This window comes from Oncorhynchus masou, chromosome 14, assembly GCF_036934945.1.
Source record: "Oncorhynchus masou masou isolate Uvic2021 chromosome 14, UVic_Omas_1.1, whole genome shotgun sequence".
Lineage (NCBI taxonomy): Eukaryota > Metazoa > Chordata > Actinopteri > Salmoniformes > Salmonidae > Oncorhynchus > Oncorhynchus masou.
The window spans coordinates 11,707,854-11,818,355 of record NC_088225.1 but is presented as its reverse complement, the minus strand read 5'-3'; the positions used below and the strand labels follow the sequence as shown (position 1 = coordinate 11,818,355).

General features: G+C 46.1%; 8 protein-coding genes across 9 annotated transcripts; 2 read left to right on the top strand and 6 right to left on the bottom strand.

Annotated features, from left to right (window-relative positions):
• Positions 1 to 499: 499 nt before the first annotated feature.
• Positions 500 to 2,850, bottom strand: LOC135553715 (nucleolar protein 12-like). Its single transcript, XM_064985667.1, has 6 exons — positions 2,695 to 2,850; positions 2,253 to 2,358; positions 2,044 to 2,092; positions 1,726 to 1,883; positions 1,561 to 1,631; positions 500 to 1,249 (listed from the first exon to the last, which is right to left on the bottom strand). Exons 1-6 carry the CDS (start codon positions 2,793 to 2,795, stop codon positions 1,036 to 1,038), a joined length of 699 nt encoding a protein of 232 aa, XP_064841739.1. The 5' UTR covers positions 2,796 to 2,850; the 3' UTR covers positions 500 to 1,035.
• A 2,166-nt stretch (positions 2,851 to 5,016) lies between these two features.
• On the bottom strand, positions 5,017 to 20,750 carry LOC135554233 (sterol regulatory element-binding protein 2-like). The gene is given in 20 exon segments (XM_064986396.1): positions 5,017 to 7,401; positions 7,551 to 7,665; positions 7,771 to 7,947; positions 8,487 to 8,661; positions 9,241 to 9,373; positions 9,647 to 9,750; positions 9,852 to 9,969; positions 10,085 to 10,256; positions 10,385 to 10,554; positions 10,704 to 10,953; positions 11,140 to 11,315; positions 11,492 to 11,696; positions 11,818 to 11,969; positions 12,065 to 12,176; positions 12,445 to 12,551; positions 12,554 to 12,713; positions 12,951 to 13,094; positions 13,271 to 13,425; positions 13,623 to 14,264; positions 20,404 to 20,750. Coding segments are annotated over 20 exon segments (3,588 nt in total). The 5' UTR covers positions 20,504 to 20,750; the 3' UTR covers positions 5,017 to 7,180.
• Positions 20,751 to 22,107: 1,357 nt separating this feature from the next.
• LOC135554231 (uncharacterized) lies at positions 22,108 to 29,004 on the bottom strand. The gene is made up of 2 exons (XM_064986392.1): positions 28,870 to 29,004; positions 22,108 to 24,347 (listed from the first exon to the last, which is right to left on the bottom strand). The coding sequence occupies exons 1-2, from the start codon at positions 28,889 to 28,891 to the stop codon at positions 22,921 to 22,923; spliced, it is 1,449 nt and encodes a 482-aa protein (XP_064842464.1). The 5' UTR covers positions 28,892 to 29,004; the 3' UTR covers positions 22,108 to 22,920.
• A 151-nt stretch (positions 29,005 to 29,155) lies between these two features.
• LOC135554232 (coiled-coil domain-containing protein 134-like) lies at positions 29,156 to 40,708 on the bottom strand. Of its 2 annotated transcripts, none has more exons than XM_064986394.1 (7): positions 40,602 to 40,708; positions 32,422 to 32,544; positions 32,170 to 32,291; positions 31,711 to 31,795; positions 31,288 to 31,469; positions 31,006 to 31,077; positions 29,156 to 30,745 (listed from the first exon to the last, which is right to left on the bottom strand). In XM_064986394.1, exons 2-7 carry the CDS (start codon positions 32,516 to 32,518, stop codon positions 30,620 to 30,622), a joined length of 684 nt encoding a protein of 227 aa, XP_064842466.1. In that variant the 5' UTR covers positions 32,519 to 32,544; positions 40,602 to 40,708; the 3' UTR covers positions 29,156 to 30,619. The 2 variants fall into 2 exon arrangements, with proteins under 2 accessions (XP_064842466.1, XP_064842465.1); XM_064986393.1 differs by having other exon boundaries at positions 40,446 to 40,693.
• An 822-nt stretch (positions 40,709 to 41,530) lies between these two features.
• Positions 41,531 to 74,244, bottom strand: LOC135553714 (meiosis inhibitor protein 1-like). The gene is made up of 31 exons (XM_064985666.1): positions 74,095 to 74,244; positions 73,781 to 73,904; positions 73,647 to 73,697; positions 73,093 to 73,166; positions 72,185 to 72,290; positions 68,061 to 68,264; positions 67,755 to 67,924; positions 67,499 to 67,613; positions 67,296 to 67,412; positions 67,090 to 67,189; positions 63,350 to 63,484; positions 63,145 to 63,253; positions 62,923 to 63,014; positions 62,691 to 62,838; positions 62,449 to 62,560; positions 62,286 to 62,346; positions 61,061 to 61,158; positions 60,649 to 60,826; positions 59,761 to 59,911; positions 52,854 to 53,141; positions 52,582 to 52,750; positions 49,993 to 50,097; positions 49,554 to 49,664; positions 49,150 to 49,301; positions 48,730 to 48,814; positions 47,980 to 48,161; positions 47,042 to 47,123; positions 44,898 to 45,004; positions 44,462 to 44,593; positions 42,058 to 42,179; positions 41,531 to 41,692 (listed from the first exon to the last, which is right to left on the bottom strand). Exons 1-31 carry the CDS (start codon positions 74,242 to 74,244, stop codon positions 41,617 to 41,619), a joined length of 3,906 nt encoding a protein of 1,301 aa, XP_064841738.1. The 3' UTR covers positions 41,531 to 41,616.
• Positions 74,245 to 75,541: 1,297 nt separating this feature from the next.
• LOC135554229 (ankyrin repeat and fibronectin type-III domain-containing protein 1-like) lies at positions 75,542 to 85,562 on the top strand. Its single transcript, XM_064986391.1, has 18 exons — positions 75,542 to 75,733; positions 77,649 to 78,001; positions 78,213 to 78,468; positions 78,772 to 78,972; positions 79,115 to 79,228; positions 79,341 to 79,438; positions 79,616 to 79,706; positions 79,921 to 80,028; positions 80,286 to 80,385; positions 80,635 to 80,764; positions 80,877 to 80,996; positions 81,196 to 81,417; positions 81,521 to 81,687; positions 81,934 to 82,099; positions 82,308 to 82,470; positions 83,494 to 83,660; positions 83,766 to 83,964; positions 84,167 to 85,562. Exons 2-18 carry the CDS (start codon positions 77,840 to 77,842, stop codon positions 85,066 to 85,068), a joined length of 3,366 nt encoding a protein of 1,121 aa, XP_064842463.1. The 5' UTR covers positions 75,542 to 75,733; positions 77,649 to 77,839; the 3' UTR covers positions 85,069 to 85,562.
• A 6,126-nt stretch (positions 85,563 to 91,688) lies between these two features.
• Positions 91,689 to 94,455, top strand: LOC135554225 (GTPase IMAP family member 7-like). The gene is made up of 2 exons (XM_064986387.1): positions 91,689 to 91,964; positions 92,280 to 94,455. The coding sequence occupies exons 1-2, from the start codon at positions 91,904 to 91,906 to the stop codon at positions 93,317 to 93,319; spliced, it is 1,101 nt and encodes a 366-aa protein (XP_064842459.1). The 5' UTR covers positions 91,689 to 91,903; the 3' UTR covers positions 93,320 to 94,455.
• Positions 94,456 to 94,460: 5 nt separating this feature from the next.
• LOC135554227 (ER lumen protein-retaining receptor 3) lies at positions 94,461 to 98,948 on the bottom strand. Its single transcript, XM_064986389.1, has 5 exons — positions 98,176 to 98,948; positions 96,919 to 97,019; positions 96,669 to 96,827; positions 95,699 to 95,951; positions 94,461 to 95,600 (listed from the first exon to the last, which is right to left on the bottom strand). Exons 1-5 carry the CDS (start codon positions 98,264 to 98,266, stop codon positions 95,557 to 95,559), a joined length of 648 nt encoding a protein of 215 aa, XP_064842461.1. The 5' UTR covers positions 98,267 to 98,948; the 3' UTR covers positions 94,461 to 95,556.
• Positions 98,949 to 110,502: the final 11,554 nt, after the last annotated feature.

Below are 110,502 nucleotides of genomic sequence, written 5' to 3'. Positions count from 1 at the left end.
TAAACTGAGAATATGCCATTTAGAGAAAGGTAATATACTGTCCATCAGACCCCCGGCACAAGCCTCTTCCCCTGCTCACAATCCCCCTGAGGCTCTTACTCTTACATGGATCCGATTGGCTGTTCCGACAATGGATGAAACTGATGCACTTCTGACTGCCATGTTGGCTCTGCTTAACATTACCGAGAACCTATCAGTCTGCCAGACCTAGAACCAATATGGAGTCAAATGCATGACAGTTACTCTATTGAAGGTTGTATTAGATATCATGAGCTTTAGAAAGCTAAATGAACTGCTTGTGACAGATGGCACGCGTTAGCAGTGTTTATTTATTTACACTAACCTGAGCTAAGGTATGAGATCAGCATACACTAAGATCCTTGACTATACCACATTTCTTGAAATCTAAACAAATGAGGGCATGGGGTCCTATAATGTCTAGCAATACACACGTAAAGATCTCTTCTCTGATGCTCGGAAAAGGATGTTGACTGAGGAGTCAGGTTTCCAAGTGATTCTTTTAATCAAACTTTGAGCATATACACATTGGATGGATACATCATACCAAAGCAGTTAGCATATAAACAAACATGGAGAAAGGAGAGAGCCTAACAAAGGAAACAGACAGGTCGTGTCCAATTGGTTAAAACAAAACAATGTTTGAAACGGCCACTCTGGATCGAGCAGACATTGGCTTTCAATGAGAATGAATATGTGCAGTTTGTGTATTTGTTTGCTCTGTAGACTTTCCCAACTGGTACCATAGAAACTCTAAATGTCCATCATGGCTGCTTATGATCCTTAGAGCGTTGGACTAGTAACCGAAAGGTTGCAAGTTCGAATCCCCGAGCTGACAAGGTACAAATCTGTCGTTCTGCCCCTGAACAGGAAGTTATAACCCACTGTTCCTAGGCCGTCATTGAAAATAATAATTTTTTCTTAACTGACTTGCCTTGTAAAATAAAGGTAAAAAAATAAATGTAAAAAAAGAGGCCAGACAGACCCTTACACTGCAAATCTATTTTTTCATAACTCTCAGTCCTTGTGATGTACCCTCTTCCCAGTCAGTCTGCGTCTTTGCTTCTTGCTGGTCCTCCCAACTCTGTTCTTTTCAATTCTGCCCTTCTTGTCTGTGGCACCTGGCTTCTTGTCTGTTGGCCGGCCTCGTTCTTTGCCTTCCTGTTTCCCTTTCCTGCTTCCCTTCCGCTGCGTCTGGTGAGCGTGGAGCGAGGCGTTCAGTGAGCAGATTCTGCAGAGGGAGGAGGGGGGATAATAACGTGTGAGAATAACTTGCCACCACACTGCTCATATTGTTATATAGGCATCATATTAGACTAAATTAGCTGTCAGAACTGAATACAGAATGACAATAGAACAGGAATTGGGGGCTCATTGCTATTCCTTAGCAGGGTGTATAACACAGCTGTTGAGGAATAATGAAATTTGCATAAATTATTACCCATTTTTCAAATCCTCCAGTGAATTTGACCATTATCAATAACACAAGAAAAGAGTACAAGTGATTTTCATTAAATGTGAGTGAGGATAAACACAACTTACTTTTTATTGAGGATCGGATTCCCAGATTTCTTTGGCAAAGCACTCATTTTCTCCTGCTCCTCCACAGTAACCTTCAAAAGAAAATGTACAGTTTGAATACCTTTCAGAAAAACTATTTCAAAACATAAGAACATGGGACGTTGAAATCAGCAACAAATGCTTTACCTGATTGGTTTCTGGCGCAAAGAGGCTGGCCCCCGTGAGGTCAAGGTCACTGATGGTTGTTACGGTAACAGTATGGTTGGGGTGATCGTACTGTACAGACTCGGTTGTGCCCGTTATTACATCCTCCAATTCATCTTCTTCATCATCATCATCCTCATCTGTGGAGAGTTAACCATAACAATAAGAGTAAGTGAAATGGATTCACACTACATGTTAACTTCTGGGTAAACCTGAAAACACAGATAAGGGCAAGTGAAGGCAGCCAACAATATTCTGTCAAGCCGAGCTGACATGTTTAATTATTTCGCTCAAACTCACCGAGAGCCTCTTTTCTTTCCTGCAGCAACTTCAAATACTCCTTGTGTCTCTGGAATTAAAGAGTAAATATGATTTGTGCACAGTTCTGTCCACATTGTTAGTATTCCCGTCATCAAAAACTCTACTTAAGTGACAAGTTTTACACACCATGTCTATTTAATTAACACTTGGGTTTTATTCTTGTGCCTTTTCTCTTAGCCGGTGTTTACCTCTTCTTTGACTCTCTTCTGCTCCTCCTTTATCTTGGTCTGGATTTCCACCACTGCTGCTTTCCTCCTCTCCACCTTTCTCTTGTGGAATCCTGTCAGATACTCCCTGCAGGAGATACGATAAGTCAAACAGATGAGTACATTCATGACAAGTCACTTGTGGTCAATTTATTGCATTTACCAATACTTAACTTCTGATAGGATTAATGAGAACTTGGCAAACCAATTAGAGGTGCACTAAACACATTTCTCAAAGACAGAGGCAGGATGATGTGGCTTATGATTCTCTATCAACAATGATGGCATATCATACAAGCTGACAATGTAAATGAGACCTACCTAGCAATCTAGCTAGTTTAGCCAGAGATGCTCTGTAGTTAGCTAACGTTAGCTTGCTATGCGTTGAGGGACTCCTGTGCTGTTTATAATGTGCCAAACTCACTGTCGCTCGTTATCGTTGTACATGACCACACATTTCTCTCTTTTCTTAAATTTCTCATGCTTCCCCTTTTCCTTTTTGTTCCAGTTCTTCATGTTTTTCATTTTGATAACACGTGAGCTTGTTTTTCAGCTGGCGAATTGCTTCAGAAGTCCCTGATTTGTGTGCATCATACAATGTGGTCCGACTGGGACAACCTCCCAAGCACTTTGGTTCTTTGAAATTGTGGCCATTCTCTCCAATGTCCAGTTCTATAAGAGTCATTTTAAAAAGTACATTGAAATGAAATGTTTTTCAGAATTCTGATACAAGTAAAATAACATTACCATGCCTACATTAAACATTGATAAGTGTACAACTTTAATATTGCCAACATATTTATGAACAATTTGTTGAAAATGCACAAAGCAATTGGCCGTTATCAAAAATGTAGCTCTATTGAAACCAAAGCCTACAAGGATGGAATAATGTTTGGTGGACACTGCCTACCCCAGAGCAGTGTGACCAACCCAAATTTGATAATGTATTAGCTGTGCGAGTTTCAAATAGAGACCACATTCCACTCTGAACATGACACCGGGTAGTCAAATACTGGGAGCCACAGTCTGCTAGGACATTCCTACGGATTAATAAAGAGAGCGAGTCTGGAGACACAATAGTTATTTCTACTGTGGGGAGTGGCTGTAAGACACCACTATTCAGCCCAAGTCAAATAAAAGATTTCAGCAAAGGGAGATGGTGACAGAAAAGGAGGGACATACAGAGCGGGAAAAAAGTATTTAGTCAGCCACCAATTGTGCAGGTTCTCCCACTTAAAAAGATGAGAGAGGCCTGTCATTTTCATCATAGGTACACTTCAACTATGACAGACAAAATGAGAAAAGAAATCCAGAAAATCACATTGTAGGATTTTTAATTAATTTATTTGCAAATTATGGTGGAAAATAAGTATTTGGTCACCTACAAACAAGCAAGATTTCTGGCTCTCACAGACCTGTAACTTCTTCTTTAAGAGGCTCCTCTGTCCTCCACTCGTTACCTGTATTAATGGCACCTGTTTGAACTTGTTATCAGTATAAAAGACACCTGTCCACAACCTCAAACAGTCACACTCCAAACTCCGCTATGGCCAAGACCAAAGAGCTGTCAAAGGACACCAGAAACAAAATTGTAGACCTGCACCAGGCTGGGAAAACTGAATCTGCAATAGGTAAGCAGCTTGGTTTGAAGAAATCAACTGTGGGAGCAATTATTAGGAAATGGAAGACATACAAGACCACTGATAAACTCCCTCGATCTGGGGCTCCACGCAAGATCTCACCCCGTGGGGTCAAAATTATCACAAGAATGGTGAGAAAAAATTCCAGAACCACACGGGGGGACCTAATGAATGAGCTGCTGGGACCAAAGTAACAAAGCCTACCATCAGCAAGGGCATTGAAGATGAAACGTGGCTGGGTCTTTCAGCATGACAATGATCCCAAACACACCGCCCGGGCAACAAAGGAGTGGCTTCGTAAGAACCATTTCAAGTGGCCTTGCCAGTCTCCAGATCTCAACCCCATAGAAAATCTATGGAGGGAGTTGAAAGTCCGTGTTGCTCAGCAACAGCCCCAAAACATCACTGCTCTTGAGGAGATCTGCATGGAGGAATGGGCCAAAATACCAGCAACAGTGTGTGAAAACCTTCTGAAGACTTACAGAAAACGTTTGACCTCTGTCATTGCCAACAAAGGGTATATAACAAAGTATTGAGAAACTTTTGTTATTGACCAAATACTTATTTTCCACCATAATTTGCAAATAAATTTATTAAAAATCCTACAATGTGATTTTCTGGATTTTTTTTTTTCTCATTTTGTCTGTCAGAGTTGAAGTGTACCTATGATGAAAATTACAGGCCTCTCATCTTAAGTGGGAGAACTTGCACAATTGGTGGCTAACTAAATACTTTTTTGCCCCACTGTACATCATGAGTTCAATAATAAGGCCAGGGACTGAGGAAGAGAGCCAAGGGGCAGAGAGAAAGAACCAGCAACTAGCCAAGAAAGCAGGAATAGAGACTAGTATAGTAAAGTGTGGGTGGTCTTCTTCCCCCACCTTCAGGTGGATAAACAGTAGCAGTGTAGTTTTGTTGACCAGCCCAGTCGCTAGCTCCAGTGAAACACCTAATAAGGATCAAGATGAGTGTGTAAGCGTAATGCAGACCACTAACATTGCATTAAGAGTGTTCTGTCTAAAAGAAATCTTGTGGAAACATTTTTACTGTAGCATCCCTACTGCTTGGCATTTATAGCAACTTAAAAATAAGACAAACAAAACACATGCTGTCCACATTCATCTTTTATTAAAACAAATCCAAAAAAACAATACATAGAAGGGAAAACATTAGATGAGATATTTTGTAACATTATAAATCGTAGTATGTCCATTCACTGCAGATGGTTGGTTGTGCAGCACTTACTAGACCACACTAACCAGTCTGATGAATTCAATCTGAAATAACGGTGCAGATACAAGGGACATGGTTGGGTAAATTGACACCATACAGCGGTGAATATAGCTGTATTAACACATTTATGTGCATTGGAGTTCATGTCAAAAACACTACAATGTGCCAAATAATGATGCCCTATAAAAACTGCCATACTAATGTCTTGATGGACAACAGTACTTCCTGCATAAAATATTAGGATAACTCCATTATCCTCATTTTAAAAAAAAAAAGTCACTCCTTCACACTCCAACAGTTTATATCCCTAGGTTGCCGTGACAATATAAAACAAGATTACTCAAAAAAAACTGAGCATGTATAATATTACAGCCATTAAATAAGAAAATCAGAACACAAAGATGAGAATGACAAAAGTGACAAAGTCTAGCCAACAAATTAAAAGCAATTGGACAGATTCCACGAGGATAGCTCTGACACTGAAAACATTAAATAATTGTTAACTACATCAAGGCCATTATGCTTGAGAGCTTCCCAATCAGACTGGTCAGAATCAACCTTTCTGACAGTGACCGAACTGATTGTTCAATAACATAGTCAACTCACTCCGGCCTCTGGCTGGTGGCCAATACACAAACCATTTAACCTTCCTACAGAGTTGATGGTACCTTCTTTCTACCCATTATTCTCCCCTCTCACATACATAAGAACATCCTGCTTCATTCTATTCAAGACTGCTGTCTCTACATGGCTACAGAATGTACAATCTATATACAATCATGACTGTGATACTGTGTATGCGACTGACTAACTGAATGTATGTATGTATATATAAAACTTGTATAAAGAATTGGGCTTTGATTTTCCATTTACGTTGACTCTCCAAACCATGAACCTGTTTTCTTATTGAAAAACAAATGGCACTTTTACAGTGCTGGCCCATTAATATTGCACTGCACTGCTGAGTCTAAATAAAGCTGCTCTGTGTACTGTACGACTACTGTCAACTGTCACCGTGCCAACTGGTGTGGTACTACAGTATATTGCGCTTGAGTACACTAGCATTGTACAGTCAATGAGGTAGATATAAATAGATACTACTCTGCACTGTACTGTGAGAAGCAAGTTATTTTGCATTGTACAGTAGAGGCTAGAGGTTGACTATCAAAGCTAGAATGCACTGAAGCCACAGTCGGTCTCCTTGCGTTGAACTATTGTATTGGGCTGTCAAAAATACATACATTTTAAATGTATCATTGTGAAGCTTGAACACACATGACATTTTAGCATTTAGAACTTGTGGAATGCCAGTGCATGTGCAGCCCGTCATCTACCTGTGACATTACAGCTCTGCCATAAAGCTTTAGCCACAACGAGCACAACCTCTTGTGGATGAAGGTCCATTCATCGCAGGGCACAACTCAAAATAACTGTTGGCTAATTAGCCAAGCAAAGAGAGAGAGAGACTGAATTGTATGTGGATGAGACCCAATGGCAGCCATTTTGGTCCTTTTTCCCTTTGGGGCCTATAAGCAGATTCTCTCTACGCTAAGTAGTGTTAGCAACGTTACAGTGTTAGCATTATACCAGTGAGCATGTGAGAAACCATGTGCAGTGGTCCAGTGTATGGGCTGCATTATATACCAACTCCTTCTGTGAGGATATGGGGGTGTGTTAGGCGTGTGTGAGAGTAAATATGACACTGCCAGAATGTTAACAGTAGTCAATGTTCAGGCTGGCAGTGTGAAGATTGAAGGTCCCTTTTGGTGTCTCTCCTGTGATATGTTCATGAGACACGGCTGTTTGCGTAGTTGACAATTAGATGCTGTGTGGAAATGGCTGACTAGTAATTTATCAGTGATATGTCTGTAGGGCTAGGTGACTGTTCTGGGATCTGTATAAATGGACTAATTTCTAATATGTGGTGGAGAATAACTTATCACTGACCACTGATCAGTACTCTGAGTGAGTAGATCACAAGTCAGCGTTAACGTGTGTGGGTCTAACTGATCTGAGATCTGTCTGAGGGGTGAATCATCAGGAGGCCGCGATGGTGGTTCCCCCGCTGAGGCGGAGCAGGATTTGCTGGCAGTCCTGTAGGGAGCGGCGGTCGCCCACACGCTCAAGGGTGCGCTTGGCCTCGGCCAGCAGGCGGGCGCGGTGCCCTGGTGGGGTCAGCAGGGGTAAGGGTAGGTGGCGGCACGCCAGCAGGATGGCATGAGCCCTTTCACGCTCACCCAGAACACAGTCACCCTCTGCTGCAGGGCAGAGGAGGAGAACAGGGGAGGAGGAAAAAGTAAAGAAAGGTCAGTACATTTGTGAGGAAAGCACTACATTTGTGTTAATTTGACATCAAAAACACATTTGGTATTATTCATGATAATAATTGAAGTGTGTGTGTCCTTACCCGTGGTGTACCCAGGGTTGTTGGTCCTGCGTCGGAGGCTGTGCTCCAGTAGCTGGTGTGTACGGGTGGGACTGGCTCCAGCCATCAGCCTCACTGTGGTCTCATGCAGGAACACCTGGGGGAGGACAAGAGAGGGAACATATGTAATTACACCACAGATAGCCATGAATAAACCATGAATAATCCATGAACCAGCCAGCAGGTCTGAAGCCCTAGTTACCTTGTGTTGTGCCTGTCTGTAGCATTGGCCCAGCCTTCGCAATGAACTCAGGTCCTGCTGGAATCCAGCCAATTGGGAGCCAGGGGCAGGACCTGGCTCCCCATTGCTGCTGCTTCCTCTTTGCCATTGGCTGGTCCTGAGGGTCAGCAAGAGGTCACAGACCAGGAGCTCCACCCCCTTGGTATAGGAAAGAAAACAGTAAGGCAGAGGAAGGGAGGGGGGGAAGAAGAAAAAAAGTGTTGAACTACGTAATAAATGACTACACAATGAGTTATGGAAACTAAGAGAGTCATATGGGACAGTACATGCACTGTAAGCAGCGTCTCGACCTGGATATGGTGTGTTGCAGGTACCTGCAGATTTGGGAGGCCCCTGTACTGCACTGCAGACACATGGCACTGGGCTGCAGGATCATGCAATGCAACTACAATGCACTACAGCCACCCCCTACCACACACACACAAACTATACCTAGCTAGTCAGCTTGTACCTGTGCTTTGGTGAGTCAAACGAGCACCCATGCAACGGTCACCTTGTGCAGTATATGTTTGTTCATGGTGTGTGTGTAATATGACCAATGAACACTGTGAATCAACCAGCTCCATTACAACCTTTACTGCATGTATATACACAAAGGTTAGAGTTGGTTCAACTAGAAATCACAGAGAGTGTATATATTCACTTGCATCCTAAAAACCCGCATTTTGGGAGAGTACCTTGTTGAGCCCGTTTCCAGACTGGGCGGACAGGGGAACAGAGATGCTGGTGCGCAGGTAGCTGCTGGCCCTGTCGCAGTGAGACAGACAGGCCACCGCCCCCTCTCCCTTCAGAGACGACAGGCTCATCTGCACCGCCTTACACAGCAGCAGCACAGCCTTGGGCAACGGATGACTGCAGGACGACAGGGAAAACAACATTATGTGGATTATGGCAATGCTTCTAATGTCCTTTACATACACATCACTGGGACCATGCTCCCACACTTACAAGACATCTACTGAAAACAGTGCATGAAGAAGACCCACAACATCAAGGACCCCACATACTCCAGCCACGAGCTGTTCACTCCCTTACTGTCAGGCAGACTGTATCAGAGCATGAGGTCTGATACCAACAGGCTCAGAGACCACCTGCTCTTATACTCCACACCTTAGCACACAACTGATGTTACCAGACTCTTATTAAGATTACTAAATACTCCACAAATTAAACACTTACCCCCCAATCCTCCCTTCCCCAAAACATGTAAATATTGGACTAAATTGTACCTTCCTGTATTATACTAAAATGTTTATTCTATTCGACTGAGCCATTTACTTTATGTTCCTGTTCTTATCTTTTCTTATTTGTTATTGTTGTATTGTCCAGAAGGAACCTGCAGGTAACCATTTCTTTGGACTGTGTATACCAGGTATATCCTGTACATACGACTAATAAAAAACACACACAACATAAACGGAGTATACTGACTCGAGGGTATGGAGAGCTCTGGGCATGCGCTCTGCCTCTGCCAGCAGTGACCTCACAGCGACATCATCTCCTTGCAGCCAATGGGCAGCAGCCTTTAGGACCAATGCCCACCAGCGACTCACTGGGTCTGCCACTAAGCAGAGAAGAGATTACATGACAACATTAGACTTCAACTGTGGCATCAAGGGGTCTAGCAAAAATTGTTCACATGTTATATTGAATAAGTCAATTATGTTAATCATAAAGAGTTTATCTTTAGTGTCCAAGATACATATGAGAAGAAAAAATCTATACACATTCACAGCATCAGATCATCTCGTAGGAAACAAAGATGGGAGAAATCTGTAAAGAAATCTGTCCCACACAGAGCATGGTGTGGTTCACACTAACGTGTGTATTCCAGTACCTGGCATGGTGGTGTGATTAGGTGGGGCTGGGAAGGGAGGTGAGGAGGACTCCTCTGTGCAGCTGTTCAATAGGTGGAGAAACTCCAAGGCACTGGAGAACTCCCTGAGAGACAGAGTGAGAGTGAAGAAAAGTAAACAAAGTAAAGTAAACAATTTGCATAGGTAAACAGGAGAGTGACTGGGCACCGAGGACCCTGGCCTTACCCCGAGTCGTTCTTGGGCTTGCCTGCCTCCCTGTCAGTGTGGGGCTGGATGAGGGAGTGCACAGCTCTCTCCAGCAGCTTCTCACAGAAACAACGATGTAGCTGGGCGATGGGGTCAGCTAAAGGAAGAGAGAGAAAGAAGGAGGGAAAGAAAGATAATTAAAAGGCCTAATTGTTGCATGAGAGCATTTCTGTATACACTATTAGCTCTTCCATCGACTTTATTGTTCATACCTGGGTCTCTCTGGGAAGTGTACACGCCCTCTCTGCTTTCAGACTTCACAGACCAATCACAGCTGAGGAAGAACTGCCTGCCCAATGGGGTGAAGAGCCAGTGCAGACAGTCAGGGATGGGCTTGGAGTCGGATTGGCTGGCCACACCCTCAGCACAGCTCAACAGGTAACCCTGGGACACAGACATGTCGGGAAAGATGACAGTGAGTGGATAGTATCAGAGATATCATTACCATAGCAGTAATGGAGGGATGTGGAGGGTTAGTAATGGAGGATGGAGGGATGCCCTGAGACACTCACAGGCAGGCAGGAGAGGTGGTGGCCCAGTACAGTGCGCAGAGCTGTTGCCGCGGTGACATAGATCTGAGCCTGCTGGGCAGGGGCCATCTTGCTTTGGGCGCTCTCACTGAGGTTGACGGCACTCATAGACAGAGACAGAGCCCACAGGCCACTGCGCTGGGGAAGCTTCCCTACACACAGAGAGAGAGAGAGAGAGAGAGAGAGAGAGAGAGAGAAGTTCCAGACAGAGGATGGGGTACTACTGTGTTATGTTATTGTGTTTACAATGACTAATGATACGGACCTAGGCTCAACGTTCTAGACTATTCAGTGTAGTCACCTGTGAGCTGCAACTGGCTCAGCCTATGGTAGACCAGAGCTGCGTCCCGGGAGCTGGTCTTTGACTCCTCCCCCTTGTGCTTCCCACCAACCTGGCGAACCAGCCAGCCCAGAGGGGTGGGGTGATGCAGACAGTAGCGAATCAGGTTCCAGGAGAGTGAGAAGAGGAGGTCCCAACTGGTGGTGGGCAGGGCTCTGGTCAAGACTGAAAGGCAGGTTTTCAAACTGGCCATAGCTGCTGTATAGTCACCCTGTAGGAGTGGAGAGGTGGGAAAATCTATAAGAATACTTATGGAACTTCGCATTCATGTACCTATAGACACAGAGAGATGGTTTTACCCAATCAGGGCACCAGTTAAAGGAGATACTCAAACACAGGTACAGAGAAAAACAATAAGTAGGGGAAATCCTTCAGACATAAAGGGATGTGAACTCACTCTGTTGAGATGTAGGTCTGCTTGTTTACGCTGCCTCCAGAAGGAGACGGATTTGGGCGAGTGGAGGGGGGTGACAGGCTCCCAGAGGTAGAGGACCCTAACACAGCCCCACACTGCCCCAACACCGCTCAACATCCACACCATCAACCATGGCAACAGGCACCAAAGCCAGGTCGCTGTGGGAAAGAGAGGGAGGAGTCAATATAAGATACATATAGTCCAATACATCCTCAAAACAACTCCCAACCGGGAACTCTTACTGTTAAGAATAATAATGACTTTGACTATAATAGCCGATCGTGAATGCAATAGGACTTGTATGGTCAGTATAAGGGTGAACTAAGGGGCTGACCAAAGTTGTGGGTCTGGCTGGGTAATGAGAACAGTGTCCTGGAGGCTCCATGTGCAGAGGTCAAGCCAGAGCTGCCCTGGGCCTCAGATCCCAGGAGAGAGGGCAGGGGGTTGAGGGAGAGGCAGAAGAAGGTGAGGGCGCAAAGGAGGAGACGAGAGCGATCCATCACACCCATGGAAGAGGGTGAGCCAGGCTCACTCTTCACCTGAGAGGAGAGAGCGAGAGAGAATAGTTCAACTACTATGTAAGTGTTCAACCTTCGCAACATTCAATCCAAACAATTTCCACAAAACATCACAGTTCCTTGGCTATCACCATCACAGTACCTGCTCATGGTCTAGTAAGGGACTGCCAGGCTCTGAGTCGATGCAGTATGGAGAGAACTCATGAGGAGATCCTGAACCAGACTCTGATGCTGGAGGTGACATCATCAGCATCTCTGGTTTCATCTCCACATCATCAGACAGCACCACTGACTCTGACAGAGCGGAAGTGGGAGAGAGCCCAATGCATTATGGCCCGTTCATGAACTGAAGTTGTGATGGATTAACTAGTAATAAATGGGGGACTTACTGTTCTTGCTGTTCATCTTGAGGGCCAGGTTCTCCTGCCGTAGTTTGTGGTTGACCTGCTGCAGGTATTTGATGTAGTCGATGGCTTTCCTCAGCACTCCTGATTTGTGCATCTGCGTACAAACACATTAGCAATGTGTCAGTGTACATTTGGTGAGAGTGCCCTGTACGTACAACTCCATTCCTCGGACTTCCATGTACTCTAGGAAATACCAAGAATCTGCGGTTTTATAGCCTAATTCAGATTGACACCTGTGAAACATTCAAATTATTCTAGCATGCTCCTCTAAGTTTCTATCGGACTTGAACCACAAAATAAAACTAAACCCACTGTTCCTGTAAGGTCAATATTGGATTATTGTAACACTTGGTTTTCCTGACCTTGGCGTCTCCGCCCATGACCAGGTCTCTCAGCTCCAGGATCTTGTCATTGATGGAGGAGCGGTACCTCTTCTCGATGATGTTGTGGGTGGTTCTCCTCTCCCCTCCTTCATCACCCCCCCTGGACCCATCACCATCCCATGGTCCATCACCTGCCTGTTCCCACCTACACAGTGGGAGGTGCCTGACGACAGCTGTTTGATGGGCAGCTTGTCTCCGCCTCCCATCATGACAGGCACAGTGGTCAGGATGTTACTGCCCATCAGAGTCTGAGGGAAGAGTTAAGGTACAAGTCAGTGGTGACATATGACACAGATAAGATACCAAGGGGGACAGAGCAGAGAAGCATATTCAATTGAATTCTCTGGTCATCTTCATCTAAAGCACTTTTCAGTCCAAGTTCCGGTTTAATCTGGGTCTATGTGACCGTCCCCATTAGACCCCGAACAGAGAGAAGAGAACGGGAGAGGGTGAAGCAGACAGATAGTATAGAGACCTACCGGTACCTGTAGAGTCTGTGTCTGGATAGGATGGGTCAAGGTGGTGATCCCAGGGTTCTGCATGGTGGACAGAACCTGTGTCCCATCAGGCTTCAGGGTGGTCAGAACCAGATTCTCTGTCTTCAGAATCTGAGGCTGGTGGACCAGAAGCTGAGAAAGACCAGGGACACTGGATCAGTTACAACCAGTGATGCCATACACAACACAAGGTCTATGGTTACACCATGCTAGGATCTGCAAGTATTTAGAGAGACTTTATAAAGATTGGACACAGCTAGTTTTGATTAGGGACTCAAACATTGTAAAGTATGAAGCTTGATACTCACGGGTAGCTGTTGAACCTGCTGTTGCATGGTGTGGACTGTAGGTGCTGTAGAGAGAGTCTGGATGGTCTGGCCCGTCTGCAGTAGTCTCTGGTGCTGGATGGTCATGGGTTGAACCTGTGGTGATGTCATTATGCTCTGTATCTGCGGTTGGAGGACTGTGGAAAAAAGAGAGGTATGTAGTATGGATACATTATCAAAGAGCACCATTCATATAGAAAAGCATGTAGGACTCTGAATAATTTCACATGATAACCATCTTTAAGTGCATTTCTAATGAATAACCACCAATTCCCAGTGAACAAATCTTTTCAGTGTAAAAAAAAAAGAAAAAAAAGAAAAAAGTTGCTCTAACCTTGGAAGCTTGTAGTGGGACTCTGGTGGCAGATGACAGGGTTCTGGATGAAGCGGGACTGGCCACCGCTAGATGTGATCATCACCGTCTGGGCCTGGGACTGGATGGGCAGAGCCTGGTTGTGGGTCTGGACCAGGGTGTGCACAGGGAAGCTATGCGCCTGCATGGGGATGCTCTGGCTGTGGACCTGGATGGTGGGTTGCTGCTGGGGCTGGATGGCCTGCATCTGGGGTTGGATGGCCTGGGGCTGGATGGCCTGCATCTGGGGCTGGGGCTGGATGGCCTGCATCTGGGGCTGGGGCTGGATGGCCTGCATCTGGGGCTGGGGCTGGATGGCCTGCATCTGGGGCCGGGGCTGGAGCAGGGGAGGGGCGCGGATCTGATGCTGCCCTGAAGAGAACGTCTGGACTGGGGTCTGTGGTGGGGTGAGGGGCAGGGACTGTTGGGCCAGTGTTTGGGTGGGGGTGAGAGTCACGTTGCTGTGCTGGTAAACTGTGGTAGTGGTCTGGGGTGTCTGTGGGGCTTGAGGGGGTGGGCGTGGGGTGGCCCCAGCACCATTCTGTAGGGAGCCTGCAGAGGACATCTGGTCCTCAAAGAGGTCGGGGAAGTCCCCCACCTGGTTGCTGACGAACTGGAGCATCTCTGAGGAGAGAGAATAATTCAAGGGGTTCATGAGTCTCTGGTTGTGGGTGAGCTAAAAACGCACTTTATTCTTAGCCATAAAATCATGTGCAATGGCAATTGATTGAATAGACAACAAATTTGACTTTACATAGTTAGCATAGAATTGGCTTATTAGACACAATCCATTTGTTAATATGGCCCTCTAATGAAGGTAGGGCTTCATTGTTGCAGTCAAATCAAATATTATTTGTCACTTGCGCCGAATACAGCAGGTGTAGACCTTACCGTGAAATGCTTACTTACAAGCTCTTAACCAACAATGTAGTTCAAGAAAAAGAGAGTTAATAAGATATTTACTAACTAAAGTAAAACAATCAAAAAGTAACAAGAAATGTACATAACAATAACGAAACTATATACAGGGGGTTCCAAGTTAATGTGCAGGGGGTACAGGTTAGTAGATGTAATTTGTAAAGTGACTATGCATAGATAACAAACAGTGAGTAGCAACAGTGTAAATAGGGGGGAGGGATCAATGTAAATAGCGCAGGTGGCCATTTGATTAGTTGTTCAGCAGCCTTATGGCTTGGGGGTAAAAGCTGTTAAGAAGCCTTTTGGTCCTAGACTTGGCGCTCCGGTCCTGCTTGCCGTGCGGTAGCAGAGAGAACAGTCTGTGACTTGGATGACTGGAGTCAGACCATTTTTTGGGCCTTCCTCTGACACTGCCTAGCATATTAGGTCCTGGATGTCAGGAAGCTTGGCCCCAGTGACGTACTGGGCCGTACAACCTGTCACAAGGGCAGATGCACAACTCTGGACTTTTCTAACGGCTTCAAAGGCCTTAATGAATTGGACCTGGAATTCCTACCACTGCCCAAAATGATTTTTTTTTAAATGTTGTGTAGTTTAAAAAAATGTAACACTTTATTAAGATTTGTCATTTTATTGTGAGGAACTGCAGTTTCATCTGACATTATTTCAGTTTTGTCCTCTTATGTGAGTGATCCTTGTGTTTCAGGTTATTGTCCTGTTGAAAGGTGAATTTGTCTCCTAGTGTCTGTTGGAAAGCAGACAACCTGTTTTTCCTCTAGGATTTTGCCTGTGCTTAGCTCCATTGTGTTTAGTCATTGCCAATGACAAGCATACCCATAACATTATGCAGCCACCACCATGCTTGAAAATATGAAGAATAGTACTCAGTGATGTACAGACTTCTTACTTCTCACACTGTCATTTAGGTTGGTATTGTGAAGTAATTACTGTTGTTGATTCATGCTCAGTGTTCTATCAGACATTCAAATCTGTAACTGTTTTAAAGTCACCATTGGCCTCATGTAATTAAAGTGTAATTAGAATTTCACCATGCTCAAAGGGATATTCAATGTATTTTTAAAAAATGTATACCAATAGCTGTCCTTCGCAAGGTATTGGAAAACCTCCCTGGTCTTTGTGGTTGAATTGGTGTTAGAAATTCACTGCTCAACTGAGGGACCTTACAGAAAATTCTGTGTGTGGTGTAGAGATGAAGTAGTCATTCAAAAATCATGTTAAACACTATTATTGCACAGTCGATTAAAAGTATGTGATTTGTTAAGCAAATATTTTACTCCTGAACTTATTTAGGCTTACCATAACAAAGGATTGAATACTTATTGACTTAAGACATTTCATCTTAAAAAACGACAACAACATAATTCCACTTTGACATTATGGAGTATTGTGTGTAGGCCAGTGACACAAGATCTAAATTGAATCCATTTTAAATTCAGGCTGTTATGAAAAACAAACTGTGGGAAAAGTCAAGGGGTGTGAATACTTTCTGAAGGCACTGAAGATTATTAACCTGCATTAGAAATTGGCCTTGAGTGAAGAGATCACAGGAAAGAGGAGAATCCACAGTGACCTCTAGAAGAGACTTACAACAGTGACAATGCTGTTTACTGCCAGGTCAAGGTCACTGAAGGAATTAAGAGGTTTATGGAGTGGCGGCCTTGGTTTGATACACTGCTACTGTTCCGGCACAGAGTCAAGGAAGAGAGCGCCAGCCAGCTAGTAATTATAGGAAAGACTTCCAACGACTCGCCCTGACAAATGACATAGTAATCTAGTACAGATGCCATTAGAACGAGGTAAAAGAGCATCCTGGTAAGAACATTACTTCAGCTACTGGTGGAGTAGGTCTTGATTGTGGACGGCGGTACTGATAAGAGCTGTGGAGTTGCATATGCTACAGAAAACTAGTAGTTTCAAACCGGTATTGCAAGAAATGAGAGTAGCCTACATGTTGAAACGGTTTCTAAAGTCGTCTACTGCAGGGTGTGTTTAACTCTTGTCCATTTAGCGTAAGACCACAACGTCACAACCATGCCGGCATGCCATCTCTCAAATCCAGAGGCAGGCTAAATATTCTCATGCGGTTTACTATTGTCTGGGGTGCATAACAGGCCTGTAATCAATGGGAAGAGTTTCTCATTATTCAAATGACAGCTTTACATTTGCCAAAACCATTTCATCCAGTTTATAACTGCTGCTGTTAGAAATACTACCAAAATCCCTTCTCTAATGGCAACGTCTAAGACATGTCACCGTATACAGAAAGCATGTCCAGAGTATGGGCTTCAAAGGACTTTAGCATGGTCTTATAGACTCCACTGTGACAGGAGGAAAAAGCTTCCTGTAGGGACCTATGTATAGATAACGTTGCTAGAAGAATCGGGGTTAAAGAATATTCACACTTTTATCAATGAGGTGCAGCAACCTTGAACTCACACTTGCGATAAAGAAAGGCTAGACACCTAGGCCAATAAATGCATCATCCTCCCATTTATGATTATGGGGACACCATTTATCAGAAGGCAGCAGCCACAACTCTAAAACCCTTGGATGCAGTGTACCATAGCCTGCTTCGCTTTATCACAGGTGACAGGTTTAATATCAATGCATCCTTTATCAGAAGGTCAGCTGGACCTCAATTCCTGCAATTCACTTAATTTCTCCTTTTAGTTTACAAAACTATTCTGCACAACATCTCACTTATGTTAAAGGGATACTTCAGGATATTGGCAATGATGACCTTTACCTACTTCCCCAGAGTCAGGTGAACTCATGGATACCATGTGCATGTCTTTGTGTCCAGTATGAAGGAAGTTAGATCATGCATTGTTATATTAAATTCGGTCACAGAGGAAACAGGTGAAGCAATATTGAGTTGGTCAAAGCATTTCAAATCAAATCACATTGTATTGGTCACATGGTTAGCAGATGTTAATGCAAGTGTAGCGAAATGCTTGTGCTTCTAGGTCCGACAATGCAGTAGTAACCAACAAGTAATTTAACCTAACAATTCCACAACTGCTACCTTATACACACAAGTGTAAAGGGATAAAGAATATGTACATAATAATGTATGAATGAATGATGGTACAGAACGGCATAGGCAAGATGCAGTAGATGGTATCGAGTACAGTATATACATATGAGATGAGTAATGTAGGGTATGTAAACATTGTTTAAAGTGGCTAGTGATACATTTTTTACATCAATTTCCATTATTAAAGTGGCTGGAGTTGAGTCAGTATGTTGGCAGCAGCCACTCAATGTTAGTGGTGGCTGTTTAACAGTCTGATGGCCTTGAGATAGAAGCTGTTTTTCAGTCTCTCGGTCACTGCTTTGATGCACCTGTACTGACCCGCCTTCTGGATGATAGCGGGGTGAACAGGCAGTGGCTCGGGTGGTTGTTGTCCTTGATGATCTTTATGGCCTTCCTGTGACATCGGATGGTGTAGGTGTCCTGGAGGGCAGGTAGTTTGCCCCCGGTGATGCGTTGTGCAGACCTCACTACCCTCTGGAGAGCCTTACGGTTGTGGGCGGAGCAGTTGCCGTACCAGGCGGTGATACAGCCCGACAGGATGCTCTCGATTGTGCATCTCTAACAGTTTGTGAGTGCTTTTGGTGACAAGCCGAAATTCTTCAGCCTCCTGAGGTTGAAGAGGCGCTGCTGCGCCTTCTTCACAACGCTGTCTGTGGGGGTGGACCAATTCAGTTTGTCCGTGATGTGTACGCCGAGGAACTTAAAATTTACTACCCTCTCCACTACTGTCCCGTCGATGTGGATAGGGGGGTGCTCCCTCTGCTGTTTCCTGAAGTCCACGATCAACTCCTTTGTTTTGTTGACGTTGAGTGTGAGGTTATTTTCCTGACACCACACTCCGAGGGCCCTCACCTCCTCCCTGTAGGCCGTCTCGTCATTGTTGGTAATCAAGCCTACCACTGTTGTGTCGTCCCCAAACATGATTGCGTTGGAGGCGTGCATGGCCGCGCAGTCTTGGGTGAACAGGGAGTACAGGAGAGGGCTCAGAATGCACCCTTGCGGAGCCCCAGTGTTGAAGATCAGCGGGGTGGAGATGTTGTTACCTACTCTCACCACCTGGGGACGGCCCTTCAGGAAGTCCAGTACCCAGTTCACAGAGCTTGATGACGAGTTTGGAGGGTACTATGGTGTTAAATGCTGAGCTGTAGTCGATGAACAGCATTCTACGGGTGCAGAATGCCGTTTACAGGTGCTTTCAAAACATTGGATACTGTACAACCAATCTATTGTTGAAAATGTATGATACTGTACAACCATTATACCAGTATTCGAAAGTAATATATCATACCAAACCGGTAAAGGCATACTGGTGCAATACTATAAGTCCTACAATATGTACAATATTGTACAACAACTATTCCATTGGGATTCTAATGTAATATAACAAAATGTAGCATAACATCGTAAATAATCATACTATTTATTAGTGTGGAATAAAGATTAGACCTTAAACTGAAATAGCCTATTTCTTCCTTATGGCATTATCCTATAATACTAAATGGTTATCACTCGGATTTACGTATAGAATAACACGAAATGCTCTGATACAAGGTTGCACCCAATTAGGTAGTAATGACTTGAAATCTATGGGTATCTACTAGCATGCTAGCATTGAATTATCATGTGAGTAGTTTGTTCTCAGGGCATCATTGGGAATGAGACCCTGGTCTCAAATTGGGCAAAAAATAAAAATTAACAAATAAATAAATAATACATTAATAATAATACATAATGCATTACAAGCGAGCTTGCTATGGGTCGATTGATGAAGAAATGGCTTATAGGGTCCATCTCACATTCGAAAAGGCTCGGAAAAAATTAAGTCTCTCGTCTAATATTAATCATTCATTGGAATTGTCTGCTTCATCGGGCTCCACAGGGGGTTGGCTTTCAGAGGCACAAAACAGAGCCCCAAGCCCCTAGACAGTTGTGACACAAAGGACTAAAACTGTCAAACGGGGACAGTTTCCTAGGGCTGCTCAGAGCAGAGAAAATAGGTTATGTAACCAGGGCAGCTATTGCATTGGGAATTGTGGGGAGAAAATTCTAGATAGTAGGGTCGGGACGATACCAGTAACACAAAGCTCCATCCTTTCACAGTGTGCCAAGGGTAAAACTGCTGTTTTGATAAGATGGGAACAGTGATGTTATCCCCATAGAGTCAATGTGCTGAGCCTATGAATGAGCAGGGTGAAGCGGACATGTCTCACCGTCATAAAAACATAAGAGGTATTACTGATGGGCCAGTTATGAATAGACATTGTGAGTCACTTTTTTCTCCATTATTGATGAACAAACCCTCAATGGTATGACAGCCAGGAAAGAGGTAGACAAGCATGACAAAAACCCATCTCAGAACAAAATGTAATGAAGAACATAGATAAATAGGAAGCAAGTAAAACTAGGCTAATAAGCCAATGGGAAGGTATAAGTAACTTTTTGCCTACAGGTAATTGAATGACACAGCTCACAGTTGAGTCACACTCAGTTACATTTGAGGAGTTGTTAATTCACAAGCACACACAAAACTGTTGCATGACCACTGTGCTGTAGGCCAACCACCCCTTTAAATATGCCTTAATCTTCACTGATGTAAAATGAGATTGCAATACCTATATGTACAAGCGAGCTTGCTTGACACATGATACAGATCACCAGACTCCCGGCCTTACCGCGACGAGGACACGAAATAGTCAGAAAGCGGAACTAGGACACCAACTTTCGTGGACAAACACACACACAAAATTCCATATTCTCTTATCAATTATGATATAAATAGTAACTCACCATCGATGTCTCCCAGCGTAAATTCGTCCCCTAGTTCTGACAAAGTCGGATCCATATTTTCCATTGTCGAGATATACTCCCCACTAACGTTACTGTCCATAATGAAATTCAGAACTTCGCCTCCCCACCTTTAACCGGAGGTTGCTGAAGGAAAGAACCAGGATGTCCAGAGATCTTTGAAGCGTTAACAACACATAAGGTGACGTTATCTTAGCTCTAAGTTTCTTAAACTATCAGAGGACAGGTAACACCTCAACAATGCCCCAGAGGCCGATTTCTACTTAGATAAACTCATTTACAATTTAGACGTCGCCATCTTGTTTTCCACTACTCACGTCATTTTACAAACAATGTTTGTGAACCAGGACGACTCGTGATTGGCTTAATCCTGGCTGTTGTTGTCGTAAGACCAGGCACCATTGACCAATAGAAATGTCACCTTTACCGTGGCCTGATAGTACGTCAACGATCAGAAGCTTTCTTGAAATATGCATTGACTCCGCCCAATAATTTATTTAAAAAAAAGAGCCTATCCAAAGAGATTCACCCTAACAAATATTTAATTATATTTACTTTATATATGAGCCCGCCCCATCTGAACAACATTATTCATGTTCTGGCTATCCCCAGATGTTACGCCTACCATCAGGATATGAATTACACAATAATAATTTAAACGTTCACTAATTACAAATAAATATTCTCATGTTAGTGTGAAAAAAAATCCAGTTGTTAGTATGAAACTGACCTCAAGCATAATAAATACATTAGTTACATTTTGTAAACACAAGTAACATTTTATACAGATTTTTAGCAAAGTCAAGAAATACTGCTTTATTTCATTTAAAAAAAGTTACTTGTTGCATGACTGTTGGTATGTAAGCAACTGGAGAGTGATTAAGATAAATGAAATAGTAAGCGGTGCCCCCGCACATTTACTCTGTACCGCTACCCTCTGTATATAGCCTCACTATTGTTATTTTACTACTGCTCTTTAATTATTTGTAACTTTTATTTATTTCATTTTTTAGCTATTTTTCTTATAACTGCTTTATTGGTTAAGGGCTTGCATTTCACTGTAAGGTCTACCTGTTGGCACATGTGACAAATAACATTTGATTTGATTCAATACTGTTACTAAACAGTCACTTCTGTGTGTGCCTAAAGTCTAATTCCCTAATTTGTCAACTGAGCTGAGGGTGACATACTATTTCTTAAAATCCACATCCTTGCATTAATTAACATTTATTCTGTGCACTCAATATTAATGTTGATCTGTATAAAAGAGAAAATGACAAGGACATTTTTATCAGATTTCATTTTATTACGCATTTCAATTCTTTCCCCTTCAAACAGCCACAACACTGCAACTGAACACAATGTGAAATGTGTGTTATACAGCACATCATTTCAGTTGTGAATAAGAGCTAAAAATACTGTTTTGTAATACTGGACCCGACTAAAAAGTTGTAGATTATATCTGTGGATTTATGAAAATCTGCATGTCTTTCATTAAAACAGTAAACTACTAATTTGACTGAATACAGTAGAAAACCATATCCTATAATGAATTAAAAATAACTATGGGATCACAAGTAATCACACAAATGGTGTAAGTGCATACCAAAAAGCTCAAATAACCACGATAAGTGCTTGAACAAAGCGAAAACGATAGTTCAGTAATATTGTGGGAAGACACTTCACTGCAGAAGAGCTATAGTTTATTAACAGGGAATAGAGGAAATCACACCCTCCACTGCCAGTAAAAAGAACAAAGACTTGCAACGTGCTTTTATTGATAATTGAGATAAGTTGCTTAATGATTGAACCTGAATCCACATTTTGAAAGGTCCTGAGAGTGTATTTTTCTTCTGTGGTCTGGTGGTGTTGCAGGCTTAACTGTCCTTTATTTGTTCCAGTAGATCTCGTAGGACTTCTTCTCTGTGTAGTTGGCATCTGCTGAGCTGTTGCTGTTCCTGACCCTCTCCTTCACTACCTTCACCACCAGCCCTCCTGCCAGGGCAATTCCCACTGCAGCCTTGCCTATCTCCGCCACCACTGTCATAATGCACGCTGTCGCTCCCATAGAGCCCCAGGCACCAGAAACAACCTGCCCTGCAGATCTACACACCCCACCGGCCTGAACCATTGGCCCACTCACAGCCACCCCATCTGCCACAGTGGCGGCAGCACACTGAACTGCTCCAGCTGCAACACTGCCCCCAGTGGCCACTGCTTGCTGCCCAGCTGCTACTGTAGTAGCATTAGCCACACCTACTGCCCCTGCTGCGGTGCACACCCCAGGAAGGGCAGTTGTGCTGACAGCTACACCTTCCAGAGCAGCCCCCAGGGCTGCTCCTGCCCCCATGGCACCCCCCACCCCTGCTGCAACTCCCACTGCTGCAGTCCCAATCAGGCTCACCTGCTCTAGAGCATCCAAGGCAGCTGCCCCAGGACTGGCAGCTTCCGCCCCAGCTAGGGCGCCCACAGATCCCCCCAGCCCTTTCTGAGAAGGTCCTAGAGAGAGTGAAGATCCTGGTGGCTGCTGGAGCCACTGGCATGGTCGTGGGGGCAGTGTTTGGGGTGGCTGCCCCCTGCCCCGAGAGCCATGGCTGTTTTCCCTGCGGCTGCTGCCACTATGGCACCCACAGCTTTACCCATCCCTGTGCCGCCTGCCACAGACATCCCAGCCAGCTGCCCAGCAGCAAAGCCCACAGTGTTCCCCATGGCTGCAGCTCCCGCCGTAGCAGCTAGAGGGGCAGCCACCCCAAACACTGCCCCCACGACCATGCCAGTGGCTCCAGCAGCCACCAGGATCTTCACTCTCTCTAGGACCTTCTCAGAAAGGGCGGCCTCCCTCCTGAACTGCCCCAGGGCAGAGAGGAAAGACTGCCTCCTGCTCAAGGTCCTGTCGCTGCCCCGCCGCCTGGTCCTGAACAACTGCCTCCACCTGTCCCCTCTGTCCAACGGGAGGCTAACAGCACTTCCTTTCCTCTCTTCAGTCCACCTCTCCACCTTCCTTCCCTCCTCATTTACTCCTGCTCTCTCCAGGTCTCTCTTCCTTAATCCTGAAACTCCCACAGCTGCCCCCCTCCTCTCATCCCACCCACTCCCACTCCGTTCTAGATCACACTTCCGCCTTTTAGCGATCTTGTTCTCCCTGTCCGTCATATCACTGCCTTCTCCCTCCCCTCTCTCTCTCACCATCCTCTCCTGCTCCTCCCTGATGGCAGCCTCAGCCTCTCTGAACATGGTGTTGGTGTAGAAGCCTCCATTGTTCTCTTCCACAATCATCTCCACCTTCTCTAGCAGCCCTACAACCTGGTGCAGGTCACTTGGGTCTCTGTTGTTGAGGACGTGGTACCTGCCCCCACACCTCTCTATCAGGGCCTTCAGCTCCACCGGGGCGCTGGCTCCGAGGTACCCCTCCATCCCCCTCCCTTCTAGATCATCACCACGAGTGAACAGGACTAGTGTGTGGTCATGGATCGCACCCTCCCCAAATATATGGACCATGTCCCTCACGGCTCGGTCCTCATCCTCAGTGTAGCGACCCAGTGGGATCACCAGGAGGAATGCATGGGGGCCTGGGGCAGACAGTGCCACACACTTGGCTATTTCAGAATGAGTCTGCTCAGCATCGAAGCGTGTGTCTCCAAAGCCTGGCATGTCTACCACCACCACTTTCGTCCTCTTCCTCCTGACTCCTTGTCCTTCCTCCTCCTCCTCAGTCAGGTCTGCGCTGCCTTGTTCACAGACTTGGGTGACTGAGCTGGCGCTGAGCTCTGACAGGAAGTGCCTGCGGCCCAGGATGGTGTTCCCAGAGGCACTCTTCCCTGATCCGGTCTTTCCGATCAGGACAAGACGGAGCTCTGTGGCTAAGGAGACATCCTCCTCGCTCTCCGAAAATTCATCTGGGTCTTTTCCCTCCCCTCTTCTCCTTCCTGGATGGACATGGAAATACAGTTTAATTTCTAATGACACTAAACAGCTATACAGTATTATTAGGTGCAGATTTAGCAAACAAATAGAAAATACATGCATCATATAAAAACAATATGTTGACATCAATGCCAATGCTACATATATATATCCCTGGATTGCTAATGATATGTATTGGCCAATGAGAAGCTTTGAAGCCACCGGTCAGCTATATTGGCACTCCCCAGAAGAAGCAATCCTTCATTAGGAATGAATGGACTTCAACAGTATTTCAAATAAATGTTTCTAGGACAAAATTACATGCATTTAAGTCTTTTTTGTTGTTCTAGTGGGGAAAGTAAGATTAAATATATATATATAAAGTAAACATTAAAGGCATGTAGCAGCTATTTCTCTAAGTTACTATTATATGTGTTTCTGTCATTGAGAAATAGTATTAATAACTTAGAGGCCCCCAAGAAAACCTTGCCAAATTACAAACTCTTAGATCATTTTTTATAATAATGTAATATTGTTCTAAAAGTTGGGTTAAAGAGGTTCTCTCAAAATCATCTCTAACTTCAGAAACAATCCCACAACTCCCCACGGTCAGCGCCACAGTGAGGAAATCAAGATGCATGCTCAGCCTTCATATACTTGTGGGTAAAAATAATAAAAAACGACTTGTGTGTTAGTGGTATGGAGCTAGCTATCAATTGCATCTTTATTCATCAAGATGGCCAAGCTTTGTGTGGTAGCAGCAACACTTACTATGCAAATGTGAGTATGCCTCTATTGCGACGCAAATTAAACACTTCGTAAAAAGTGGGATACATTTGTGAGAATGAGAGGAGCAAATCTGACATCTACTCGTCAATCTGCGGGGCACATTCCATGGCTATCAACAATGAAAGGAGGGCTTCAGTCAAATGATTCATGCTAAAGTAACCAAATGAACATGTCTGCCAGCTGTTGGTAGCTGGTAACTGCTGTCATACTATAGATAGGTTTGTTCTATGGGAAAATATTTGTTTGTTTCTGTGGGAAAATATTTGTTTGTTTCTGTATAGAGCCCTGTGGCTGGGACCGAAACTGTCTGTGTGTGGATGGCGGGCTAAACTGAAAAAGGAGCCAGCATTTCTTTGTAGGGGTGTATTGTGAATTTTACTAATTGGAATAGTTTAGTTTTAGATCTTAGGATTTGGTATTTATTAGGATCCCCATTAGCCACTGCAAAAGCAGCAACTACTCTTCCTGGGGTCCAATGGAAACATGACATAATATAGAACATTATTAGTCAAAGACTGAACTACATTCATTTAAAAACGTCACACACAGCCGACATTCAGTGCATTCGGAAAGTATTCAGACCCCTTCACTTTTCCACATTTTGTAACATTACATTATAGGCTTATTCTAAAATTGAGTGAAATAATTGAATCAATCTACACACAATACCCCATAATGACAAAGCGAAAACAGATTTTTAGACATCAGAAATACCTTATTTAGATAAGTACTCAGACCCTTTGCTAGGAGACTTGAAATTAAACTCATGTGCATCCTGTTTCCATTGATCGTCCTTGATATGTTTCTACAACTTGATTGGAGTCCACCTGTGGTAAATTAAATTGATTGGACATGATTTGGAAAGGCACACACCTGTCTATATAAGGTCCTACAGTTGACAGTGCATGTCAAAGCAAAAATCAAGCCATGAGGTCGAAGGAATTGTCCGTAGAGCTGCGAGACAGGACTGTGTCGAGGTACAAATCTGGAAAAGGGTACCAAAAAATGTCTGCAGTATTGAAGGACCACAAGAACACAGTGGCCTCCATCATTCTTCAATGGAAGAAGTTTGGAACCCCAAGACTTCCTAGAGTTAGCCGGCCGGCCAAACTGAGCTATCGGGGGAGAAGGGCCTTGGTCCCTGACCAGGTGACCATAGAACCCGATGGTCACTCTGACAAAGCTCCAGAGTTCCTCTGTGGAGATAGGAGAAAGTTCCAGAAGGACAACCATCTCTGCAGCACTCCACCAATCAGGCCTTTATGGCAGAGTGGCCAGATGGATGCCACTCCTCAGAAAAAGGCACATGACAGCTCTCTTGGAGTTGGCCAAAATACATCTCAGACCATGAGAAACAAGATTCTCTAGTCTTATGAAACCAAGATTTAACTATTTGGCCTGAATGCCAATGTCCCTGCATACACACAGCCAAAACAATACAGGAGTGGCTTCTGGAAAAGTTAATGTCCTTGAGTGGCCCAGCCAGAGCCTTGACTTCAACCCGATCAAAGATCTCTGGAGAGACCTGAAAATAACTATGAAGCAACGCTCCCCGGACAGAGCTTTAGAGTATCTGCAGAGAAGAAATGGGAGAAACTCCCCAAATACAGGTGTGCCAAGCTAGTAGCGTCATACCCAAGAAGACAACAAAGTGCTGAGTAAAGGGTCTGAATATATAAATTAGATGTTTTCTTAAAAACATTTATTATAAATGAGCTTAAATGTCTAAAAACATTTTTTGGTTTGTCATTATGGGGTATTGTGTGTAGATTGTTTATTTTCCCTCATCAATTTAATATTTTTTTAAATAAGGCTGTAACGTAACAAAATGTGGAAAAGTCAAGGGGTCTGAATACTTTCCAAAGGTACTGTATATCAAATGACTGTCTCTTCACAGTCCCCTGTGTGCAGTAAGGTGTTATTTTATCTGGTTTTATTTCTAGCCATGTCGTCATGGCTCTATTTAATACTGTAATAATTCACTTTCTGTTTAATCTGCTGCAGGCTTGATAATGTTCACTTTTCCACATGTAATTGCCAAAATTATGTGAATATTGCAGAAAAATCCTCAACCATTTTCCATGACTAAAACGTGAGGTACAACCTGGTGCGCACCAGCTTACTATGTACAGTAGGCTGCGAGTCAAAGTGGTGATAGTCTCCATCCAGAATGACTGGGCTTAACTACTGTTTAGTCTAAACTACACTGCCTCGAAGTACAATGAAATTGCTAAAAGTTGTAAAATATTTAGTAGGAAACCATTTCGCCAGCATTATCATGTCGTCAAATTTACTTTAGACAGATGGTAATGTCATTAAGAAAGTTAGTCAAAAAAGCTCAAATCCGGTGCGTTCCCCCAATTTTAGCTAGCAAAAGTTATACTGCATCTGAAGTCCATCTGGTGACATCAAAATGATGACAAAAGGTTTTCCTTCTAATTATTTGCCTCCTTTTGAATGTCATTGTATTTCCAAGCCACTGTAATGCACTTTTGATGAAATCTTCATCAGCGCTCATTGACGATGCATTGAGTTGAATGCCCCCCCCCCCCCCCCCCCCCCGAGGTGCCTTATTGCTATTATAAACTGGTTACCAACGTAATTAGAAGAGGTAAAATACATGCTTTGTCATACCGGTGATATACGGTCTGATATAACACAGCTTTTAGCCAATCAGCATTCAGGGCTTGAACCCCCCCAGGTTATAATAGTCAGGGCCGTTTGAGCCCTGAATGTTGATTGGCTGAAAGCTGTGGTATATCAGACCTTACACCACGGTATGAAACAAAATTACTTGTTCACTGATCTAATTATGTTGTAACCAGTAAGGAACCTCTGGGGTTTGTGGTACATGGCCAAAGGGCTGTATCCAGGCACTCCACGTTGCATGTCCTTAACAGCCCACAGCCGTGGTATTTTGGCCATACACCACATTCCATCGGGCCTTATTGCTTAAATATACAGCACCAACTAAATAAATATGACAGTGTCCATTCTCTGCTACCTGGAATTTAGGGAAAAAGTTAATATATTTAATGATATTTTTTTATATTTAGCTTACATAATATAAATTTCTAAGTATGCATTAATGTGTCTAATAGAATAAACGTGGGGAAAAAACTAATGTAGACAATACACGTATTTCTATAGCTGGTGAAGTGCCAAGATGGCTTTAAAACAGTCGTCAGTAATCTATTGTGTATATAAATAATTGGTTGACAGACAAGCAGCTGATTCTGACATTACTTAGGCTAGGTTCATATGTGCAGTTTTCAGCTAAACAGTCTGTAAGCTACACTCGTAATGAGACCTAGGCCGACTATTTATACAGTTTTAAGCAATTAGCCTAATCTATCCACTGTGCATTACATAATTTGGTGTAGGCCTGACCTCACACCATTCTTTGACAGGCTGGTGAAGAACAGTCAGGAATGTTCAACTAATTTACGCCGCAGATTGTTCAGCTTTGTTTTTCCTTGTGAAAACAGCACTGTTTATTAACGTTGACTAGAGACAGCATAATCATTAACTAAACATTGCCAAAAGATCAATCTTTAAATAACACGTTGGTTAACTATTTCCTATTCTTTGAATGAAGTATAAATAAGACTATAGCTAGCTAACGATAGCTAGCTAGCTATCTCTGTTGTTGACGGTTTGCTGCTAGCTAGATTTGCATGAGTTTTAACTTAGCTAAATGCTATGCTGCAAACTGTTAAATATGGAGAAAAAAAAAGCTTAAAAACCTTGACCTACCCAATTCCACGAAATTAGACATGATCTCTGTCTGATTAAGCTTCAAGTCTCCATTCGGGCTTGTTGTGTTGCGTTGGTGAAGTGTTTATGGCGGATACGACTGTTCGGCAACAGTCCAATGAGTTTAACCAAAAACAGTGGGGGGAACAATGACTTCATGACTGTCGATTGCACACCTTTGGCGCCATCTGGTGGCAGATGTTCCGCATTCTGATTTCATTACACTGACTTATTAAAATCTTCAGCGGTTGATTTATTTGTAATTATTTCAAATTAAAAAGTATGATTCACAGTAATTTATGTTTTATTAAACTTAACAAATGTATGATAAATCTACTCACGATAGTAAATTCTCAGTAATGAGACGCTTAATCTGAACCAGAGGAGGCTGGTGGGATGAGCTATAGGAGGACATACTCATTGTAATGGCTGGAATGGAATAAAACAAACCTGTGAACTCCATTCCATCCATTAAAATGAACCCATCCTCCTTTAGCTCCTCCCACCAGCCTGCACTGCTCTGAACATACATAAATAACAGTCCATTTACCAAACTCTAGCAAATCATATTCAGTCATCACCTCTCTATATTGAATATAACTTACTTGCATTAAAATGAGCCAATTTCCCTCAAAATGTCAAGAGGCAACAAAACACTAGGGGAATATCTCAATTGCAAACTCCTCGCATCCGCTCTCCTCCTCAAAACCCATAGGAGGTGGTCAGAGAGGAGGGATTTCTGGATTAGATTTTAAGGAGACAGGACGAATATAGAATTAAGATCTTCCCTAGATAAGCCAAAATATAGATGTTTTTTAAAGGCATTGTTCTAGGTGACTGCTGTTCTGACATTTCATTATGGCCATCAGATGGACAGAAACAAATATGACATGATATAGAAGCTTAAGCTGATGAGTGGTTGCCAAAAGACACAGCTCTAAGACATTATCCCTCCCTAATTGTAGACAAAATAATATATCAAATAGTTCCATTTAAATCATAAGTGACCAAACCCCATTTAACACTCATGCGGACAGTCACACACAGAGCTAAGAAAGCAGTCGGCTCTAGGAAAGCAAGTGGCAGACATCATGAAAAATGGTTCTGCAGTCAAGATCAACACTTGTACAGCAAATTAAGAGGATACACCTACAGTAGGACCATTCAACAACAAACTCATAAAATCTCATTATATAAATCTGCTAACTCTGGAGAAGGCGACAGGAAAACTTAAACACAAAACAGAATTCAACATATTCAAGCTTTATATTTTGAAGCTTGTTGAATGGGAATGTAAACTCATACGTACAAATGCCATCATCAAAACAATTGTATGGTAGTAAATTGTATTCAATCTATTCACAAAAAAAGATAACATATTGGGTATTTGCTGTTTCTTCCAAAGTACAGTCACGTAATCTAGTTATGAAAATGAGCTTTCCTTATTAAATCTTCAACATAGTGCTAGCTGTATGTTCTTTGTTTCATAATAACTGCAGGTTGGGCACAGTTCTGTATACAGTAAGTCTGATTCCACAGATAGAGCTCAACCTCCTTTCCTTCTCTCCAGTTTGTTCCTGTGCTACAAACACTTCTAGTTCCCTCTCAAATGTTCTGCTGCCACTGTATCCCTTCGACAGAACTCACAGATTCCAACACCCAACCTCTTCATCACTGAATCTAGGACTCAGGACATCCCCATACATTTTCCTTCTCCTCATCATTTCTCTCCAAGAGTTGAGGTAAAGTACTATAGCTCAGTACGGGAGCGGGAGATGCGAGGCCCCTTCCTAATCTCCTTCCTCTTGTCCTCTTTCCTCCTCCTCTTCTCCTCCTCCCTCAGGATCTTCTGAAAGGCCTCTGCAGTGTGAAGCACCTGTGCCAGAGAAAAGCAGAGCGTGTGAACGTGTGTTTGAGAGAGGCATTTTTTTAACAATAGGTGTATGGAGTGTGGAGAATCAAACAGCAGAGGATGGGAAAGCAAAAAGGTGCAGTCAGTGAGTTTTACTGATGTTACGCTCGTCTCAAACGTGTTTGTTAAACAAGCCTTAAAAGAACACGCTTTTCAAGTCTGTCTGGTAGGCTACACAGTGATACCATGTGGTTACAGAGACTGAGAGCCACTGTGTTACTCACGTCGTCTCTCTCAGTGCGGTATGGGTTGGTGAAGTCTGGGGATTTCTCTATTATTCCCAACTCCTGCGACATCTGAGAGACAAGGAGTGAGAGTTATCCGCCATTTTGAATCCATAGGGGGAAAAAAAGGCACATATAAAATAGCTATTTAATGGTATGCTTACAATATGCTTATAAAATGTAGTAATAAGGTTATAACACATTACACCTGTTGGCTTTCAATAAAGCATAAACATTTCCTCTATGCCCCAGAATATCCTCCCAGCTCTATCCCCGTCTCACCAGTGAGAGAACATGCTGGTGTGCTCCCCCGGTGAACACCCCAGTGAGGTTGCAGAAGCGGAGCCCCCATCGCAGAAGGCCGCCCCAGTCTGGGTTACGGTCGTAGTAGTGGTGGACAATACGTGGGAAACGCAACGCTACGTCCCCAAAGAACGCCGTGTTCTCCACCACATGGGAGTAGGCTATGGAGTGAGATAGAGAAAGAGAGTAGTCTACATTTCATACTTAGGAAATCAACTTTAAAGTAAATCACTGCAGACTGACATACTAAAAGAGCGTAAGAGGCAGAGAGGGAAAAGGGGAGGGAGAGAGGAGGCAGATGAGAAAAAAGCAAGATGGTGACAGACAAATCAGATTAGCAGAGGGAGAAAGAGGGAGGAGAGAGCAAAGTATAGTAACGGTATAAATGGTCCATGATGTGACCTTCTTTGATTTTGTCATCCATGGGGAAGGGATCATCAGCCTGCATGTTGGCTGCAGTAAGGACGGCCTTCGAGTCCTCCAACACCTTCACAGAACACACACACACACACACACACAATGTAGATTGCCCATTGTGGGTTCACTACCATAGTTGTCCTTGGGCAGAGAGCAGATATAACATAGCAGATATGTCCTCTGAGAATCAAACAGTATATACAGTGATGCCTCAAGCACAATAGGAAGACTTGGAAGCTAAATCCGGGTTACTCTAGTCTTATTAGTGACCGGCTACTTAGATACTACTTAGCAAGTGGCCTTATTTGCCTACTCATGAGATCATAATAATCTAAACATGCTAAGAAACTAACACCGCAATTACTTCCCGCTAAGGCCACAACGACCTGTTTCTAGCTAATAATCAGCATGAAGGGAAGTTAAACAGGAGTGGACCCATTGTACCTTAAACAAGCCCTTCAGCATGATGTCTATGATCTTATACTGCTGGTTGATGTCATTGAGCTCCACCAGGTTCTTCAGAGCATTTAGCTGGTCTTTCCTCTTGGTCTCAAACAGAAGCTTGTCTGAGAGGGGGGAGGGGGTGTTCAGGAAGAAATGCTGACAGACATTTCAAAACATAAACACTAATCAAGGGTCATCCAAGAGGACACCTCTTAATATTCTGAAGGAGGAAACAGACACACAGTAGGATACAGATCTCCAGGTTGGAGTCATGTCTGTGTGTGTCGGAGTCTGCAGAGGAGAGGGCTGCAGCAGCAACCACCAGGACGACTGTACACACACTCAGCATGGTCAAGAGGTGGCGATGGTGAGGCACTAACACACAGAACAGAAGACAAGAGAAAATGCAGTTCAACTGTATTCTGAAATATTTATTACAATATTTTTACTGAACTTGTAAAACCAACATTTACAGTAGGTCTGTCTGGTTGACATTAGAGCATATTCTTGTATTTTGCTATGTGTTTGGAGGGTTACCTAAAATATATATAAAAATTAAAAATAAAGTATATTTATCATATTTTTACTTTTTAAATCCAGTTTGGTCCTGTACTATAAATTACACAGGTTCTAAATACACAGGTACTAAAAGCCACTTGACATGTCACTTTTCTAAACCCCAAAATAACTCAGACTTCTTGCCAGCCCCCGTCTTGCATCCTCTTTCTTCCTCTCATACACTCTCCATCCTCTAAGCTGTGGGCTGCCTCAACATTCCCGCAGGTCCAGCCTCCTCTCCCTTGGAGCATGTTAATTCATTTGAACAGGATACAAATGAGTCTTGGACGACTGATGCATATTTGATGGTTTTTAAAACATCAGCAGAAAACAAAAAAGTGTCGAGGGAGAAGACAGCATCGATAGAACACCAAATGTATAATTCAGCAATGTCTCCATCGATAATATTATCAGAGAGAGCGAGAAGAGGAGGAGGAGGATTGTGAGAGGCAGAAGAAAGATTAGGAAGGAGTACTGTGGGATGAGAGAGACCCTGGGGAGCCAACTGCTTTTCTGCTGAATATTTCATTTATCTTTTTCAAATCGCAACAAGGTTAGGCCGAAAGACAGGGATCTGATCGCGAGGGAAAGAGTCAGGGTTGTGAGTGAAAGAGAAATGAGGACTGACACCTGATACTACATTTTGAGAAACAGCTGAAAATATGTTCTCTATTCTGAACTCTTCAGTTGCATTCCCCTACTCTGACACTTAACCTCCTATGGTTAGACTTAAAATACTGCCTGAAGATTCAGAGATTGGGTTATGCAAGCTGTGTGATTTGACATAGGCTATGACAGGGAATTTGCCTGAATCACCAACGACATACTCTGAGAAACTTTGCAACATCTACTCTGTCAGCAAAAATGGGTGCTGATGATACAGTTAGAGCAGCAGAATACAGACAGTGTTTGATTAGGAACAATTTGTGCATTCTGAAAACATCTTCGGGCTGCCTTCCAGCTTTTTGTACTAAACATGCAAGTCAACAAGTCAAATATTTCTAAGATGGACAACCAGGGAAAAGGCTTAGTAGTAGGAAGCCCCATATCCATGTTTCGTTACAAGCCAAGAAGGACATAGATTTTTATTAGTGTCAACAACATGGACAAATGGGTATCCAGCATTGATGTTTCCATCAGAGTAGACAAAGTGCTGGAATATTAAGGTGGAGCAGAGGGGGCAAGCGACTAGGACAGATCAGACCAGTTTTGATAGCCTTTCGACGCACCCTCATACTACTCCTTCTCTGTTCCGCGGGTGATGTGGAGGTAAACCCAGGCCCTGCATGTCCCCAGGCACCCTCATTTGTTGACTTTTGTGATCAAAAAAGCTTTGGTTTCATACATGTCAACATCAGAAGCCTCCTCCCTAAGTTTGTTTTACTCACTGCTTTAGCACACTCTGCTAACCCTGATGTCCTTGCAGTGTCTGAATCCTGGCTCAGGAAGGCCACCAAAAATTCTGAGATTTCCATACCCAACTATAACATTTTCCGTCAAGATAGAACTGCCAAAGGGGGAGGAGTTGCAGTCTACTGCAGAGAGAGCCTGCAAAGTAATGTCATAATTTCCAGGTCCATACCCAAACAGTTCGAACTACTAATTTTAAAAATTACTCTCTCCAGAAATACGTCTCTCACTGTTGCCGCCTGCTACCGACCCCCCTCAGCTCCCAGCTGTGCCCTGGACACCATTTGTGAATTGATCGCCCCCCATCTAGCTTCAGAGTTTGTTCTGTTAGGTGACCTAAACTGGGATATGCTTAACACCCCGGCAGTCCTACAATCTAAGCTAGATGCCCTCAATCTCACACAAATCATCAAGGAGCCCACCAGGTACAACCCTAACTCTGTAAGCAAGAGCACCCTCATAGACGTCATCCTGACCAACTGGCCCTCCAAATACACCTCCGCCGTCTTCAACCAGGATCTCAGCGATCACTGCCTCATTGCCTGTATCCGCTACGGAGCCGCAGTCAAACGACCACCCCTCATCACTGTCAAACGCTCCCTAAAACACTTCTGTGAGCAGGCCTTTCTAATCGACCTGGCCCGGGTATCCTGGAAGGATATTGACCTCATCCCGCCAGTTGAGGATGCCTGGTCATTCTTTAAAAGTAACTTCCTCAACATTTTAGATAAGCATGCTCCGTTCAAAAAATGCAGAACTAAGAACAGATATAGCCCTTGGTTCACTCCAGACCTGACTGCCCTCGACCAGCACAAAAACATCATGTGGCGGACTGCAATAGCATCGAAAAGTCCCCGCGATATGCAACTGTTCAAGGAAGTCAGGAACCAATACACGCAGTCAGTCAGGAAAGCTAAGGCCAGCTTCTTCAGGCAGAAATTTGCATCCTGTAGCTCCAACTCCAAAATGTTCTGGGACACCGTGAAGTCCATGGAGAACAAGAGCACCTCCTCCCAGCTGCCCACTGCACTGAGGCTAGGTAACACGGTCACCACCGATAAATCCATGATTATCGAAAACTTCAACAAGCATTTCTCAACGGCTGGCCATGCCTTCCGCCTGGCTACTCCAACCTCGGCCAACAGCTCCGCAGCTACTCGCCCAAGCCTCTCCTTTACCCAAATCCAGATAGCAGATGTTCTGAAAGAGCTGCAAAACCTGGACCCGTACAAATCAGCTGGGCTTGACAATCCGGACCCTCTATTTCTGAAACTAATCTGCCGCCATTGTCGCAACCCCTATTACCGGCCTGTTCAACCTCTCTTTCATATGGTCTGAGATCCCCAAGGATTGGAAAGCTGCCGCAGTCATCCCCCTCTTCAAAGGGGGAGACACCCTGGACCCAAACTGTTACAGACCTATATCCATCCTGCCCTGCCTATCTAAGGTCTTCGAAAGTCAAGTCAACAAACAGGTCACTGACCATCTCGAATCCCACCGTACCTTCTCCGCTGTGCAATCTGGTTTCCGATCCGGTCACGGGTGCACCTCAGCCACGCTCAAGGTACTAAACGATATCATAACCGCCATCGATAAAAGACAGTACTGTGCAGCAGTCTTCATCGACCTTGCCAAGGCTTTCGACTCTGTCAATCACCATACTCTTAGCCTCGGTTTTTCTGATGACTGCCGTGCCTGGTTCACCAACTACTTTGCAGACAGAGTTCAGTGTGTCAAATCGGAGGGCATGCCGTCCGGTCCTCTGGCAGTCTCTATGGGGGGGTGCCACAGGGTTAAATTCTCGGGCCGACTCTTTTCTCTGTATATATCAATGATGTTGCTGCGGGCGATTCCCTGATCCACCTCTACGCAGACGACACCATTCTGTATACTTCCGGCCCGTCCTTGGACACTGTGCCATCTCACCTCCAAACGAGCTTCAATGCCATTCAACACTCCTTCCTTGGCTTCCAACTGCTCTTAAACGCTAGTAAAACCAAATGCATGCTTTTCAACCGTTCGCTGCCTGCACCCGCACACCCGACGAGCATCACCACCCTGGATGGTTCCGACCTTGAATATGTGGACATCTATAAGTACCTAGGTGTCTGGCTAGACTGTAAACTCTCCTTCCAGACTCATATCAAACATCTCCAATCGAAAATCAAATCTAGAGTCGGCTTTCTATTCCGCAACAAAGCCTCCTTCACTCATGCCGCCAAACTTACCCTAGTAAAACTGACTATCCTACCGATCCTCGACTTCGGCGATGTCATCTACAAAATAGCTTCCAATACTCTACTCAGCAAACTGGATGCAGTTTATCACAGTGCAATCCGTTTTGTCACTAAAGCACCTTATACCACCCACCACTGCGACCTGTATGCTCTAGTCGGCTGGCCCTCGCTACATATTCGTCGCCAGACCCACTGGGTTCCAACAACTCTGTTGTCTGTTCACACTGCTATGCTTTATCTTGGCCAGGTCGCAGTCGTAAATGAGAACTTGTTCTCAACTAGCCTACCTGGTTAAATAAAGATGAAATAAAAAAATAAAATCATATCCCACAGGCATCATGCAAAGCACAGAATTTGAGAAACTACACTCCAAAATGCACCCATTTACTGTAATCCCCACATTCAGCTGTGTCCAGAGGTGTCATGCCCATAGGGGGAGACAAGGGCACGTGCCCCCTCAGATTTGTCCTGTTTTAAACATTTTCAGATGTTAAATTAATGACTAAACTTCATTTTTAAGCCTACGTTTTATAATAATTTGTCAGTGGTACTTTACAGAGGGGGCACACTGACTGGACAAGGCAAAGAGTAACCCCCCTATTCTCCCTAGTAAGTGGTTCCTTACAAGGTGCACCAAGGAGCAAAGATATCCTAGGCAGGACTTTAGATTTTGATTTTATTTAACTAGGCAAGTCAGTTAAGAACAAATTCTTATTTACAATGATGGCCTACCCCGGCCAAACCCTCCCCTAACCCGGACGACGCTGGGCCAATTGTGCGCCGCCCTTTGGGACTCCCGAACACGGCCGGTTGTGATACAGCCCGGGATCGAACCCGGGTCTGTAGTGACGCCTCTAGCACTGCCTTAGACCGCTGCGCCACTCAGGATCCTTAGTGCATGCAGACAGTATCGTCAGTGCAGGAGAGAGAGAGACTGGAAAACTAGCTTCCAAGCCATTGCAGGCGATCAAGTAAGAGTAGCTTGTCTAACTATCTTATCAGGCATGCCTGCTGGCAAGGTTGATAGACTTTAGAAAAGCAAGCAATTACTAAATGAGACTCACGTTCCTTTAAATATTTTAGCAGAGATGTAGGCCAACCGGCCGTATTATTCCTTTTACGTAGTTTGTGATCTGCATCCAACTGGGCTCTATGCAGCTGGCTATAGATGGGTTAGCTGACGTCACGAAAACGCACGCTTCAACGGGACAGAAGTCCGTGAGTTGTGATTCTGGATGGCAAGATAGCTACAAACAATGACAAGAAACTCCCATGTGGGGAATGGTAAGGGACCCGTTTCAGCTAGATTCATGTTATTCTTGATATCATGTCTTGCTTTGAGGTGATTAAATGACTTAATGTCAAATGCTAAAATGGCTCAAATTCACTAGATAGCTAACCAACAACTATAAGAATATATTTGAGAAATAAGCACTCATCGTGCAAATGTATTTACACTGGACAAAAATATAAAAGCAACATGTTAAGAGTTGGTCCTGTTTCTCCTGAGCTGAAATAAAAGATCCCGGAAATGTTCCATACACAAGAAGGTTATTTTTCTCAAATGTTGTGCACAAATTTGTTTACATCCCTGTTAGTGAGCATTTCTCCGTTGCCAAGATAATACATCCACCTGACAGGTGTAGCATATCAAGAAGCTGATTAAGGGCCATCGCAGTGCTAGCTGTGCCACTAGAGATTCTGGGTTCGAGTCCAGGCTCTGTCACAGCAGGCTGCGACCGGGAGACCCATGGGGCGGCGCACAATTGGCCCAGTGCTGTCCAGGTTATGGGAGGGTTTGGCTGGCAGGGACGTCCTCGTCCCATCGTGCACTAGTGACTCATGTGGTGGGCCGGGCTCAGTGCACGCTGACACGGTTGCAAGGTGTTCGGTGTTTCCTCTGACACATTGGTAACGGCTGGCTTCCGGGTTAAGTGGATATTGTGTCAAGAAGCAGTGCGGCTTGGTTGGGTTGTGTTTCGGAGGACGCACGGCTCTCGACCTTCACCTCTCGAGTCCGTACGGGAGTTGCATCGATGAGACAAGACTAACTACCAATTGGATACCACGAAAATGAGAGAAAAAAGGGTTAAAGAAAAAGGCCACTAAAAAGTGTTGTTTTGTCACAATGCCAGATGTGTCAAGTTGAGGGAGCATGAAATTGACATGCTGACTGCAGGAATGTCTACCAGAGCTGTTGCCAGAGAACTGAATGTTCATTTCTCTACCATAAGCCACCTCCAACGTAATTTTAGAGAATTTGTCCAACCGGCCTCACAACCACACACCAAGTGTAACCATGCCAGCCCAAGACCTTCACATCCAGCTTCTTCACCAGCAGGATTGTCTGAGACAACTGATGAAATTATTTTTATAAGGCATCTGTAACCAACAGACATATATCTGTATTCCCAGTCATGTGAAATCCATAGATTAGGTACCAATACATTATTTCAATTGACTGATTTCTTTATACAAACTGTAACTCAGGAAAATATTTGAAATTGTTGGATGATGCATTTATAGATTTTTGTTCAGTGTATGTTTTCAATAAACACTTGGAGACTAAATGTAGTTTACCTGTTGTCAACCATCTAAGCCAACCCAGTCTGTTTTGCCCCATAACTGACACGTGCGCAACTTTGTTGCTAAACAACCAACCTCTCAATACACTCACACATAAATCATCCTCAATTCAGGCTGTAAAGGCTTTAATTTCCTCAACAAGTTAACGAAGAGCCTATGGGAAAAAATATGGCTACCGTCTTAATAAAATAAAATTCTCCACCACCATGTTCGAGTCGCTAATGCTACCTCTGATGTTCAGCCAATCAGGTTGCAGGAGTCTGTTTACCCCTGGCTGAACGCCGTGTGCAACATCAGGAAGTAGCACTAGCTACTCAAGCATGGTGGTCGAAAATTGTGTTTTATTAAGACAGTGTGCATATTTTTAAAGCTAGTCAATGAGGAAATTGGCACCCTCGCCCCTGAATGGAAGATATTTTATGTAGAGCCAGTCGCGGGGGCCATGAGTGTATAGCTGGCTGCATAGAGTCCAGTTGGATGCAGATGACAAAAGATGGAAAGCAATAGTAGTGCAATATGCAGCCAGTTGTGCTAGCAAAGATGCAGAGAAGCATATTTAAGGTTATGATACTATATACCAGTGTGACATTTTAATGAAAATTACAATTGAACAGGAAAAGAGGTATGCCTATGCAGAAAAATACATATTTTACATGGAATTAGGTATATGGCTATAGATTGTAAGAAAAAGCCATTTCTGGTGTTGGACAATTTAGGATTTTTCAAACTGGAGGGGTCTGGAGCAGACCATGCTAAAGAATCCATCCACACATAATTCGTGCCCCCATAAAATAATGGGTGCATGATGCCCCTGGTTGTCAATCATTACAGAATGTGCCATCAAACTCTGTTTTCAGAGTTGTAAGAGGCTGTTGTAAGATATTTTCTTAATACATGAAATGTAAACTAGTACATACAGTATGTTGTACCATATAATCAGTCGGAGGTTTGAGGTTCAGGGTGAGATACATTACAATATCGGAGCTCTGCGTGAATCAGACAGCTGTTATTGGTAACGTTATGCTTTCAGAGAGGCACTGGGTACTGACTAAGTATTTTGTTGGCAATAATTAATACTTTGAGGGAAATGTCAATACAAAATGTAAACTTGAGATAAAGGTTGACATACTGCCAATCAAAATGACCCCTTTCTGACCCCGCTTGGAAACTGTTTTGCATGTTTCCCATCATCAGTATGTCAGACACAATTTTCAAGGAAGAGGCTCGAGCCACAATGATCTCTGTTGCATTCTTTTAGAAAACGTTCGCGTTTTTGTGGTGTGCAGTTCGCTATCTTTGAAAACAATCGAGGCACATGAAATAGCAGCATTTCATTTCGGGACTATTTGTGAATAAACCGGTCATCGAGAATTTGAATGGCAATGTAAACCCATCTGTACCCCAATGCATGCATTTTGCTCGCATTGGGCTGGTCAGCTGTGGACACTCGACTTCGACATCATCACTAACTCGACGTTCACTCACCTCGTAGTAAGAAACAGCACGATATAAAACGATAGCGAAACCAACGATTCTTTCTCGCTAGCATCAGTTTCCTCGTAAAGATGGAGACATCAGTTGCGGAGTATTTGCTACAATACTCAGGTCACAATATCACGTTTGAAATGTTAATTTACATACAGAAGTCGCTTGCGCCACTGCCACGATCGCACCGGCTGGCTCTGCTTGGACGAATGACAGCCAGCGATTACATGGAAGGAGGTCGTTTCCAGACGGAAATTTTAGAGCGGCACACAGGCCGTTGTACGCGGTAAATCCCTCCCCTCCCACTTAACACGAAAGCAAGTAAACCCATAGACAGAGGACTCTAATGCCAAAAGCCCGTTTCAGCATGGGCAGCACCATTGGGGACTTTCACCATTTGAAGTAGTCAACTGGGTGGGACTTCCTATGGGTTGTGAAGGATCACATACAGTACCTCCATCCAGGTCACCAGGAGGGATCAGCCAATGAACTATACACCTGAGCAAATGCTCCATAACTGCAGTTGGCAGTAAATCGGCTAGAAGGGATACAGCAAGGGTAGGCAACCCTGGTCCTGTAGTGCCGCAGCCACTTCATATTTTTGCTTTAACCAGGAAGACCAGTTGTGTTGCATTTAGGAAATCACTTTACTGATCAGTTGGTCAGGTGTAGTGTCTAGTTGGGAACAAAATCCTGCAGTACTTAAGCAACAGGGTTGCCTACCCCTGGGATACAGCTTATGTCAGAATTGACCAGAATGTACTTTTAGAAGCAGGTCAGAAGAACTTAAGCTGCAGGTTAGGATAATTAATGTAATGTAATGTTAGGAGAATTAGGTTCAGCTTAGGAAAAGAGTTATGGTTAGCTAAAATGCACGTTTGACTTCAATTTGACATCTGTATCCCATCGAGCCATGAACATCCAAATCAGTGGCCTCAGATTGGCCTATATTTCTACTGAAATGACATATGACAACTGTTCTTTTCCAAACAATTCTTTATAATAAACTTATATTATTGAAAGACCTCAAACCTAAAGGCAAATTAATGGAATGCTCCCCCTAAATTATTTTATTGACACAGTAAATCAGTAATAATATGACAGGAGTCCTACCAGACACCTCTTCAGAATAAAGCTGTTTGGTTGCAAAAACAGCCATAAATAAATAGGTCTATAACTGAGAGCCATTGTGTCCGTCTGTCTTCACAGTGAAGTCGGACAGGCAGAGATACATCTCTCCAACACGCCTGAGAAAGGGGGTTAAGGACAGATAGGAAGGAGAGAGAAAGAGAGCTCCTAGAAAGAGCACTGTAATGGCATGTGTCTGTGTCTGATGACTAAAACAAGTTGGTCCACACCTCTGGCAGACAGAGATGTACTGAAACATGAGTGGAGATTCAGTATGTGGCAACAGCAGGGACACAAGAGATTAAGTGAAATGCATCACGTATGACAGATTTAGTCAATGGCCTGTAAAAATCAATAAACACTGATAAGTACTGCTCTGTCGACTTTGTTTTTTAAACGAGGAACATCTCTTGCACTAACTATCTTTTATGCTATAACTGTGTGTGTGTGGGGGGGGTCGCCGGGGTACATGAGTGCAGGATACAGAATGCTGGTGGGCAGGTCATCGTTGGCTGTGGGAGGCAGGGAGTTCAGTGACTCCATCAGAGTATTGGCCCGCAGTCTGCTCTCCTCTGTAGGAGGGGGGTGGAATACACTGCACTGGAGCTGGGGAAGAGAGAGGGGGAGAGGTGAGAAAGAGTCAGTGGGTGAAGGAGAGACAGCAAGAGACTAGAGAGAGAGAGATGAGAGACAGGAGTCTGGTGGAAACAGCTATAGTACAGCACTGGCTTTTTTCCACCTGCCCTCTTTGCATGAATGATGTGGACTGCGGTGTGAGAGGTTGAGAGACGTCCGTCTCATAGGGTACTGTTTCCTGACTACTGCTGAGGTGTGCTGGTCTTTCTGGCACTTAAGGCTGTTGAAGCATCACCCAGGTGTGTGCTGCACTTCAGTAGTGGACTATCCAGCCTACCTACAGAGGAGAAGACGACAAACGAGGTGCCTGATGAAGCGCTCCGGGCCTGTCTAAGTAACTGACTGATGCCGCTCCCTCTCAGTGCCATCGAAGGTCCATCCGCTTTACGCGACTGCCCAGCTTTTCTTAACTGCCTGGCTGAACACAACGTATCATCTGAATCTGTGGAAGACCAGCACCAAGACCTGCCAGATCTCTGCATTTGTTTTGTTTGTATTTACAGCATATTTGAGAATCTTTTTATAATGAAAAGCACTATATAAAATAAATCTATTAATATTGTAAGAGACACCGGATATCGTGACAGGCCAGTCTCCCATAAAGACCCGCTCTGATCTGACAAGCTACTGAAGTGCACATTGCTGGAGTACATTCAGCTCTGTTAACCCCTGAATAAGAGTCACTGGGTCTCACACACACACCACACACTTGTCAAAGCTCTGTCACTAACTGGCCCCTCCTTGGACACTGTGTTAACTAACCTCCAGACGAGCTTCAATGCCATACAACTCTCCTTCCGTGGCCCCCAACTGCTCTTAAATGCAAGTAAAACTAAATGCATGCTTTTCAATCGATCACTGCCCACACCTGCTCGCCCTTCCAGCATCACTACTCTGGACGGCTCTGACTTAGAATACGTGGGTGTCTGGTTAGACTGTAAACTCTCCTTCCAGACTCACATTAAGCATCTCCAATCCAAAATTAAATCTAGAAATCGGCTTCCTTTATCGCAACAAAGCATCCTTCACTCATGCTGCCAAACATACCCTCGTAAAACTGACCATCCTACCGATCCTCGACTTCGGTGATGTCATCTATAAAATAGCCTCCAACACTCTACTCAACAAACTGGATGCAATCTATCACAGTGCCATCTGTTTTGTCACCAAAGCCCCATACACTACCCACCATTGCGACCTGTACGCTCTCGTTGGTTGGCCCTCGTTTCATACTCGTCGCCAAACCCACTGGCTACAGGTTATCTACAAGTCTCTGCTAGGTAAAGCCCCGCCTTATCTCAGCTCACTGGTCACCATAGTGGTACCCACTCGTTACACGCGCTCCAGCAGGTATATCTCACTGGTCATCCCCAAAGCCAATTCCTCCTTTGGTAGTCTTTCCTTCCAGTTCTCTGCTGCCCATGACTGGAACTAATTGCAAAAATCTCTGAAGCTGGAGACTCACATCTCCCTCACTAGCTTTAAGCACCAGCTGTCAGAGCAGTTTACAGATCACTGCACCTGTACTTAGCCTATCTGTAACCAGCCCATCTACCTACCTCATCCCCATACTGGTATTTATTTATTTATTTTGCTCCTTTGCACCCCAGTATCTCTACCTGCACATTCATCTTCTGCCGATCTACCATTCCAGTGTTTAATTGCTATATTGTAATTACTTCGCCACCATGGCTTATTTATTTCCTTAACTTACCTCATTTGCACTCACTGTATATAGACTTTTTGTTCTCTTTTGTTCTACTGTATTATTGACTGTATGTTTTGTTTATTCAATGTGTAACTCTGTGTTGTTGTATGTGTCGAATTGCTACGCTTTATCTTGGCCAGGTCGCAGTTGCAAATGAGAACTTGTTCTCAACTAGCCTACCTGGTTAAATAAAAGTGAAATAAATGTTTTTTTAAATAAACTAAGGGAGGCAGCAGGGCCAGCTGTATCACATGACAAATGGGGACAGTGATGACATTCCATTACTGAGCCAGATGAACCCTAATGAGGGCCTGTGTCCTGCCACGGTCATGTGTGACAATGGCGTAGAGGTGGTGACAGGGGGCTGCTTGGACATGGGACAATTAAAAGAGTGTGTCTCAGTGATGTTCAACATAGTCTCATAGAGCTCTGCCTGTGTGCTCTCTGTTTGCATTTTCCTCTGCTGCTGTATGTGTTCCAGTCAGTGTGTTGTGTACTGTACCTGTGTGAGCAGCTGTCTCAGGGCCTGTGTTGTGTATTGTACCTGTGTGAGCAGCTGTCTCAGGGCCTGTGTTGTGTTTTCTCCCAGCTCGTTCAGGCCTCTCTTCTCTACCACCTCCAAAACCTGACACAGGTCTGGCTCCCACACCACCACCCTACTGCCATACCGCAACAGCTGCATGGGAGGGACATGTGTTGGTATTCAAGGCTTCATCGGGGTGCTCACAAACAGAAGGCAAAGACACATTTGAATACACTTCAAAATGGCCCTGCACTGCTTCAAAGACTAACAGTAGTGTGAGTGTGGCTGGGTGCAGTCTTACCAGTGTGAGTAGTGCGAGTGTGGCTGGGTGCAGTCTTACCAGTGTGAGTAGTGCGAGTGTGGCTTGGTGCAGTCTTACCAGTGTGAGTAGTGCGAGTGTGGCTGGGTGCAGTCTTACCAGTGTGAATAGTGTGAGTGTGGCTGGGTGCAGTCTTACCAGTGTGAGTAGTGTGAGTGTGGCTGGGTGCAGCAGGCAGCTCTCTCCAGAGTTGAGCAGAGAGTAGAGCAGGAAGCGACTCCAGGGCTGACACACCACATGCTGGGCTGGTGACAGAGTGGGAAAGGACAGGTCAGAATGATGGTGAGGCGTGAATACACTATTTTGCTAGCACAGACTGGAATATGTTCCGGAATTCATCCAATTGCATTGAGGATTATACCACCTCAGTCAACTTCATCAATAAGTGCATTGACGACGTCGTCCCCATAGTGACGTACGTACATATCCCAACCAGAAGCCATGGATTACAGGCAACATCCGCATCAAGCTAAAGGCTAGAGCTTCCGCTTTCAAGGAGCGGGACACTAATCCGGACACTTATAAGAAATCCCGCTATGCCCTCAGACGAACCATCAAACAAGCAAAGCGTCAATACAGGATTAAGATTGAATCCTACTACGACGGCTCTGACGCTCGCCGGATGTGGCAGGGCTTGAAAACTATTACGGACTACAAAGGGAAACCCAAACGCGAGCTGCCCAGTGGCGCGAACAAAGCAGAGGAGTAAATGCCTTTTATGCTCTCTTCGAGGCAAGCACCACTGAAGCATGCACAAGAGCACCAGCTGTTCTGGACGACTGTGTGCTCTTGGTAGCCAATGTGAGCAAGACCTTTAAACAGGTCAACATTCACAAAGCCACGGAGCCAGACGGTTTACCAGGACGTGTACTCAAAGCATGCGCGGACCAACTGGTAAGTGTCTTCAATGACATTTTCAACCTCTCCCTGACCTAGTCTGTAATAGCTACATGTTTCAAGCAGACCACCATAGTCCCTGTGCCCAAGGAAGCGAAGGTAACCTGCCTAAAAGATTAACGCCCTGTAGCACTCACGTCAGTAGCCATGAAGTGCTTTGAAAGGCTGATCATGGCTCACATCAACAGCATCCTCCTGGATACCCTAGACCCACTCCAATTTGCATACTGCCCCAACAGATCCACAGATGACACAATCTCAATTGCACTCCACACTACCCTTTCCCACCTGGACAAAAGGAACACCTACATGAGAAAGCTGTTCATTGACTACAGCTCAGCGTTCAACACCATAGTGTCCATGAAGCTCATCACTATGCTAAGGACCCTGCAACTGGATCCTGGACTTCCTGACGGGCCGCCCCCAGGTGGTAAGGGTAGGCAACAACACGTCTGCCAACGATGAGAAAACCTATAGGGAGGTGGTCAGAACTGTCCTTTTGGTGCCAGGACAACAACCTCTCCCTCAATGTGAGCAAGACAAAGGAGACTGAAAAGATTTGGCATGGTCCCCGAAATCCTCAAAAAGTTCAACAGCTGCACCTTTGAAAGCATCTTGACTGGCTGTATCACCGCTTGTTATGGTAACTGCAAGGCAGCTGACCGCAAGGCGCTACAGAAGGTGGTAAGTACGGCCCAGTACATCCCTGGGGCCAAGCTCCCTGCCATCCAGGACCTCTATACTAGGTGGTGTCAGAGGAAGACTCCAGCAACCCAAGCCATAGACTGTTCTCTGCTACCGCTTGGCAAGTGGTATCAGTTCATATCCTTTAACCCCAAGCCACATGCTGCTAAACAAGGCTGCTAAATAGCTAATCAAATGGATACCCAGGTATAACTGCACTAACCTTTTTTTTTTACTAAATCTCACACACACTTACAACCCAACACACTACATATGCTCACACACACATAACGTGCGCATACAGGCATTCTGACGCCACACACATACGCTGCTGCTACTGTCTATTATCTATCCTGTTGCCTCATCCCTTTAACAGTTACCTATATGTACATAGCTACCTCAATTACCTCGTAGCCCTGCACATTGACTCGGTACTGGTACTCCCATATATATATATATATAAATAACTGTAAGATGTAAATATTGTGTTTTTTGTTGTTCCTGAAGGCTGTTGCTATAGTGATAACCAAAAGATACCTGTGTTGTTATTTTTACTCGTTATTCATTATTCATTATGTATTTATTCCGTGTGTCACTATTTCTATTGTTATCTTTAACTCTGCATTGTTGGAAAAGGACCTGTAAGGAAACATTTCCCTGTTAGTGTACACCTGTTGATTTGATTGGTCTGAGTCTGGTACCTGTAGATGGACTTCTCCTTTGCAGAAACCGCAGCAGAGACCCCAGGCAGTTCACTGACACACTGAGCAAAAGCTCCTGCTTCTGGAAGAGGCGGAGGACAGAAAGACATTTAGCCAGCTGGAGGGATGAATAGAAGAGGGGGAGAGAAGATATTAAGCCAAACAGGGATGGAGAAAAAAGAGAACCAGATAGAAAGAGAGAGAGGGATTATTTAATAATTCATTAGCTCCCACTCCACAGCCGCCCCTACTGAGGCAGTGACTAGTGATTAGTGGGCCAAAACAGTGACGTAGGGCAGATGGCTATAGAGGAGGAGGTCCACAGAGAGTTCCAGTCTAATCCTGGAAGCCAGTGCAGACTCACATCATCGGCTTAGAGCACCACAGCACAGTGGACCGAGGAGGAGCTACGCTCTACAGAGCAGCCACTGATATGGAACTACTGCCCTGACTGATACAGGGTGGTGTTATTCAACACCAAATTGGTTATATAGGAAGAGGGACACATTAAGTGCATTCTTCACTACACATACACAGCATAGACTAAACTATGCTATAGAGACAGCGGGAAAGAGAGGAGTTGAAGATGCTTCGTGTAGAGTTACTGTGAGCTCTGACCCAGTCATTAAGTGATGACAGTAATGATACGCAGTATTTATGAAGTGTGTTTATCCCCACAACCCTGCCATTAACACCAGTGTACTATACAGACTAGAAAAGGCTGTAGAGAAAGAGAAACAGAGCGTAGAAAGGAAGGACACATTTGAGTGCTTTACCACATCAGCCTTGTCGAACAACAATGAAAACAATGAATCAACGGAAATATGTAGGAAGAAAAACAGTATGGGGAAGAACTCTGGGGTGTTAACAGCTCTGTAGTGTGAGAGTGTGTGTGTGTGTGTGTGTGTGTGTGTGTGTGTGTGTATGGTGTGTCTGACCTGCAGCAGGAGGCCGTAGAGTGTGGTGATGAGGCAGTGGGCCCCGTAGGATCCCAGGGGGTGCAGAGAGCTGTCTGTGTCCCCCAGGGGCCTCTGTCCTGCCCTGGGGCCAACACTCACACACAGCACTGGAGATTCCAGGTCAACGTCTAGAACAGCCTGCAGCAGCCTCAGGGAACTAGCTGTGGGGTGGAAGGCGAGGGAGGAGAGGCAGAATGAGGGAAGACAGAGGAACGAGAGGATGTGGAGGGAGAAGGTGTGGGATTCGGAGTGAGGAGAGGGAGAACGTGGGCGAGAGGGGATGGGGAGGAAGGAGAAGATGACCAGAGAAAAAGAGTGTGGGTGGTAAGAGAGAGGAAGGGAGAGACAGGGTTACAGGTCAGTGGGAGATCTGATTAAACACACTGAAACACAGGCCAGGAGCTGGTGGCCATTTGCAGAACCCTTTTGTTAAACACTCATGTACACTGAGATATTAGACCCCTCTTAGGAAGAGAAGAGACAATTAGAGATAGCAGAAAGAGAGAGGGAGAGCGAGAGAGAAAACAGACAGAGGGAGGAGGCGGTAGAGGAGGAGAGAGAAACCGTAGATCACCCTGACAGCCCACTCATGCAACAGGGAGACAGAGATACAGAACCTGCGGGTCATTTCTATCCCAACTCCTCTGTTGGAGGAAGGAAAACATAACAGAATTAAAGCCTGTGTAACAATGTTGCTTTGCTCTGCTTAGTGTGGTGGAGCGTTGTTACCCAGTAAGAGGCTGCCTGTCTTCCTCTTCCCAAAGACCAGGGCCTGCACCGTGCTGCCCAGGTTCAACCTGATGCTTCTATGGACCTTGGGATTCAGAAAGGGAAGAAAATGTCAAGATATGATAAGGCAACAACCATAGAACTAGAAATGTAATTTAACAGGATCTCTATGTCAATGACACTCTCTATTCAACAACACACTGTCATACAGTACAAGACAAAATGTATCGTCTAACATGAAGGTCTCTGATACATTCTGCTTTGAGTGCTGTATTCAATGTGTGTGTTCCACTGTCAGCTGTAGAGGACAGTGTCTCCCCCCTGGTAAGTCCCCTGCTCCTGTCCTCATTCGAGTGTGTTTTGTACTACATTGTGTAGCCTGTGTAAAGGTCTTCATAAGGGTTAGCGTGACAGAACAACCTGAGCTGAATGAGTGTGCTGCAGGGTGACGAGAGAGGACAGGAGCAGACGAGAGCAGCACAGCAAGACAGACGGAGGAGAGAGGGAAGAGAGGTCCAGCGTAGCCTGCAGTTGGTCCATCAGCCCGGCGTTACACAGCAGCATGGACACAGCTGGGGAGGGAAAAAACAAAAAGATCACACTCAAGATATTATCCAATATATAAAACATACTACCAATTTAATGTGTGAGTGTGTTGTGTGCCCTTGTGAATGGCACAGACTGGTTCTGTACAAGTATGTGCCTCTCTTACAGGCCAGACGGACTGTGTGTGTGAGAGAGAGAGGCAGGTGGCAGCGTGTATGAAGGCTGCTCGCTGTGCTGCATTTCATGAGAAGGACAGGGTGGCAGACTGAGTTTGTCACCTCTGTCAGTGCAGTGAGGGGGTGACAGGCGCAGACAGCAGTACAGGTAGCTGAAGGCTGGCAGCAGACACTCCGTGTTGGAGGCTTGCAGCTTCCCTGCCAGGTTACTCACTGGAACGCGCCCATAGTAAGACAGGAGACAAAATAAGACATCAGACAGAATACAAGATCAGAACATCCATAGTCAGAAGAAAGCTGACATGTTATTGATACTTAAATACTACTTTCATCTACAAATTCAGCTTATGCTTATGTCATATGCTTTGTTGATGCGAGCAAAAACCCTAAGGCAGTTAAATATCGATTGAACTGATATTGAATGTAGAGTGAGTACAGCGTAAGTACAGCGAGAAATAGTGGACAAGTTATGACGTCAGACCAGAGCTATAGATCTGAGTGAATTATGCATGGCTGACTCCTTTTGACGCTGTGACCTCACCGTGGTAGAGCAGTTTGAAGTGGATGCCGTCCATCTCATTCTCAGTGGAGCCACTGGTCTGCATCAGGCACAGCAACCTCAGGACCAGAGGGAGAGAGCCCACGGCTAAAGAGATTGGGAAAGGATAAGGGGGAGAAATAATTAACAAGAGAAAGAGATGAAAGAGCAAGAAAGAGGCCAAAACACTCATTTCCATACTCCCTTGGCTGCATTTGATTTACATTAGATAGTCAAGAAAGATGCCCAGGGTCCCTGCTCATCTGCATGAACACGCCTTAGGCATGCTGCAAGGAGGCATGAGGACTGCAGATGTGGTCAGGGCAATAAAATGCAATGTCTGTACTGTGAGGAGCCTATGACAGCACTACAGGGAGACAGGACAGACAGCCAGCTGATAGTCCTCGTAGTGGCAGGCCACGTGTAAAAACACCTGCACAGGATCGGTACATCTGAACATCACACCTGTGGGACAGGTACAGGATGGCAACAACAACTGCCCGAGTTACACCAGGAACGCACAATCCCTCCATCAGTGCTCAGACTGTCCGCAATTGGCTGAGAGCTTGTAGGCCTGTTGTAAAGGCAGGTCCTCACCAGACATTGGGGCGGCAGGGTAGCCTAGTGGTTAGAGCGTTGGACTAGTAACCGGAAGGTTGTGAGTTCAAACCCCCGAGCTGACAAGGTACAAATCTGTCGTTCTGCCCCTGAACAGGCAGTTAACCCACTATTCCCAGGCCGTCATTGAAAATAAGAATTTGTTCTTAACTGACTTGCCTGGTTAAATAAAGGTAAAAAAAACATCACCGGCAACAACGTCGCTTATGGACACAAACCCACCGTTGCTGGACCAGACAGGATTGGCAAAAAGTGCTCTTCACCCTAAGAATCGCGGTTTTGTCTCACCAGGGGTGATGGTCAGATTCTCATGTATCGTCGAAGGAATGAGCATGACACAGAGGCCTGTACTCTGGAGCAGGATTGATTTGGAGGTGGAGGGTCCGTCATGGTCTGGGGCGGTGTGTCACAACATCATCAGACTGAGCTTGTCGTCATTGCAGGCAATCTCAACGCTGTGCGTTACAGGGAAGACATCCTCCTCCCTCATGTGGTACCCTTTTGCAGGCTCATCCTGACATGACCCTCCAGCATGACAATGCCACCAGCCATACTGCTCGTTCTGTGCGTGATTTCCTGCAAGACAGGAATGTCAGTGTTCTGCCATGGCCAGCGAAGAGCCCGGATCTCAATCCCATTGAGCACGTCTGGGAAACTTGAACACGTCTGTGGAACTTGTTCAGTTTATGTCTCTGTCTCAGTTGTTGAATCTTGTTATGTTCATACAAATATTTACACGTTAAGTTCGCTGAAAATAAACGCAGTTGAGACGGAGGACGTTTCTTTTTTTGCTGAGTTTATTAGTGAAAATGATATTGTGCAGCGTATTCTAGTGGGAGAGCTGATGGTAACGAGTTAGTTCAACCCCCCCAGAGCGGACATATAGTTGTGGTGTGCCTTTGCGCTACAGCAATTAACCTACATAACCTCAATGGGTATCCATCGGCTGGAATGGGTGGCAGGAGAGTGTTTGTATGCAGTGTAACCCAGCCTTGATAAAAAGCTGTCTGGGATGCTGAGACCCTGATGTGACGTGCTCTTGCTGTTTGTGAAGCTGCTCTAGTTAGTCTCTCAATTACTGCCTGCTCCTATAGGAGAGGAATGTCAAAGCACATTTTCTTCTATTGCACTTGATATCACGCCACAGAGTGAAGCCGCTTTGTTCTCCCTGCAACTACACCAAACAAAAATATCAACTGCAACATGTAAAGTGAAAATAAATTAAATCCCAGAAATGGTCCATACACAGAAAAAGCTTATTTTTCTGAAATGTGTTTACATCCGTGTTAGTAAGCATTTTTCCTTTTCCAAAATAATCCATCCACCTGAGAGTTGTGATCATTACACAGGTGCACCTTGTGCTGTGGACAGTAAAAGGTCACTTTTAAATGTGTTGTTTGTCACACAACACAATGCTACAGATGTCTCAAGTTCTAAGGGAGCGTGAAATTGGCATGCTGACTGCAGGAATGTCCACCCGAGCTGTTGCCAGACAATTGAATGTTCCCTTCTCTACATCGTTTTAAAGAATTTGGCAGTACGTCCATCTGGCTTCACAACCGCAGACCACATTTAACGACGCCAGGCCAGGACCTCCACATCCGGCTTCTCCACTTGCGGGATCGTCTGGGACCAGCCACACGGACAGCTGATGAAACTGAGGAGTATTTCTGTCTGTAATAAAGTCCTTCAGTGGGTGGGCCTATGCCCTCCCAGGCCCACCCATGGCCACACCCCTGCCCAGTCATGTGAAATACATAGATTAGGGCCTAATGAATTTATTTAAATTGACTGATTTCTCTATATGAATTGTAACTCAGTAAAATCGTTAAAAATGGTTGCATGTTGCATTTATATTTTTGTTCAGTATACAGTTATCTTTCCCAACTGTATTTGTAACATGAGGATATATGGCTAATTATATAGATATACTATATATATAAATAATGGTATACTCTCATTTTTTCTCCTCACCTCCTGTCCCCTGGCTGCTCTCCAGGCCCAGTCTCTGGAGCACCTGTAGCAGAGTGGGTCTGAGTAGGGTACACAGGCTGGCCTTACAGCCCCGCCTGCCCTGCAGGAAACTCCCCAGCACCTCTACAGCACGTTCTGCCAGGGGAGCCTCCCTGGTACACACCATGCCCTACAGACACAGAGAGGCAGGGGTTCATGCAGAGAGCTGGGGTTGGCAAAGAAACAGGCTTGTGCCAGGTCTCTGGACAGTACATGGGGTCTCCCTCCCTCACCAGCAAGTTCAGTATGACAGTGGGGCTCTTCTCCAACAGAGTCAGCAGGGCTGTGTTGTCTGGATCCTGGTTCTGCTCTGACGGGCCCTCTGTCTTCTTACTGTTTGTGTCTGACTGTGGTGTGGCCTGAGCACGGTGGGACAACCACAGCTCCAGGACCCGGGGCCCAAAGTGCTCGGCCAGCTCTGGGTAGCGGAAGAGGAAGTGTAGGAGTGGAGGGTGGTGGGTGTAGAGGGAGGCAAAACTAGGGCTGGAGGACAGGGCCTTGCTGATGCAGTTTAGAGGAGCCTGGACAAGAGAAGGGGGGGGGGGGGGGCAGAGGACTAAAGAAGTAGAAGGAAGCACAACTTTGATGCTTAAGGTAATTTGTTGTGACTTGACTAACAAGAAACAGAGGAGCTATGGCTTTGTACATTTATCAACCACTTCATTTACCAATAAGGTGTTGAGGAATAATGGAGACATGTAGACCCATGTCCTTAATTCCCGTGTGAGTTTCAAATGTCTATAACAGTCGCCCCTGCCTGAGTTTTTTCATGCGCGTGATGTCAGAATGCTCGCACTGTTCCATGTGATTGTTACGCAACAGGACAGTTACCCGTGCTGCCCTCAAACCAAGGCACGCTGCCTGCTAATTATCATAGGCTATGTTTCAACTTGTCAATTTCAAATTATTTTCTAACAAGTTTTATTTTCTAACAGTTTGAATTGAGGTGTGTGCCACCTCCTCGTTAATTTGCATAAGAACTAGCCCATTTCACGGCTGCGGACAATTTATGTTTGAGGCTTTACTTAGCGGACAAATTTCTCTCTTCAACGAGAGCCCAAGCACTTCCCCAGTGTTTCCCCAGATCATGTATGAAGACATTGCGCATCTCTACTCCGAACACAAACGTTTCCCCCCAGCACATTTTCTGGCTGGCGCCCGCATTGCCATGGTTGCTTTCCTTACAAATTGGACTTTGGACATGTGTACGTTCCTATCAAAGTAAGTGGCTTATGTTCTGTATATCTTGTTGTTGTTTCTGCTGTAGCACACCATGTATGTATGGATCATAATGTAGTTACTGTTTTATTCACGTTTTCAAGTACTGGTGACAAATCATGCATTCTGATTCTTGCATAGATTGTACTGGACACACGTGTGTAAAATACTTTTTTGAATGTAGCACTGATTATGATGAGCTGATGCTAAGCTATTTGTGGCACCATGTTTGTTGACATCATACAATGCATTCTGGTTGTCACGTCTGTCAGACAAAAGATGTTATAACAAGGGATAGTTCACTCAAATTAATTATGGTGCTTTCAAGACAACTGTAAAATCACGTCAATGATCTTCAGGTCGGAAAGTCGGGGCTCTAGAAAGAGGCCCGAGTTCCCAAGTTGGAATTCCGAGTTGGATGACTGTTTTTTCCAGAGTTTTCAGTTGTCTTGAACACACTGAAGTCTGAGATTTTCCAGTTCCCAGTCGTTTGGAACGCGGCATCAGATTGTAACTTTGGTACCTAAGGGTTGCCAGCTCAGACCCCCTTTTCCAGGGGTTTTATTTTTACTTAGTATAAACTTCCCCCCTGGCACTCAAGGGCGCCGGGCTCCCCAGCATTACGCACTTCTGCCACCATCATTACGCACAACTGTTTCCCTCATCACGCGCATCAGCAATCATTTGGACTCACCTGGACTCAATCACCTGTTATTTCCTTCCCTATATCCGTCTGTCCTCCAGCCCGGTTCCCCGCTTCCGCATTAACGTTCCTATGTTGTTTTGTTACCCGTGTGCCGACCCTGTGTCTGTTTTGTGCCTTGTCTGTTCCTCATTAAATGTTTGACTCCCCGTACCTGCTTCTCGACTCCAGCGTCGGTCCTTACAGAATACGGAAGCCATCAGACAAAGCATCGGGGCGTGCTGTCGTTTCAGTTGGTGGTGACGTTGAGTCCGGGGGCCACTGCCGATGGAACCGGGGGTGTTTAAGTCAGCTCGTTGGGCTACCACGCCCTAGCTGGCTCGTTGGGCTACCACGCCCTAGCTGGCTCGTTGGGCTACTACGCCCTAGCTGGCTCGTTGGGCTACCACGCCCTAGCTGGCTCGAGAGGTTTTCTTGCCCAGGTTGGCTCGCCGGGCTCCCACGCCTCGGCCGGCTCCCACGCCTCGGCCGGCTCCCCAGGCTCCCACGCCTCGGCCGGCTCCCACGCCTCGGCCGGCTCGCCCGGCTCCCACGCCTCGGCCGGCTCGCCAGGCTCCCACGCCTCGGCCGCCTCGCCGGGCTCCCACGCCTCGGCCGGCTCCCACGCCTCGGCCGGGCTCCCACGCCTCGGCCGCCTCGCCGGGCTCCACGCCTCGGCCGCCTCGCCGGGCTCCCACGCCTCGGCCGGCTCCCACGCCCCCACGCCTCGGCCGGCTCCCCGCCCCCACGCCTCGGCCGGCTCCCACGCCTCGGCCGGCTCGCCGGGCTCCCACGCCTCGGCCGGCTCCCACGCCTCGGCCGGCTCGCCGGGCTCCCACGCCTCGGCCGGCTCCCACGCCTCGGCCGGCTCCCACGCCTCGGCCGGCTCGCCGGGCTCCCACGCCTCGGCCGGCTCCCACGCCTCGGCCGGCTCGCCGGGCTCCACGCCTCGGCCGGCTCCCACGCCTCGGCCGGCTCCCACGCCTCGGCCGGCTCCCACGCCTCGGCCGGCTCGCCGGGCTCCCACGCCTCGGCCGGCTCCCACGCCTCGGCCGGCTCGCCGGGCTCCCACGCCTCGGCCGGCTCCCACGCCTCGGCCGGCCCCCACGGCTCCCACGCCTCGGCCGGCTCCCACGCCTCGGCCGGCTCCCACGCCTCGGCCGGCTCGCCGGGCTCCCACGCCTCGGCCGGCTCGCCGGGCTCCCACGCCTCGGCCGGCTCCCACGCCTCGGCCGGCTCGCCGGGCTCCCACGCCTCGGCCGGCTCCCACGCCTCGGCCGGCTCGCCGGGCTCCCACGCCTCGGCCGGCTCCCACGCCTCGGCCAGCTCGCCGGGCTCCCACGCCTCGGCCGGCTCCCACGCCTCGGCCGGCTCCCACGCCTCGGCCGGCTCCCACGGCTCCCACGCCTCGGCCGGCTCCCACGCCTCGGCCGGCTCCCACGCCCCACGCCCGGCCGGCTCGCCCGGCCCCCACGCCCGGCCGGCTCCCACGCCCCCACGCCTCGGCCGGCTCCCACGCCTCGGCCGGCTCGCCGGGCTCCCACGCCTCGGCCGGCTCCCACGCCTCGGCCGGCTCGCCGGGCTCCCACGCCTCGGCCGGCTCCCACGCCTCGGCCGGCTCCCACGCCTCGGCCGGCTCCCACGCCTCGGCCGGCTCCCCAGGCTCCCACGCCTCGGCCGGCTCCCCCGGCTCCCACGCCTCGGCCGGCTCCCCAGGCTCCCACGCCTCGGCCGGCTCCCACGCCTCGGCCGGCTCGCCCGGCTCCCACGCCTCGGCCGGCTCGCCAGGCTCCCACGCCTCGGCCGCCTCGCCGGGCTCCCACGCCTCGGCCGGCTCCCACGCCTCGGCCGGGCTCCCACGCCTCGGCCGCCTCGCCGGGCTCCCACGCCTCGGCCGCCTCGCCGGGCTCCCACGCCTCGGCCGGCTCCCACGCCCCACGCCTCGGCCGGCTCCCACGCCCCCACGCCTCGGCCGGCTCCCACGCCTCGGCCGGCTCGCCGGGCTCCCACGCCTCGGCCGGCTCCCACGCCTCGGCCGGCTCGCCGGGCTCCACGCCTCGGCCGGCTCCCACGCCTCGGCCGGCTCCCACGCCTCGGCCGGCTCGCCGGGCTCCACGCCTCGGCCGGCTCGCCGGGCTCCCACGCCTCGGCCGGCTCCCACGCCTCGGCCGGCTCGCCGGGCTCCCACGCCTCGGCCGGCTCCCACGCCTCGGCCGGCCCCCACGGCTCCCACGCCTCGGCCGGCTCCCACGCCTCGGCCGGCTCCCACGCCTCGGCCGGCTCGCCGGGCTCCCACGCCTCGGCCGGCTCCCACGCCTCGGCCGGCTCGCCGGGCTCCCACGCCTCGGCCGGCTCCCACGCCTCGGCCGGCTCCCACGGCTCCCACGCCTCGGCCGGCTCCCACGGCTCCCACGCCTCGGCCGGCTCCCACGGCTCCCACGCCTCGGCCGGCTCCCACGCCTCGGCCGGCTCCCACGGCTCCCACGCCTCGGCCGGCTCCCACGCCTCGGCCAGCTCGCCGGGCTCCCACGCCTCGGCCGGCTCCCACGCCTCGGCCGGCTCCCACGCCTCGGCCGGCTCCCACGGCCCCACGCCTCGGCCGGCTCCCACGCCTCGGCCGGCTCCCACGCCCCACGCCCCGGCCGGCTCGCCGGCCCCACGCCCGGCCGGCTCCCACGCCCCCACGCCTCGGCCGGCTCCCACGCCTCGGCCGGCTCGCCGGGCTCCCACGCCTCGGCCGGCTCCCACGCCTCGGCCGGCTCGCCGGGCTCCACGCCTCGGCCGGCTCCCACGCCTCGGCCGGCTCCCACGCCTCGGCCGGCTCCCACGCCTCGGCCGGCTCCCACGCCTCGGCCGGCTCCCACGCCTCGGCCGGCTCCCCAGGCTCCCACGCCTCGGCCGGCTCCCCGGCTCCCACGCCTCGGCCGGCTCCCCCGCCTCCCACGCCTCGGCCGGCTCCCCGGCTCCCACGCCTCGGCCGGCTCCCCCCGCCTCCCACGCCTCGGCCGGCTCCCCCGCCTCGGCCGGCCCCCACGCCTCGGCCGGCCCCCACGCCTCGGCCGCCTCGCCAGGCTCCCCACGCCTCGCCAGGCCCCCACGCCTCGGCCGGCTCCCACGCCTCGGCCAGGCTCCCACGCCCTCACGCCTCCCACGCCCTCAAGCCTCGGCCGGCTCGCCAGGCTCCCACGCCTCGGCCAGGCTCCCACGCCTCGGCCAGGCTCCCACGCCTCGGGCCAGGCTCCCTCGGCCAGGCTCCCACGCCTCGGCCAGGCTCCCACGCCTCGGCCAGGCTCCCACGCCTCGGCCGCCAGGCTCCCACGCCTCGACCGCCTCGGCCAGGCTCCCACGCCTCGGCCAGGCTCCCACGCCTCGGCCAGGCTCCCACGCCTCGACCGGCTCGCCAGGCTCCCACGCCTCGACCGGCTCCCACGCCTCGACCGGCTCGCCAGGCTCCCACGCCTCGACCGGCTCCCACGCCTCGGCCGGCTCGCCAGGCTCCCACGCCTCGGCCGGTTCGTCAAGGTTTTTACACCCAGCCGGCTTGTACAGCGCCCGTGCCTCGGCCGGCCCATGAGGCTCACCCAGGTGGGACGCCGGGTACTGTCACGTCGCCAGGCTCCCACGCCTCGACCGGCTCGCCAGGCTCCCACGCCTCGGCCGGCTCGCCAGGCTCCCACGCCTCGGCCGGTTCGTCAAGGTTTTTACACCCAGCCGGCTTGTACAGCGCCCGTGCCTCGGCCGGCCCATGAGGCTCACCCAGGTGGGACGCCGGGTACTGTCACGTCTGCTCCCGCTCTTCCCCCCTGGTACTCGAGGGCACCGGGCTTCACAGCATTACGCACTCCTGCCACCATCATTACGGCCACCTGCTTCCCTCGTCACGCGCATCAGCGATCATTTGGACTCTATCACCTGTTATTTCCTTCCCTATATCCGTCTGTCCTCCAGCCTGGGTCCCCGCTTCCGCATTAACGTTCCTATGTCGTTTTGTTACTCGTGAGCAGAAGCTGTTTCTGTCTTGTCTGTTACTCATTAAAATGTTTGACTCCCTGTACCTGCTTCTCGACTCCAGCGTCGGTCCTTACACAGTAATATTTCCTGCATCATATCCCCCCAAGATACTTTCCCCCCATTTCTACTCCCATGGACTTGAAAACCCCCCATAAATGAAATTTAACCCCCCCCCCCCCCCACACAAACTGCCCTAAAATGGTTTCATCCCTATTTAGCTTTCGCGCTACAGTTAGGCTAGGCAGTAGGCTTGTATTTGGTGTGATGATCTGTGAGGTGAAAACATTTTATTTACTTTGTGATTTGTCAAAAACAGTAAACGGCTTGTCAAGTCATGTGCTCCGGTTCTTGTATATACTGTAACAAGTACCTTGACGATTTGTAATATGCTGAAAAGTGGCTAAACTAAGTTCATATTTTTCAGGCAATGAGCACAGACTTTGTGTCTTATAGTGAATGGCATTCTGGGATTAGGGAGTTTTTGTCAAGTCAAACATAAAAAACATGGCTGCCATCATAAAGAATTTAGCTGCTGTCAGTTTCGTTGACACGCATTTATTTTCTAAACAACATTACATTAGTCTCTTGTGCTCACCAGAGATGTGGTACATCAGCACAACCTGTCATTTAGACTGGCTTATGGAATGAGTTTGGCTGTGGATGTGTTCCGTGTGATGATTGGATGATGAAGTTCGCATTCATGTTTTACAATAAAAAGGTCAAATTGAGGAATAAAGTTTAAGATGTTTATTTTCCATCAGCACCATAAAATATTTAGATGCTGTTCAGACAACAATGCTGTTAAGATGCATTTGTTGAGTCATACGTTCTGTTGCTACTGTTCTAATCACATATTTGAGATTGTACGCTGCAAGGAGCACTCATCAACGATCACAAATACGTGATCATACGCGTCAAAGGGTTGAGGACTAGAGTAGTGTTAGCACTGTTGTCGACATAAAAGGGAAAACTCTCTCTTTCGGTATCATTAATAACCAGCTTTCAAAAAGAAAGGCATATATAGTTGATGTCACTCCATAACCGAGTTCCAAGAATGAAGAGTGTTAGTTGGAGCCTTTTGCACCAAAGTGGGATTCTATTTCATTGACTACAACTTCACAACTTCAGTTAAATACTCCAAGGAATGAACAACCCTTCTGCAATTTATTACATGTTGTTAGAGCGCCAGCAGCCCACTATTATCATCGTATTGAAATGAGTCGACTTACCCAGTCCAGGTCGGGGCTCTTGTCCTGTGTGACAGACAGCAGGTAGAGGGCAGACCTGAGCACACAGGGAGGCAGGGCCGAGTCTCCCTGCTCCTGTACCGAGCACAGCAGAGTCACCACACAGGAGAACACCGTGGAGTCAGGGAGCAGCCTGGTACACACACAAGGTTTTATGGTGCACATGCACACACACAACGATTGGTGGTGCGGTGATAGGTACAGGAAGTGTATTGTATAGTACAAAACATTATGAACACCATCCTAATATTGGGTTGCACCCTTTTTTCAGAACAGCCTCAATTCATCGGGGCATGGACTCTACAAGGGGTTGAAAGCGTTCTACAGGGATGCTGGCCCATGTTGACTCCAATGCTTCCCACAGTTGTGTCAAATTGGCTGGATGTCCTTTTGGTAGTGGACCATCCTTGACAAACTCGGGAAACTGTTGACCATGAAAAACCCAGCAGCGTTACAGTTCTTGACACATTCAAATCAGGGCGCCTGGCACCTACTACCATACCCTGTGCAAAGGCACTTAAATCTTTTGTCTCGCCCGTTGAACCTCTGAATGGCTCATATACACAATTCATATGTCATGGCTTACAAATCCTTCTGTATCCTGTCTCCTCCCCTTCATCTACACTGATAGAAGTGGATTTAACAAGTGACATCAATAAGGGATGATAGCTTCACCTGGATTCACCTGGTCAGTCTGTCATGGAATGAGCAAGTGTTCCTAATGTTTTGTACACTCAGTGTATAGACACACATACATAACCCTCCCAATGCTATGTAAATCACTGGCCGCAGTAAACAGACATCTTTCAAAGCAATGCCGTGTCGTTAATAACCATACAACTATGCCAGTGTCCACATGTCCCCAAGTACCTGTCTCCATGCTGCAGGGCCAGGTGCAGCAATGTGAGCAGACAGTACTGAGTGGCCCTGGGGCCGGCAGGGTCACATTGGGGCCCTGGGGACTCACACAGCAGAGAGGGCCACTCACACACACGACAACACAGAGAGGGCAGGCTGGACCTCAACACAGCCTCTATTTCCTCACAGTCTGGGGAACACACACACACACACACGAGACAGAGAGAACAGACACCAGCTCTCAGTTGACCTGTCCATTATTGAATTGCATCACAGTCACAAACAGGACATCCACACCACACGTTACCTTGCATAATAAAGTCCAAAGGTCTTCTCCACAGACTAAGTGCTACCAAAGAGCTTTACTGTGACGTGAAACCTTAATGCTACTGTGTTTTTCCTGGCTCATGTGTTGTGTCAGTACCTTGTGGGAGGATGCTGCCTACAGGGTCTGGTTGGGACAGAAGAGCCACGCTGAGCCTCTGCAGAAAACCACAGCAGGCTGCATTCAGAGCTGGGTTTCTACCGTGAGATGAGAAAGAGTGAGTGAGTGTGAAAAAAAAGAGAGGGAGGGACAACTAAGAAAGATAGATGTTGTCTTTTATACACTATACAGTGGGGAGAACAAGTATTTGATACACTGACGATTTTGGAGGTTTTCCTACTTTCGAAGCATGTAGAGGTCTGTAATTTTTATCATAGGTACACTTCTGTGAGAGACAGAATCTAAACCATTTTCTAATAATTGCGCCAACAGTTGTTGCCTTCTCACCAAGCTGCTTGCCTATTCTCCTGTAGCCCATCCCAGTCTTGTGCAGATCTACAATCCTTACACAGCCTTCTGGTATTGGCCATTGTGGAGAGGTTGGAGTCTGTTTGATTGAGTGTGTGGACAGGTGTCTTTTATACAGGTAACGAGTTCAAACAGGTGCAGTTAATACAGGTAATGAGTGGAGAACAGGAGGGCTTCTTAAAGAAAAACTAAGAGGTCTGTGAGAGCCGGAATTCTTACTGGTTGGTAGGTGATCAAATACTTATGTCATGCAATAAAATGCAAAATATTTGCTTAAAAAAATCATACAATGTGATTTTCTGGATTTTTGTTTTAGATTCCGTCTCTAACAGTTGAAGTGTACCTATGATAAAAAATTACAGACCTCTACATGCTTTGTAAGTAGGAAAACCTGCAAAATCGGCAGTGTATCAAATACTTGTTCTCCTCACTGTATATAATAATGGTATCAAACCTACTCCTGTGTGCAGTAAATGTTCTGACTTAGCATTTCAATTGAGTTAAAAAAAAAATATCCAAATGCACTTTGGACTCATAGTTTCATTACAGCTCATAGGGGAGAGTTACAGTTAGTGAACCTCAAGCACAACCACATAGCCAGCCTGGCCTGTGAGCTTCCTCTTCGTCTGCACACAAAACAGACAAGACTGATCCACCGATGAGAGAAGAGCTTTCATGGCCAGACTGACACAAAATGACGTGAAAGAAGCTTCTGTGTGTCACCTCTGACTTTCCTGGGCACTTTTACTGGGTCCACTCAATAACAAGTCCACACTATAACAGAGCCATTAGCAATTATCTGTCTGGTCGGTGATAGTGGTGTGTGTGTGTGTGTTCTCTCAGGTTCTCCTGTTACCGGTTTCCTGCACAGAGGACAGCTTTGTGCTCCAGAACCAGCCTGAAGAAACCAGAGGATGCTGGAAAGAAGAGAGGAAGAAGAATGGAGGAGGAGACATGGGTCATTTTACCTGGGGGTGAGGAAAACAATGATCCCCCTATCCCCGGACAACATGCCTCACCTAGTTTGGCAGCGAAGAGGGGCATGAGGGAGGGTAGAAGGGAGAACTGGTACGACAGGATGGAGAAGAAGTGCTGGAGCACCTGGGCGCTGGGGGCGAGCTCACAATGCCTCTACACACACACACACACACACACACACACACACACACACACACACACACACACACACACACACACACACAGTGTGTAAATGTGTATACACATGGTGCATGAACGTGTGTGTGCTGGGGGCAGGGCTCACTGTGACGGTGGGGATGCAAACAGTGTCACAGCAGTGAAGCAGACACAGACACAGGGACTCCAGCGGGTCCTGACCCTGAACCTGCTTGGATGGAGCTGTGAACACATTCTCCTTCAGGCCAGGCTCAGACGAACACTGCTCCACTAGCCTGGAACACACAGACACACATTAAACACACTGGAAATAGGGGGTGGGGCGGGGGGTAAATGTTATCGGTGACTGCCTCACTGACCTGCAGGCGGCATGGAAACAGACCAGGGCCTGGAGCAGAAACCCTCCCGCTCTCGAGGCCTGGCTGCTGGGCTCATCTCCTCTGAGGCTCACCTTGAAGAGAGAGTAACAGGGACACAGTCAAGAAACCTTTCCAATGGTGTTTCCTGAAGTGAAGTGGAGTCGTCCCCCCCCCCCCACACCCCCCTTGCTGACACACAAAGATGAACAGAGACCGACTCACTCGGCACCGTGAGGAGGCAGGTAAGGGCAGCTCAGTGCACCGAGCAATAATGTCTTCCACCAGCTTCTCCAGCTGTTTGTACTGTACTGGGCTGGACTGGTGGTTCACCCTACAGAGACACACAGTAGAGGGAAGTAAATGTAGCTCATGCTTGTGGTGCTCACAGCCAGCACGCGTCCGTCCGTCCGTCCGTCTGTCTGTGTACCTGAGGAGGGCGGTGGCAGCGTGGGCTGCCTGTGTTGCCACCTGCAGACTGGGGGAGCAGACTCCAGAGAGCACTGCCTCTGCCACGGCAACAAACCCTGGAGCGCTGGGGAACAGACACACCCCCGCAGGCTGCCTGGAGAGAGACACACCGATAATAAACAGCTGTGACCTCTCTCTGTCACAACGCTCCACAGTGATGTTCTGATGTCAGCCACACGGCACCATTAGAGATGTGGTCAGGCAGGCTGTTGCCACAACAACGCTGGACAGCCCAGAGGAACCTGGAAAATCCTCAAAACAACCCACGGCTGTAGGCCGTCATTGTAAATAACAATTTGTTTTTAACTGACTTGCCTTAAAAATACATTTTAAAATACGAGATACTGTGAATGAGGTCAAATTACCCCTCTCTCTCACACCTTTCTCTAGTGCTTGTTCAGCACTGAGACCAGTCTTGTCACTTTCACTGAACGTAAAGGACAATATATTCACAAAAAGTCAAATAGACCAGCTGTTATGTATGAGGTAGACAGACCTGATGCCTCACCTCTCTGCTGTTATGTATGAGGTAGACAGACCTGATGCCTCACCTCTCTGCTGTTATGTATGAGGTAGACAGACCTGATGCCTCACCTCTCTGCTGTTATGTATGAGGTACAGACCTGATGCCTCACGTCTCTGCTGTTATGTATGAGGTAGACAGACCTGATGCCTCACCTCTCTACTGTTATGTATGAGGTAGACAGACCTGATGCCTCACCTCTCTGCTGTTATGTATGAGGTAGACAGACCTGATGCCTCACCTCTCTGCTGTTATGTATGAGGTAGACAGACCTGATGCCTCACCTCTCTGCTGTTATGTATGAGGTACAGACCTGATGCCTCACGTCTCTGCTGTTATGTATGAGGTAGACAGACCTGATGCCTCACCTCTCTGCTGTTATGTATGAGGTAGACAGACCCGATGCCTCACCTCTCTGCTGTTATGTATGAGGTAGACAGACCCGATGCCTCACCTCTCTGCTGTTATGTATGAGGTAGACAGACCCGATGCCTCACCTCTCTGCTGTTATGTATGAGGTAGACAGACCCGATGCCTCACCTCTCTGCTGTTATGTATGAGGTAGACAGACCCGATGCCTCACCTCTCTGCTGTTATGTATGAGGTAGACAGACCTGATGCCTCACCTCTCTGCTGTTATGTATGAGGTAGACAGACCTGATGCCTCACCTCTCTGCTGTTATGTATGAGGTAGACAGACCTGATGCCTCACCTCTCTGCTGTTATGTATGAGGTACAGACCTGATGGCTCACCTCTCTGCTGTTATGTATGAGGTAGACAGACCTGATGCCTCACCTCTCTGCTGTTATGTATGAGGTAGACAGACCTGATGCCTCACCTCTCTGCTGTTATGTATGAGGTAGACAGACCTGATGCCTCACCTCTCTGCTGTTATGTATGAGGTAGACAGACCTGATGCCTCACCTCTCTGCTGTTATGTATGAGGTAGACAGACCTGATGCCTCACCTCTCTGCTGTTATGTATGAGGTAGACAGACCTGATGCCTCACCTCTCTACTGTTATGTATGAGGTAGACAGACCTGATGCCTCACCTCTCTGCTGTTATGTATGAGGTAGACAGACCTGATGCCTCACCTCTCTGCTGTTATGTATGAGGTAGACAGACCTGATGCCTCACCTCTCTGCTGTTATGTATGAGGTAGACAGACCTGATGCCTCACCTCTCTGCTGTTATGTATGAGGTACAGACCTGATGCCTCACCTCTCTGCTGTTATGTATGAGGTAGACAGACCTGATACCTCACCTCTCTGCTGTTATGTATGAGGTAGACAGACCTGATGCCTCACCTCTCTGCTGTTATGTATGAGGTAGACAGACCTGATGCCTCACCTCTCTACTGTTATGTATGAGGTAGACAGACCTGATGCCTCACCTCTCTGCTGTTATGTATGAGGTAGACAGACCTGATGCCTCACCTCTCTGCTGTTATGTATGAGGTAGACAGACCTGATGCCTCACCTCTCTGCTGTTATGTATGAGGTAGACAGACCTGATGCCTCACCTCTCTGCTGTTATGTATGACCTGATGCCTCACCTCTCTGCTGTTATGTATGAGGTAGACAGACCTGATGCCTCACCTCTCTGCTGTTATGTATGAGGTAGACAGACCTGATGCCTCACCTCTCTACTGTTATGTATGAGGTAGACAGACCCGATGCCTCACCTCTCTACTGTTATGTATGAGGTAGACAGACCCGATGCCTCACCTCTCTACTGTTATGTATGAGGTAGACAGACCCGATGCCTCACCTCTCTACTGTTATGTATGAGGTAGACAGACCTGATGCCTCACCTCTCTGCTGTTATGTATGAGGTAGACAGACCTGATGCCTCACCTCTCTGCTGTTATGTATGAGGTAGACAGACCTGATGCCTCACCTCTCTGCTGTTATGTATGAGGTAGACAGACCTGATGCCTCACCTCTCTACTGTTATGTATGAGGTAGACAGACCTGATGCCTCACCTCTCTGCTGTTATGTATGAGGTAGACAGACCTGATGCCTCACCTCTCTGCTGTTATGTATGAGGTAGACAGACCTGATGCCTCACCTCTCTGCTGTTATGTATGAGGTAGACAGACCTGATGCCTCACCTCTCTGCTGTTATGTATGAGGTAGACAGACCTGATGCCTCACCTCTCTGCTGTTATGTATGAGGTACAGACCTGATGCCTCACCTCTCTGCTGTTATGTATGAGGTAGACAGACCTGATACCTCACCTCTCTGCTGTTATGTATGAGGTAGACAGACCTGATACCTCACCTCTCTGCTGTTATGTATGAGGTAGACAGACCTGATGCCTCACCTCTCTGCTGTTATGTATGAGGTAGACAGACCTGATGCCTCACCTCTCTACTGTTATGTATGAGGTACAGACCTGATGCCTCACCTCTCTGCTGTTATGTATGAGGTAGACAGACCTGATACCTCACCTCTCTGCTGTTATGTATGAGGTAGACAGACCTGATGCCTCACCTCTCTGCTGTTATGTATGAGGTAGACAGACCTGATGCCTCACCTCTCTGCTGTTATGTATGAGGTAGACAGACCTGATGCCTCACCTCTCTACTGTTATGTATGAGGTAGACAGACCCGATGCCTCACCTCTCTACTGTTATGTATGAGGTAGACAGACCCGATGCCTCACCTCTCTACTGTTATGTATGAGGTAGACAGACCCGATGCCTCACCTCTCTACTGTTATGTATGAGGTAGACAGACCTGATGCCTCACCTCTCTGCTGTTATGTATGACCTGATGCCTCACCTCTCTGCTGTTATGTATGAGGTAGACAGACCTGATGCCTCACCTCTCTGCTGTTATGTATGAGGTAGACAGACCCGATGCCTCACCTCTCTACTGTTATGTATGAGGTAGACAGACCCGATGCCTCACCTCTCTACTATTATGTATGAGGTAGACAGACCTGATGCCTCACCTCTCTACTGTTATGTATGAGGTAGACAGACCCGATGCCTCACCTCTCTACTATTATGTATGAGGTACAGACCTGATGCCTCACCTCTCTACTATTATGTATGAGGTAGACAGACCTGATGCCTCACCTCTCTACTGTTATGTATGAGGTAGACAGACCCGATGCCTCACCTCTCTACTGTTATGTATGAGGTAGACAGACCCGATGGCTCACCTCTCCAGTATCTCTGTGAGCAGCAGCAGGCCCTGTCTCTGCACCTCCACGTTAGTCAGCCTCAGGGCCTCCTTCAGACTGCGTACCAGAGACTCAATACCTGACACACACACACACACACACACACAGACAGTGACCTTTACGTCTTGCTCAGTAATTCTATGATGCCATACTGTGAGTGTGTGTATGTGTCCTCTTTCTCTCACCGTAGACAGAGTGACACTGAGAGAAGAAGAGCGGGTCCTCAGTGAGCAGCAGCAGACAGCTGTAGACGGACCACAGCAGCACCTCACTGCCACTGTTCAGACGCTCAAACAGAAACTCTGGGAGAGAGAGAGAATGATGAGACACAGGAGAGAAAGATACGCTCACAGAGGGGCGTCTCAGACATTCAAACAAGTTCTCTCACCGGGTACGTCTGCCTGGATGAAGGAAGCACAGTACTGGCTGGGGGAGTGGACCAGGATAGCAGCCATACACTGAGCACTGGCCACCTGCAATGTCTCATCCCCACACAGCAACAGCTACAACACACACACACATTAGTCGTCACGACAATGTCTTCAAACACTGCCGTTTTATAGAAACGCAATGTAATCAGTCAAAGACATCTTCTACTGCTGCTATCACATTTTAACACAAGATGGTGGTAGATTGGTGAAAACCTTTTTGAGTATGAGTGGCAGTGAGCAGCGCTCCAGGGAGAGCTGGGTGCTGGACTGGGCCTCTTGGTCCTGGTCCAGGCTCTGATCCAGATCAGACTGGATCTGCTCACAGGGGCTGTTCATCAGCACAGACACCACCTCACCCAGCTTCAGCAGCTGCTTCAGGAAGCCTGACACATAAACAGAAAACACACTTCCATATTCACTGATTCATGCTAAATGTTAGTTTACATGCACATATCATATGATACTACCGCTTATTATATGGTAATAAGCACCGCCCCCTTACAATATGATGCTACTCACCCAGGCAGTTGATGGTGAGCTGAGAGGAGCAGGCGTGGGACAGGGTCTGCATCAGCAGCACACACACCCTGTCTCGGAGGGGGGAGGGCAGGGACTGGGCCACTCCCCCCGCCCCCCACACCCTCTGCCACACGTAGAAGACTGAGGCCTTCAGACCCTCGTCTGGGTAGAGCAGCGTGGAGCACAACCGCTCCAACAGGGGCACTGGAGCGAGAGAGAGGGAGAGAGAGGGAGCGAGGAAGAGAGAGAGGGAGCGAGGAGGGGAGAGAGGGAGAGGGAGCGAGGAGGGGAGAGAGGGAGAGGAGAGAGAGCGAGAAGGGGGAGAGAGGGAGGGGGAGCGAGAAGGGGAGAGAGGGAGGGGGAGCGAGGAGGGGAGAGGGAGGGGGAGCGAGGAGGGGAGAGAGGGAGAGGGAGCGAGGAGGGGAGAGAGAGCGAGAAGGGGAGAGAGAGCGAGAAGGGGAGAGAGAGCGAGAAGGGGAGAGAGGGAGGGGGAGCGAGAAGGGGAGAGAGGGAGGGGGAGCGAGGAGGGGAGAGAGGGAGGGGGAGCGAGGAGGGGAGAGGGAGGGGGAGCGAGGAGGGGAGCGAGGAGGGGAGAGAGGGAGGGGAGCGAGGAGGGGAGAGGGAGGGGGAGCGAGGAGGGGAGAGAGAGGGGAGAGAGGAAGAGAATGAAAAAAGGGAGGTGGGGGGAGAGGAAATGAGACAGACACATACACACAATAAGGCAGAGACAGACAGAACATAAGGGCGATGGCCGATGGGTGAGAAAACAAACAGTGAACAAAGCAGGAACTAAACCCCAGCTACACTCTTGGCTGAGAGTAGCGGTGAACAGACCGTTGTGTGTATAAAGCATGGCAGGCTGATACTACACACCAGACTCAGTCAGACACCCTGTTGAATTGAGTTTGTTTAACTTTGACGCAGCCAGCTTGAGCTGCTCACACAAGCCAGCCAACCTGAGAGTTAGAGGCCCGTCAGACTCCAGAGGCAGCCAGCCAGGAGAGACTCCCGGCTCCAACCAGGTCTGGCTACACCACAATACAAACGGGAGGAGAGAAAGGAGGGAGAAAACACGTCTGCCTGTGCATTTCAACACTATGCAAAGTAATGTAAGGGAAAATAATGACATCAATTCGACAGATGATTAAAAACAAGCTGTGGCTACTATTTGTGAGTTGAGTTCTCTGTACTGAATAGTTTCTCCCCCTCTACTGTACTCTCTCTCTCCCTCTCTATTCAGGGCCTCAGTGCCTGTGTATCAGCTGGGAGGCGTGAGCTCGCAGGCAGGCAGGCACCGTCAATAGTGGCAGTCCACATGGACTCATGACACCGCGCTGCTTAGACAAAATAGTAAAACACAATGTCCACACACACAAAACTATTACGAAGAGGCTGCGGTTCTGGATTTTCTGGAAAAGTTTTGTGGCTAAATATAAAGAGATTTCTGTCGGAAGTTTACATACACCTTAGCCAAATACATTTAACTCAGTTTTTCACAATTCTTGACATTTAATCCTAGTAAAAATTCCATGTCTTAGGTTAGTTAGGATCACCACTTCCTTTTAAGAATGTGAAATGTCAGAATAATAGTAGAGAGAATGATTTTTCAGCTTTTATTTCTTTCATCACATTCCCAGTGGGTCAGGAGTTTACATACACTCAGTTAGTATTTGGTAGCATTGCCTTTAAATTGATTAACTTGGGTTAAACGGTTTGGGTAGCCTTCCACAAGCTTCCCACAATAAGTTGGGTGAATTTTGGCCCATTCCTCCTGACAGAGCTGGTGTAACTGAGTCAGGTTTGTAGGCCTCCTTGCTCGCACACGCTTTTTCAGTTCTGCCCACATATTTTCTATAGGATTGAGTTCAGGGCTTTGTGATGACCACTCCAAGACCTTGACTTTGTTGTCCTTAAGCCATTTTGCCACAACATTGGAAGTATGCTTGGGGTCATTGTCCATTTGGAAAACCCATTTACTACCAAGCTTTCACTTCCCCACTGATGTCTTGAGATGTTGCTTCAATATATCCACATAATGTTTCTGCCTCATGATGTTATCTATTTTGTGACGGGCACCAGTCCCTCCTGCAGCAAAGCATCCCCACAACATGATGCTGCCACCCTGTGCTTCACTGTTGGGATGGTGTTCTTCAGCTTACAAGCCTCCCCCTTTTCCCTCCAAACATAACGATGGTCATTATGGCCAAACAGTTCTATTTTTGTTTCATCAGACCAGAGGACATTTCTCCAAAAGGTACAATCTTTGTCCCCATGTGCAGTTGCAAACTGTAGTCTAGCTTTTTTAATGACGGTTTTGGAGCAGTGGCTTCTTCATTGCTGAGCAGCGTTTCAGGTTATGTCGATATAGGACTCGTTTTACTGTGGATATAGATATCTGTGTACCCGTTTCCTCCAGCATCTTCACAAGGTCCTTTCCTGTTGTTCTGGGATTGATTTGCACTTTTCGCACCAAAGTACGTTCATCTCTAGGAGACAGAACGTGTCTCCTTCCTGAGCGGTATGACAGCTGCGTGGTCCCATGGTGTTTATACTTGCGTACTATTGTTTGTACAGATGGACGTGGTACCTTCAGGTGTTTGGAAATTGCTCCCAAGGATGAACCAGACTTGTGGAGGTCTACATTTTTTTTCTGAGGTCTTGGCTGATTTCTTTTGATTTTCCCATGATGCCAAGCAAAGAGGCACTGATTTGAAGGCCGGCCTTGAAATACATCCACATGTACACCTCCAACTGACTCAAATGATGTCAATTAGCTTTTCAGAAGCTTCTAAAGGCATGACATAATTTTCTGGAATGTAAAAGCTGTTTAACAGGCACAGTCAACTTAGTGTATGTAAACTTCTGACCCACTGAAATTGTGATACAGTGAATTATAAGTGAAATAATATGTATGTAAACAATCGTTGGAAAAATTACTTGTGTCATGCAAAGTAGATGTCCTAACCAACTTGCCAAAACTATAGTTTGTTAACAAGAAATTTGTGGAGTGGTTGAAAAACAAGTTTGAATGACTCCAACCTAAGTGTATGTAAACTTCTGACTTCAACTGTATGTAGCTGCTGCCTACTCTGCTACCTACGTAGCTGTTGCTCAGTGCTCCGCTCACTGCCGCTCCCCCCTCCTTGATTGGCTGCTGCTCAGTGCTCTGCTGTTGCTTCCCCTGCCCCCTTGATCTCCAATGAACGTTGTACACAGAAGACATGGTCGACATGTTACAACTATTGCATTCCATACCCCAGTAGGTTATTAAGCATAAGCACAATTTCATTTATTTTTTCAGGGTGGGAGTTAGGCTACATACAGCTATTTACATGTTGCACAAAAAATACATGTTCAACATGTTTGTACAAACTTGAGGTCTGTGGTCACAGTATTGCAAACATAAGCATCCGGGGCACTGGGTGATGAAAATGAACTCGCCCATTGTCAGACTCTGGTTACCGGTCGGGATACGAGCTCGGCTGCCTAGATTGTTCGGGTGCCCAGACGTGGAACAGCTGTCGGTAGCTTACTCATGCCGTAGGCTACTAACATTATCACAGAGAGACTAAATAGCAGTTAGAGGGCCTTGTATGTGGTTAAAATGCAGATCGTTTTTTGCCCCAATGCAAAACTCAAGTGGGGAGTTATACATGCAGCTATATAGGCAGCATATCAAATACAAGCAAGGCACAGACACGCAGTCCAATTAATGTTCCATTTTCATCATTATTGCAAACATTTGGCTATAGCAGGAGGCAGACAGCAGGAGGCAGACAGCAGGAGGCAGACAGGCAGGCAAAGTAGTAGTGCTGTTTTTCAGCAACTCTGGCTGGTGGCCAAACTATAAAACCAGTACACGCAAATTCACAATAACACACACAGCTCACCACCACACAGGCTAAAACCTCTCAATAATATGCCAGCCCCACCTGACCTAAGTTAAGATACAACTGACTAATGGAACAAGTACCTGGTCATTACACAGGTAATGGTGCTAAAAGAAATATGTCAGAGAACGCATTGAGGGTGATCCAAGGTAAACACTCAATAGGTAGCACAAAGGAGATGAAGAGCATTTTAATGAGAGCTTAGTGAGAGATGGGGGAGGTACACTGTCTCACCATGGCTGGAGGCCAGGCTCTGTGGCAGGGAAGGAACAGCATCTACCAGCTTCCCCAAGAAGGTGAAGGTGGGCAGGAAACCCCTCACACTGGACTGGTCACACAGCTGGACGTGGGACAGAGGAGGCTCGACAATCATTTTCACACACTTTTGTGTCTAAATTCATAACAACCAATTCAATCTATTCCTAGAATACAGTATGACTTCATTCCTGTCCGTCTGTCAATGACAGCTAGTCCACAACCCTTCCATTCCCTCCAGTAACAAAGGTGCACCAACTTCTTTATTCCATCGTTTGAATCTAATCAAGTTTCTTCCTAGTAGTGTGAGAGGACTTGTACACACCTCAGCACGCCATTATCATCCCCACTCAACCCTACTACCTGCTGCTTACACTAGAGTTTCTACTGTTTCCCAAGGTGACACAACAACACAGACTACAGAGCCAACATTTCAACTGTTTACCAAACAAGCTGGCTTTACCCAACTGATGTGTGTCTGTGTGTGTGTGTGTGTCTCTCTCTGGTACTAGACCCAGTCATCTGCTGGTGTAAAGATCAAATCCAAATCAAATCAAATGGATTTATATTGCCCTTCTTACATCAGCTGATATCTCAAAGTGCTGTACAGAAACCCAGCCTAAAACCCCAAACAGCAAGCAATGCAGGTGTAGAAGCACGGAGTGTTGGACCGAGAGTGTTTGACTGAGAGAAACATGTTAATATTAACAGACAAAGCCAATAAAGTGATGACCAAAACGGTGGAAAATCCAAGTCTATCGACAAGCTTAGTGTACAAACGATGGATCGGCATGAGATTCTATCTGGCATTTATTCCTGTCTCTTTGTTTCTGAGTGAATTTGGAACAGAGAGACAGTGATAGACCTGTATGTGTGATATTACTCACTTGTGTGTCTATCTCATCCAGGATGTAGCACACATACTGTTCACTCTGTAACTCCAAGAGCAGCTGAACCAGCACTGAACCAAGACACACACACACACACAGAGAGACAGAGACAGACAGAGGCAGACAGAGAGAGACAGAGAGAGAGAGAGAGAGAGAGAGAGAGAGAGAGAGAGAGAGAGATGACAGACTTATCATGGCATTATTCGTGGAGCTCAATTGACAAGGTTTTGAAAACTTGCAAATTGTGCATTTCACACTTTACCCTGGTGCACAAAGTGATTTATTTATTTTTTGTTAGTGCTCCCACACAGTAGTCCTGTGTGGTTCCATAACCAGCAACACTCTAATTAACAATTCTGCTGAGGCACTCAACAACCCATATCTCTTCAACCCAGACTTGGAGAGCCAATGAACCTGGTCATGCTATAGAATGTGGTGACATGAGGTACAAGTTGAGAAAATAGCACAAATATATTATGATTTAGTCAGTAAAGAGTGAGCATTCTCAAGCGGCCGTGTGTATAATCAGGTCATTTAAGCTTTCCTCTTACCCTGTATGGCCTGCTCCAGAGTGGCTGGGTCCTCTACTGTGTGAAGCATCCCTGTACGGAAAACAGTCAAATAATGGTAGAGATAAAGCCAGGCTTTGTTTGATTGTGTGTGTGTGCGTGTGCATCTTTCTTACCCAGTAAAGATGCTGTGAAATGCAGACAGACCCTGTGGTCCTGCAGTAGCAGCTCCTTCAGAGCCCCCGGACAGCTCTTCAGGATCCCACTGATCCCTGACAGCGCCACAGACTTTCTCACAGACTATTGAAGGGCAAGAGATGTCATTATAATGATAATACATTTTATTTGCGCCTTTCAAGATGCAAATGATGGAACCACAGGGGTAGCCAAGTGCATATAAGGGTTGATGGCAGCTCATGTCATGTTAGCTGTTGTAGCAGAAATACCAATATGTGGTTAATAAAACATGTTGAATATTTAGATATCATACCGCAACGTTGTTGCTTTCCATCATCTCAATGACACAAGCGACGCAGATCATCAAGCCGCCCTGGTCCGGGTGACCCATGCGAACACGAACAGACCATTTCGGATCGTGCCTGAAGTGAATCTTTTCATAAATCACGTCCACGCTCGTCATTTCACCCTGAAAATCAATGCAGACCAGAATGGTTTGTTTTATTGTGTAACTGGTCATATTTCAATGTATCTCAAGTAAATGTATTGTAACCTACCTACTTGCCTTTCCTCCCGCGGTTGCTAGCTAACTTTAGCTAACTTTAGCTTAGCTAGCTGACTGTCACCGGAGATAATTTACTAGTTTTATTTAAACTGCCAGATAATGGGTCAAAATGAATAGGTTAATGTTGTCTTAAATAACTAACTGCCGCTAAACAATGGTATTACAAACAAAGCGATCAAGTCTTGCCAAGTAGCTAGAGAAGTCAGAGATTGAACCTTCTCTAAAGAAAGTAATGTAGCTAACTAGCTACTGATGTTCGCGGCAAAACTGTCAATAGTGAATCATGTGACAGCCAGGCTCATTTCTGGCTCAACCAATGAAATCACTTCATTGATATTTGGACTGCCACAGAAATAGGTATCTTTATTTCAAGCCGAATTTGAAACTGCGACCAAAAACAAGTGCACTGCCTGTGGCAGTATTGAAGCCGGGAATAAAATACTTTTTTGTCCAATACAAGCCCACTTGCACTGCTGGTGGCCTGTCATAATGGCAGGCTCGGCCGTTACTCCCTGGACCAGAGCGAGTTAGTGACCTGACTCCTGTCAAGGTGATGGAAGTGGGGGGTTGGATCTACAACAAAATCCTAATCTCTCATTTGCTTTGATCTGAGTGCTCTGATCTGCACAGGCCAAGGTCTTTGAAGCTGGGGTCTGCATTTCTTCAGATGTTCATATCACCATTCATCTTCATACATAGGGGCCATGGGCTGTTGCTCTGAATCATGTTACAGTGTGTGTCTCAGTCTGTGTGATGCTCAGCTTCCTGTCGAAGTGACAGACAAGACTGATGTTGCTTAGAGACACTATAGGTCTGTGACCACCAGCCAAAAAAGACTGAGTGACTAATGTGGAGGCAAAAATAAGAGCCTTCAGAATGTAATACATGGATGGTTCTGTAGAACGGGTTCACAATAACATTTTATCATTGTATTAGCTACTTATTTCACATTTAGTAATAGGCTTACATTTGCCAATTAGGTTATTGATGCAAAGTAACTGACGAATCTATTAACATTAGCCTTTTGATATGGAGCCACTACTTTATCTACCTTTATCTATCTAGCTGTATAATAATGTTAATTATGAATTGGTCCATGAATGTAAGCCTCGGCAAATGTGAAGGAGAGAGAGAAAGAGAGAAAGAGAGGGAGAGATGGGAGGGGCGTGAGGTACCAAATTGTATGTTGAGCGTCCCAAGCAGCAGGCTCGCTTGACCGTGAGAAGTGAAAATTCATAAAAGGGGATTAACCGCACTGAGAGGGATGAGTGAATTCCGATTGCTATCGTAACTTTATGACTAATTTATTGACTTTTAATTGACGCTTTCGTGGTGTTTGTGGTGTAATATGTGACAAGGGGGAAGCAGGAGCTTACATCTACGGAAGGTATTGTCTTGTATACATTTAATCTAACATATTTACCTGCCTAATAATTCATAATACAACACACAACCAGGTTGTTACAGAAGTCATAGGATTCGAGTGGATTATTGCAATAGGGTATATAAAAAAAAAAGATTTTTAAACTCATTTGTAATTTTCCACTGTTTTTAAATTCGTTTGTATGCGATGTGCATGCTGAATATGATGTTGCGTATTCTATTCTAATTGGGTCATTTTCTAAACTTTCATTAACTCAAACAACTGTATATTTATTACATATGCATAACTGTTGCATTTGCGCTTTGGCTGCTGTCAGATGCTTGTGTAATGTTTCAGGGATGTTTTATTCATTATCTGTATGTATACAAAATCTTCCAACGTTTCCTTATTTGGTTCACGCAATTATTTCGTTTCTTTCGAGTAACAGCATCACTTCCTGGTGCCAGGAATGAGTCAAAGAATATTTCTGTATAGACTTACTGTGAAACAGTGCTTTGTCTGTTATCAAGCAATTGCTTAGGCCTACAAAAAGTCACAACAGAATGGAATACATTTATAATAATTACACTCTGCATAGCATTATGTTAATGCTACTTCATAGAAGCTTCAAAATCAACTCTAATTACTGAATGTCAATTGTTGTTTACATTAAGTCTTTTTGTCCAGTGATTGGTATCTGTTGGCACCTCCATGCAACATAAACACTAATCCCTTCACTGAACCAGTTTCACAGATACAGATCAGCACTTTCCATAAGAGATGAAATGCACAATGAACAAACAATAGAACTGAATCTACCAATAACAGTGAGGAGGTCTCACCCTTATCTTTTCCCTATGCATGAGAAGGCAATGCAGGTGGTAAGAGGAGTGAGGGATTGTTATATCACATGTGGGCAAGTAAAAGGTACAGAATGCCAGCTGGGGACACCAGGTGCCTTTGTGGCCACAGCAAAGTGCCACAGTACCAGTACAAGATCAGGGAGAATTCACTTTCTCTAGGAGACACAACGTAGTTAGTCAGAACATGACCAGACAGACATGAAGGTTGAATGTGGCTTTCATTTCCATTAGAATGAGGGAGGAGGGGAAATGGGTGAGGGAAAAGAAGCTTTGACAGAAAGATGGAGTAGGGGCATCTCTTGCCAGGGATGCATTTTGTGTCTGAATAACACTATGATGTAGATGGAAGTAAGTGGAAAGCTGAGGAGTTGAAAAAGGGCAGAAGAGAGAGAGAGAGAGAGAGAGAGGATGGAAGAGAGTGTAGTGACTGAGGAGAGAAAATAAAAGTGAAAGAGAGCATTTTGGTCAAAGCAACAAAAAAGTGTCAGGGGGCTTTTAGAAGGCAAGTGTGCAGCTGGATTATGAAGACTGAACGGTGCAGGATACAATGCTGCTGGTTTTTCCTGTCTGAAAAGAGGTGAAGAAGAATAGACAATTATCCATCACTAATGTAAGACACGATAAAGGCAGATAAATGGTTCTGTATGTATGACATGTTTGATCTCAGGAGCACTCAGTGTAATAGCGTTTACCGTGCACTCTGTAGACTTCCTTTCCTCAGTTCATTAGATTGATGGTGGGATTGCTTTGTGCAGAGACTCCATTGTGCAGGAAGAAAAGCCACAAGGCATTAGACTAGAGAGTGGGAACAAAGGGGAGAAGAGTGAGATATTCTAACTTCCGTGAGACATTTTCCATCTGCTCTGCTCAGGCATTGTAACTTTGATCCACTTATCCACCCACACGCAGTGCTGCTCAACTCAACCCAGGTTCCCCTAAGTAGTGATACATTTCTGCAACTGTTTTAACGGCTGGTAAGATGACAGTAAGACTGACTTTGTTCTGTTTTTTGTTTTTCTATCTATTTTTCCCTCCATCTTATTCCTACTGTATCACTCTATTCTTGTCCTCTAAAGACCTCTTCCTGTTTCAAACCCCCTTCTTCCCCCTCTCCCTCCCCCTTGTACTGTTCCTCTCTTCACTCTGTCTCTCTGTGACCTCTCCATCATCCATCCACCTTCTTCTCTTTTGTTCCAACCTCGTCCCCTGTAACTCCCGTATCCTGCTGTGCACACTCTCTACCAATTGTGTGTGTGCCATCTATTGTATGTCTGTGTCGGTGAGAAACCCGCCACCGCGGCGGCGCTCTCTGGGTCCCGTTTCGCCTAAACGCATCTACAGAAACCTGTCGGTCAGGCTGAGGGGCGGAGAGTCCTCTTTTTCCGGAGAGACAGACATGCCGAAACATCCATGCAAGGCCCCTCACACAGTAAGACATCCTGAGGGAAAGTGAATTTTGGATCCATTTTGGGTGTTTTATCTTTGAGAATTGTCTTATATTGTTGTTCCATACTATCAGCTAAAGTAACATTTTTTTCCTGCCTTTTTCTGCCCATGACAATGTACCCTCTTACCCTGTATCCCTCCATGTGCCTGTTTCTCATTTCTCACTCAATCCCCCTCTCCTTCCCCTGTGTTAGTATCAGAACCTGTGGGAGGCAGTGGAGAAGGAGGACACCCTGGCGGTGCAGAGCCTGCTATGCAGGGACAGAGTGTGTGGCGGAGGAGGAGGACGGGACAAAGAGAAGAAAGAGAAGGACTGGGAAAGAGAGAGGGAGAAAGGTGTAAACAGAGTGAGTGAGCAGGGCCTGGTACCTCTGGACGTGGCTGCTCTAACCCAGAACTCCCCTCTGCTGCACGTGTTGACCAAGGCAGGAGCCAAACACAACCCCGTCTGTGAGTCTTACACAGTGACGTAGATTGAATCAGTGCAATCAAGAGATGGTCAAGTAACAGTTGTACACATTTCACACAAACAATGGTTCATCCAGTACATTAAGACATTATTATTTTGGGGTAGTGACTACTAGTGAGTGGTGTTTAAATGTAATGTTTACAGATATAATTCCTGTCACCCTTTCCCTCTATCTTGTTCCCACACTGTGTAAACAATGCAAAACCTTTTTATTATCTCTCTCTCCAACTCTCTATCCTCTCTCTCTCTCTCGCTCTCTCCCTACCTCCCTCCCTTTCTCTCAGTGTGTCTTCCAGCGGAGTGGTTGTGCAAGCTGGATGCCCTGGTGATGTTGGCTGACAGGCAGGTGGAGGACAGGAGGGAGGAGCTACTGGGTGGAGCAGGGGCGGGGCCACATGTGCAGGCCGACATACAGAGGCAGTTCCACCTCTGGACTCTGCGGCAGCAGCTGTACTGCAGGATGAGGGAGAACTTCCACAACACAGGTCAGAGGCTAGGGGTCAGGGGTGATGAAGGACAAGTATGATGCACGCAAGCCAGTCTCATTGATTCCTTTATGTTATGTACTTTTGGCTCCAAGTCTTTGTTTACTGTCTGCATGTCTCTCCATCTCTCTGTGTCCTCTAGACCTCCCTGGCCCTCCAAGTAGTGTGTCACTGTTTGTGACCAGTGCCTCTTCCCTGTTTGTGTCCATTCGAGAGCCTACCGGTATCGCCACTGGATTGATCACACGCTACAGAGGTGGGGTTCTACTCCTCCAACTCTAACATTGGCTCTAATCACTATTGCAATTACCACTCAGTCCTCAATATCATAGATACATCTGTGTCTCTCTTCCTGTCACCTCCTACAGTGGAATGGAGCACCTCTGCCAACTTCAAGAGTATACTTGGCTCAGCCCAAGTGATCGACACTAAGACCCCCGTCCACAGCATCACAGGACTCAAGACAGTAAGAGACACACGAACCCGGTCACATCTCCTGAACCAGGACACCCTGAGGCTAGGAGGCACTTAACCTCAACTCTCTCAGTTACCTGCATTAATTAACAACTACAATGTAAAGTTATTTGCCCTTGTCTGCCTGTTTGTAGGGTTAAGTCATGATGATAATGTATTGGTCTCTTAGGGAATGTACTACTTTGTGAGAGTGACCGCCTTCAATGTGAAGGGATGGGGCCCGGCTCAGAGCTCCAGCCCAGTCAGTGCTGCCCCCTCCAGTGAGTAAATGGAACTGCAGACAGCCAGACAAAATAACTTTCTGATATTCTATATTATCATCAATGCTCTGCGTAGACGTTGATCCTAATCACAGATTAAGAATCAGCTCCCCAAAAACCAATCTCAGCCATTTGAAGAAAACAGCTGACCTTGGATCATATGACTCCACAATGAGTATCAGTGAACGCTGGTGGGCTGTGTCTCCCTCTGCAGGCTGGAGGGAGTGTATGGGGGTGAAAACTCCAAGCAGGAACAAGGAGGCTCTAGTCAGGAGACTGTTGGAGCAGACCAGAGAGCCACACTACAAGGGATACTGTATAGGTAGTGTACTTCTTGAACCATAACATAGATACAGCATCTCAGTTCCGCCACTCATACAAGGGGAATGAATATACTATTCAAATGATTTGTGTAAAATGAACATCCTTGTACATTGTTTTTTTTATGTATATGTTTTTATACACACCTGTATAATACACGAGAAAGTAAACAGTATCAGTCACTCAAAATAATACTCTGGCTCTTTTACATGGTCCTCCATGTCTGAATGTCTCATTCCTTTGTCCTGTGGCCCATAGAGAGCTCCAAGCCCCAGAGCCCCAGTAAGCGCCTGTCTATGTCTCGCAGCCTGAAGCTGCTCTTCCAGTCTGCCACCAAGTTTGTCCATCTCCTACAGAGGTGAGATAGCAATGCTCCTCACCCAACAACTCTGTATCTCTGCCACTAACCTCTCCCATGGTTACATTTAGAGTAAGATCCCACTCTGTCTCTGTTCCCTCAGTACATCCCCTACTCTTCAAACAAGTGTCCCTTTCTGCCCTCTCTTTATTGCACCTACCTCTCTATTCGTTTCTTTTCTGTCTTCCCTCGTTAGGATGAAACTAATCTTATTCTCTCCTCTGTTCTTCCTCTTTGTCTCATTGTTAGGGGTGTATACCTGGCAACTGTGTTCTACAGAAAGGAAAACATCCTGGTCACAGCAGATGACCAGCTCCCATTGGTGGAGATCCAGTGCTGCTCCACCTCCATCTCTCAGGACTTCCTTTGGTTTGCCAAGGTTAGCTGTCAATCTATTTGAATACATTGGTAGGTATACCTGTATGAAATATATGTTCCAAAGTTACATTGTCTATTTTCTATCTTTCTATCCCTCTCTCTCTTTCTTACAGTTGTCCTGTGCGTGGCAACAGGTGCCCTGGCTCCAGCAGGCCCTCTCCTCCGCTCTCTCCTCCTCTTCATCACTACTTCAGAACAGGCACAATATCTTGCAGGCTGTAGCACAACTACAGGTGAAAAAAGGATAATGTACACTGATAGGTCACTGTACATGGCCTTCTCATCAATCAAGCACCTAGCAAAGATGAAGAGACAACATTTTCTGTGAGCTTTCTCTTTCACTGCCTGTTTCTCGTTTGCTTTCCTTTTCACTATTTCTATTAAAATATTTCATACTTTTCTCCCTCTCTCCTTCCCTGCCTCTCTCTGCAGTCCTCTCTGGGGACAGTAGACTTGGGGCAGGTGTACTATGAGCCTCTGAAGGACAGGCAGGGTAATGTCCTGCTGGTGACAGTGAAGGATTGTGCGGCCCACACAAAACCCCCAGACCTCCCTCTCCACTGGGTCCCACTGGCCTGGCTGGAGAAGAACCGGAGCAGGACCCCTCTACTCCAAGAGCCTACTGCCATGGACACCCTCACAGAGCAGCTCAAGGTGACCCTTCCTGGCTGGGACACTGTGTGCTCGTGTTTATACACAGTAGTAAGGCTTCTTATTGTGCTAATACAGCAATGCCTTTCTCTGTGTCCCGCACCAGGAGAAGCTGTCCTTCCACAGACGCAGTGTCCAGTGGGCCCAGCCGGGCCTGTACGTGGGCATCTTGAAGCTGTGCAGCACAGTAGAGCAGATCAGGGTTCTAGTGCCCCAGAGGCTGCCCAACCTGCTATGCCACACCAGAATGCGCCACAACCCCCATGTGTCCCGGTAACACAGCTAACATACCACGACTGAGCTTACCACTGAGTTCAGTATGCACTGCCACGTACAGACGGACTTTTAAACTGTTCTGACCTGGTATAGCTGATAATGTAATGGAATACGGTATAAGACTTAGAATGAAGTGTGTCCTCAATGTTTGTCTAGTGTTTTTAAGGATTACTGACTGGTCAAATGAGATCATTGGTAATGATAGTTCCTTGTGATGTGTCTTGGGCTGCATTTTTGTTTTAGCGATGAATGGGCGTGGTTACAAAGCCACAACATGTTAACAGCCAATGAGGACACAGAGGGTGAGGGTGAGACCTCGATGGACATCTCTGGGCTGGGGGAGTTTGTGAGGTCACTCAGGGCCGCTGTCACTCTCCTGTTGACAAAGCTCAACATCCCCCTCTACAGGGTAACCATGGTTTCACTTACTCTCCAACTCACATGCTTTTAGATCTCATTTGAATGTTATACTGTATCATGTGATTACACCTCTCTTTCCGCCTCTTGTCTTCTCTCTCTATTATTTTCTTTTTTCTTTTTCTCTCTCTCGATGTTCACAACCTCTTGTCCTCATCCTCTGATCATCACTTCTTTCTCCATGCTCTCCTCTCCTACAGGCGTATCAGTACGGTGTGTACACTCGGGAGCTGCTGCAGTTTGGGGATAAGATGTCCATGCTGCTCCTGCTGCCCCCTAGTGAAGACTTCAGTTCTAGCTACTGGCCCCTAGTGGGCACCAAGGAACCAGGCCTCACAATGCCACTGCAGATCTTTGAGCTGGGTATGTATTGGTGCCAGGGTTGGGTTTCAGTTTCGAGTATTTAGTGTCACACGCACAAGAACAGTAAAATGTCTTTCTTGTTTGCTCTTTCCCAACAATGCAGTAATCAATATCAGTATTAGTATAAAAAAAGTAATAAAAAGTAAAGTAGAACAAAAAGACAGAAATAGAAATAAGAAGAATATGAGAAAGTAAGTAAGCTACATACAGGATCAGTTCCAGGGTCAGTGCCAATACCATATTTACAATGTGCAGGGATACCTGAGTGGGAGGGTTAGATATGTATAGGGGTAAGGTGACTAGGCATCGGGATATATGATAAACAGAGTAGCAGCAGTGTATTTGATGATTGTATGTGAGTGTGTGTGCGTGTGTAGAGTTAGTATGAATGTATGTGCATGTTATGTGTCTGTGTGAGCAAATGAAGTGTGTGCATGTGTGCTTGCCGTGCGGAAGTAGAGAGAACAGTCTATGGGGTGGCTGGAGTCTAACATTTTTCTGGGCCTTCCTTTCACACCGCCTGATTTAGAGGTCCTGGGTGGCAGGGAGCTCAACCCCAGTGATGTTCTGGGCTGTCCACACTACCCTTTGTAGTGCCATGTGGTCGACGTCGGTGAAGTTGCCATACCAAGCAGTGATGCAGCCAGTCAAGATGCTCTCAATAATACAGTTGTAGAACGTTTTGAGGATTTCAACCTCCTGGGGGGCAAGAGGCTCTGTCGTGCCTTTTTCATGACTGTTTGTGTGTGTGTGGACCATTTGAAGTCCTTATTGATTTGGACACCGAGGAACTTAAAGATCTCGACCTGCTACACTGCAGCCCTGTCTCGGGGCGTGCTCGCCCCACATATCCTGTAGTCCACGATTAGCTCCTTGGTCTTATTGACGTTGAGGGAAAGGTTAATGGACAACATAGAGAATATAAGATGTCGTGCCATTTATGTTTTGGCTCAGAGTCAACGGTCAGTGGTGGTGAGCTTAGATTGTTCTCTTTATTTTCTGTCTAATCCTCCCGTCTCACAGTGCACTTCTGGACGTACGAGCAAGACTTCCTGTCTCAGTACTGTCAGGTCTGGGTTCGGTTGGAGCTGGACGCCCATCTGTCCCAGCAGGCTTTGCGAGAAGCTCTGGACACGAAGGAGGTGCAGGAGGCCAGAGACCGCCTTGGTCACATCACTCAGCTCTCACAGGTAGACTACCCATAGAGAGTAATGAAATAGATATCAAAGGAGGACAGTATGTGTGTATGAGAGGGAATGAGCCCCCTTGCCTCTCTGTCCCTTTGCCCTGTTTAGAGTCTTGAGGTGGTGTGGCGTGAGGCCCGGTGGATCATGGATGTCCTGCAGTGTGTCCGCTCTAAACAGTGGGTAGGGGCGGTGCCTCTGGGCCTGGTCATGGGAGGAGACCCACCTGCCTGCCCAGACGATGAGGAGGATGAAAGGCCTACCACCAGAGTCTGGCCCCAGCGCATACTCTCTCAAAATAAAATATCAGGTAACTTGTTAATGTAGTGGATGTAGATAATTCATTATTCACTGTCTTTGATTGGAGCATTAGAGAGCAGGCAGGGGTGAGAAGAAAATGGTTTTATATTGTGATGCACTTAATTCCTTAGTTTGATATTCAGTCACTTCCTTTGTCTCTTTGATGTAACTAACTCTCCTTTCTGTTGGCCCTCTCCTCTCACTGCCTCTAGGGAGCATTACCTGTACTGTTACAGACGTTGGTGTCATCAGTGGGATCTCTGAGACAATATGTATCCCGGGGGTCCATGAAAAGGCTGTGGGTTTAATTGAGGGCGCTAGCAAAGGGGGGTACCCCGTGGACCTCAGTGCCCAACAGCCTGTTGTGGCGTTCAACAGCCTGGACCAGTCAGGAGTTGGGTTCGACAGTGTGGCCCAATCAGAAGTGGTATATTATAACATTATGGCCCAATCAGAAGTGGCAGATCATGACATTGTGAACCTGCCAGCTGCCTACAGTGGAGAACTGGAGTATCCTCACAGTTTTGTCAGTGATGTGATCCCGCCTCTACCAGAGCTGGACATCATCTTACCCACACTGAGTCTGATAGATGAAGAGAGGGAGGAGGACCCTGTACCTGGGAGGATGGATATGTTTGACAGTTTAAGTCTTGGAGTCGGTGAAAGCGAGGCTTTCTTTGGACTAAACTCTGACTTGAAGAGTGGACCTAAGGGTTGCTCTCTCTCTGATGTGCATCATGATACGAACTCACTGACAGCAGGCCTTAGTTTAGGAGACAGAACCTGTGCAGATACACTGTTCTCAGGTCATTTAGATGGGCTGGCCACATCTGCCTCTCTTCCCATTGTGAGGACCACACCTGCCCAGAGCTGGGATTTACCTACAGAGGACACTATGATACATGCTGGTAACAGGGGGGATTTACCTCCAGAGGACACTATGATACATGCTGGCAACAGGGGGGATTTACCTACAGAGGACACTATGATACATGCTGGCAACAGGGGGGATTTACCTACAGAGGACACTATGATACATGCTGGCAACAGGGGGGACAGCATGCCAGCCAGGAGCCAGGTTGAGTGGGTGAACTCCTCTAACCAGGCATCCTGATGTATCCAGATATTATTAGAACTGAACTTTACACCAAAATACATTGTACTTACTCATCGTGCCTCTCGAAGAATTTGACAACCAATTCTCAACCAATTCTTAATATGCTTTTAGTGCCTTTAACTATCAAACGGTGGGATATTGTGTGGCAAACGGTGAGATATTCATGGTTGTTTCCTCATCACATTATCTTACTCTCTGTAGTTGTTCCAGTGGTGATATAAAGGGCCTGTCTCCAAGAGGCCCGATAGACATGTTCTGTGCTTCTGTACGCGAGAAGTCTCCCTGTTGCAACTTGTATTAAACTGAATCGATGTATGATTGTCTATATCCACAACTGCTATTCTCTTTTGTTCAATGTAAAATACTCTTTACCGTATTGTACTCTATTAACCGGTTGCACTTGTGTCCTTTGAACACACAACTAGCTAGTCTACAGTAAAACCAGTTGAATGGTTTATCTTTATGAAATGACCAAATAAAAATATTTTCAGCTGTAATTGGTGTTGTTCCAAATTTTATTTCTAAGAAAAAAGTTTGTTGTATTTTTCTTTTTTTTACATGATTCTTTTCAGCCCCCCGTGTGTATTTGAGAAGGTTACACAGGCCAACTGGGTATTAAGGTGAGGATATGTGTGAGGATATCAATTCAAAATGCCAATATTACAGGTCCAATGCAGTTGTTTTTATCTCAATATCAAATCATTTCTGGGTAACAATTAAGTATCTTACTTTGATGTTTTTCCAATTAAAATAGTCAACAAAAAAAATCCCCAACCGCAGGACTATACACTGAGTGTACAAAACATTAAGAAAACCTGCTCTTTCCATGACATGCTGACCAGCTGAATCCAAGTGAAAGATATGATCCATTATTGAAGTCACTTGTTAAATCCTCTTCAATCAGTGTAGATGAAGGGGAGGAGACAGGTTGCAAAAGGATTTTTAAACCTTGAGACAATTGAGACATGAATTGTGTATTTGTGCCATTCAGAGGGGAATGGGAAATTCATACAAAATGTAAGGGCCTTTGAACTGGGTAGGGTAATAGGTTCCAGGCCACCAGTTTGTGTCAAGAACTGCAACCCTGCTGGTTTTTGACGCTCAGCAGTTTCCCTTGTGTATCAAGAATGGTCCACCACCCAAAGGACATCCAGCCAACTGAAACACAACTGTGGGAAGCATTGGAGACAACATGGGCCAGCATCCCGGGAGAACGCTTTCAACCCCTTGTAGAGTCCATGTCCCGGTGAATTGAGGCTGTTCTGGGGTAGGCCAACAGTTCCCTTGAAGTGCCATAGGCCTATTTGAAGTCCCCATCTTGTGACTGTCGAATTTGTATAGCGCCTCACAATCATCACACATAACAAAGCCCGCACTGGTATCATCCTCTTTTACCACTTCACCAAATCTTTACAAACGGTTACTTTTCTGGCCCTCCCTTCTCTTTATTTTCAACTCTCCATTTCACAGCTTTTCTTTTATTGAATTCAACTCTGACATTGTCCCTTTTGCCTCCATGGATCGACTTTAAAATGTGCTGCCTGTTCCCAAAAGCATTTGGCGATTGGCGTGTAGGATATTGGGCGTGTGTACTGTTAGGCCCTAAAAATTCAATGTAGCCTATAGATATAAATAGCAATATAATTATCCATTTATAAATTTTTAAGGTACTGTTTTCTCTTTATTCAAATCGACTAAATCTGCCCGCCCTACATATATAACCTCGGGGACCGCGGGTTATGAGTCAACCACAGGAGGGTGGTGGAACCTTAATCGGGGAGGACGGGCTCTGGGTAATGGCTGGAGAGGAATAGTTGAAAGGGTATCAAACACATGGTTTATATGTATTTGATGCGATTCCATTTGTTCCGTTATTATGAGCCATCCTCCCATCAGCAGCCCCCACTGGAGTCAACCCGCGAAGTACTAGTATGCTTATTTTCAGTTTGGCAGAGTGCAATTATTTATGACATGTTTATAACCTTGACATCAAAACAAAAACAGTTATGTCACTGATCTTACCTAGTTTCCTGTTTAAAGCTTGCTCTGCACCCCACTATGATCTCACATAAATTAAGCGATGTGATGTTGGTTTGTCTGCAAGTGTCTAAATCAAATCAAATTTATTTATATAGCCCTTCGTACATCAGCTGATATCTCAAAGTGCTGTACAGAAACCCAGCCTAAAACCCCAAACAGCAAGCAATGCAGGTGTAGAAGCACGGTGGCTAGGAAAAACTCCCTAGAAATGCCAAAACCTAGGAAGAAACCTAGAAAGGAACCAGGCTATGTGGGGTGGCCAGTCCTCTTCTGGCTGTGCCGGGTGGAGATTATAACAGAACATGGCCAAGATGTTCAAATGTTCATAAATGACCAGCATGGTCCAATAATAATAAGGCAGAACAGTTGAAACTGGAGCAGCAGCACGGTCAGGTGGACTGGGGACAGCAAGGAGTCATGGGGCATGGTCCTAGGGCTCAGGTCCCCAGAGAGAGAGAAAGAAAGAGAGAAGGAGAGAATTAGAGAATGCACACTTAGATTCACACAGGACACTGAATAGGACAGGAGAAGTACTCCAGACATAACAAACTGACCCTAGCCCCCCGACACATAAACTACTGCATCATAATTACTGGAGGCTGAGACAGGAGGGGTCAGGAGACACTGTGGCCCCATCCGAGGACACCCCCGGACAGGGCCAAACAGGAAGGATATAACCCCACCCACTTTGCCAAAGCACAGCCCCCACACCACTAGAGGGATATCTTCAACCACCAACTTACCATCCTGAGACAAGGCTGAGTATAGCCCACAAAGATCTCCGCCATGGCACAACCCAAGGGGGGGGGGGGGGCACCAACCCAGACAGGATGACCACATCAGTGAATCAACCCACTCAGGTGACGCACCCCTTCCAGGGACGGCATGAGAGAGCCCCAGTAAGCCAGTGACTCAGCCCCTGTAATAGGGTTAGAGGCAGAGAATCCCAGTGGAAAGAGGGGAACCGGCCAGGCAGAGACAGCAAGGGAGGTTCGTTGCTCCAGAGCCTTTCCGTTCACCTTCCCACTCCTGGGCCAGACTACACTCAATCATATGACCCACTGAAGAGATGAGTCTTCAGTAAAGACTTAAAGGTTGAGACCGAGTTTGCGTCTCTGACATGGGTAGGCAGACCGTTCCATAAAAATGGAGTTCTATGGGAGAAAGCCCTGCCTCCAGCTGTTTGCTTAGAATTTCTAGGGACAATTAGGAGACCTGCGTCTTGTGACAGTAGCGTACGGCAGGACCAAATCAGAGAGATAGGTTGGAGCAAGCCCATGTAATGCTTTGTAGGTTAGCAGTAAAACTTGAAATCAGCCCTTGCTTTGACAGGAAGCCAGTGTAGAGAGGCTAGCACTGGAGTAATATGATCAAATTTGTTGGTTCTAGTCAGGATTCTAGCAGCCGTATTTAGCACTAACTGAAGTTTATTTAGTGCTTTATCCGGGTAGCCGGAAAGTAGAGCATTGCAGTAGTCTAACCTAGAAGTGACAAAAGCATGGATTAATTTTTCTGCATCATTTTTGGACAGAACGTTTCTGATTCTTGCAATGTTACGTAGATGGAAAAAAGCTGTCCTTGAAATGGTCTTGATATGTTCTTCAAAAGAGAGATCAGGGTTCAGAGTAACGCCGAGGTCCTTCACAGTTTTATTTGAGACGACTGTACAACCATTAAGATTAATTGTCAGATTCAACAGAAGATCTATTTGTTTCTTGGGACCTAGAACAAGCATCTCTGTTTTGTCCGAGTTTAAAAGTAGAAAGTTTGCAGCCATCCACTTCCTTATGTCTGAAACACATGCTTCTAGCAAGGGCAATTTTGGGGCTTCACCATGTTTCATTGAAATGTACAGCTGTGTGTCATCCGCATAGCAGTGAAAGTTCGAATAACATCCCCAAAAGGTAAAATATATAGTGAAAACAATAGTGGTCCTAAAACAGAACCTTGAGGAACACTGAAATTTACAGTTGATTTGTCAGAGGACAAACCATTCACAGAGACAAACTGATATCTTTCCAACAGATAAGATCTAAACCAGGCCAGAACTTGTCCGTGTAGACCAATTTGGGTTTCCAATCTCTCCAAAAGAATGTGGTGATCGATGGTATCAAAAGCAGCACTAAGGTCTAGGAGCACGAGGACAGATGCAGAGCCTTGGTCCGATGCCATTAAAATGTAATTTACCACCTTCACAAGTGTCGTCTCAGTGCTATGATGGGGTCTAAAACCAGACTGAAGCATTTCGTACACATTGTTTGTCTTCAGGAAGGCAGTGAGTTGCTGCCCAACAGCCTTTTCTAAACATTTTGAGAGGAATGGAAGATTCGATATAGGCAGATAGTTTTTTTATATTTTCTGGGTCAAGGTTTGGCTTTTTCAAGAGAGGCTTTATTACTGCCACTTTTAGTGAGTTTGGTACACATCCGGTGGATAGAGAGCCGTTTATTATGTTCAACATAGGAGGGCCAAGCACAGGAAGCAGCTCTTTCAGTAGTTTAGTTGGAATAGGGTCCAGTATGCAGCTTGAAGGTTTAGAGGCCATGATTATTTTCATCATTGTGTCAAGAGATATAGTACTAAAACACTTGAGCGTCTCTCTTGATCCTCGGTCCTGGCAGAGTTGTGCAGACTCAGGACAACTGAGCTTTGAAGGAATACACAGATTTAAAGAGGAGTCCGTAATTTGCTTTCTAATAATCATAATCTTTTCCTCAAAGAAGTTCATGAATTTATCACTGCTAAGGTGAAAGTCATCTTCTCTTGGGGAATGCTGCTTTTTAGTTAGCTTTGCGACAGTATCAAAAAGGAATTTCGGATTGTTCTTATTTTCCTCAATTAAGTTAGAAAAATAGGATGATCGAGCAGCAGTAAGGGCTCTTCGGTACTGCATGGTTCTGTCTTTCCAAGCTAGTCGGAAGACTTCCAGTTTGGTGTGGCGCCATTTCCGTTCCAATTTTCTGGAAGCTTGCTTCAGAGCTCGGGTAGTTTCTGTGTACCAGGGAGCTAGTTTCTTATGAGAAATGTTTTTCGTTTTTAGGGGTGCAACTGCATCCAGGGTATTGCACAAGGTTAAATTGAGTTCCTCAGTTAGGTGGTTAACTGATTTTTGTCCTCAGGCGTCCTTGGGTAGACAGAGGGAATCTGGAAGAACATCAAGGAATCTTTGTGTTGTCTGTGAATTTTTAGCAGGACTTTTGATGTTCCTTGGTTGGAGTCTGAGCAGATTATTTGTTGCAATTGCAAACATAATAAAATGGTGGTCCGATAGTCCAGGATTATGAGGAAAAACATTAAGATCCACAACATTTATTCCATGGGACAAAACTAGGTCCAGAGTATGACTGTGACAGTGAGTGGGTCCAGAGACATGTTGGACAAAACCCACTGAGTCGATGATGGCTCCTAAAGCCTTTTGGAGTGGGTCTGTGGACTTTTCCATGTGAATATTAAAGTCACCAAAGATTAGAATATTATCTGCTATGACTACAAGGTCCGATAGGAATTCAGGGAACTCAGTGAGGAACGCTGTATATGGCCCAGGAGGCCTGTAAACAGTAGCTATAAAAAGTGATTGAGTAGGCTGCATAGATTTCATGACTAGAAGCTCAAAAGACGAAAAAGTCATTTTTTTTGTTGGTAAATTGAAATTTGCTATCGTAAATGTTAGCAACACCTCCGCCTTTGCGGGATGCACGGGGGATATGGTCACTAGTGTAGCCAGGAGGTGAGGCCTCATTTAACACAGTAAATTCATCAGGCTTAAGCCATGTTTCAGTCAGGCCAATCACATCAAGATTATGATCAGTGATTAGTTCATTGACTATATTTGCCTTTGAAGTAAGGGATCTAACATTAAGTAGCCCTATTTTGAGATGTGAGGTATCATGAATATCTTTCAATAATGACAGGAATGGAGGTGGTCTTTATCCTAGTGAGATTGCTAAGGCGAACACCGCCATGTTTGGTTTTGCCCAACCTAGGTCGAGGCACAGACACGGTCTCAATGGTGATAGCTGAGCTGACTACACTGACTGTGCTAGTGGCAGACTCCACTATGCTGGCAGGCTGGCTAACAGCCTGCTGCCTGGCCTGCACCCTATTTCATTGTGGAGCTAGAGGAGTTAGAGCCCTGTCTATGTTGGTAGATAAGATGAGAGCACCCCTCCAGCTAGGATGGAGTCCGTCACTCCTCAGCAGGTCAGGCGTGGTCCTGTTTGTGGGTGAGTCCCAGAAAGAGGGCCAATTATCTACAAATTCCATCTTTTGGGAGGGGCAGAAAACAGTTTTCAACCAGCGATTGAGTTGTAAGACTGCTGTAGAGCTCATCACTCCCCCTAACTGGTCTAGTAAAAATAGTTTTGTCAGACCAAGAAATAAGCACAAAGCTGTCCCAGTTTATATGACGTCCCACGCTTTCCGAATTCACCATATATGGGAATATCAAATTGTAAGCATACACGGCAAATTGACAGTGTAGGATCAACGAACTGACCACAGGTAGGTTTACAGTGTCAGTTAGTCAGCGCAGACTGTCTGGTCGCGTGTGCGCATTATCACAATGACATCATGGTCTGACTCTGCAGCATTGCATCGTAGATAGGGCATGTAAACGGGTGAAAAGAAAAAGGACATGGATACAAATATATTTAATTTCTCAATAAAAAAGACTATCATAAGAATAAGGAAGCGCTGGTAATATACGCAAGTAACGCAAACGAAGACAGGACCCTCTTATTTCAGTGCATATTAAGGTATTCCACGGATAATCCATAGTTCAGCCGTGTTCGCCATGGCTAACTCATGTGGGACGGTGGAGATGGCGTCATTGGAATGTGCTGCCTCGAATCTGGGTGAGAGACTATTGAAACAATAATAGCCTACTGTTGTTGCTAGCAGGTAGATTTTCCATTGCGCATCAAAAAAGATGGCATTTGTATAGCTTCTTTTTTTTTACAGCTTCCCCTGAAAATGAACAGCATCACTCAGAAATCTGTAATGTAGGCTAAGTACATTTCTCAGCCCCCAACCATTATAAATATAATTGACCTGCATATTATATAGGTGATCATAGGAAAACAGAAGGCCTATGTCAGATAGTAATTTTAAGGTAGGTTACACTTTTAGATTGGTTAGGTCAGTATAAATGACTGTCATTTGTGTCACAGCATGTGAAGCATCACTGGAGCCTGACAGTGGGGCGCTGAGAATGGTACTGGTGGGGAAGACAGGCGCAGGGAGAAGCTCTTCTGGTAACACCATCCTAGGGAGGCAGGCATTCCGGGTGGACATCTCTTCATGTTCTGTAACTGGTCAGTGTGACAGACAGAGTGGAGCTGTGGCTGGGAGGAACCTCACTGTGGTCGACACCCCAGGGTTCTTCGACACGCGCCTCTCCCCTCAGGAGGTGACGGCTGAGGCAGGACGCTGTGTGGTGCTGTCCGCCCCTGGCCCCCACTCCTTCCTGGTGACCCTTCAGCCTGGCAGGTTCACTCAGGAGGAGCGGGATGCCCTAGAGTGGGTCAAGGCCACTTTTGGACCAGGAGCCCTCAGATACACAGTAGTACTGTTCACCTGGGGTGACCAGCTTCAGGGGAAAAGCATGGAAGACTTCCTGAAGGAGAGCCAAGAGCTCCAGGAGTTTGTGAGTAGATGTCAGGGGGGCTACCATGTCTTTAACAACAGCAACAAGATAACAGACTGCACTCAGGTCACAGAGCTCCTGGAGAAGATAGACAAGATGGTGGCGCAGAACGGAGGTGGCTGTTACACCAACCTGATGTACCATGAGGCAGAGAGAGCCATCAGAGAAGTGCAGGAAGGAATTCTGGGAGAGAGAAGGATGACTCCATTGAAGCAGGAGGAGGATGGGGTGAAGACAGGGCCAGAGCCTCAGGGACCGGAGGCAGAGAGAATGAGAAGGAGGGAAGAGGAGGAGAGGAGAAGAGAGGAAGAGGCAGCCAGAAAGAAGGCAGAGAAGTTGTTCTGGTGTGAGCTGGTGTCTGCCCTGGGGAAGGGGGCGGCAGAGGGAGCTGGAGTAACAAGCAAAGGGAAAGGGAAAGCAGTGAAAAAGGTTAAGGCGATAGAGAGGGCAGCAGCTTTGGCTACCACACCGCTGTCAATCACATCAGCTGCCAAAGTGGTGGGAGGAGCTGTGAGAGAGGGAAGTAAAGTGCTTTACAAACACCGCAAAACTCTCCTACACTGACGGGGACTTTTAATATCCACTATTATTCACTGTATGGTGCTGGGTTATCAGGTAGAAGATGAGGGTCTTAAATAACCCGTATATTTTGTTCTGTCTCTGAAGTGCTAATTAATTTCACACATTTATTTATCACTCAACTGTGTTCCCTGAAAAATCATCACAATGACTTCATAAGGCAGGCTTGCTAAAGATCCCCGATGCACTTCCTTCCATTGACAGTCATAGTTGATGAAGCTATTAATGCACTAACACACGGAGGTAAATGATCAGAAAGTTCATAAGAGTTGATAGAATACAAAATGCAGTGTAATACCACTGTAATGGAACTGTCACCATCATCCTTAGTAGAAGCCCAGCCCTGACAGTTGAGGAAGAGATTCTATTTGTCCAGGTTGTCATAGTGCCACGGGAGTAAACAGGCATTCATTATTGAATACTCAATAGAAAAGTAAGTGTGCTGTGAATTTTTGAATGGTGTGAATCAATTGTGTGTGTGTGGTTTTGAGTGGTGTGAATCACTTGTGTGTGTGTGTGGTTTTGAGTGGTGTGAATCACTTGTGTGTGTGTGGTTTTGAGTGGTGTGAATCACGTGTGTGTGTGTGTGGTTTTGAGTGGTGTGAATCACTTGTGTGTGTGTGGTTTTGAGTGGTGTGAATCACTTGTGTGTGTAGTTTTGAGTGGTGTGAATCACTTGTGTGTGTGTGTGGTTTTGAGTGGTGTGAATCACTTGTGTGTGTGTGTGGTTTTGAGTGGTGTGAATCACGTGTGTGTGTGTGGTTTTGAGTGGTGTGAATCACTTGTGTGTGTGTGTGGTTTTGAGTGGTGTGAATCACTTGTGTGTGTGTGTGGTTTTGAGTGGTGTGAATCACTTGTGTGTGTGTGTGTGGTTTTGAGTGGTGTGAATCACTTGTGTGTGTGGTTTTGAGTGGTGTGAATCACTTGTGTGTGTGGTTTTGAGTGGTGTGAATCACTTGTGTGTGTGGTTTTGAGTGGTGTGAATCACTTGTGTGTGTGGTTTTGAGTGGTGTGAATCACTTGTGTGTGTGGTTTTGAATGGTGTGGATCACTAGTGTGAGTATGCAGGAGTAAACATCCTGGTGTGATGAAACAATTTAAAGTAATCAACACGAAGAACCTGATGAACCAGTAAAGATATTAATTTTACTGACCTGATTTACAAATGAAGGTTCTTTGTGTTAAAATGTTGATCATTTACAACATGGGCACCACAGTTGTAAAAGTTTGGCACACATATACACATTTAGTTGTACCAAGATACTTAGTGTAAGTACCTTTCCATTTTGTTGAAGCATTAATCTGCCTTTGCCATTGTAATCCTCGTCCCAAAATGCTGTCAATAAATGTTGAGATATGAATGAACTCTAGTTAGTGAGAAATAACTCATCAAATACAAAATATATTTTGTTTGAACTGTGACATCACACAAATGTGTATTCGTTTTGCTTAATGAAATGCATTAATATTAAAGGAATGGAAATGACTGGTAAAATCAAAGTACAGAATACAACGTATTTAAGAAGAACCTTGGTTCAGTCAAGAAGTGGACGGATATAAGAGTTACATACATGACAGTGCGTTCTGTATGGCATCTCCATGGACTTATTTTCATAAAGGGAAGAACATAGCATAACTCTTGACAAGGATGGCAAATATCGCCCAGAGCAGCCTAAATACAAGACTCCCAATGAACTCTGCTTGGTGAAACAATGTAAGCCTTGAAGGTTGGTCACTGTTATATGTAGAAATTGTAAAAAGACAGGAAAGCAGAACAAACGTCTCACATATATACAATGTTTACACCATTCTGATGTAATAAGACATTCAAATATGCCATTTACTAGAAAAGGAAAAATAAGGCACAAACTCCATTGGACTAATTCAAGTGGGACAATATTTGCCTCCATGAAAAAAAAAGTATAATAAAAATAAAAAATCCCACAGTATTCAATTTACTCAATTCCCATTAACATTCAGTTCCACACACTCAGGCACAAAAACATAGGACAATCGTTCTTTGGTCATTTTAGTCTAGGGAAAAGCACACCAGGTACCAACAACACGACGGTTGCCCTCTGGGTACAGTATATACCCCCCAGGGTATACAGGGGGTACTGTGACACTGCAGACTGTAGTCCATTACTAAGTATTATTGGTGGGCAGAGGTGCTTTCAGTTACTGAACTGCTCAACTGTCGCGTAAAACAGCACTGACTCTCTTTAGATGGGCATGGGCAGGGACATCTTTCCACTTCCTCTGAGCACTGGAGAGGGACAAAGGCATAGAGGGAAAGGGAAATGGGATGAAATATATACTAGAAATACAATACAAAGTCAACATCCCTCCCTGGCTCATACTTACCCCTGGTAACGTAAAGGTAGAAGAAGTCACAGTAGAAAATCGTCTGCACCACACCGGACACCACAGCAATCTGGTCAAAGAAGCCCTCGGTGTGGTAGCGCCACACCCAGTTGGCCAGGTACAGGGCTCGGTAGAGACCCAGGAAGAACAGGTAGTGGGTGGTGATGGACTCTGCCTCGCCGGTCTTGGTGATCATGAAGAGCTGGGGCAAGATGGCCACTGACTCCAGGTAGATGGAGAAGGTCCACAGGATCTGTGCACCAAAGATATGCATTCAATCAAGTATGAGGTCTGACATGCTCATGTACCAACACATCAAGTATGAGGTCCAATTTGTAAGTCGCTCTGGATAAGAGCGTCTGCTAAATGACTTAAATGTAATGTAATGTCTGACATGCTCATGCACCAACACATCAAGTATGAGGTCTGACATGCTCATGCACCAACACATCAAGTATGAGTCTGACATGCTCATGCACCAACACATCAAGTATGAGGTCTGACATGCTCATGTACAAACACATCAAGTATGATGTGCTGTTAAACCATCTCCTCATGCTTAGGGTCATGTATAAAAATGCCCAGTTGGCCATTATTTTGGCAATCATGCCTAGAGGAGCTCTCAATGATTTGAGTAGAGGCTTCCCAAAGGGGGGTTTAAAGGGTGTGTGTGTCTCAGTCACCAGATTGCAACACAATTGAACACTTATGAGAGATTCTGAAGCGGCGCCTGAGAATCATTTTCCACCACCATTGACAAAACACCAAATGGAAGAAATTCTTGTGGAAGAATGGCGTCGCATTCCTCCAATAGAGTTCCAGACACTTGTAGAATCTATGCCAAGGCGCATTTAAGTAGTTCTGGCGGCTCGTGGTGGCCCAACGCCCTGTTAAGACACTTTATGTTGGTGTTTCCTTTATTTTGGCAGTTACCTGTATGTTCAGTATGTATTGAACCTGGCACATTTACCTCCAAGGGGGAAAATGCATAGTTTTCCAGGAAGGAAAGCCCAGCCACAGGCACAAGCAGGAACTCAACACGGAATGAGTCACTCTCTGAGTCGAAGGTGCTCCTGAAGCGCATGTAGATCAGGTACACAGTGGCATATGCCAAAGCCAGAAACACCACCTGAGCACACAAGAGAGCAGGAAGGAGTTTAGGTTAGAACACAAATCATTGATTGGCTGGCTTCTTTGTAGGATACTATTGTCTACCTCACCTTCATAACTGTGTTGTAGATGGAGATTACGCTCGTGAACAGGTCCAAGTATCTTGTAGTGAAGACTAATGCAAAAAGCACCTGAGACTTCCCAGAAATACCTGCAGAAACACACAACAGTCATTCATCTCACGTATGGGGCAGCAGGTAGCCTAGTGGTTAGAGCGTTGAGCCAGTAACTGAAAGGTTGCTGAAAGGTTGCTAGATGACAAGGTAAAACATCTGTCGTTCTGCCCCTGAACAAGGCAGTTAACCCACTGTTTCTAGGCCGTTAATGTAAATAAGAATTTGTTCTTAATTGACTTGCCTAGTTAAATAAAATGCAATCAAAAATATGCAACAATTTCATTTCATGACCTGGGAATGGCAAAACATCATCAATGCGGATATCTGCGGTAGAAAGCTGTAACGACCCTCCCACTCTGTCTGCCGTATTCGCTCTTTGTTCTTGTTTCCTTATTAGGATGCCGGTGGGCGGATTTGGGAGGGTCGTCAGCTACATGGGAAACACCTGGGCCCGGTATAGATTTTGTTGTGTGGTTTTTGGTTGTTTGCTTTGGCACCTTTCAATACCCTGCATTATCACATTCATGCATGCAAAACACTCACTTACACTACTGATTACACACGCCATTGTATATTGTACTTAGTTTACTTTATTTAATAAATATATGTTTTGTTACTCCTTATCTCCACGTTGTCTCCCTTTTGTTACGGGCTTTGAGCAGGTTCGCGACAAAAGCAGACCAGGGTGCGACCACCAAAGCAAATATGGTTAGACTGAACTCTTTGCCACGTAACATTCTTCTGCGTCGAAGTGGACTAGTCAAATTGATTTACTCTCTAACCACAACATATTGCAATGTAATGTAACCAATTATAACCGAGCGGCATTGTTACATTGTTGCAACAAATGAACTGTTGAGTGCTCCACGAGTGCTTACATGATGTGAGCGTTGCAGACCAGTACTAGGAGTGTGAGGTCAATTTCCCAATTGAGATGGACATATGCATTCATTTTCACTGTGTCAGCTTGCCTGGCTACCACGGACGTTAGTTTCTCCTCAGAAATGAAGTATGCCTATTTAGCGAACAAGAACAGGGAGCAGCGGGAGAATTCAGTTTGAGTCGTCAGGCAATGTGTCCCCAAGTTTGTTAAACAGATTTTAGGCCAATGAATGAGCAAGTCAATAAATCATTAACAGCAAGACTTCCCTGTAAACAACTGCATATCAAATTATCCCACAGTCAACATACCGGCACAGGATTTTGACCTCCGTATCTTCATAAATAGAATGATGATAGCAACGAGATGTGACACGTCACCGGCTAGACGGAAGATATTCATGGTGCTGTTTTGGTATTCCAAAAATAAAGAGCCGAAATATTGGTGCAAATCTGTAAGAATGAGGCCTCCAAGTAGTCTTCAGGCGAAGACAAAACAATAACGTATGTAAAATGAGACTCCCCTAAAAAAAATAACTCAAAATTTCCCAAATGTTATGTCCTCTTGTTCTTTGGAAATCACCATAAATGCTCATAAACGTTCATTATAGATATTCTGCATAGGGATTCCTCTGCAGCACTTTCCGCAAAGGGCTGGGAAAGTTGGTCAGACTAGCGGTGACGTGGCTGCCAGTTTCTGCAAAATCCGTATTGCTTCTGGCGTTCAAATTACAGCCAGACTGGGGCGTGAAAGCCTGAGCATGTCACTGAAGTGGGCTGTCACTAAGACATAGTCCGTATATGACCTTCTTCAACAGCAGATGGAGACAAATAGCAGTAAGTAAACAGATCATTTTACAGGACTATCTCTCGATATAAAACAACATTATTATGTAGTATTGGTTGTGGCCAATAACTCCATCATTATCCATCCCCATAGACTCATGATTGTAGGCCTAAATCCTTGTGAAATTCATGTTTACATCATGTACCCCGTCTGCTTCAATGAAAGTAGTTCATTCAATGAAAGTAGTTCATACTTTAAAGTGTTGGCTGCGGTTACCATTATGTTTTTGGCTTAATAGTCTTGTTCACCAGTTAAGAAGAATCCTGGCATATAGTTTAGCCTACTGTGTCCTAACTAGGGTTGCAAAGTGTCGGAAACCGGGTAAATTTCAGGAATTTTTCCCAACATTTTCCATGGGAAGTTACGCCTGGGAATTTTGCTTAAATTCATCAAAAACGTTAGCTTATAACAGTGAACCTTTTTTTGTGGGATACACAAGGCAATTCTAGGTCTTGTGGCATATTTTGGTTAAACTATCCCCAATTCAATGGAATTGCAACCCTCTGCATGCACAGTGCATTATTCCATCACATGCACAGTGTATTCTTCCATCACATGCACAGTGCATTCTTCCATCACATGTACAGTTGATTCTCAAGATCTTGCACACTAATGAGATGCTATTGAGCCCAGTTGTGCCCAGTTTTAATCTAACTGATTTTCTAAGCTTTACAGGAAAATGCCAGGGGCACTATCTGATGTGTGGAGACATTTCACTGTAGCTAATGTAGAAGGGAAAGTTGTGTACATTTGCAAACACTGTGCCAAATCATATGTGAAGAATGCAACAAAGATGCAGAATCATCTGTCAATGTGCATAAAGTTCCCTCAGCGCTCACAACAAGCAAGCTGACAAAAGTCCCTCTACTTCTATTCGAGGTGAAAATTGTGAATCAGACACCTTATCGATAGCAACAGCTCATGGTCCTCCTGGAATCCAAAGTTTTTTTGACTCAATGGAGGAACGTGTCAGAGAAATGCTGATGAATGTTCGAGCTGTGTACACAACTGGTTCACCTCTGATGCTCACAGGCCCCTCCAACCAGGTGATGCTACACCCCTCCAACCAGGTGATGCTACACCCCTCCAACCAGGTGATGCTACACCCCTCCAACCAGGTGATGCTACACCCCTCCAACCAGGTGATGCTACACCCCTCCAACCAGGTGATGCTACACCCCTCCAACCAGGTGATGCTACACCCCTCCAACCAGGTGATGCTACACCCCTCCAACCAGGTGATGCTACACCCCTCCAACCAGGTGATGCTACACCCTCCAACCAGGTGATGCTACACCCCTCCAACCAGGTGATGCTACACCCCTCCAACCAGGTGATGCTACACCCCTCCAACCAGGTGATGCTACACCCCTCCAACCAGGTGATGCTACACCCCTCCAACCAGGTGATGCTACACCCTCCAACCAGGTGATGCTACACCCCTCCAACCAGGTGATGCTACACCCCTCCAACCAGGTGATGCTACACCCCTCCAACCAGGTGATGCTACACCCCTCCAACCAGGTGATGCTACACCCCTCCAACCAGGTGATGCTACACCCCTCCAACCAGGTGATGCTACACCCCTCCAACCAGGTGATGCTACACCCTCCAACCAGGTGATGCTACACCCCTCCAACCAGGTGATGCTACACCCCTCCAACCAGGTGATGCTACACCCCTCCAACCAGGTGATGCTACACCCCTCCAACCAGGTGATGCTACACCCCTCCAACCAGGTGATGCTACACCCTCCAACCAGGTGATGCTACACCCTCCAACCAGGTGATGCTACACCCCTCCAACCAGGTGATGCTACACCCCTCCAACCAGGTGATGCTACACCCCTCCAACCAGGTGATGCTACACCCCTCCAACCAGGTGATGCTACACCCCTCCAACCAGGTGATGCTACACCCCTCCAACCAGGTGATGCTACACCCCTCCAACCAGGTGATGCTACACCCCTCCAACCAGGTGATGCTACACCCCTCCAACCAGGTGATGCTACACCACTCCAACCAGGTGATGCTACACCACTCCAACCAGGTGATGCTACACCACTCCAACCAGGTGATGCTACACCCCTCCAACCAGGTGATGCTACACCCCTCCAACCAGGTGATGCTACACCACTCCAACCAGGTGATGCTACACCCCTCCAACCAGGTGATGCTACACCCCTCCAACCAGGTGATGCTACACCCCTCCAACCAGGTGATGCTACACCCCTCCAACCAGGTGATGCTACACCCCTCCAACCAGGTGATGCTACACCCCTCCAACCAGGTGATGCTACACCCCTCCAACCAGGTGATGCTACACCCCTCCAACCAGGTGATGCTACACCCCTCCAACCAGGTGATGCTACACCCCTCCAACCAGGTGATGCTACACCCCTCCAACCAGGTGATGATACACCCCTCCAACCAGGTGATGCTACACCCCTCCAACCAGGTGATGCTACACCCCTCCAACCAGGTGATGCTACACCCCTCCAACCAGGTGATGCTACACCCCTCCAACCAGGTGATGCTACACCCCTCCAACCAGGTGATGATACACCCCTCCAACCAGGTGATGCTACACCCCTCCAACCAGGTGATGCTACACCCCTCCAACCAGGTGATGATACACCCCTCCAACCAGGTGATGCTACACCCCTCCAACCAGGTGATGATACACCCCTCCAACCAGGTGATGCTACACCCCTCCAACCAGGTGATGCTACACCCCTCCAACCAGGTGATGATACACCCCTCCAACCAGGTGATGCTACACCCTCCAACCAGGTGATGCTACACCCCTCCAACCAGGTGATGATACACCCCTCCAACCAGGTGATGATACACCCCTCCAACCAGGTGATGCTACACCCCTCCAACCAGGTGATGCTACACCCCTCCAACCAGGTGATGCACCCCTCCAACCAGGTGATGCTACACCCCTCCAACCAGGTGATGATACACCCCTCCAACCAGGTGATGATACACCCCTCCAACCAGGTGATGCTACACCCCTCCAACCAGGTGATGATACACCCCTCCAACCAGGTGATGATACACCCCTCCAACCAGGTGATGCTACACCCCTCCAACCAGGTGATGCTACACCCCTCCAATCAGACATGCTTTATCTACTCATTTGCAGGATGCAGAGTTCAACAGAGTTCAAGTGAAGGTCAAGCAAATCAAAGATAAAGCAGACTGTATTGCAATCATCTCTGATGGGTGGTTGAATGTTTTTGGGCAAGGAATAATTAACTACATCATCTCCACCCCTCAACCAGTATTCTACAGGAGCACAGACACAAGGGACAAGAGACACACCAGTTTCTACATTGCAGATGAGCTGAAGGCAGTCATCAATGACCTTAGACAACAGAAGGTATTTGCACTGGTGACAGACAATGCTGCGAACATGAAGGCTGCTTGTTCTAAAGTGGAGGAGTCCTACCCTCACATCACACCCATTGCCCGTGCTGCTCATGCATTGAATCTGTTCCTCAAGGACATCATGGCACTGAAAACAATGGATACACTCTACAAGAGAGCCAAGGAAATGGTTAGGTATGTGAAGAGTCATCAAGTTATAGCAGCAATCTACCTCACCAAGCGAAGTGAAAAGAATAAGAGCACCACATTGAAGCTACCGAGCAACACCCGTTGGGGTGGTGTTGTCATCATGTTTGATAGTCTCCTGGAGGGGAAGGAGTCTCCAAGAAATGTCCATATCACAGTCTGCCGATACGGACAGCCCCATCAAGAGGATCCTCCAGGATGATGTATTTTGGGAGAGAGTGGTAAGCAGTCTGAAACTCCTGAAACCTATAGCAGTAGCCATTGCACGGATTGAGGGAGACAATGGCATCCTGTCTGATGTTCAGACTCTGCTTGCAGATGTATGAGAAGAAATCCGTATTGCCCTGCCCACTTCACTGTTTCTCCAAGCAGAGGAAACTGCAGTTCTGAAATACATCAAAAAGTGTGAAGACTTCTGCCAGAAGCCCATACATGCTGCAGCGTACATGTTGGACCACAAATATGCTGGCAAGAGCATCCTGTCTGGTGCAGAGATCAACAAGGCCTATGGTGTCATCACTACCCTGTCTCGCCACTTTGGCCTGGATGAGGGCAATGTTCTTAACAGTCTGGTGAAGTACACTTCCAAGCAAGGGCTTTGGGATGGAGATGCAATATGGCAGTCGTGCCAACATATCTCATCAGCCACCTGGTGGAAGGGACTTTGTGGATCTGAGGCGCTTTCCCCTGTTGCCTCCATTATCCTCCAAATCCCACCAACATCAGCCGTCTCAGAGCGCAACTGGTCCTTGTTTGGGAACACACACACCAAAGCACGCAACAGGCTGACCAATACAAGGGTTGAAAAATTGATGGCCATCTGGGCAAATTTGAGGCTTTTTGAGCCTAACTATGAGCCATCCTCAACAGGGTTGGAAAGTAACAGTGAAGATGAGGCCTCAGAGTCTGATGTTCAAGAGGTGGACATTGAGGAGGTCCAGGGAGAAGACATGGAAGCCTGAGAGGAAGACAACCAAAGCTTTAGTTTCTAGACTCTCAATGTTGAAAACATTTTTGGGAGATGCGATGGATCATTGGGGATCCTTCAATATTCCCTTTCTTTTGTTGTTCAGTGAAACCATCCCATGTGCAGTGTCAACTCATTTAATTAAAGTTCAATTCATAACAATATCTTTTCTTCTATTGGAAGGATTTAATCATTAGCAATTATGTCTACTTATGATAAGGTGAAAGGTTTATGTTTCTGTCTCCATATGATATGGTAAATATATCCAATGCAAAAAACATCTACATTTAAATGGTATCAATATTAATTAGCATATATTTCCGTTAATTTCCAGACATTCCTGTTGATTCCTGTTAATTCCCACGGAAGTTTCCACCTCTGAATATTTCCCAAAATGTGCAACCCTAGTCCTAACCCATGCCACATACACTAAAAGTATGTGGACACCTCTTCCAATAAGTGGATTCAGCTATTTCAGCTACAGATCTAATCACATTTTTGGATTCGGCTATGTCAGCTACACCCGTTGCTGACAGGTGTATAAAGTCAAGCACACAACCATGCAAAGTCCATTAACAGATATTGGCAGTAGAATGGCCTTACTGAATGACTTTCAACGTGGCACCATCATAGGAAGCCACCATTCCAACAAGTCAGTTTGTTAAATGTCTTCCCTGCTAGAGCTGCCCTGGTCAACTGTAAGTGCTGTTATTGTGAAGTGGAAACGTCTAGGAGCAGAACGGGACCGCCAAGTGCTGAATCACGTAGTATGTAAAAACTGTCCGTCCTCGCATGCAATACTCACTACCGAGTTCCAAACTAGGAGCTCAATGAAATGGCTTTCCATGGTCAAACAGCCGCACACAAGCCTAATATTATCACAGCAATGCAGAACGTCGGCTGGAGTGGTGTAAAGCTCAGCGCCATTGGACTCTGGAGCAATGGATGGAGCATGGAGTGATGAATCACACTTCACTATCTGGCAGTCCGACGGACAAATCTGGGTTTGGCGGATGCCAGGAGAACGCTACCTGCCTCAATGCATAGTGACAACTGTAATGTTTGGTGGAGGAGGAATAATGGTCTGGGGCTGTTCTTCATGGTTCAGGCTAGTCCTCTAAGTTCCAGTGAAGGGAAATAATAATGCTACAGCATACAGTGACATTCTAGATGTTTCTGTGCTTCAAACTTTGTGGCAACAACCTTTCCTGTTTCAGCACAACTAAGCTTCCATGCATAAAGTGAGGTCCATACGGAAATGGTTTGTCATGAACGGTGTGGACGAACTTGACTGGCCTGCACAGAGCCCTGATCTCAACCCCATGGGGTTGAATTGAAACGCCGACTGCGAGCCAGGCCTAATCATCCAACATCAGTGCCCGACCTCACTAATGCTCTTGTGGCTGAATGAAAGCAAGTCCCCGCAGCAATGTTCCAACATCTAGTGGAAAGCCTTCCCAGAAGAGTGGAGGCTGTTATAGCAGCAAAACGGGGAACAACTCCATATTAATGCCCATGATTTTGCAATGAGATGTTCGACAAGCAGGTGTCCACATACTTTTGGCTATGTAGTGTACTTTGTCTTGCATTTTTTAAACTTTTTTTGTTATATTTCTATACAAAACACACAGTTTGCACAGAGTCCTGACAATGTTTCACCTTTTCTTTTGAGCTTCCAACTGTTTATGACACATAATGACAAGTGAGAGCTCATCATTTTGTTTCCATGTTTTGTGTAGTGCTTTGAACTACTCACTATCTCCACCTCCCTGGTTCAACTCTTCATCCCTCTATATTTATCTCCTCCACCTCCCTGCCTACCCTACAATCCTCTTAAATATCTGAATCATCGTCAAAACTAATCACCACCCTCTTCTTGCATGGCACCCCTCACCCTCCCTTCCTGGTCCCCTGTGCCTAAATTATTGTTCCTGTGTCCAGCAGTGTGATCATAATCCACTCCCTCTGTCTCTCCGTCTGTCGCAAGTCATTTCCCTCCATCGTTCCCCTGTACCGAGTGGAAAAACTTTTCCTGAGGATCTCAGTGCTAAGTCCTGAAGTAATAGCAGAGCAAAAACATGTCTGTCCGTTTCAAAGGGACAATTGTGAGTGTATAGTTAGTTGTGTGTTCTCGGGTCTATATTGTCATATAGGCAGTATTCTTCAATGACATTACTTATTTGCCAAATATGTTGCTCTGGTATTACTGAGTTATTACCTCATTATGTTTGTTGTAAAGATAGACATTGAGCATACAGTATATAACCTGTTCATAAACAACAGTCCTATTACAAGTATGAAGGGATCAACATTAGAGATAATATAAAGGTATATGAAGGGATCAACATCAGAGATAATATAAAGGTATATGAAAAGATCAACGTTAGATATAATATAAAGGTATATGAAACATTAGAGATAATATGAAGGGATCAACATTAGAGATAATATAAAAGTATATGAAAAGATCAACATTAGAGATAATATAAAGGTATATGAAACATTAGAGATAATATGAAGGGATCAACATTAGAGATAATATGAAGGGATCAACATTAGAGATAATATGAAGGGATCAACATTAGAGATAATATAAAAGTATATGAAAAGATCAACATTAGAGATAATATAAAGGTATATCTAATGCTAATCTAAAAAAAAAGGAAAACCACTTTAAATTGATTTAGATGTGACTTTTTTCACCATTATACACCTGTCATTGTCTCTGGCTGCCAGGAGGACAGCATAAAGGGTCAGACAGACAGGCTACAGTAGAAGTAGAAGATGACCACAAGATGACTCCTCTGTGTGTGTATTATTAGCCAGTAATCAGCCCTGGGTGTCAGATTAGTCCCCATAACCTTTTGATAGGCACACCTTCCTTCATTACAGTGTACAGGTCAGCTGAGTCAGTGGCCAGCTACATGTAATGAAGAATATTTTGTATCTGGATTTCATTAACACACCTCAAATGCTCATACTATAGTACCTTTTCTCCAAGCTCTTTTCGCCCCGCAACATCCATTCTCCATCTACCCTCAGCCACTCGTCAGTCTGTTCTTGGTACCTATCTCAGTCCACCCCCTCACTACTCTTCTATGAGCCTGTCATATGGACAGATATACTCCCACCTTCCTATTGAGGAGGAGAGCGCATTGAAAAGAAGCCCCCTCTGCTCTGTAATTTAGGAGCAGAGAAAAGGGAGAGCGAAGATTGTAAAAGGAAATGGTTTCCATAGAAACAATTGTGCTCCATCCATACCCAAGATCAGGAATACTGCACTGGCATACGTTTCTGGTTTGTTTCCATTTAGGTTAATTATCTGCAATTTATTTTCAATATAACAGCAAAAACATGTCAAGTTATGATGAGAGTTCAGTGCAACTTCAGATTTCACACGGACCATTAGGTCACATCTACGGATGAAGGTCAGACAAATCCCATATACACTGTTCTCATAAATATCTCTTCTCATAAATAAGGTGCGAAATCAAGAGAAAAAGAGAACAACTTTACAATCCTACACTTTATAAAGTGTCCTATTATGTAAAGGACTGAAGATTACCACACCAAGTGCACTAGGTCTGGCAGAGTGCCTTGGGGGAGTGTATGACTGTGGTTGGAGACTAACATGCATTGACAGTGAGACTGACTGCACTGGCAGAGATAGTGGGCTGGAAACCAGCCTGAGAGCCACTGTGAGTGGGTAAAGATTTCAAGGAACGGAAATGATGGTTCATTCTATACAGAGTTCATTACGCAAAATTCAGTCCAAGTGACTTGGTAGTGTATTAACAAGGTTATAACAACTTTGATACCGATTCTTGCAACTACTTCATGTTCATCTCACCACAATTATTCCAATGAGACATAGATTTGAGATGCAGTCAACCAGTAAAATGAGAAGGGGGCGCATCATTTAACGCCTACACATATACATAAAGACGTGAGGGAGACATAATCAAACTGACAAGCACCCCCTCGAACCCACACACTTTGCACGGAGTAAATTGGCACAGCATTTGGAGACTCCAGTGCACGAGTCTGTGGAGGAGAGCGAGCACTGACCGGATTACAGGAGACAGTTAGAAGGCAGCAGAGGACAACAAAGGATTCAAAAACAAAAGGGGAAAAAAACTATAAAGATATGCAAAAATGTGTGATTAATGTTAAAGGAATAAGAGAGTGGAAACAGAACAGGATAGGACTATTGCCGAAAGGCAAGGCGTACAACAGAGACTCCTGGGGTTACACATCCTTCCTTCCAAAGAGTGCGTGGACTATTCAGAATTGAGGTTTCAATTCAGAAGTGGATCTAAACAACAAGCAAGCTGCACAACAGAATAACTTGTTGTCTTTAAGGTGAGTAAACCTGGCCTAATTGATCAATTATCCTAAATCATAACCTAAAATGCGTAAAGGTCCCCAGTGTCCAATACACATTAGAATGTCAAGACCTTTGTGGTGGGAAACAGGACTCACAGACTTCACCAAGTGAAAATGCATTTCCATTCATTTTCACAGTCTTTAAAATGCATTACCATTCATTTTCACAGTCTTTAAAATGCATTACCATTCATTTTCACAGTCTTTAAAATGCATTACCATTCATTTTCACAGTCTTTAAAATGCATTACCATTCATTTTCACAGTCTTTAAAATGCATTACCATTCATTTTCACAGTCTTTAAAATGCATTACCATTCATTTTCACAGTCTTTAAAAATGTACTTTCAAAAAGACGATCCACAAATAATGAAGGCTTGTTCTGAAACCAGTGAGAATCAAATGCCTCTTCTATTTCATGGTTCCTGGAACAGCTGTCCGGTCTCACCTGGGTATGCTACTATTGGTAAGATGCGTAACCTTGGTTTAACTGAGATTTTTTTTTAAACGGGTTAATAATGACCAAGGATACATTTAAACTGGTCAGAGCAACACTTGAATTTATAATAGTGAACTTGGTTATTTGGATATCTCCTACTAAGTATTTGACAATAATATCTGCTCAAGACATTTGCATGAGACACTTATACACTACCATTCCCCATTAAAGTGTGTCCTTCCATCAATCTAGTGCTCAATGAGGCACTGCGTCACCCAGTCCATGATCATACATGGCAAGGAAACTGCTGTGTAGGGATATAGAGCAAACAGCTGCTTTATTATACAGTTGAATCTTATTTCATCTCTAGGGCATCCAGGAATCAGTCATAGTCACCTGCTGTTATGACAGTAAGACCTGCTCCTCTCTAGGCTCATTTAGTCTGTGTTCGAGGTCATCGTAATGTTTTGTTCACAAACTGAGAGTGAATTAACCCAGGGTTTACAGACCCATTCACAATAATGGATGACATCCCAAATGTCAAAGTTACAGTAAATGTGTACAGAGGAAAATGTCGATAAAGGATGGATCTGTGGAGTAGCCTGCAGCACACCAGAGCAATAAACAGGAGAGGGGGACAGGGAGGGATATATAAATAAACACAGGGAGCAGAAGCTCGTGAAAATTAGAGGAAAGTTGATGTTGTAATGAAACGGATAATCCTACAGTTAACTCTGTGTGGCCAGGCGATCCTTACTGGTAAAACCTACTTGTGATTCTGCATCTGTGTTCTAAAAACTGGGATTTAGCAAACGATGAAACAAGTTATTATCTTTTTCCAAGTACAAAGCCAACACCACCTTATGTTTCCCATATAATTAGAATTGTCAGCACGTTTCTAAAACAACATATATACAGGTTAAAATAATAGTACAATAGACGTAGTAATAAAATGAACCAAGCAGAGAATTCATCCCATTTAGCTGCAAAAATAATGACTTTGATCTACTTTGCCCTTCATTATGTAACACTTTCCTTGTTTAAACACACAGCCCTCATTTGAAGCCATGCATGCAATGGTTGAGCTGACTGGGGTTGATCAATCACTACTTAGTAGGGGGCTGTTGTTGACTGACCCTAATTAGGGTACTCTACCCTAGCTGTAAACAGACAGAGAAGGTTCCAGATCGTTCAACATGATTGACACGCAGGGAGACAGGAATTGATCTGTTACAAATGAAGGGTGATGGGAATTCCTAGGCTGTCAGATGTCATTTGGTCATGTTTCTTTGACACAGTGGCTCATAGAAGAAGAAAAAAATGTTTTCATTTGTTCCACTTGTTGAGCTGTTAAAATTATATCAGTAAACCTTCTTAGTGAAATATTTGAGCCCAGAGTGGATTGATCAACTGAATTTCTGGCTTGTTCGTGGAACTGACAAGATTAAAATAGTTTGTTATGATCTTAATCTAATTTGACCAAACAAAGTTTTGCATCTGAATGGATTCAGGAAATGTACCAAAGCCAGAGAAAATAAAGGTCAACATAGACAAACTCATTCCCTCTGCACCGCCAACATTAAGTACTGCTGTAACAGACTCTTATTAGCCACTTCATGTTTTATAATTCAGTTATACAATCCCAAACCCTGCGTCTGGTTTTAGAATAGCATGTTTTATTTTCACTTAGGATGGGGTATGGGCTTTAACTGTAGCGTTTGAGAAAACAAGAAACTTGTGGTTAGGTCCACCTTTATTCTTCTCTTGTTTTATTAGTTTCCTTGTGGGCCTACATCCCATTGGTTTCTCATCAACAAATACAACAACAAAAAATCATAATGACAACAAGAAACACATTGCAACCGAACCCTACCCATTTTGAACAGCCATCGATAGGCTCATAGGCATACTGTTCCTTTTTATACATCTCAGAGAGGACTGCTTGAGCCCAGCTTGTGTATTATCTTCCTATGTGTTTGAGATATGTCTTGATGTGCAGTAAGGATCCATATTCCAAATGGTATGTAATCCTGCTCCGGTGATTAACCTGGGACAAGTATGACGTGGTTTAGGAGATGTCCTGTTGGCGTCGTCATCCTTCCACAACACTGTCCGCCACCAGCACCGTCTCCCTCCGTTTCTTCTCTCTCTGTAAGGGATTAGTGTGAAATCTGAACCAGGTCACTCTACTTAGATCTGCCTTTCATATCACTTCTTTGAGACGAGAGATTAGGAGACTATTCATCTGTAATTTAAGAGATTATGGGTTAAGAATGGCCTTGCCAGACAAGTACACATAAAGATACAGTGAGGGAAGCATCCCCTCCCCAGCCAACACACACACACACACACACACACACACACACACACACACACACACACACACACACACACACACACACACACACACACACACACA

What these genes read in the sequence shown, in the direction of transcription:
- LOC135553715 (XM_064985667.1), bottom strand. Translation starts at nt 2,795, where the DNA reads ATGAAAAACATGAAGAACTGGAACAAAAAGGAAAAGGGGAAGCATGAG. An exon ending in TACAACGATAACGAGCGACA is followed by an intron (nt 2,359 to 2,694) that starts GTGAGTTTGGCA and finishes TATCTCCTGCAG; the next exon opens with GGAGTATCTGACAGGATTCC. An exon ending in AGAAGAGAGTCAAAGAAGAG is followed by an intron (nt 2,093 to 2,252) that starts GTAAACACCGGC and finishes CTTTAATTCCAG; the next exon opens with AGACACAAGGAGTATTTGAA.
- LOC135554231 (XM_064986392.1), bottom strand. Translation starts at nt 28,891, where the DNA reads ATGTCTAATTTCGTGGAATTGG. An exon ending in GTCTAATTTCGTGGAATTGG is followed by an intron (nt 24,348 to 28,869) that starts GTAGGTCAAGGT and finishes ATGTCCATCCAG; the next exon opens with GAAGGAGAAGAGGGGAGGGA.
- LOC135554232 (XM_064986393.1), bottom strand. Translation starts at nt 40,509, where the DNA reads ATGCTAGCGAGAAAGAATCGTTGGTTTCGCTATCGTTTTATATCGTGC. An exon ending in ACCAGCATGTTCTCTCACTG is followed by an intron (nt 31,078 to 31,287) that starts GTGAGACGGGGA and finishes CTTGTCTCTCAG; the next exon opens with ATGTCGCAGGAGTTGGGAAT. An exon ending in ACCGCACTGAGAGAGACGAC is followed by an intron (nt 30,746 to 31,005) that starts GTGAGTAACACA and finishes TCTCTGGCACAG; the next exon opens with GTGCTTCACACTGCAGAGGC.
- LOC135553714 (XM_064985666.1), bottom strand. Translation starts at nt 74,244, where the DNA reads ATGACGAGCGTGGACGTGATTTATGAAAAGATTCACTTCAGGCACGAT. An exon ending in TCTGGAGCAGGCCATACAGG is followed by an intron (nt 73,167 to 73,646) that starts GTAAGAGGAAAG and finishes GTCTTGGTTCAG; the next exon opens with TGCTGGTTCAGCTGCTCTTG. An exon ending in TGCCACTCATACTCAAAAAG is followed by an intron (nt 67,614 to 67,754) that starts GTTTTCACCAAT and finishes TGTGTGTTGTAG; the next exon opens with CTGTTGCTGTGTGGGGATGA.
- LOC135554229 (XM_064986391.1), top strand. Translation starts at nt 77,840, where the DNA reads ATGTCTGTGTCGGTGAGAAACCCGCCACCGCGGCGGCGCTCTCTGGGT. An exon ending in ATTGATCACACGCTACAGAG is followed by an intron (nt 79,229 to 79,340) that starts GTGGGGTTCTAC and finishes CACCTCCTACAG; the next exon opens with TGGAATGGAGCACCTCTGCC. An exon ending in AGGCTGTAGCACAACTACAG is followed by an intron (nt 80,997 to 81,195) that starts GTGAAAAAAGGA and finishes CTCTCTCTGCAG; the next exon opens with TCCTCTCTGGGGACAGTAGA.
- LOC135554225 (XM_064986387.1), top strand. Translation starts at nt 91,904, where the DNA reads ATGGCTAACTCATGTGGGACGGTGGAGATGGCGTCATTGGAATGTGCT. An exon ending in ATGTGCTGCCTCGAATCTGG is followed by an intron (nt 91,965 to 92,279) that starts GTGAGAGACTAT and finishes TTTGTGTCACAG; the next exon opens with CATGTGAAGCATCACTGGAG.
- LOC135554227 (XM_064986389.1), bottom strand. Translation starts at nt 98,266, where the DNA reads ATGAATATCTTCCGTCTAGCCGGTGACGTGTCACATCTCGTTGCTATC. An exon ending in GAGGTCAAAATCCTGTGCCG is followed by an intron (nt 97,020 to 98,175) that starts GTATGTTGACTG and finishes GTGTTTCTGCAG; the next exon opens with GTATTTCTGGGAAGTCTCAG. An exon ending in TCTACAACACAGTTATGAAG is followed by an intron (nt 96,828 to 96,918) that starts GTGAGGTAGACA and finishes TTGTGTGCTCAG; the next exon opens with GTGGTGTTTCTGGCTTTGGC.